The sequence below is a fragment of the Schistocerca serialis genome, chromosome 2, assembly GCF_023864345.2.
Source record: "Schistocerca serialis cubense isolate TAMUIC-IGC-003099 chromosome 2, iqSchSeri2.2, whole genome shotgun sequence".
Lineage (NCBI taxonomy): Eukaryota > Metazoa > Arthropoda > Insecta > Orthoptera > Acrididae > Schistocerca > Schistocerca serialis.
The window spans coordinates 1,061,208,919-1,061,353,097 of NC_064639.1; the positions used below are offsets into that span (position 1 = coordinate 1,061,208,919).

The following is a 144,179-nucleotide window of genomic DNA, read 5'->3' on the forward strand; positions in this document are numbered from 1 at the left end:
TGTTCTACTCCATAGCTGGTTTGCCTGAAATTATCTATCGAAATATGCAAGCAAGTTAGGGGAGCCACTCAACGTTAAGCACAACACTGCTCTACGTCTGGTATCAACAACTATATTCTGAGACGATTAAAGAAAATCGCAGGTTGCACTGTTTACATTCTAATTCAGAAGTGTTATCCCAATTAATGGATGATTAACAGTCCACAATATCATTCGGACGAGCGTACGCGTAACCGACACGACGCGGGTGATTGTTGATGATGCGGAAGCCGAATGATCGCACGAAAGTTCTTACGTTCGTCACGCATACACAGATATTTGGCACCAGTCCTTCTTGACACGAGTGATGATATTTTAGCACTGTTCACAAAGTTAAATTTACAGTTCACAGTTCTCAGTTGTACGAGCGTGCGCGTAACCGTCGCGGCGCGGTTGATTGTTGATAATGCGGAACGCGATGATCAAACGCACGTTCTCACGATCGCTACAAAACACTGACACTTTACTGCACTCTTTTATGGTAATTAATTTCTACTGATTCACATCAGTTCATTGTGGGAGACCGAACACGGCGCAGATGATTGATAAAGTACGGTACGACACGCAACGAGAGGATACGCAAATACGTTAACAGCAGCACTGTTCATTTTTAAATTACTTCTTGACGCACTTTCCTCTGAATCATTTACTTATTTTATCAGTTTACTGTAACAACACTTGCAGCAACACTTCAAGTTCCATGCTAATAAATGCCTCTTACATGCAGAGCCACACACTACACAACATAACAGTTCCGTGTCCCGTGCTCGACTCTGTACAGACGCGGCTGCCCGCAAAGATATTCCACAACTAAACCAGCGATATGACAATGCACTTACAACATGAGAGGCAAAATCCAAAGTGCAAACTGATACAGATAAACGGTAGAAATTAAATGCTGTCGCTATTTTTTTTTCAAAAATAGTGTTTAGTAGTAAATGTATAGCATCTGTGGTGAACGTGTGAGGTTGCTATTCTGTCATTCTGCACAACGGATTAATCTGAGATGTACCCTTTACCCTGTGGCACCTGCAAGATGCAATTTCCACCCCCACACTACTACAGAAGTCAGACAGACGCTCGTAACGTTCTAAAGAGAAATGCCTGAAAAACTTCCAGCAATAGATATCTTCTGGAGTCGTCCACTGTAAGGAAATGACACAAAAATTCACAACATTTCTTACGTAACTAGTGGGATACTTGGGTACTGGAGTAGTGTTAGTTAGTGTAAGAAAAACATGAAACTAACGAAAATTATTATTTATTTTGCAGAAATTCTGAGAAACCACAATGGCACTTTTAGTTATGAACTGAACTCGTTATTTCCTGGTTCTTTACGGAATGTGAAGTTACCTCTCAAGGATAGGATTCGCTAATGAAATTTCTGTACAAAGTTTAAGATTGTTATTGACTTGGCTGAATGGCTGAGAGCCGCACCTACTCAACTTGAATAATTATCCGTTAGAATGTTGCTAGGTATGGTGGAGGCTGTCGCATGTGGAATGCAGTGAAGGGTACTGTTGTGGAGGAAATATGGGGCTCGCAATAGCTGTAGCACACAATACCGTAAGCTGCGAAGATGGCTGTCTGCGCCGCTCGCTGCTGACAAATAAGATAACTTTTGTTCTATATGTAGATTGACCTTCGCCAATCAAACTCCCCCTACACCTTGATGATGTCAAGGAATCCTATTCGCCCCTAGTCTAACTATTGGCGTGGTACACCGGTCAGATAACCAGTCCACCGTGATGCCACTCAAAATTCGCTCACAGGCGTTTAACTATAACTCTGTCCGTTCACACCTCACAATAAGTGTGGTGGCCAACACAGTGAACAACACTTAATCGCAAGGACTGAATACAGAGTCGCACTTCGATTCGCTCTCGACAGAGGTGCTCTCCCAGTGAAGTACTGAGGAGAGACTTGTTCCTCGCTCTTTGAGTACACGTACAAGCGCGCACGCTCTCGTTACGTGTTCTCGCTCCAAGAGGACAACAGAACGGCCCCTCTACACGCCAGACATGAAGGGGTATATCTTTTGGTCTCTTCCATTACTCCTTCAGCTCAAGGCGTCAGAAATATCGTCTGCCAATCAGCATTGCTCTTCTAAAACGGGAGAATGACGTTTCGTTTAAGGCGACCAAACCGGAAATCTGTAGTATCGGCTTTTGGCGTTTGCTGTCTCCCTGTGAAAATCTCTGAAACTGCGTGCTATGTGTAAAGAATGTGTAGGCTGGCCGCTCCCACACAATGTAGCGGAATTTGCTTTTAAGCCCAACACGGCGTCGTCCTTTCACTCAGACGAACGCTGTCTGCTCAACGGGCGGTCACCGGCCGACGTAGATGGGTTGGGACCTGCCTCCTGGCGTGCGGTTGCCTCTCTCGCACTAAAAGCTCCTGTGACCGTCGTGTCTGGAATGTATGTGTGTACGCCAGCCTCGAGTATTTCAACCACGGTGCGCGCTTGCGATTTATTAGTTATTTGCATATCGTTTCATGAATTCATACAACATTGACTTTATCTTATCGAGTTTGGGTTCGAATGAAGCGTCTTGATGTGCGGAATATGATTGTGAGGGCGGAATATGTAAGCAATGAAGGTCAGGAGACCACGACATCTTACAACCATTGCAACATAGTATAGTTATATTCACACCAAACAGCACGCAGTAACATCTTTTGTTATCATATGAATTAGCTTGTCTTTCATTTAGAGACTAGAGCTGCAACAAGATCACTACCAGCAGCTGCTGTGGCTCCTTCCCATTACAATTCCGCACTAGGGGCTACCCAGATGTAGAACTTACTCGGTGTCTCTGCCGTCTGTTAGCACAGGCTATAATATGCTTCTCGCAGGACTTGAAACTTTTTTGCAGTTCCTCTGCACTATCTGCCTACTTCTTGTACAGTTTCTTACGCACAAAGACAGAAAATACCTAACTACTGAACTTTAGTGTATGTTCCTTCGGTTTTCCCTTTTTCCAAAGAATTGCCGAGTCCAAGAGAGGTATTCGTACCAAAGGACAACAGCCACCTCAATTTTTAGCTTAACCTTAGAGTATAGAGGTGTTGACACTCGTAATGCCTGTAGATGACACACAGACTTTCCAGCCAAATCTCTTGTCTCAGGCCGTCATTTGAATAATTATTTTTTACACCAGTGCCTTTTTAATTTTTAGATGTTCTTAATTGACAGTGTTGTAATTCAAGTGTACGCTTTTGTCCGTCGTTCATCGCAGTAGCACCTGTTCCCTTTGCACCTGGTGTTATTTTCACTCCTGTGTAAATAATGTTAGTACCACTAGGCACTAATCAAATAGCTCCCTTGTCAACCCTATCCAACGGCAACAAGAATGGATACTTGTGCAGAAGCCTTCATGTTTGTGTTTGTGTTCACGTGTCAAAAAAGCAGCATCTTAGCAGCAGTATTAACCAGTGTTTATACAGGATGTCCCAGGAGGAATGGTCAGCATTCAAAGATATGACAGGAACGATCTTTCAAAACAACACCAAAACAATAAAAAATTTCTAGTAAACATGGACTCTAAAAGGCATACCTTAAGATTTATGAGCATTTCTTCATTTTTGTTACTATGTAACAAATCTCTTCGACTCCGTGCTCTTTACTTTCCATGTTTTTAGAGGTGGTAACGTGGACCAATTCAAGAAAAAAATTGTCTGGTAAACATGGTCTCTAAAGCGAGCACCGTTAAAGCTGTAAGCACTTGTTCATCTTCGGTACTGTAAAACACGACTCTTCCAGTGAACAATTTCTCTTAGCTCTTACGATATGCGTCTTAGCTCCCACGTTAATAGTCAATGTTTTCTTGTTTTGGTCCATGTTACCGTCTCCCAAATTATGGATAGAAAAGAGCTTGCAGTAGCAGAGATTAGTATCTCAGTAACAAACATGAATAACTGTTCCTAGCTCTTCAGGTATGCTTTTTGAGGCCCATATTTACTAGACTCTTTTGCTTCTAACGATATTTCCAGTCGTATTCCACAACGCAGACCATTGTTCCTAAGATAGCCTGTATGTTTTCAAGGCATTTGACAATGTGGTACGTAGCCCTCTCTGGAAGGAAGAAATCAACGTAATTCTCCAGATAGGGATACTGACCGATAATCCTAGTCTGACGTCTTTTTGCACGGATGATTTGAGATGTTGTATCCTGTCAAACTATCTTAATCCATAAATTTTTAAAACATATTTTGAAGCTGCAATTCATACACTACACAAACTACCTTTTTGTTGTTTATGGTATACAGGATGATTCAGCTGCCCGTACTGATGTTCTACATCTACACCTACATGGATACTCTGCAAATCACATTCAAGTGCCTGGCAGCGGGTTCATCGAACCACCTTTACAATTGTCTATTATTCCAATCTCGTATAGCGCGCGGAAAGAATGAACACCTGTATCTTTCCGTACTAGCTCCGATTTCCCTTATTTTATCGTGGTGATCGTTCCGCCCTATGTAGGTCGGTGTCAACAAAATATTTTCGCATTCGGAGGAGAAAGTTGGTGATTGGAATTTCGTGAGAAGAATCCGTCGCAACGAAAAATGCCTTTCTTTTAATGGTTTCCAGCCCAAATCCTCTATCATTTCTGTGACACTCTCTCCCATATTTCGCGATAATACAAAACGTGCTGCCTTTCTCTGAACTTTTTCGATGTACTCCGCCAGTCTTACCTGGTAAGGACCCCACACCGCGCATCAGTATTCTAAAAGAAGACGGACAAACGTAGTGCAGGCAGTCTCCTTAGTAGGTCTGTTACATTTTCTAAGTGTCCTGCCAATAAAACGCAGCCTTTGGTTAACCTTCCCCCAAAACATTTTCAATGTATTCTTTTCAATGTAATACCTAGGTATTTAGTTGAATTTACGACTTTTAGATTAGACTGATTTATCGTGTAACCGAAGTTTAACGAGTACCTTTTAGCACTCATGTGGATGACTTCACACTTTTCGTTATTTAGAGTCAACTGCCACTTTTCGCACCATTCAGCATTTCTACATCTGGCCTTAAAAACCCAAGCGCAAGATTTTCATATTTTGTCGCTCTCTACGCGAAACCATTAGTCCTGCAGAAGAAAAAAAAACAGGAGCCTTTTGCAGGCAATTTAATGTAGTCCAGTAAGAGAGATGATCCGCGGATGTCCGACAAGCGCCAAGAATTCTAACTGCCACAATTTCTGTCGTTAAGGGTGAACTGACGCCTTCCTTGGTGCATCCTGTAACTACCATCACTTTAGGTAGACAACTGCAGAACGCAAGACTAACTGCATGTTGGCCATCAGTAATCTACATCTACATCTACATCTACATTGATACTCCGCAAGCCACCCAACGGTGTGTGGCGGAGGGCACTTTACGTGCCACTGTCATTACCTCCCTTTCGTGTTCCAGTCGCGTATGGTTCGCGGGAAGAACGACTGTCTGAAAGCCTCCGTGCGCGCTCTAATCTCTCTAATTTTACATTCGTGATCTCCTCGGGAGGTATAAGTAGGGGGAAGCAATATATTCGATACCTCATCCAGAAACGCACCCTCTCGAAACCTGGCGAGCAAGCTACACCGCGATGCAGAGCGCCTCTCTTGCAGAGTCTGCCACTTGAGTTTATTAAACATCTCCGTAACGCTATCACGGTTACCAAATAACCCAGTGACGAAACGCGCCGCTCTTCTTTGGATCTTCTCTATCTCCTCCGTCAACCCGACCTGGTTCTTAATATCATAACATCAGCACAGTATCATGCAGAATGCTGTCAATGGTGGTCATGGAGCTATGCACATGACATCAGTTGTGCTAAGCGGTCTCGATCGATCTTATTTCTTGGTGACGACATATGTGATTGCGTATGCAGGCAACAAATTAGTACCAACAATTTGTAACCATACATCAGATAACCCATGTGAATATGTGATTCAGTATGATGTGCGTTCAACAACGGTTTCTATAGAAGACGTTTCCGTAATCCAAAAGTACACAGAAGGGGTCCTGACACAGGTTTGCCCTCTTATCTATGAACACAAACGCCATTCCATCACTTCAGTATTAGATCGAGCATTCTCAAACTGATGTCGCCATCATGTCTCGCCTCGCAACTGTGGGTACCGAGGCGGCCGGAGTGGCCGAGCGGTTCTAGGCGCTACAGTCTGGAGCCACGCGGCCGCTACGGTCGTAGGTTCGAATCCTGCCTCAGGCATGGATGTGTGTGATGTCCTTAGGTTAGTTAGGTTTCAGTAGTTCTAAGTTCTAGGGGACTGATGACCTCAGAAGTTAAGTCCCATAGTGCTCAGAGCCATTTTTTGTTTTTGTGGGTACCGAGTAATGACAGTAGTCCCCTCACCTGATCTGCATTCATCGGTGTATTGTGGGTGTCTTACGAGATCCCCAACTCAAACATTTCCTTTCTTGTTGGCAAGCTTATGAGTGATTCGATGCAGCCCGCCACAACTGCCTCTCCTGTTCCAACTTCTTCATCTCAGCTTAGCACTTACATCTGACTTCTCAATTATTTTCTAGAAATATTTCAGTCTTGCCCTAAGTTTATGCCCCTTCTTGCTGCCTTTAGTACCATGAAGTTATTCCCTGATGTCGTAACACATGATCTATCATCCTGAATGATATTTTCACTCTACAGCGTAGTGTGCGTTGATATGAAACTTCCTGGCAGATTAAAACTGTGTGCCAGACCGAGACTCGAACTCGGGACCTTTGCCTTTCGCGGGCTAGTGCTCTACCAACTGAGCTACCCAAGCACGACTCACGCCCCCTCCTCACAGCTTTACTTCTGCAAGTACCTCGTCTCCTACCTTCCAAGCTTTACAGAAGCTCTCCTGCGAACCCTGCAGAACTAGCACTCCTGAAAGAAAGGATATTGCGGAGACACGGCTTAGCCACAGCCTGGGGGATGTTTCCAGAATGAGATTTTCAATGTGCAGTTTGGAAAGTAGGAGGCGAGGTACTGGCAGAAGTAAAGCTGTGATGACGGGGCGTGAGTCGTGCTTGGGGAGCTCCGATGGTAAAGCACTTCCCGCGAAAGGCAAAGGTCCCGAGTTCGAGTCTCGGTTCAGCACATAGTTTTAATCTGCCAGGAAGTTTGATCTATCATCCTATTCCTTTTTCTAGTCTTTTGCATATACTCCTTTTTTTGCTGATTTCTTAGATAACCCCCTCGTTTATAGTAATGTCAGTTCACTCGATTTTCAGTATGCCTCTCTAATATCAGGTCTTGAACGGTTCAATTCTCTTTATTTACAGTTTTCCTACATTCAGTGACTCACGTCGATACATCGCTGTGCCCAAAATGTAAATTCCCGGAAGCTTTATCCTAAAATTAATCCTGTATACGATACAAGTAAAGATCTTTTAGCAACGAAAGTCCTCTCTGCCTGTTACAGTCTTTTGTATACGATCCAGCATCTACTCCCAAAACACTGGATTAATCTGTACCAAATTTGGCACTCAAACAACACACTTTAGGAGCATCAGCACTGTAGGCGGTTAGAGCCTCCTAGTCGGCAAAAACGATTTTGTCAGCTTCTAACACGTAGAATGTCCTGCACTACAAGCGTACTATATGGGTATAGTACATCGACCGGTTTTGCAGGGGTTACGCATGCAGATGGGCATGGCTGGGAGAAGGTTGAGATGGTTCAAATGGCTCTGAGCACTATGGGACTCAACATCTATGGTCATCAGTCCCCTAGAACTTAGAACTACTTAAACCTAACTAACATAAGGACAGCATACAACACCCAGTCATCACGAGGCAGAGAAAATCCCTGACCCCGCCGGGAATCGAACCCGGGAACCCGGGCGCGGGAAGCGAGAACGCTACCACACGACCACGAGGTGCGGACGAAGGTTGAGATGGATAAAGCAGGGGATGGACAGAGCGAGGAGAAGGAGGGGATGGATATGGAGGGAAGAGGAAGGATGAGATGGACAGAGAAATGGTGAAGGAGGAGGAGGTGGACCGAGGGTGGGTGAGGAAGATATGGTTGGAGAAGGGAGGTAGAAGAGATGGACAGAGGAAGGGGCAAGGAGAACATGAAGGGACAGAGAGCGTGGAGAGAAAGAGATGTGTGCAGTTTATGTGTCGAACATGTACGCAGGTTCAAATGGTTCAAATGGCTCTGAGCACTATGGGACTTAACATCTATGGTCATCAGTCCCCTAGAACTTAGAACTACTTAAACCTAACTAACCTAAGGACAGCACACAACACCCAGCCATCACGAGGCAGAGAAAATCCCTGACCCCGCCGGGAATCGAACCCGGGAACCCGGGCGTGGGAAGCGAGAACGCTACCGCACGACCACGAGATGCGGGCATGTACGCAGGCGAAGCTGCGGGGAAAAGGTTACTACACTCCTCTATCCTCCTTCCTTCATCCGTCATGCGTAATTTTGTGCTTCCAAGTTGGTAGGATTCCTTCGCTACGTTTACTTCGTCTAACAACCCTACCACAACAAAGGTCAAAAATTAATTATGATTGTAGTATAATTGCGTAGGCTTCCGCGGCCAGAGTCAGTCGACATAGACCCAGAAGTAGGCCGCTGCAATCATGGCCGAAACGTTGGCTTTTCTATAGCAGCAGTAGTTTTTACATTATGACGCTGTACCAAACCCAGAAAACTTTTATGTCGCATGATTGTAGTGTTGCTCACGCTGCTAAATATTGCATTTTCGGGCAACAACAAAGTTATATTATGTGGCAGGTGTCATTAGAGCATAGTTACTAAAGTCATTTCTTGAAATAATGGATAAACTAAGCACTCATCTTTTCGTGTTTCCCACGCTGGTCTCGTTGTGAACTCATGGCTCAATCGTCGAAAATCTTGGTAGTGATGATTCCAAGTTCGGATGCAAAGAGGCCTAGGTGTTATTCTGCGATATTCAAAGTTTTATAGATGCGCTTCACAAACCATTCTTGAAGATTAAACTTTTGCAAGTTAGGGCAATGGTGATGCAAAAAAGTAATCAGCACTCCGAATTTAAGTTACACTTATTTTTTATTACTTCTGTGCAATATCACGTAACTCGTTTCAAAACATCACTTCACATTATAAAACAAACTTGAAAAATCTTCCTCACTGTTAAAGTTCACATTTCATAAACTGACTACAATTTGCGTCTTTTTAACATGACGACCAAAGCTTGACTCTCTAATAACCGCTTACGCGCCCAAAAATCAGAGTTACAAGTACGTCAAAGATCATAGTGACAAAAGAAAAAAAACACATAAAAATAAAATCATTGCAATATATACATATAGATGTATCGAAGTATCTCTACACTAATTAAATCAAATCTGAATGTTGTCACAGAAATATGTTAACTATTTTACAGAAACACAGTAGAATATTGCTGATATCGAGAGGTTGAGGTGAGGTGCCGTAAAGGTAATTCAAGTACATTTACATTCGTGACCCCCAATTTCGAAGTAAGGTTTATCGCTAATCTCATTTCAGCTACTCTTCACTATTTTCTTCTTTCTTTGGTTTACTCTCAATCCATATTCTTGCTCTGTAGTTTATTCCTTTCAATAGCCACTGATATCTTCCCCACTTTCACTGAGGAAAGTAATGTCATCAGCGAATCTTACCATTTGTGTCCACACACCCTGAAATGAAATCCTATTCCTGAACCTTTCTTTTATTTCCGTCATAGATTTCTTGGTCTAGAGATCGAACAGTGTAGGAGAAAGATTGATTCCTGCCTTAACACCATTTCTATTCCGACCACTTCGTTCTTGGGTTTCCATTCTTTTTCTTCTCTCTTGTTTCTTGTGCGTATTGCGTGTGTCGATATTTCCATATAGCTTGTACCTATTTTTCTGAGAGTTTCGAATATCTTTCACCATTTGACATTGCCGAACGCTTTTTCTAGATCGACAAATCCTATGGAGGCGTCTTAATTTAAGTCTTGCTACCATCATAAACCTCAGCATCTGAACTGTCTCTTGGTGCATTTACCTTTCCTAAAACCAAATTAATCGAAGGCCAGCGAACAAACCCTACTGGCTCTGCAGCCAGAGCCTCGTCATTTCGCACACAATCACTGTGCGTCCATCGGAATAGGCCACGCCCTCTGTAAGACTATTAGCGAAGGCTCTATTGGCCGTTCCTCCCGTCCTTCCAAGAACCGACATCATCGACGTTCTATCACACCCCTCGGCTGCGTCCGTAAGCTGGGCAAAGTGGCCACGAAACAGAAGTAACTAAAAAGCAGTGAAAGGAAGAGAGTTCCACAACCCAAAAGTAATAGGAATATCAAGTCATTATAGTACATAACGCTCAATCACTGTATCTGCATGTAAAAGATCAGCCCACACACAATAAATAAACTAAGCATAATCGATAAAACTAAAGAGGGATAGACTTGAAGGAGCTTCCATCCGCGAGATGGGTGGGTCAGAAGAGCCTGCCATATTTCATTCCGCCTGCCCGCTCTCTCATCTGCGTTCAACATTGGAACTCCCTTTGCGCTCCAAATGCCGGCGCCTTAGCTTTCAATTTCGCCTTAAACTGTTTTGATTTTTCTACCAGTTAAATTTGTCCTTCCGATGATTATTTCCTATTCAGTTTCCATGCGTTTTCTTCGAACCAATTCATCGTAGACTCCCAGCACTTCCTATTTTTTTCACTTCTAAGGAAAAGTACTGCAGTATTCCTTTGTTTCCTTGAACATTTTTGTACTTATTTCTTTCGTCGATTAATTTAAGTATTTCTCCTGTTACGCAAGGCACCTTCACAGTTACCTTCGCAGTATTACGTTTGTGTTTCCAACGTTTTTATTTCCCTTTACGTCCACTCCTCTTCAGCTGAAGTGCCTACTCTGTTACACCTTACTGCAGTAACCACGTCCTTAGCGAACTACAGACGGGCTACATCATTCTTCAGTGTTTCAGAATCTCGTTTCCTTCCACACTAATTCTTACGGGCGATTCTCTTAACCTTTAGCCTATTCTTCATCATCATTAAACTGTGATCTGAGTCTATATCTGCTCCTGGGTACGCCTTACTGATTCTTGAACAGTGTATTTGTTGTTACACTCTAAAACAGAAAGACGACACAACAAGAAGGACTTGTCGGAATGGGACGAATCGATGGATGTGGCGTACATGTACAGACAAATAAATACAGTTTCAGAAAAATAGGCTAATTTATTTAAGAGAAAGAGCGTTTCAAATAAAGCAAGTCAATAACGCGTTGCTCCACCTCTGGCCTTTAGGCAAGTAATTATTTGGCTTAGCATTGCTTGATAGCGTTGTTGGTTGTGGTCGTGACACTTTGTACAACTGCAGCGTAAGATTGTCACAATCCCGAGTTTTTTGAAGGCCCTACCCTTAATGCTCCAAACGTTCTCAACTGGGGAGAACTACGATGACCTTGCTGGTCAAGATAGGGTTTCCAAGGACAAAGACAAGTAGTAGATACTCTCGTCATGTGCGAGCGGGCATTATCTTTCTGAAATTTAAGCCTGGATGGCTTGTCTTGAAGGGCACACAATGGAGCGTAGAATATCGTCGACGTACCGCTGTACTGTAACGGTGCCGAAGCGACAGTCGGTTTGGTATTTCACCTTGTCCAGGGCATCTCCAGACCCGTCTTCGGCCTGGAATATTATTGAATGGAGCAGAACTGTCTTCACTGATGTGTCCCGCTTCGAACTGAGTCCCAATGCCCAGCGAAGAAGAGTCTGGAGACGCCCTGGACAGCGATGGGATACCGATCTTACCGTCTTCCGCCATACGGTCCGCGGACCAGGAGTGATGGTCTGATTTGTCATTTCATTTGACAGCAAGACCCCTTTGATTGTCATCCACGGCAACCGTACATCACAGAGATACGTCGACGATATTCTATTGCTCTTCATGGCAAGCCATCCTGGCTTACATTTCAGCAAGATAAAGCCCGCCCGCTCTCGATAAGAGTTTCTGCTGCTTCTCTTCGGGCTTGCTAGACACTACCTTGGCCATCTAGGTCGCCGGATCTCTCTACAACCGAGAACGTTTGGAGCAATACGAGCAGGGAGCTCCAAACACTTACGGGTTTTGACGCTCTATTGCGTCAGTTGGACAAAATTTGGCACGATATCTCTCAGGAGAACATCTAACAACTCTATTAATCAGTGCCAAGCCAAATTACTTCCTGCATAATGACCAGAGGTAGACCAAAGCGTTACTGAGTTGCTCAATTTGTGAAGCTGTTTCTCTCGAATAAATCATCCATTTTTTTCTGAAAGTTTAATCATTTGTTTGTCTGTACATGTATATCACATCTACCGATTTCCATCCCATTCGGATAATTCCTCCGTGGTGAGTTCTTTTTTTTATTGTCTTAGAACTTAATTGCAGAACTCAAGGGTGTTTCTCTACTCACATTTATAGGACCGAGCCCATATTTTCTCTTAACTCTGTCTTCTGTCCCCTCACCTACCCAAGCGTTCGAATTACCTATGATTATTATATGTCCATCTCCTTTTATACATACTGACTTAACTCATTTCATGGCTGGCTGGCTGATTCGGGGGAGGGGACCAAACAGCGAGGCCATCGGCCTCACCCGATTAGGGGAGGAAGTCGGCAGTGCCCTTTTCAAAGAAACCACCCCGGCATTTGCCTGGAGCAATTTAGGGAAATCACGGAAAACCTAAATCAGGATGGCCGGACGTGGGATTGAACCGTCGTCCTCCCGAATGCGAGTCCAGTGTGCTAGCCACTGCGCCACCACGCTCGGTAAATATTTCAGAAAATTGTGGGTGCCTGAAGATATACTATATGTCAGCTGTAATAGTTTAATTTTATTGAAAACAGACATTCTCTAAACGATCAAAGAAATATAAAACTTAGGCACTTACTTAGTTTTGTCGATTATATCCAATAGTAAGGAAGTCCAACAAAGCAACGTCTTCAGTACACCAAGTAATGCCGGCCGCGGTGGCCGTGCGGTTCTGGCGCTGCAGTCCGGAACCGCGGGACTGCTACGGTCGCAGGTTCGAATCCTGCCTCGGGCATGGGTGTGTGTGATGTCCTTAGGTTAGTTAGGTTTAAGTAGTTCTACGTTCTAGGGGATTTATGACCTAAGATGTTGAGTCCCATAGTGCTCAGAGCCATTTGAACACCAAGTAATAATAAAGAAAAATGCCTTCTTGCTCGAATTAATCTAGCTCTCTGGTTGATCTGATCCGAAAAATCGCCTTCACTCGCGACTTTCCAGGTGGAGTGTCTTGCGTATATCTTGCTGACCAGTTTTGTATTTTGAAGGTATGTATTTTCCTTATATTCTTACGGTTTCCAAAGCCGCTTGTACCATCGTTTTTTTGCACATATCGCGTTATTAAAAATTATGCAGATTTACCATCTTATGATACAGCTTGACGTTTGTGACTTTGTTTTTTGTTGCATTTGACTGTAGAGTAGTAAAGACTTCGATGAACTCTGTCGTTTACTATGTTGTGGAATGGTGCACTCGAGCTCTCCGAACTATGTAGGTCGGCTTTACTTCCCGATATCTCGCGGTTTGCATTTAACCTTTTCTGTGGAATCCGCTTGTTAAGTAGAACTGTGGACATTAGGTTAACCGTTTGTAAGTGGCTAGCTCACGTCGTGCTCTTTCTCAGCATGGATCGACGTGGCACTGTCGTGAACTTCCTGGTATCGGAATAGGCCTCTTGACTTTTACAGCTGAGGATTTAAACACATATTAATTAAATACGAACATAATTTCGAAGTAAGTAACATTTTATTGCGACAATCATATTGTTATGTGTGTGGAACATGTCACAGTACTTTTCTATTAAAGAATGAAACCTCACACGTCCCGTGCACTTGTATAAGTCCTTACCTCGTAGACATAATGTACTTTATGTGGCCTTTCTATTTGCTGCATTCGGTTACAAGACGGATAGTTGCGTATTTTTTACGAGCATATCGTCCACGACACTTGGGGCGGTATAGAAACTTGTATAATTGTACAGTAAACGATAAAAAGACTTTCTGTAATGGTTTTGAATGTGTTCAATCTTCTCGTGGCCGATCGATAAAATCTTCTCGTGGTCGATCGATAATTCTGCAACAAAGAATTGTTTCTGCATACCTTTTCTCTCTGCGCAAAAGGTACGGAAAGGTGTAGTTGGTCATTCCTATTGAATAAAGTGAAAGCTTCTTCTAAAAAATTTATTAGATGCTATTTTCTGAATTTGTACTGGCAATTGCTTTCCTTGGATTGTCTGAAAGGCTGTTTAAGAAATTAAGTCTATTGCGAACAATGACCCGAAACAGAAGTTAATCTCACTGCGTTATTTCCAAGAAAGAATACTGATTCGCCTAACCAGATTCTAATTACGTTCCCTTTAAAAATCTTAACACTGCTTCATACTTTACTTCTCTGGAATGAAATTTGGAAAAATCTTAAGTGATTTCTGGTCGTATGAAAGAAAGTCCCTTGCAATCTGAAATGTACATTTTTTTTTCTTTCTCTCTTTTCGCTTATCTGTGGCAGTGAATAACGTTCGGGCAGCTGCTTTCTGGAAACTGCAGCTGCTGCTGTTACTGAAAGCTACGAAAAAGGCACATATCACTTACTGAGCGGCAAACTAAGTACACAGATGAACTCCGTGTGCAGTGAGTCCACGTGATGCGTCTGCATTTTAAATTCCAGCTGTGAAACTTTATTTAATAAATGACAGATTGCGAAATGGATGATGACTTGGTAAATTACGTTAATGCTGATTCCTTTAAAAGGTGTATTGGCAAATTTAGAAAAGTCACTTTACAAAAGTATTCTTCATTATAACCAAGAATTTCAAAGAAATGACAAACTCTGAAAATACATTGTTCAACAACGCCATGTTCAAAGAATTATTACAAAATATGTATGTTCATCGTAGATTACAAAAGGTTACATTAACTGAGTTAATCTTTCCTGAATAGTTGCTAATGTTACCTAATTGAGAAGAGGGGGAAGTTCTGTGTTGGATACTAAATTGTTATAATGATCTGCAGGCAGCATCTCGCGCGCTCTTAAAGAAAAGAAATATAATCATTAGCTTATTATGAAGACTACATCAAATCAATCAAACCATCTTCCTCTCTCGCAACAAAGATATCAAAAACCATATTATAAAATCAATTGCAGATGCAATAACGTCTCTGCTTGTTGTACAGAGAAATCAGTCAACACTGTACGAAAGTGGAAAATCACGGCTTAATAAATGACAGTGCAATTTAGTTGAAAGTATAATTGTATTGAGGATATTGATTTTATAATATGGTTTTTGATATCTTTACTGCGAGAGAGAAAGATTTTTTGATTGGCCTGATGAAGACTTCATAAGAAAGTAATAATTAATTTTCTTTGCTTTAATTGCGAGCGATATGCTGCCTGCACACCATTGTAACAATTTAGTATGCAACACAGAATTTTCCGCTCTGCTTAATTAAGTAACATTAGCAGTGTCGCAGATGACAATGCACGCTGTCAGAAACAACGTAAGCGTGAATGCCCTGCAAAATTAGTTTCTTGGAATACTCAACATACCGTATATTGTGTTCGAATATTATGTCTTATTTTGTTTGCTGATGATCTGTAAGGTCCGAAAATTGGCAATTGATCCTAAGTAATGAAAAGTATGAGGTCATCCACATGACTGCTAAAAGGAATCCGTTATATTACGGCTACAAGTTAAATCAGTTAAATATAAAGGCCCTAAATTAAACTGCATACCTAGGAATTACAATTACGAACAACATAAATTGGAAAGAACACATAGAAGACGTTGTGGGGAAGGCGAATCAGAGACTGCGATTTATTGGCAGAACACTCAGAAGATGGAACAGACGCACTAAAGAGACTGCCTACACAAGACTTGTCCGTCCTCTTTTGGCATTCTGCTGCCCGGTGTGGGATACTTACCAGACAGGATTACCGGGGTACATTGAGAAAGTTAAAAGAAGAACAGCACGTTTTGTATTATTGAGAAAGAGGGGGAAGCGTGTCACACACATGAACCAGGATTTGGGTGGACATCATTAAAACAAAGGCGCTTCTAGTTGCAGCGAAATCTTCTCACGAAAGTTCAATCACCAACTTTTTGTTTCGAATGCGAGAATATTTTGTTAACGCCGAAATACATAGGACGAAACGATCACCGTAGTAAAATAAGGGAAATCAGAGCTCACACGGAAAGATGTAGCGTTCGTCTTTTCCGCTCGCTGCTCGAGAGTGGCATAATGGAGAATTATTGTGAAGATGGTTCGATGAACCCTTGAGTGTGATTTACCCGAGTATACCCGTAGATGTAGATGAATCACCATGGTGTAAGAGAGTAGCAGACTTGTTATTCTTGATTTCTTCCAGTATCTTAAATGCTCGCACTCAGCTGTTAGTCGTCGACTTGAGAATGAGTGTTACTTTTGCATCTAAATAGCTGTAAAAACAATTAATTATGTCCCGGCTACATCTCTGAAGACTGTCTGAACGAAAGCAAAAAATTATTTATTTTCTTTGACCATAAATTAATCCACTCAGACATGCTGACAGCAGAAAATACGATGTTCCCGTAATCATTCTGTGTTGTTACTTCTAATGATCTTTTATTTGGCTCTGTGGACCAGTTTCCAAGTACCACACTACCATTTAAAGGTTCTAAGCAATACGATTCGCCGTCTAGTGCTAACTGAAGTTTTATTTATGTGAGTGTGTTAACGCCACTTGTTGGATGAACCGGTTTACAGCTCGGAGAAAGGAGAAGATATACGACGTGCAACAGTTCCGTACTCCAAATACAATTGTTAATCACAGCAAACTTTGTCTAACGTCTAATATGTTTTCTTACAATTTTGTAATAACTTAAATTGTGGATCAGATTTCCAGTGATATTTGCACTTCATTTCAGCTTCAATGTTCAACCTGCGCCAGTAATGACATAGTTAGATGCTAAATGTCTCAGTAATCCAGTGATCAAGAAATTGATCCATATATCAGGGAAATAGGGAGCAACAGTGTGGAATTTATAATCTACTTTCGTATTCTTTGTGTTTCTGGTAAACTGTACCTACAGTGTTTGCAACAATAATTTTATTTCACAGTGGATAAAGAAAGTAATACTGAAAGGGATCTTAATCATATACATGAACAGATTTTGTGTCGTCACGTGAAGGATTTGTTTCGTGTTCTATGAGACGTTATGGACCGTAGGTATTATTTCTTTGATCACAATAAAAAAACGCTCTATTTCATCGTTTATGGGATCATAGTCTACGGCAATGATCAAATTAATAACTCACAATAACCCAAATCTACATGAAAACCAATTATGTGAATATATGGATTACAACAGCGTTGCACCAAGATTAGTGCAATTCGTCAAAAAGAAAGTCGACAGTTTCAGTTTTCACGGCTTATAATGATACAACCGATCAGTTGTAGAATTTTGGAACACGTATTATGTTCGAGTATAATGACTTTTCTGGAGACTAGAAATCTACTCTGTAGGAATCAGCATGGGTATCGAAAAAGACGATCGTGTGAAACCGAGCTCGCGCTATTCGTCCACGAGACTCAGAGGGCCATAGACACGGGTTCCCAGGTAGATGCCGTGTTTCTTCGCTTCCGCAAGGCGTTCGATACAGTTCCCCACAGTCGTTTAATGAACAAAGTAAGAGCATATGGACTATCAGACCAATTGTGTGATTGGATTGAAAAGTTCCTAGATAACATAACGCAGCATGTCATTCTCAATGGAGAGAAGTCTTCCGAAGTAAGAGTGATTTCAGGTGTGCCGCAGGGGAGTGTCGTAGGACCGTTGCTATTCACAATATACATAAATGACCTTGTGGATGACATCGGAAGTTCACTGAGGCTTTTTGCGGATGATGCTGTGGTATATCGAGAGGTTGTAACAATGGAAAATTGTACTGAAATGCACGAGGATCTGCATCGAATTGACGCATGGTGCAGGGAATGGCAATTGAATCTCAATGTAGACAAGTGTAATGTGCTGCGAATACACAGAAAGAAAGATCCCTTATCATTTAGCTACAATATAGCAGGTCAGCAACTGGAAGCAGTTAATTCCATAAATTATCTGGGAGTACGCATTAGGAGTGATTTAAAATGGAATGATCATATAAAATTGATCGTTGGTAAAGCAGATGCCAGACTGAGATTCATTGGAAGAATACTAAGGAAATGCAATCCGAAAACAAAGGAAGTAGGTTACAGTACGCTTGTTCGCCCACTGCTTGAATACTGTTCAGCAGTGTGGGATCCGTACCAGATAGGGTCGATAGAAGAGATAGAGAAGATCCAACGGAGAGCAGCGCGCTTCGTTAGAGGATCATTTAATAATCGCGAGAGCGTTACGGAGGTGATAGATAAACTACAGTGGAAGACTCTCCAGGAGAGACGCTCAGTAGCTCGGTACGGGCTTTTGTTGAAGTTTCGAGAACATACCTTCACCGAGAAGTCAAGCAGTATATTGCTCCCTGCTACGTATATCTCGCGAAGAGACCATGAGGATAAAATCAGAGAGATTACAGCCCACACAGAGGCATACCGACAATCCTTCTTCCCACGAACAATACGAGACTGGAATAGAAGGGAGAACCGATAGAGGTACTCAACGTACCCTCCGCCACACACCGTCAGGGGGCTTGCGGAGTATGGATGTAGATGTAGATGGATGTAGATGTAGATAATATCTTGCGCTATTTTTTTTATCCTGTACAATGAGCAACTTTGTCCAGTGATTTTGATGTATGCACAATACGCTATTCTACACAAGTGGGAGATGAAAACTCAACATCTCGAAAGACATGTTGGAGAAACATCCCCCATACAGCGTAAGGTGGCTTGTGGAGTGTAGTTGTAGAAGTGTCTGGAGGATCTACTGACAGAGTGCAATAAAACCGCCATAGATGGAGTGAGAAAAACGAACTCAGTATTACATCGCTAAGTCCTTAAAGAATGGTCTACTGTTTCCGGCATCGTAATAGGCTAGTATACTTCGCAGACATGCCGCCATCTGGAAGAGCACAATTCGTTCAGTAAACTGAATTTCAGCAATATACAGAGTGTAACAAAAAGGTATGGCCTCACTTTCAAGAAACATTCACAACACGTAGAGAAAGGAAATATGTAACACGGTATGGGTCCGGAAACCCTTTATTTTTATGTTAGATCTCAGTTTCTACAGCTCTTCAACACATTAAGTATGGGAAACTCGCAGGAAATGAACATATTAGCATAGTATGAAACACTCCTAAAGAAATGTTCAAAATGCCCGCCGTTCAAGGATACGTCCATGAACACGCCGTCGCATTGAATCGCTGGTGGGCTGATGTATACCTAGAGAATTGCGTATTTTTTCATAGCCTTCCACAATACGGGTACGAAGACTCTGTACACCTACCGGGGGTCCGTACATCACAGCTTTCAAATGCCCCCCACAAATAAAAGTGTTGTGAATTTAGATCTGGAGAGAGTGAAGGCCAAGGAATTGGTCCACTTCTGTTCAACTGTTATTTAAAAGCTCACGAACATTAACAGTGAAATTAGCATGTTCTATAAGAAATCATGGGAAGTTTCTCCGTTGAGCCTGAACGGGAGAGCATGGGGCCCTAACAAACAGTCACCAACACTGCCGGCCCAAACTTTGACAGAAGATCATTGTTGATGACGTGTTGCACAATTTCGTGACGATTCTCGATAGCGAATAATAAGGAGTAGGAGTGGACCCAGAACTGAACCATATGGGATTCCCTTCATGATTCCTCCCTTGTCACTGAAATTTTTTCTCCTTCCAACAATGTTTGAATTACTCAGCACAACCTTTTCATTTCTGTTTGTTGAGTATGAGTCAAACCACTTGTGTTTCCCTTGATTGTTGTGGTTAAGAAAAGAGGCAGAAAATTAGCTCTAACACGGAAATAAAGCGTTTTCGAACCCGTGTCCATATAATACTTTTTATTCCTCTATGTTTGAAAAATGTTGCCTCATAGCTTAGCCGTACCTCTTTGTTATGACCTGCGTTATAGACAGGGGGTGGCTGGGTCCTTCCGAAGCATCCAAAGTATTACCCAACACTTCGGACTAATAAGTCAGCTGTGTGTCGATATTGATGCCGGTGCTTCACGTAAGGTGTACTCGCTCATCGTTCGAGTTGCGGAACGCACCGGTAACTGGTTATCGACGAATCGGATTAGCAGTTACAGCTTAACGCTTGCCGACCGCAGCACAAGTGATGACCTGCGTTGCACATTGTGTGTCAAGAACCGTTTTTGGAAGTTGGCCTACGAGTAAGGGTGTGGTTCGTCGGTCTGTCACCTCACTGCATGAAAGATACAGCGTGTCGGGTGAATGATGCGCAGCCTGTGCTTAGTAATGAGAACAGATTATACCTAGGAGAGCGGAAACTATTGGAGTGCATTTGACAGTGGCGTACAGGACCAACTTCGGCCATAGCCTACAATGATCTCGAGTGTTTGTTGGAACACACAACAGTGTTTGAGAATCATCCAGCCCAAAGTCTTGCCATCTGAACAACGTGAGGGAGATGTGCTCTTTCAGTACGGTAACGCCAATATACAAACATCTCGAATTGCTCAATGTACCATACAAGATGTTGGTCATCTGACTTACCATCACGATCATCGACCTGTTGTCCATTGAGCACGTATGGGATATGATAGCATATAGTCCCATCTTCTCTGTCTTACCTGCAATACACCTTGAGCGCTCGTAACAACATGTGAAGCTGGCGCAGAACATTATCTCCTACGTTTCCGTGAAGTTCGTTATGTACGACAGTAGGACCACAGTATAGCTGCAGAGATAGGCAGTTGTGTCATACATTCTAATCGTATGATCCTACGACTATTATAGAGATAGACTGTTCGCCGTATGTTCTGTCTCTAGTCGTATGAACCTGTGACTTATCAGATGTGTGCAACTCGGATGTGTAAAACTGTCATGTCACACCATTCATTTTGCTACTTATTTTTAATTTACTGCTGTCGTACATCATTCCTGTAAGGTTTTTATCAACGACAGACTGTTCTTATCTAGTGTTTCTTCCGAAAGGAGGAAAAGTTGTTTGACTAGTGACATTCCACTGTTTGTTTCTCGCTTTTCTATTTTTAGAGCAAATACGAGGGTTGGAACTTTAATAGTGGGAACTATTTATTTACAGCTTGTACAAAATAGATACGTGTTTCAAAGTTTTGCTAACCTTCAAAGTAGTCACCAGCATTGTGAATAACCCATTGCCAGCAATGTGGAAATCATAGGATACACTTAGCTGTGCCAGTTGTGTTGGCAGTTCGAGCGACGCGGTCTATTGCCCAACGAATTTGTAGCTGTTCTGAAGCGAATGCCATGAAGTGTTTCTTTTAGTTCATAAATCGAGTTGAACTTACGAGGGCTTAAAGTCAGGGGAGTGCAGTAGGTGGTATAGCACTTAGCAGCCCCATCAGTCAAACAAATCAGTAACAGCTTGCACTGTACGTGCTTGAGCATTGTCCTGCAAAATGATGGTCAGGTCCTGCAGAAAGTGTCATCACCTCTGTCTCTATGCTGTTCATTTTTGGAACACAACCTACGACTATCATTTTGCAGGACAATGTCAAGCACGTACAGTGCAAGCTGTTACCGATTGGTTTGACTGATGGGGCTGCTAAGAGCTATACCACCTACTGCACTCCCTGACTTAAGCCCTCGTGAGTTCATCTCGATTTCTAAACCGAATGAAATACTTCACGGCATCCGCTTCTGAACAGCTACAAATTCGTCGGGCAATAGACCGCGCCGCTCGAACTGTCAACCGAACTGACACTGCTAAGAGTATCCTACGACTTCCACATCGCTGGCAATGGGTTATACACAATGCTGATGACCACTTTGAAGGTCAGTAAAACTTTGAAACATCTATCTATTTTGTACGAGCTGTAAATAAATAGTTGCCACTATTAAAGTTCCAACCCTCGTAATTCATCGGTCGCATTGTTACATTACCCTTCAGTAGTTGATAAACACATCTTCATAAGACTGTCATAGATTCATAAAACAGACAGTTTGTATCGAGATCCATAATGTGCATATAAAAATTGTAATCTAAAACAATAGCACGTATGGAATGTATGTCCTCGCTTTAAAAGCCAGCACGCATCATTTGTTGAGGAAAACGCTACAAACGTAATAGGAGGCTGAAAACTTGTAGTTTCTGTAGCCATTTATAGATTTTCCTTTTTGTATTTCTGTTCCGTAAACTCTTAACGAGAGAAAGATCATAAATATATCACAGTCGCATGTTTCCTATTTACTAACTCGATTCATTTATCTTATCACTAACAACCTCATTGTAAACAGGTTGTTAAACTATAATCATTTTTCTTTCCACAACATTTGTCCACTAGAAGAATGCGAGTGCATTCGTTGGCTTTGTCTCATCTGTCTACACGTGACGCTTAAGCAGTACTTCGGCCGTTAAGCTGCTACCGTGAATTGCTTTTTCTCAGTAATACACCTCACTGCAAAACTTTTCCAATACCGTAAGGCTTTAAGTAGACATTCGTCTCCTATATGTACCATAACTTCCTTCTTCCACCTTTTCGCCTCTGTTATCTCTCTTCTTTCCATTTTCAGCTCTTTGTGACCTGTAACAAGGATTGTAATACTGTCCTTACTGCGATTTTTCTTATACAATGAATACTGTGACCAGAATATACGTACTTATCTTCCACACTTCCCGTTCCAGCATCATCACTGGCGCCTGAACATGCAGTTAATATCAAGGCAAAGAGTCCTCCCAGAACAGTGAAGGCTCCAAAAACCGTTAAAGGCACTGCTTTCCCAAAAACGGCCTGAAAAAAATTTAATATCAAAACACTTGAACTATACACAAGCAAACATAGTTCAGAATGGTATGTTAATGTTTAGCTGTAGCCTTATTCTGTGATGTGAAGGATTTTTTTTTTAATTTTAATTTATACTGATTAAAACTGAATGTCATTCTCATAATACTTATGTATATGAAAACGGCAGCAGGGTGCAGATTCGTGACAAGATGTCATAAAACACATCCCTCAACCTGCACAAGGATAATTTTACATTCCTGTCTCATATAAACATTAACAGGGGTGACTATTATATCACACTTTCAGCGAACGTTATTATTGATCCATTAGAAACAGAGATGGCGGATGAGAGCGGGTGAAGAGATTACGCAGGTGTGAAGGTGTTCAGTCTGGGCCAGTAGCGTGGTCACTGAGTTATTTGTTTGTTGCTTATTTAGGCCGACCAGATTAGCACCTTAAGGATCTATCTTATATCTGACCAGGCACAACACATACAAATGATATCACTAAAACGTTCACTATAAAATAATAATAGACACTAACAATAATAATAGTAAAGGGTCTTAGGAATGATATAGATTATTTTAGAAGATTTGAAGCCATGTTTAGGATTATCAGAAGCGGAAGGTATGAAGAAAAGAGGAGAAAATTGGCAGCGATAATGGCAGTTAGGAAAGAACAGAATTAAAATAATTCTGCAAACGTGAGAGGGAAAGTTATGGGCGAGTTTGGGGGGGGGGGGGGGGGAGGGGGGGGGGGGAATTGAAGAGAGTGAGCTGCCAGTATACGCGATATATGACTGTTGTCATAGAAAATGTGCCATTAGCTATCTTTTGAAGCTCACAATTTCTTAGATACTTTAGGAAGATTGTTCCAAAGTCGGGTTCCTGATTCAGAAAATGATTTAGAGAACATGGCAGAGTTACGTGATGTTTAGAAGAAGCCAACCGACAATTTACTACCCACTGAACTGGAGTGTACTAAGTCGTTTTAGCAAACTGTTACGCTACTTTTAGTCCGAACACGCTTAGTTACTAAATCCTTCACCACTGGAATAAAATAAAGATAAATAAAGGAAAATTAATTTATGCTGCCTATCAAAAGGGCTCCAGCATCCAGTTCCTAATAAATCAATCAATAGCCTTTGGCTAAGTTAATCATTTTACTCGAACGCATTAAACGTGGTATTACTTATCCGCTAGAAACTATTAAAACACCGAATTTTACGAGGGAGACTGGTGTGAACAAACGACATAATTAGTAGTATAAGAAGTTTAACAAAGCCCTTCAATTATGAAAGCTCTACGTTCATAAAAAAGCCATAGGGGCAACGGAAAGAGACAAAACTGCAGAAATTACGTGTGCTACCAACACCTTATAACAAGTGACAACATTTCTTAAACGGTGATACATGAGGTAACTTTGACTTCCCTGGGAGCGAAAGATTTTATTCCGAGCGTCGTGCTTTCAAACGCTATATTACAGCAAATAGAATACTGCAGAAGCTTGGAAATGGGTTCTGCAAATTTGCAAATGTTGGCTCTCAATTGCTAAAATTGTCTACTCAGCATTACAAGTACACATATTTTATGGTTTCTGCTTTTTCTTGCGAAAGTACATAAAGCCCGTATCCTGAAGAGAAACAGCCCTTGAGAATTAAAAGAGTGACATACACTACTGACCATTAAAATTGCTACACCAAGACGAAATGCAGATGATAAACGGGTATTCATTGGACAAATATATTATACTAGAACTGACATGTGATTACATTTTCACGCAATTTGGGTCCATAGATCGTGAGAAATCAGTACCCAGAGCAACCACCTCTGGTCGTAATAAGGGCCTTGATACGCCTGGGCATCGAGTCAAACGGAGCTTGCATGGCGTGTATAGGTACAGCTGCCCATGCAGCTTCAACACGATACCACAGTTCATCAAGAGTAGAGACTGGCGTATTGTGACGAGCCAGTTGCTCGGCCACCATTGACCAGACGTTTTCAATCGGTGAGAGATCTGGTGAATGTGCTGGCCAGGGCAGCAGTCGAACATTTTCTGTATCCAGAAGGGGGCCCGTACAGACGTGCAACATGCGGCCGTTCATTATCCTGCTGAAATGTAGGGTTTCGCAGGGATCGAATGAAGGGTTGTAACACATGTCAAATGTAACGTCCACTCTTCAAAGTGCCGTCAATCCGAACAAGAGGTGACCGAGACGTGTAACCAATGGCACCCCATACCATCACGCGGGGTGATACGCCAGTATGGCGATGACGAATACACGCTTCCAATGTGCGTTCAAGGCGATGTCGCCAAACACGGATGCGACAATCATGATGCTGAAAACAGAACCTGGATTCATCTGAAAAAATGACGTTTTGCCATTCGTGCACCCAGGTCCATCGTTGAGTATACCATCGCCGGCGCTCCTGTCTGTAATGCAGCGTCAAGGTTAACTGCAGCAATGGTCTCCGAGCTGATAGTCCATGCTGCTGCAAACGTCGTCGAACTGTTCGTGCAGATGGTTGTTGTCTTGCAAACGTCCCCATCTGTTGACTCGGGGATCGAGACGTGGCTGCACGATCCGTTACAGCCATGCGGATAAAATGCCTGTCATCTCGACTGCTAGTGATACGAGGCCGTTGGGATCCAACACGGCGTTCCGTATTACCCTCATGAACCCACCGATTCCATACTCTGCTAACAGTCATTGGATCTCGACCAACGCGAGCAGCAATGTCGCGATACGATGAACCGCAATCGCGATAGGCTACAATCCGACCTTTATCAAAGTCGGAAACGTAATGGTACGCATTTCTCCTCCTTAGACGAGACATCACAACAACGTTTCACCAGGCAACGCCGGTCAGCTGCTGGTTGTGTATGAGAAATCGGTTGGAAACTTTCCTCATGTCAGCAAGTTGTAGGTGTCGCCACCGGCGCCAACCTTGTGTGAAAGCTCTGAAAAGCTAATCATTTGCATATCACAGCATCTTCTTCCTGTCGGTTAAATTTCGCGTCTGTAGCATGTCATCTTCGTGGTGTAGCAATTTTAATGGCCAGTAGTGTATATGCCACTCTCTGTAGAATATTTTGCTGAAGTTTTGTTTAAAACATAAATTTTTAAACTTGCTTAGTCTTATTGGAGGACCATGAATAATATTATATCGAAACAAAAGGAACTTACCAGGAAACGTTTATATGAGAACATTTTGTATTGTTCAACCCTACATTATAATTGCATTTACTTCAGTAAATCATTTTCTAAACGTGAGTGGCTTATTTGAGAGATCAATGTCACAGTCGTTTTTATATCTGTGACACCGCTAAACACAAACATTTTGCTTTTCGGTCGGCGGAAGTTAACTCACAAAACACTAGAGTTGTTATTGTTCTTAGTATGAGTAATGTTACCAGATTTCCAATGAAGGGAGCAAACAGAAGAACACACCGGCCGAGCGTTACGCAACAGAACACCCCAAGCACTTTGTGGCTTTCAGCAAAAACACTTCCAGTTGCAAAAGTCACAACTGTGAGGCAGGTTGCTATAGCCACACGTCCAAACATTGCAACCATTAATAGCACGTAGTACAGGTCTCCCGTGTCTGCAACAAAATTTCAGATGTTTTCAAAATCATTAAATTTACATAACTGCGTAGACAAAGTAGCCGAGCTTTATCTCACAAAATGGTAAATAATCTATATTAATAACCGTAAGGAGTGAAAGCTTGTAAAATGAGGTAAAGTGTGTATTACTGATAAGAGTGATATCAATGCAAATATATCTACATCTGTGTGTACACACACATGGTTTATAAAAACAAGTGTCCGAAACTTTACGGATTTATTTTTGACATCAGAATATTTCAAAAAGTTCATGTGAACATGGGTTCGAAAATCCTTCGTTAAGGAGGTATGAAAGAAATTCCCTACAGTAACTACTGGTTGTGTAATTTACCTCAAATGTGCATTTTTACTCCCTTCCTTGATTATAGTTGGTCATGGTATGTGTTTTGTTTTGTATGACTGTCGTTCTGTTTTAGAGCTAACATCAATCACAACGATGTAGTCAGTGTGTGAAACGATGGCTACGCAATACATGTAGTGCCTAGCAGGTGGAAACGCAAACGCAGCACCTCAATTTAGTGCTGAACGTTACGTACCTTATTCATTAACGAGGCTGGCTTCACACGTGATGGGATCTTCAAACCCCTCATTTAGTGCGATAAGAACCCAAGCAAAGAGATTCAGTCTCAACGTGTTGGGTGAATCACTCATGATCATCTCCATTGGCTCCTTGTTCATTCCGCAACATCTTACTGGACAAAAGTATGTGCAGTTTCTCAGACATTTACTTGATGCTGAGTGTCTAGATGTCACCCAACGAATGTGGTTTATGCACGATGGCGTTCCACCTCATTTGTAGGGTTAGTTCGCCAGTATCTCGATAGCCAGTTTCCGGACGGGTGGAATGGACTAAAAGGTCCCATTGTACGGCCTGCCCTATCGGTCGATTTGATCCCAATTGACTTTTTCCTCTGGAGATATTCAAAGTACTTGTTGTATTCAACTCCTGTATCCACTTTCGATGTTCTGAGGAAGCATATCGTAAAGAGATCTGAGCAAATGCGGAACACACCAGGAGATTTCCAAGACGCAAGGCAAAGTATGCTTGAAGGAATGCGTCGAAGCAGGAGGTGATCACTTCGAGCAGTCCCAGTATATGTAAACGTGTTTGGTAAATGCATAATTGTTGTGCCTTGAATAATTATTCCTTTCATACCTTTTCGGATCCATCTTCACATGAACTTTTTGTAAGGTTTTGATGTCAAGGATAAACCCTGAAGTTTCTGACCCACGTTTTTATGCCCCCTGTATAACCACATCTACAATGTACAAGGCGAGTCGCCTACGACGTAACAGCCCTTTTATTTCGTGAACGATTCCAGATATTGAAACGAAGTTTTCGGCAAATGATAGTACACTAAGGGGCGTGTGCTTTGGTATGTGATAACCTTAATTACAGATATTTTCAGAAAGAACTTCCTGACACTTAAATTTATACTCGATGTTAACAAATTTCTCTTCTTTAGAAACGCTTTCCTTGTCATTGCCAGTCAACATTTTATATTCTCCCTACTTCGGCCATCGTCAGTTATTTTGCTTCCCAAACAGCAAGACTCATTTACTACTTTATGTCTCATTTCCTAATCTAATTCCCTCAGCATCACCTGATTTAATTCAACTACATTCCATATCCTTGGTTTGCTTTTGTTGATGTTCATTTTATATGCTCCTTTCAAGATACTGCCTATTACGTTCAACAGCTCTTCCAAGTTCTCTGCTGTCTCTGACAGTATTACAATATCATCGGCAAACCACAAAGTTTTTTTTTCACCCTGGACTTTAATCCTTGCTCCAAATTTTTCTTTTGTTTCCTTTAATGATTTGTCAATATACGGGTTGAATAACATCATAGATAGGCTACAACCCAGTCTCACTCCCTCCTCAGCCGGTGCTTCTCTTTCATGCCCCTCAACTCTTATCAATGCCATCTGATTTAGATACAAATTGTAAATAGCTTTTCGCTCCCTGTATTTTACCCCTGCCACCTTTAGAATGTGAAAGAGAGTATTCCAGCCACCATTGTCAAAAGTTTTCTCTAAATCTACAAACGTAAGTTTGCCTTTCCTTAACCTATCTTCTACGAGAAGTCGTAGGGTAAGTATTGCCTCGCGTGTTCCTACATTTCTCCAGAATCCAAACTGATCTTCCCCGAAGGCCCGCTTCTACCAGTTTTTCCATTCTTCTGTAAACAATTCGTGCTAGTATTTTGCAACCGCGACTTATTGGACTGATAGTTCGGTAATTTTCACACCTTTCAGCACCTGCTTCCTTTGGAATTGGGATTACTACATTCTTCTTGAAGTCTGAGGTTATTTTGCCTGTCTCACACACCTTGCTCACCAGATGGAAGAGTTTTGTCAGGGCTGGCTCTTCCAAAAGCTATCAGTAGCTCTAATGGAATATTGTCTACTCCCGGGGCCTTCTTTGTACTTAAGTCTTTCAGTGCTTTGTCAAATTCTTCACGCAGTATTATATCTCCCTTCTCATTTTCCTCTACGTCCTCTTCCATTTCCATAATATTGCCTTCAAGTACATCTCCCTTGTATAGACCCTTTACATATTCCTTCCACCTTTCTGATTTCCCTTCGTTGCTTAGGGCTGGTTTTCCCATCTGAGATCTTGATATTCACACAGGTGGTTCTCTTTTCCCCAAAGGTCTCTTTAATTTTCCTGTAGGCAGTATCTATCTTCCCCCTAGTGATATATGCTTCTGTATCCTTACATTTATCCTCTAGCGATTGCTGCTTAGCCTTTTTGTACTTCCTGTCGATCTCATTTTTTAGACGTTTTTATTATTTTCGTGTGCTTCAATTTTTGCATTTTTGTATTTAATTGATTAAATTCGAATTCTCTTGTGTTTCCCAAGGATTTATACTAGTCGTCGTCTTTTTACCTACTTGATCCTCTACTGCCTTCACTATTTCATCTCACAAAGCTACCCATCCTTCTTCTAATGTATTCCTTTCCCCTGTTCTTATGAATTGTTCCTTACTTCTTCCTCTGAAACCTTTTACAACTTCTGTTTCTTTCTGTTTATCCAGGTCCCATCTCCTTAAACTCCTTCCTTTTTCAGTTTCCTCAGTTTTAATCTGCAGTTTTTAACCAGTAAATTGAGGTCAGAGTCCACATCTACCCCTGGAAATGTCTTACAATTTAAAATCAGGTTCCTAAATCTCTGTTTAACCCTTATAGAATCAATCTAAAACTTTCCGGTGTTTCCAGGTCTCTTCCACGTATACAGCCTTCTCTCATGATTCTTAAAGCAAGTGTTACCTATGATTAAATTATGCTCTGTGTAAAATTCTACCAGGTGGCAGCCTCTTTCGTTCCATATATACCTACTACTTTTCCTTCTTTCCATACTGTCGAATTCCAATCCCCCATTTCCATTCCCCACGACTATTAAATTTTTGGCTCGCTTAGCTATCTGAATAATTTCTTTTATCTCATCATACATTTCCTCAATCTCCTCCTCATCTGTGGAGCTAGTTGGCATATCAACTTGTACCACTGTGGTGGGTGTGAGCTTTGTGTCATCTTGGCTACAGTAATGCCTACAATTGCTACAATAGCTTATCTGATTTCCTATTTTTTACTCATTATTAAATGTGCTCCTGCGTTATCTCTATTTGAATTTGTATTTATAACCGTGTATTCACTCGGCCAGAAGTCCTGTTCCTCCTGCCACCGTACTTCACATAATTAAAAATTTTCTTCCGGTGTGAAATTATTATCATTGCTGTTAAAGTGCGCACAACCTATAGCAACATTAAAAATTTCAGCGTGTTAATTCTTCCAGTGCAGCCTTGTGACAGGAAGCAACATACACCAACAGAACAATTTGGTTCAACTGCACACCTCTGGGTTCCCTTGATTCATTATCATGCACTCTGACAACTGAAATCACCCTTAGGCATCCTCCAATATCTAGTTCTTCTTTTCAGGTCAAGTGGCTGTGTGGAGAATAAATCGTGTCTTCCAGGTATGGGTCTTCTTTCCAGCACAGGTGCTTGTGTGTGAGAAATGCAGGTGTGTTCCTGTTGCAGTTCTACTCAGCTCAGAATGGCATGCTTCACTTGTGACTCAGTTATAGAGCATCCAAAATTAGCCCATAAAGGCAAGACCCAGGCCACGGGACCTTCTTCCCCTAATCCTGCTGCACCACCAGCTGATGGCTGCTACAAGCAACCCAGCACGACGAAAGTAGACTGGAACTTCCTCGCCTGCGCACTTTGTGAGTGGACGCTGATGACCAGGACAGGGACAGGGGCAGGGATGGACGTGAAGCTCTTTGCACAGGCAGATGCTGCGTGACCCAACACTCACATACTGCTCCAGAGCTCACGCAAAAATTGTTTATAAATATATAACAACAAAGCACAGAATACGAAATTGTTTATGGTGGAGCAACAGAGCTCAGAAATGTCACCGATTTCCATTATTGAATTTTGAAGTACAGCATTTTTAAGTAGCACTCCAATATAGTAGTAGATATAAAAACGCCAATTCAACCAGTTTAACTTTGGACAAGTGACCTTTCCGTCTTCGATTTTAAGCTGGAAAGATGGGTTATCTCGAACATAGTAGCAGATATAAGACGCCAATTCAAATTGCTACCAATTCAGACAACTTGGATTTTCACATAAAAAATTTCCAACTATGTACCCTATTTTCGCCATCTTGAATTTTAAGTACCACAAATGAACAAGATCCATTATCTTGGTTTTTTCCCCACAAGGAATATGACAACACTAGGAAATGGAAGAGGATGTAGATGAAGATAAAATGGGAGATATGATACCGCGTGAAAAGTTTGACAGAGCACTGAAAGACCTAAGTCGAAACAAGGCCCCGGGAGTAGACAACATTCCATTAGAACTACTGACGGCCCTGGGAGAGCCAGTCCTGACAAAACTCTACCATCTGGTGAGCAAGATGTATGAAACAGGCGAAATACCCTCAGACTTCAAGAAGAATATAATAATTCCAATCCCAAGTAGGTGTTGACAGATGTGAAAATTACCGAACTGTCAGTTTAATAAGCCGCAGCTGCAAAATACTAACACGAATTCTTTACAGACGAATGCAAAAACTGGTAGAAGCCGACCTCGGGGAAGATCAATTTGGATTCCGTAGAAATGTTGGAACACGTGAGGCAGTACTGACCCAACGACTTATCTTAGAAGAAAGATTAAGGAAAGGCAAACCTACGTTTCTAGCATTTGTAGACTTAGAGAAAGCTTTTGACAATGTTGACTGGAATACTCTCTTTCAAATTCTAAAGGTGGCAGGGGTAAAATACGGGGAGCAAAAGGCTATTCACAATTTGTACAGAAACCAGATGGCAGTTACAAGAGTCGAGGGACATGAAAGGGAAGCAGTGGTTGGGAGGGGACTGAGACAGTGTTGTAGCCTCTCCCCGATACTATTCAATCTGTATATTGAGCAAGCAGTAAAGGAAACAAAAGAAAAAATCGGAATAGGAATTAAAATCCACGGAGAAGAAATAAAAACTTTGAGATTCGCCGATGACATTGTAATTCTGTCAGAGACAGCAAAGGACTTGGAAGAGCAGTTGAACGGAATGGACAGTGTCTTGAAAGGAGGATATAAGATGAACATCAACAAAAGCAAAATGTGGATAATGGAATGTAGTCGAATTAAGTCGGGTGATGCTGAGGGAATTAGATTGGGAAATGAGACACTTAAAGTAGTAAAGGAGTTTTGCTATTTGGGGAGCAAAATAACTGATGATGGTCGGAGTAGAGAGGATATAAAATGTAGACTGGCAATGGCAAGGAAAGCGTTTCTGAAGAAGAGAAATTTGTTAACATCAAGTATAGATTTAAGTGTCAGGAAGTCGTTTCTGAAAGTATGTGTATGGAGTGTAGCCATGTATGGAAGTGAAACATGGACGATAAATAGTTTGGACAAGAAGAGAATAGAAGCTTTCGAAATGTGGTGCTACAGAAGAATGCTGAAGATTAGATGGGTAGATCACTTAACTAATGATGAAGTATGGAATAGAATTGGGGAGAAGAGGAGTATGTGGCACAACTTGACAAAAAGAAGGGACCGGTTAGTAGGACATGTTCTGAGGCATCAAGGGATCACAAATTTAGCATTGGAGGGCAGCATGGAGGGTAAAAATCGTAGAGGGAGACCAAGAGATGAATACACTAAGCAGATTCAGAAGGATGTGGGTTGCAGTAAGTACTGGGAGATGAAGAATCTTGCACAGGATAGGGTAGCATGGAGAGCTGCATCAAACCAGTCTCAGGACTGAAGACCACAACAACAACAACAACAACAACAACAACAACATGAAGGAGGAGGTGGGGGGGGGGAGGGAAGGGAAGGGGGTTGTCTCGAGGGAGAGGAGTGATCTTGATGACAGTCCTTTAGTGGAGAGGGAAATCTGGCAACATTTCATGGAGGAGGAAGATGGGGACATGGAAAGGGATGGGGCGACCTTGAGTGTGTCCTTGAAGGGAAGGAGTGACCTTGATGAGAGACTTTTGAGGGGAGAGGGGAAATGTGGCAACACTGCATGTGGAAGAGGTACAGTGTCACATTGAGGGTGAGTGGGAAAATCTGGCAACAATGCAGTCAGTCCTGCACTACTAACAGAGCCCTAAGCTGAAACCTGTGGTGTGGGCTCTACAGACACTTGTTGATTTATGATAGACAGGAAAGGCAAATTTAGAAACATAAAGGCGAATACTGAGCCAAGAATTCAAGGAAAGCCTTATGTAACAAAGGGACAGCTGTTGCTCAGAAAGAACCATCAGAAAGTGATGTACGTTACGATCATTAGAATTTAACTGCATATTGTGCATCATAATGAAATGGATTTACGTCACTTTTTAGACCCGACTTTCTTGGTTAATAACATATTAAATACTATCGAACTGCAGACAACAAAAGCCTCACCATCATGTTTTAGACCAGAGAACAATGGTAAACGTCTGATTAAAACTTCGCTTGATGATGGAGACTGGGATAAGCTTGTTTTGTTGAAGGAGGTGTTCAAACTGCATGATCTTCCTGTCCTAGGAAATATTCCTCACCTTCCACTGGCCAACAAATTACGTACTGAAAAAAGAACAACGTATTATTCATGATCGATTTGCTCGAAATCAAATACATGGAATTCTATTTTTCGTGATGTCAGCGTTGTCAATATTCTTCTCTTTATGGTTCAGAAACAAGTAAGGTGATATTGTGCACATTCAGTGATTGCACATAAGTGAAGCATGACACTTACACCTTTATTTAATTTTTTAAAACATTTCTTAAAATCTAAGCTTATTACACTTTTACAACACTTTTTCTGTTAGACGTTACAAATCATGAGAATCTCTCATAATTTGCGATCCTGCGAATAAAATGATTTGTAATGTCACTCTGTCACAGTTTTTCCTGTTTTCTTAGATTCTGACGTTTCACATTTTCAGTGTTTCCCATTTCCAGTCAACAAATGGTATGTTCATCCACTGACATATATTTAACTTTTTGGCGGCTGGACAAATTACTATCTAACTAACTTAAAATGTTTACATCTTAATGTAATAATACGATCATATGATTGGAATATGAGTGAATATGTGTGAGTGTGTACACTTGGCTGTGTGTGTGTGTGTGTGTGTGTGTGTGTGTATGTGTGTGTGTGAGTGAGTGTGTGTGTGAGACAGGGAGAGAGAGAAACGTAGAGAGAGTGAGAGAGAGAGAGAGAGATTAAATATGTCTGGTCTACTAAAATAAGTGCTGCCCATTATAACCTGTAGATTACCGAGCGGATAATCCCCGAAGACAAAAATAAAAAATAAAAATAAACATTTAACATATACAACACAACACACATTGCGATAATAAGTAGCACATTCATTGCGCATAACAAAAAATCTGATTTGAAATATTGATTGGTGAAAAAACTACTGACCATCTGGCAAAATCCAGGATAATATATACACCGATCCTCCTGTAATATTAATTATTCCCATTGGGAGCCACGGATTGGATGCCCACAGAAGCAGCGAAAGTCCAAGAAGTGTGCCTGCTATTTCTGCTACTCCTGAAACAAAAGCCGGTCATTTTATAAATAAAGATACAACAGTATTTCTTGTGTTGTTCCTTGCCATTACTGGGATTCAGGTCCATTCAGTTTCGATGACTGAGTACTTCAGAAGTTCTTTCTTTAGCAAGGGTGGACGGAGAGAGAGAAAGAGAGAGAGATAGTGTGGGCCTGAGAGGAAGAGGGAGATACTGGTTTTCATCAATTAAGCAATTAAAACTGTGTTTATAATGGTCTACATTACATAATGACAAATACTACATCTGTATACAGGGTGTTTATAAATGAATATCGGGGTTTTAACGCTTTATAATATTTATTATATTAAACCTACAGTTATAAATGATATGTCAAATGAAAGAGCAACTTAAACAGTTGTGTTTGGCACCAGTGCGCATGCGCAGCGCGCTATGTTTCCGCCTTTCTTTTTTACTTTTTTTTTATAGGCCTTTCTTTTTTGGTGAACCTACTGTAACTGGCACTTCTTACCTTGATACACTAGAGCAATGGCTCTTCCCTCAGTTGGAAGAAGATGAGCCAGAGAACTTCATTTTCCAGCAAAATGGTGCGCCACCTCAATGGCCTAGCGAAGTACGCGATTGGTTGAACTTAACTGTACCCAAACGCTGCATTGGCCCCAAGGCCCAATGGCAGGGAGGGACCGATGACCATGGCAGTCTGGTCCCTTTCATCCCCCAAACCAACCCACCAACCCAATGACAGGGCTTGCTTTGCATGGCCTCCACGTTCACCCGACCTAACGCCATGCGATTTTTTCTTTTGGGGCTTCATCAAGGGTGGTGTGTACGTGCCTCCGCTATCAGCAGACCTCCCTAAATCAAGAAACCGGATTGAAGTAGCTGTTGCTACAATCTCTGAAGAAACACTTAGCAACGTTTGGGAAAAACTCGGCTATAGACTTGATGTGTGCCGTGTGACTAATGGTTCTCACACTGAACATTTATAAGGTTCTTGGTAAAACTGTTTGATTTTTCATTTGACATATCATTTGTAGCAGTAATGTAATAAATATTATTGAGCGTTAAAACGCTAAGACTTGTTTACATTCACATTATCAGCTGCATATATTATAAATGCTGATTGTTTTTGATAATACAAGTGTAGCTATCAGACATACAAATGAAAATAATGGAACAACAGGTAGCTATTAAAACTGACGAACAAGAAAGAAAACATTTAAAGAAATTTGAAGTTATTATTTTACCTGGATACTGAAAAATGAAGATGATTCAAAATATTTTAAATAACAGCCATATGTGACACATTACAAGGAAAATCCGCCATACTACCCCGAGACTCTTCATGCAGTTTCTAATGATACATAACATATTACTAAAGCCACATATGTCAGAGATGAAGGACAGAGGGATAAGAGGTAGGATGGTGGGGGGGGGGGGGGGGGGGAGGATAGTACGAGGAAGTGGACGGCGGAGAGGTCAGGGGCAAATGGACAGTAATATGTGATAAAAGCTAAATCTTTATGCAAAGTAATTGTTTAACACTAACATTAAATGTTCTGCTGGCCATTAAAACTGAAACACTATGAAGTCGGCATGCAACAGACGTCAAACTGGCGTGAGTGTACTACATGTTTGACATTTCAGAGCAACCGCACGAAGCAGTTACCAGTGATACCATTTAGATTCTTCTATGCAAGAAATCGCATATGAATGTAGGACAATCACGAGAAGATCGAGTTATGCCTCGTGTTAAAATGAGAAACGTCTACAACATGTGTCGGAATTCGACAGCGGCAGGATCGTGGGGCCTATCGAGACTGTGTCTTCGTTCCAAGGTATTACTGCTTACGTTAGTCGCGATCCAACAAATGGCGTAACAGAAACTCAGACATCAGCCGCAAATGGCCACTGAAATAAATCCGGTGTCGACAAGCGAAAAACTGTGCCGGACTAGGACTCGAATACAAATTTTCTGGCCGGCCAGAGTGGCTGAGCGGTTCTAGGCGCCACAGTCAGGAACCGCGCGACCGCTGCGGTCGCAGGTTCGAATCCTCCCCCGGGCATGGATGTGTGTGATGTTCTTAGGTTAGTTAGGTTTAAGTACAGGGTTATTACAAATGATTGAAGCGATTTCACAGCTCTACAATAACTTTATTATTTGAGATATTTTCACAATGCTTTGCACACACATACAAAAACTCAAAAAGTTTTTTTAGGCATTCACAAATGTTCGATATGTGCCCCTTTAGTGATTCGGCAGACATCAAGCCGATAATCAAGTTCCTCCCACACTCGGCGCAGCATGTCCCCATCAATGAGTTCGAAAGCATCGTTGATGCGAGTTCGCAGTTCTGGCACGTTTCTTGGTAGAGGAGGTTTAAACACAGAATCTTTCACATAACCCCACAGAAAGAAATCGCATGGGGTTAAGTCGGGAGAGCGTGGAGGCCATGACGTGAATTGCTGATCATGATCTCCACCACGACCGATCCACCGGTTTTCAAATCTCCTGTTTAAGAAATGCCGAACATCATGATGGAAGTGCGGTGGAGCACCATCCTGTTGAAAGATGAAGTCGGCGCTGTCGGTCTCCAGTTGTGGCATGAACCAATTTTCCAGCATGTCCAGATACACGTGTCCTGTGACGTTTTTTTCGCAGAAGAAAAAGGAGCCGTAAACTTTAAATCGTGAGATTGCACAAAACACGTTAACTTTTCGTGAATTGCGAATTTGCTGTACGAATGCGTGAGGATTCTCTACCGCCCATATTCGCACATTGTGTCCGTTCACTTCACCATTAAGAAAAAATGTTGCTTCATCACTGAAAACAAGTTTCGCACTGAACGCATACTCTTCCGTGAGCTGTTGCAACCGCGCCGAAAATTCAAAGCGTTTGACTTTGTCATCGGGTGTCAGGGCTTGTAGCAATTGTAAACGGTAAGGCTTCTGCTTTAGCCTTTTCCGTAAGATTTTCCAAATCTTCGGCTGTGGTACGTTTAGCTCCCTGCTTGCTTTATTCGTCGACTTCCGCGGGCTACGCGTGAAACTTGCCCGCACGCGTTCAACCGTTTCTTCGCTCACTGCAGACCGACCCGTTGATTTCCCCTTACAGAGGCACCCAGAAGCTTTAAACTGCGCATACCATCGCCGAATGGAGTTAGCAGTTGGTGGATCTTTGTTGAACTTCGTCCTGAAGTGTCGTTGCACTGTTATGACTGACTGATATATGAGTGCATTTCAAGCACGACATACGCTTTCTCGGCCCCTGTCGCCATTTTGTCTCACTGCGCTCTCGAGGCAGAAACCTGAAATGCGGCTTCAGCCGAACAAAACTTTATGAGTTTTTGTACGTATCTGTAGTGTGTCGTGACCATATGTCAATGAATGGAGCTACAGTGAATTTATGAAATCGCTTCAATCATTTGTAATAGCCCTGTAGTTCTAAGTTCTAGGGGACTGATGACCACAGCAGTTAAGTCCCATAGTGCTCAGAGCCTAGCCAGATTTTCGGCGTTACACGAGCGTTCGCGTTAACCGCTTTGGCTATCTAAACACATTTCTCATCCACCCAAATTCTCAAGTTGTCGCACAATACCCGCGTAGCGTCCACTGTCATTATCTTCACTGCTCCCATCCTTTACCTGATTCTCACAAGAGTGCGCATCTGTATGGAAGGTATCATTAACAGCCTTCAAGGTGTATATATATTACTATGCACTAACGGAAAATAATCGCAACGCCGAAGTGGATTTGTGTGGCATGGACGAATGTTGATAGGCGTGTTTCTACATCTGAAAGGTGTAGAGATGGGTCGTTCGCGAACTAGCGGGTCCAGAGGAACGGTTCATCAAGATGAACGGAACGAGCGAGGAAGGAATTCTAAGGAACGGTCTCTGATAGTTCACTTCGGCCGCGGATTTCTACTTACAGTTTCCGGGAGCGGGAAACGGTCGGTCTCGTTCCCACAACGTCACGTCGACCGGTCTCGTTCCAGCCTCGCTCCCGTTCCCCCCCTGTCTCGGCCTCGCTCGGCCGGACTCGTCCTTCTTCGCGTGGCCACTCGTCGCAGTTCCACTGCCGACTGCTCATTGTTAGTTCAGTATCGAGTTGTTTGTTTCATTCGCTTCACACGTCCATTCTAGATCTGTTTCAAACCTTTTTTCAACTCTGAACTTCTGGTTCTTTTTGTATTCTATTCAGCGTCCAATACCGGTGATTAAAATATATTTTCTAATTACGTAAATTACATAAAATTACGTTTTATGTAATACATACATCTTTTCAGGTAACAAAACGGCATATCAGCTTACTTCACTATTTCGATAAACAGCAGAAGAAATACTTGTAAAAAGGCAAGATTTTTTTTGTTATTACATACGCAAAGGAAGTCGCCACGGCACACACGAGTGGCCATTTTCCGTCTTTTTCTGATCCAAGGTAAAAGAGCATGTTCATAGTTATGGAATGCAGACCGACTTACAACCGAATGAAGACCGTGCTCCATAATCGTTTTTCTGGTGTCACATTTTTTAAAGAGAATATGAAAAGTTCTACTATATTATTTAAGTGGTACAGAGTGGCGCACGAAAAATCGGCTCCGAGTACTAGACTGCTCATTATCGCCCACCAATCTTCATATATTGTTTCGAAGTTGTTTGCATTAGCTTATTTGTTATTTCTTCACTGCCTAATTATTACATGTTTATCTCTTCTGCTCGTAGCGGTCAACAAATCGTGCGTAATTGGCAAGCAGTCTGCACTCGGGGCCGGTTATTCGTTAAGAGGTTTACTGTTCACTACCCTATTGGAGCAAATGTAATTTCGATGTATTGCTCACGCGCTGCCTGCGATATAAAACATCTCTGCTGCAATAGAATCGCAGGTCAGAGCAGTGTCGGCAGTAGTAACAATAATCGCTCGATCCTACAGAGCGGTCGCAATAGTTCGTTGTTACGAAGCAGTTGCAATAGCTCGCTGTTACGGAGAAGTCGTAGTAGCTCAGCGCTACAGTACAGTTGCTAGCCATGTAAGAGAAGTAGCAGTCGCCGCTGGTGCAGCGCAGTTCATTGCCATCTAGTGTAAGGTAAACTTTATTATTCGTCATCGCCAGGCGCGTACTTAAATTTGTTGTCTGCATGTTAATATGAATTTGTTTCAATCTTTTTGTGATTTGTCAGCACTAATTAAGTCAGACTTGTAATGTTCATTTTTTTATGTAATGGTTTGCAGAAATATTTTCAATAATTAGGTTTTCCAGAACACAATTTTTTACCAGTCATTTACTTGAATTTAAAAATTTTACAAATTTTCCCAGATCATAGTCATGTGTTGTTTAATAATCAGAGGACCAGCTATGCAGCTTTGTCAACAAGCAAAGTCAGTTTTTTTTCTAATAATCCAAATCTCAGACAAATGTTGTTCAGTAGTAGTAGATAGGCCAGCATTGCACTGAGCTGTGCCATTTAGAAGCAGACAGTGTTATCCGGCGACACCATTATGAGGTAAGAATTTTTCAGTTTATTCAGGTTGATTTCACAGGGCCATGACGTAGCGCTGCTTACTTCCAAAATTTTCAATTCTCAGTCAATTTTGTACCGGAAATTTTTATATACGGGAAGGTTACAACACTTTAGTACTATGGTAGCAAAGGGCTCTTGAGTAACCGAAGGTGGAAGTGCAAATCTAACTGGCTGGTTACTCACCTGCACCGATGGTGTTTATCAGCAGTGAGGACCCCCAGTTCTTGGCGTTGAGCAAACCACCGTAATAGCTCACTAAGGTAAAAATCCAGATGCAATGGACCGCTGCGTACGTCGGCCAACGTCGGAAGCTCTTGCGCAAAGGGGGCAGCGACATTTTATCGTCCTTCGCACTTAACGGAAAAAAGGAAAAATATACTTAGTATTAACTCTCCAACTCTGAAATTACTGATAATGTTTCTATGAACCTACAGTCACGTTAAACACTTCTGCAAACAACTACTGTAACCTCTTTGAAAACAACGCATTCTTTTCTTTAAATCAATACCTAAAATCACAGAAGCTATATCTGAGGCATAGTCTGAGTACTATTTTAACCTACCTCGTTTCTGACAGCGCTATTACTGCCACCTTCATTTGATTTTCGCTGGGCAGTGAAGCATCTTGCCCTACTTCAATAGCTCTTTGTTTTTTCTTCTTTCTAGGTTCCCATCCTGGGCAGTTTGGCACGAACCTGCGTAGCATAAGTGTGCAAGAGGATGTGCACAGTGAACAGGTGTCATGAAAATAAGAAATGGAATACCTCAAACACAAATAACAGACTCAGTATGTAAATGTGTATTTCACTATATTACAATTATGCTCGAATAAACTAAAAACTAAGTATAAGGCATGTCTAATAATCTGTTTGATGCCAGCAAGTACATTTCTTATTCAAGAGCTATTAATTTACATTTTCAGTCATTTGTTGATTTTAAATGCTAGTGGAGGCTTTTGTAATGTACTGGAAGGTTCATGCAGTGGGTCCATTTCATTATTTATTTTTTTAGCAAAATCTATGTATATTTGAATGCATCTTGGTTTGTGCAAAAAACTAGCAACAGATATGCATGCGTACAGGGGCTGCCAACATTGCGCATCTTCAAGTCGAGCACACTGCCATACTGACATTGTGTTTGCACATAAACACATAGTGTCTGCTAAGGTCGTTGTAATAACAGGGATCTCTGGTGGTATTATGCTGATTTTCTTTATGATGGCCGGACAGCCACGTTACATGTAAGATAGCTTACAACATTTAAGTGCATCCACTGTGAACCGACGCCACTTAGAGAACCAGGCGTTTCGGCTGCCTCAATAGTAGACCTGAAGGTACATTTTAAAACGACTAAGTGAGTCACATGAGTGACGTGGTTAAACAGGGCAGTTTGCTGGGGCTTTAAATTGTTTACTAAATCTTTTGTACCTCATAGTACCCTCTGAGGAGTATCATCTCTTTATCAGTTTTATATTTAAAAAATCATTCACGCAGGAGGATTGTACAGACATGCCGTAGTTTGACTGCCACACAAATTCCCATTTGTAGAACATAGAAATGGTAATATATGGCAGTAGTACAGCAATGTACTCTTTGGCACGCTTTGACCCTGCACTGTTGGCTGTAGGCCGTACAGCGGCAGAGCAGATGCATAACGTCCATGATTCGGTTGTCTAAATGATAGGAGCAAGATGTCGTGTCAATAGTAACAGTAGTAACATGATAAATTCCCCTGGTAAGCAAAAATTCTGCCTCATCAGAAAAATGTGTCTCTCCAACACACAAATACACGTTTAGATCTCATAATCACAGCTCAGTATTTTACTGGGCATTAAAGTGAAACAGCCAACCAAAACCCAGTATTTATCATCCACAGCCAATCATACTGCAGTATTCTAATGGACATTAAAATTAAACATCCAGCTATTATGTAGCTACCATGTTTAAAAACATCAAAATAATATGAATTTTGTATAAATTAGCACTTCGTTGAAAGTTATCCAAATGATTGGAATTTTGTGCCATTTCAAAAGTATCTAAGAAATCTGAATTTTATACCATTTATATCATTTACTGCCATGTTCAAAAGTATCCAAGTGACCTCAATTTCGCGTAAATTAGCGCCATTTACAAAAGCAACTGAATGATCTGAATCTTACGTAGATTAGCATCATGTTCAAAGGTATCTGAATGACATCGATTGTGCACAAATTAGCACCATGTTCAAAAGTTCCTGAATGATCTGAATTTGGCGTAAACTAGCATCACGTTCAAAGGCATCTGAACGGGCTGACTTTTGCACCCATTCAAAAGTATCTGAACAATCTCAGTTTCGTGTAAATTGATGCCATGTTCAAATGTGCACAAACGACCTGAATTTTATATCTGTGCTTGATTGTTAAAAGCTAACTGTGGGCAGGTGGAGACTAGGAGAACTGTGTGATCTTTCATCAGGAGATTCGCCAAGCCTGGACTTGCCTGACTTCGCAGAAATCTGACACTCTCATTGTGTAATATCTGTATGTGATTGTTATGCATACAAGCCAGTCTTTACTCGAAGACTGCGTCGCTTTACAGTCCCAGACGTATTGCATAATCTGATCAGTTAAGATGGTAAGTTCTTTCCCACAAATATATGTGACAAAGGAAGACAGATGGCGATGCAGAAGATAAACTAAATCCTGGCCAAGTTTCTCTGCTACAGTTTTGTCAAAAGCTCGTCTTAGTTCGGTTACAACCCATATCAGAGCAGGCCAAACGTTACAGAGGCTCTCATGCTAGCTTACTAACTTTATCTTGCAGCGAAAATCGTTTGTCGTCTTCTGGTGATAACGCTAACTTCTACAGTCACACAGTCACCTTTTTGGATCAAAACTGTAACAAATTGTTATACCCTCGTGTTACAGCAAAACTGCTACAAATTGCCCCTATACATCGCTCTGTTAGAATACAATTGTAACACATTACCCTATAAATCACCATTGTTACTTGAAATTGTAAGAAGCTGCTCCTGTTATCGAAAAACTGTAACAAATTGCGCCATACACTGTCATATTACAGTAACAAATTACTCCATGAAACGCTATGTTACAGCAAAATCTTAACAAATTACTCCATTCATCACCATTGTTACATGAAACTGTAACACATTACCCCATATGTCGCGAATGCATAGTGGACGCAATTGGGGTCAATGGTGGTCAGTTGACGTGGTGACTTTGGGCAGTTGACAGAGTGACTGACATTACCCCAGATACTATTGGTTGGGCCAATTATGCTCATTTGATGTAGTGACTGCCATTACTCCAGACACTATTGTTGGACAACGATTGTCAGTTGACATCATGACTAACATTAGCTTATATACTACTGAGTGGGGCAATGATAGTTTACATGGTGACTGATATTACCTCAAATATGTAGTTATATTCAATTAAGTGCTGACCATGGGTGTCAGTAACTGGATCCAAATCGTGCTTTAACAACAGAAGCTGACAGTGTACATGCCATAACCTGACATTGAGTGGCAACTCTACATTCTCAAACAGTATCCCAAGCACCAAATAAAATTGTACAAATTGCGCCAGGCATCAAAACTGTCACTCTAAATTGTTACCAAATTGCCCCATACATCATTTTTGTTCCACAAAATGGTGACAAACAGCCGCATACATCACCATTGTTACTTAAAATTGAACAAATTGTCCCGTACATCTGCACTGTTACACAAAATTTTAACACCAATTCAGCAAGTTGAGATTTGTTCTGACAAATTGTTACTTGTTCCAAGTAGCAAAAGTGATTATTCAGCAAGATGAGACTTGCTGATGCCAGCAAGTCAAGACTAGTTCCAACAAGCAAAATATTTAGTCAGTATATTGAGACTGCTGACTAAGCTTATATTCACATTTCAGCACAACCTCCCTGACATCACTGACTCCACCCCATCCCTGATGATCATTACTGCAACCAGCAACATTGGGATGATGTAAGTCACTCAGTTCTCTGACCATCATTGTCCCTGCAATAATATCTGAGGAAATGGTAGTCACCCTATCAACTGACCATCTGTCCCAATAGCATCTGAAGTAATGGCAGTCACCATATGTCAACTTACCATCACTGGTCACACAGTAATGGTGTAATGGTAGCCGCCATGAATGATAACATAACAGCTGCGTCCGTAATAGTACAGATTCAAGTACCAAGGAGGAAGGCTCTGATTGCTGCAGACACTGCTTTCTGATCATCAACCTCTGACAAAAGTTTAGTACAGGGCGTACACAAGTGCTATGTGTGGCACTGTACAAATTCCAGTGTTGGGTAGGGAGGCACCAATCACTGCATATCAGTGCTAGTGTTGTATTGTTTTTAGCAAAACTAAGTCTATTATTTTCGAAGACATTGTTGGAGGATGTCAGCAAACATAGCGTAAAGTTTAAAATTAATTGTAAAACAGCCAATATCACAAGGCATGTTTATTAAAAGGTGACTGTTTCGTTCATTATATGAGAATCTGCAGCCAACTACTCAAGCAGTTACCTATTGTCATTCAGTAGTTCTGCTCCATGCACAACCATTGACCATCAATGTGATTGAAGGTCTGAAGATGATCATGTAACGATCGAAACTGTTCACCTTTTAATAAATGTGCCTTGTGATCTAGATTGTTTTATAATTAATTTTAAAATCTAAGTCAAGGTTTTGACAAATAATCTCAACTCCGTTGCCCCAATAATATCCAGTATTTGTTCGCAACATAATGGGCAACATTTTACAATTTTTTCTAACATTGGTGATGCATGGAGTAATTTGTTACAATTTAGCTATAACATGAGAATGTGTGTGACAATGTGTTACAATTTTGCTGTAAAATGGTAATGTATAGGATGAAGGGTCATGCAGTTTTCATTGTGAGGTAGCATGAGCTAGAATTACCAGCAGAAAATCACAAAACATTTTTACATGGAGAAGTTTGTTACAGTTTTACTGTAACAGTGACGTATGGTACAGTTTGTTACAGTTTTGCTAGAATACTGAGCTATTTGTTACAATTTTACTCTAACATGGTGCTGTATAGAGCTGTTTGTTACAACTGTGCTGGAACATGGCGATGTACAATGTAGTTTGCTTTAACAGGAGTATTTTATTACAATTACCTACGGGGTAAATTTGTTACAATTTTGTTGTAACATGGCGCTATACTGAGCAATTTGTTAAAATTTGATTATAACATGTCGATGTATGGAGCGACTTGTTACAGCTTTGCTGTAACATGTAGATGTACAGAGGCAGTGTCATATCATCTTGACTATATAACAACATAAGTTAGCACCATCAGCAAGAGATGCCGTACTTTTGTACTACAAAAGAAAGTTAATAACCTAACATGAGAGTCTCTTCAATGTTTGACTGAGTTTCAATCGATTGTAGTAGAAGTAAGATGAGCTTCACACAAAATGATGGCACAGAAATGTGACCAGGATTTAGTTTAACTTTTTCATCGACATTTGTCATCATCTGTTTATATATGTTTGTGGTCAAGAAACGACCATCAGAACTGCTCAGACTATGACGTATGATTAGGATTGTAAAGTTAGGCACTTTTGTACAAGGTGCAAAATTCAGACCATTTAGACACTTTTGAACATGGTTCCAACTGAAGCAAATTGCAGATCTTTCAGATAGTTTTGTACAAGTAAAAAAATTAAGCTCCTTCGAATTCTTTTGTACATGCACTAATTCACGCAAAATTCCAATCATTTCGATACTTATGAACATGGCGCTAATTTGCACAAAATTGATATTATTTGGATACTTTTGAACATGATTCTAATCTACATAAAATGCAGATCGCTTTGATATTTTAAGCTGCTGCAGAATTCAGCTTTCGGAAACTTTTCACCATGATGCAAAATTCAGATTGTTTGGACACTATTGTGCATGGGCGTTATATAGTGGTTGGCTGTTACGTTTTAACTGTTGGTAAACTACTATACTGTAATTGTCTGTTTCCTTTTAATGGCCGGTAAAACACACACATCAAGAAAAGTTATGCATCACCTCGGTTCCGACAGTTCCGTAACCTGTACAGAGAACTGGAATAGAGATCAACATAGACATCATTTCCACCCTTTTTATTACTCATGAAAACCACACATTGCATGTTGTACCACCAGACAGCGAGACCTTCGGAGGTGGTGGTCCAGATTGCTGTACATACCGGTACCTCTAATACCCAGTAGCACGTCCTCTTGCGTTGAAACATGTCTGTATTCGTCGTGGCGTACTATCAACAAGTTCATCATGGAACTGTTGGTCCAGATTGTACCACTCCTCAATGGCGATTCGGCGTAGATCCCTCAGAGTAGTTGGTGGGTCACGTCGTCCATAAACAGCGCTTTTCAATCTATCCCAGGCATGTTCGGTAGGGTTCATGTCCGGAGAACATGCTGGCCACTCTAATCAAGTGATATCGTTATCGTGAAGGAAGCCATTCACAAGATGTGCACGATGGATGCGCGAATTGTCGTCCATGAAGACGAATGCCTCGCCAATATATTTCCGATATGGTTGCACTATCGGTCTGAGGATGGCAATCACGTACCGTACAGCCGTTACGGCGCCTTCAATGACCACCAGCGCCGTACGTCGGCCCCACATAACGCCACCACAAAACATCAGGGAACCTCCACATTGCTGCACTCGCTGGACAGTGTGACTAAGGCGTTCAGTCTGACCGGGTTGCCTACAAACACGTCAGGGTTCCTCCGAGCCATAATCTGTAGTCCGTGTCCGAACAACATCGCTTTGGTTCACTCCGAGGCGCCTGGACACTTCCCTTGTTGAGAGCCTTTCCTGGCAAAAAGCAACAATGTGGACGCGATCGAACTGCGGTACTGACCGTCTACGCATGGTTGAACTGCGTCCGTTCTGGTGAAATGACTGGAACTGATCGGCTGTCGGACACCCTCCGTCTAATAGGCGCTACTCTCTCTGAGCACTATGGGACTTAACATCTGAGGTCATGAGTCCCCTAGAACTCAGAACTACTTAAACCTAACTAACCTAAGGACATCACACACATCCATAGCCGAGGCAGGATTCGAACCTGCGACAGTAGAAGTCGCGCGGTTCCAGACTAAAGCGCCTAGAACCGCTCGGCCACACCGACCTGCTCTCATGCATGGTTTTTTACATCTTTGGGCGGGTTTAGTGACATCTCTGAACAGTCAAAGGGACTGTGTCTGTGGTACAATATCCAGTCAACGTCTGTCTTCAGGAGTTCTGGGAACCTGCATGATGCCAAACGTTTTTTATATGTGTGTACTAAGCTGTGATTGGAAGATCTAAATGTGTATAAGTGAGAGGGAGATGCATTTTACTGACGAGACAGAATTTTTAGTGGCATCTCTGAACAGTCAAAGGGACTGTGTCTGTGGTACAATATCCAGTCAACGTCTGTCTTCAGGAGTTCTGGGAACCTGCATGATGCCAAACGTTTTTTATATGTGTGTACTAAGCTGTGATTGGAAGATCTAAATGTGTATAAGTGAGAGGGAGATGCATTTTACTGACGAGACAGAATTTTGGTGATGAGGTAGAATTTTTGCTGACGTAACTGTTTATAAGGTTACTACTGACACAGCATCTCGTTCCTTGCATCCAGGCAACCCTCTTGTGTGACTTCATGCAGTTGCCCTGGCGATGTATGACTTTCAACCAGTAGTTCAAGACCAAAAACCTGTACCACCCCTAGCGTCGGGAAACCGCTGAATGAGTTGAAAACAAATAACTCGCCAGATCTATATGGTATCCCAATTCGGTTTTACAGAGTGTAATCCTTGACATTAGCTCCATAGCTAGCGTCCATTTATTATGATTCACTCGCCCAGCGAAAAGTCCCAATAAACTAAAAAAAATGTAGGTGACTGCTTTGTATGAGGAGCTCAAAAGAACAGACATGAAAAATAGAGACCAATATCTATAACGTTAGTTTGCTGCATAATTCTTGAGCATATTCTAAACGGAAACATATTTAATTTCCTTTAGCGATAAAAGCTTATAACTACTAATCAACATGGATATAGAAAGCGTCATTGGTGTGTAACTCCACTTGCCCTTTTCTGCTGTTAACTATGGGCGAAGAGCAGCTGGCGGATTCCATGTTCCTAGAGTTCTGGAAAGCGTTTGACAGTGTGCCACACTACAGACTGCATATGGAGTAGGTTCTCAGATATGTGAATAGCTCAAAGACTGCGCAAGTAACACGACTCAGCACGTCGTCCTGGACAGCTTGCGTTTATAAGAGACCGAGGTATCGGTAACAGTGCACCAGGAAAGCGTGTTGGGAAAATGCAAATCAAGGAAGATGAGTACGAAAAGCAGTCCTGTATTGTTCGAATACAGTATTACTGGAGTGCTGCTTGATCCAGGCACGTTAATTCATCATCTAGGAGTAATACTGTCAAAGCAATATGAAATGGAGCGAACATGTAAGGATTGCAGTAGGAAAGGTGAATCGTCGGCGTTGGTTTATTGCGAGACGTCCAGGAAAGTGTAGTTCATGAGCAATGCAGATCACATACAACACATTTGTACGACCCATTCTTGAAACTGCTTGAGTTTCTGAGATCCTCCTCAGATTGGATTAAAGGAAGACATCGAAGCAATTCAGAAGTCTGCTGCTAGACCTATTATCAGTAGGTTCGATAAACACGCGATTATTACAGTAATGCTGCGTAATCCAAGTGGGAATTCGTGGAGGTAAGACAAGGATCTTTTCCCGAAATATTATAGAGAAAATTTAGAGGACCGGTATTTGTGGATGACTGCAGATCGATTCTACACGCCGACAACGTATATTTCACAAGTAAGGAATACGAAGACAAGAAATTATGGCTCGTACAGAGACCCATAGGTTGTCGTTTTCCCCTATCTCCATTTGCGAGTGGAAAGGAATGGCAGTGACTAGTGGTGGTATAAGGTACTCTTAGCCGTGCACCGCATGATGGATTGCAAAGCGTGTATGTAGATGTGGATTTAGAAAAATGAAAATGACAAAACAGTGTTTATTAAACAAGAGAATACTGAAAACTCGTTTAGAAGGGCTTATTTAAACAGATTAAGTAAAAAATTTAATTATTAGAGTTTTGCTGTGTCCTACAAGAAGTTAAGTTAACGCTTTTATTGTCACATGTGTGCCTAGTTAGTTCACAACCGACAGTAAAAAGTGTACGCGTATAATACGAGAGTCTTTTCCTCCTGTATTCATGAGTGGCTTTTTTGATTTTTCATAGCTTTTACACAATAAACAATAACAGGTAATAATGTAAATCTGAAACTCTGTTGGTAATTAGTCTATTATTTTATGTTACGTAACGATAACTTATTTCAGCCCATAGTTTGGACAAGAAGAGAATAGAAGCTTTCGAAATGTTGTGCTACAGAAGAATGCTGAAGATTAGATGGGTAGATCACATAACTAATGAGGAGGTATTGAATAGAATTGGGGAGAAGAGGAGTTTGTGGCACAACTTGACAAGAAGAAGGGACCGGTTGGTAGGACATGTTCTGAGGCATCAAGGGATCACAAATTTAGCATTGGAGGTCAGTGTGGAGGGTAAAAATCATAGAGGGAAACCAAGAGATGAATACACTAAGCAGATCCAGAAGGACGTAGGTTGCATTAAGTGCTGGGAGATGAAGAAGCTTGCACAGGATAGAGTAGCATGGAGAGCTGCATCAAACCAGTCTCAGGACTGAAGACCACAACAACAACAACAACAACCTTGCGTTCAGTATGTCTCCTTCGAAACCAAATGATAATACTAAATGGAAAATTGCTGATGAACATCTAAATTCTGAAGAAAAATATTGAAACATTTTTGGTGTGAAATTGCAGTGTACAAAAATTCAAGGTTAATTTTTGTTTCGCGACTTACACGGTAACTGACACGCCATTTCTTTGGTCCACGCTAGCCTTTTAGTTTGACATTCTTAGTCTACGATAAATCAGCAGGTGTATCTTAGCAGCTATGGCCACATGAGATATCAGCATAAGTTTCACAAAAGGAATGGACGTATAGATATATGCTCAGCAGATACTACTTGACATCATGATGGAGCTAGTCGATGATCACATCTTGCCAGTGATAAAAGGAGAAATACGACGATGTTAATGAGGAAAATATCTGTGTGTGTTATTTAATGCAGGAGGATGTCTCGTAATGCCACACCAACTTCAATTTTGACGGGTGGAAAGTGGGCAACCCAGGTCACATTGTGTAAGAATTTGCTACACTTATTCATGTTAACTATGGCTTCTTCAGAGGAAAGGAGTGTGTCGAAAAAGTACAAGAATAATTTTAAAAATTTCTACGGGTTTATTTCGACAACACTATCAAACCTGGCACTATCGTGGCCAACAACGTCCCACAGTTTCGATCGAAAATTTGGAAAGACCTTATTGAAACTAACCAATCACGGCATATTGCGATCTCAGTTTCTCAGCCTGCAACGAACTCAGGACAAGGAGAATTGTTAGTCGTTTTTTTTGTGTGTCTGTGACAAGGAACGTAAAATGACGTCCAGGAAGTCTCTCAAGTTTGAGAATTACACTCCTGGAAATGGAAAAAAGAACACATTGACACCGGTGTGTCAGACCCACCATACTTGCTCCGGACACTGCGAAAGGGCTGTACAAGCAATGATCACACGCACGGCACAGCGGACACACCAGGAACCGCGGTGTTGGCCGTCGAATGGCGCTAGCTGCGCAGCATTTGTGCACCGCCGCCGTCAGTGTCAGCCAGTTTGCCGTGGCATACGGAGCTCCATCACAGTCTTTAACACTGGTAGCATGCCGCGACAGCGTGGACGTGAACCGTATGTGCAGTTGACGGACTTTGAGCGAGGGCGTATAGTGGGCATGCGGGAGGCCGGGTGGACGTACCGCCGAATTGCTCAACACGTGGGGCGTGAGGTCTCCACAGTACATCGATGTTGTCGCCAGTGGTCGGCGGAAGGTGCACGTGCCCGTCGACCTGGGACCGGACCGCAGCGACGCACGGATGCACGCCAAGACCGTAGGATCCTACGCAGTGCCGTAGGGGACCGCACCGCCACTTCCCAGCAAATTAGGGACACTGTTGCTCCTGGGGTATCGGCGAGGACCATTCGCAACCGTCTCCATGAAACTGGGCTACGGTCCCGCACACCGTTAGGCCGTCTTCCGCTCACGCCCCAACATCGTGCAGCCCGCCTGTGGTTCTGTCAGTGTGATCATGTGATGTATCTGACCCCAGGAATGTGTCAATAAAGTTTCCCCTTCCTGGGACAATGAATTCACGGTGTTCTTATTTCAATTTCCAGGAGTGTATTTGAACAGAATATATCACGGTAGCGCTAATGTGTCACATTTTATCATTTTATCTTCACAAAAGCCCGAAAGCATACTTGAAGAGTTATTGCCGTTGCAACCTATCATAGAAAAATTAAGAGAACAGCAGACCCAAGCGGAGATTGATTTTGTAACCAAAAGAGCAGAATCTGGGAGACGTGCCCATGACAAAATTGTTAAACTAACAATTTATGGGCCCGGCCGTTGGGTAGTACTTACATTTTATTTCAGGTCATAAAAATATCAATGACACGATAAAGAAGCTCGGACATTATTATGTTGACGATTAATTCTAGAGAGTTTCTCCGGCGATTGGAGTCATCAGGGAGGAACAGCAGACATCAAAGGACTAAGACATGTTGCTCGTATTATAACAGATCAGTACAGCTCTTGTGAAAGTGTAACGGAGGCGCTCAGCGATCTTAAATAGGAATAAATTTACGCAACAGGGATTTCAGGAAGATAGTGCAGCAATTCTACTGCCTCCGTTGCGTATAAAATGATCCTAGTACAATAATTTTTTCTCTTGCAAATAGAGTAGGGCAGAAAAGCTACCGAGTATCCTCTGTTATACACAGTACAGTGACTTGAGGCGTGATATGAAGAAGCGGATGTGCGTGGGAGGAGTAGGGTACCAGTCATAATATGGTCATCCTGATTCAGGTTTCTTGTGACTTTCCAAAACTGCAGCTGGCGAAAGCCTGCCCTGTTCTTCAGAAGGAACGACATCGATTACTTTCCTCATTCCTTTACAACTGATTTAATGCTCTTTCTCTAATGCCGTTGATGCTGACTGGACGCTAATCCACTACATTCTCAACAACGTGTCCTTTACTGAGTAACTTGCTGGATTTCATAAGACGACGTGCATTTTACAACGCTGCTTGCTAGAAGGTCAGTTGAAATTCAGCTCTTGCGTTCGATCCCAAGAGATAATCAGAGAAGTGTTTTAGGATCTGGTGTTTTTTTGTACTGCTAGAATCTAATGTCATCGTGGCTTATTATATTATTAGCATTTCCACTGCTCTCTTCCAGCTCTGCACCAGTCACTTCAATCGTGTGTACACGCTACCTGAAACACCGTCAAAGTCTTTGTTCTCTTCGTTCATTCATTGACCCCGTTCATTCATTGTCCTCGCTTGTAATGTCTCCCTGCTTTCCCCCATCATTACCAGAAAGGATAGCCCCCAAAGCCTGTTCCCTCTCCGCTGAATGTTGTGGTGTGCCATTGCACGTTCGATAATAATCGTATGTATGGTAGTCAGTCAAATGCCTTTCGTAAGTCAAGAAACGTTGCATGTACCTGACTGCAATGATCCATGGCTTTCAGAAGAGTGTGAGTCTGGTTCCGCATGATCGAGGTTTTCGGGATCCACTTTGGTTAGCGTGGAGGTCATTCTGTTCGAAATATCTTATTACACGAGAGCTCCGATGTGTTCTAAGATTCTACAACAAATGGATGTCAAGGGTACTGGACGATAGCTTTCTGGATCACAATAATTTTATCATGGAACTCTTCCATTTGGTCCGTATTTGCATGGAAAAGCAGTAATATCAGAAATTGAGTCAGCCTTGATGCAAAACACCTTGTTATTCGTTTATTTCTTTATTCTTCCAAACTAGTTTCGGCGACAAATATCACCATCGTCAGTGGGGTTTCTTTATCTTATTTATTGTATGTTACAGCATGTTTTAAGAATTATTGTCGCTGTTTGCGATAGTAAATACGATTTAAAAAACCCACTGATGATGATGATATGTGTCGCAGAAACTAGTTTCGGAGAATAAAGAAATAAACGAATAACAAGGTGTTTTGCATCAAGGCGGACTCAATTTCTGATATCACTGTGTTTCTGGATCACTTCTGCTATTCCTCTCGTGGATGTGTGCGACCTGTACTTTCTTCCAACCTCTGTTCGAGGGTTCTGCGGTACACTAAGGTCAAAGGAGGGGCTATCTCAGTCAAAAATTCTGTCTAGAATCTATTAGGGATTGGGGTCTTGTTCAATTTCAGTGATTTCTATTGCGAGAGAAGAGTTAGAGACCAAGAACGAAGCGATCGGATTAAAAACGCTGTAAGACAGGGATGTAGACTTTGCCCGTATTGTTCAGTCTATGCGTCCAAGAAACAATGACGGAAATAAACGAGAGGAGTGGGATTAAAATTCAAGGTGAAAGGACGTCGATGATAAGATTCGCTGATAACATCGCTACACTAGGTGAAAGTGAAGAATAATTGTAGGATGGGATGAACTGTCTAATGTGTACAGAATATGGATTGAGAGTAAATCGATGGAAAGTAATGAAAGTTAACTCAAAAACTGGTGATCACGGAGTAGATGAAGTTAAGCAATTCTGCTGTCTAGGCAGCAAAACGACCCATGACCGAAGGAGCAAGAAGGATATAAAAAGCAGACTAGCCCTGACAAAAATGGCATTCCTGGCCAAGAGAAATCTACTAGTAGCAAACACAGGACGTAATATAAGTAAGCAATTTATGAGAATATATATTTGGAGTACATCACTGTGCCCGCATCTCGTGGTCGTGCGGTAGCGTTCTCGCTTCCCACGCCCGGGTTCCCGGGTTCGATTCCCGGCGGGGTCAAGGATTTTCTCTGCCTCGTGATGGCTGGGTGTTGTGTGCTGTCCTTAGGTTAGTTAGGTTTAATTAGTTCTAAGTTCTAGGCGACTGATGACCTCAGCAGTTGAGTCGCATAGTGCTCAGAGCCATTTGAACCATTTGAACCAGTACATCACTGTATGGTATTGAAATATGAACTGTGGGCAAACCGGAACATAAGAGAATCGAAGCATCTGAGATATAGTGCTACAGAAGGACATTGAAAATTAGGTGAACTGATAAGATAAGGAACGAGATTCTCCGGGGAATAGGGGAGGAAAGGAATATAGGGAATATGGCAAGAAGAAAGGACAGGATGTTAGGATATCTGTTAAGACATCCCGAAATAACTTCCATGGTTCTAGAGTGAGTTGTAGAGGGTGAAAACTGTAGAGGAAGACAGGGACTGGAATATACCCATCAAATAATTGAGGACGTAGGTGCAAGTGCTACTCTGAGATGGAAAGGTTGGCACAGGAGAGGAATTAGTGGTCTGTCGCATCAAAAAAACTGTTTCTCAACACCACTGGCAATAATACCTGAACTGTGCAACACAATTAAAGGATCGCTTTTTAACCCCGGAATTGTCTCCCACTGCGATGCAGAAGTTTGAAATTTGGCTCAAGGGTGCCATGGGTGGCCGAGGAAAACATTTCAGACCCACCATCGCTATCGACACGAAAAAGCCTTAGGGGATGGCATAAAGGGCGTCACTGGAAACACCCCTTCCATTGGGGCGTTGATTCCCAAACATTTTGTGGTTGAAACGACAATTCGCAGTGCGATGAGCAACTGGACGACGTTCTTGACAATCTTTGATGCAGCTGACACTCCCCCCCCCTCCAGACGATGTATAAGGACATCGTTGGCTTGCAACCACCATAGAGTAAATATCTCTGGAGTGAGCATTCACATGCGCAGAACAGATTTTGTGTTGTCAACATACATTGCCGGCCTGGTCACGTGATCTCGGGACGTCGTGTGTTTGTCCGAATAGCGCCCTGTACATTTAGAATGTCACTACATCCCTAGTACAGACGGATTCTTTTCGTACGTGTCGTGGATTATTTATATATGTTGCGCAGACATTGTAACAGTATCCATATGATACAGGGAATAAACAGCTACGTAACTTTTAAGGGCAAGTGATATTACATCCTGCTTTTTTGCGATATGTGTCACAGTTCAGATGCACTCGATTTTTGGTAGTTTCCGGTATGATACGGCACTTTATAGTATTACAGAGTCTGACGTACATTTTTGCTGTGATAGTCTTGCAAAACGACTTGACAGTACGCTAGTACTTTTGCAACTGTCCGAAAAACAACGAATTTGCCACACATTAGCGATTATATCCCTGCTAATTCGTCCTTTTTTCTGCTATTTTTGCGTATTTATTTTCTCGTTTTTGCGGCCTAAAGCACAATGTTTCTAACTGGTGACGCTTTGAAGTATTTATTTAACGCGTTTTACGTACTTGCTCCCAGTTTATTAAATAAAGAGTAGACTAAGTAATCTATAGACATAATCGACAGGTCACTGATAAATGCATGGAGGATAGTATTTGCTGAAACAACTAACCATTCCCTTTCCTGTTCCACTAGCAAATTTACGAGAGGAAGCGACTGTTTGTAAGCTTTTGTACGAGCCGTAATATCTATTATATAGTCATAAAATCGTAGAAAAATAGGTCTACAGAATGAAGCCTTAATTATAATGCGCCTCGAAATTTTTAAACATATACAGTGTCTCTTAATAATTTGATAACTATAATTAGAGCTACATGGTATGTACCCATGAAAAGTTACTATCCCTCCATTCACATATTTTTCTTTGCATCCGTAGCAACAACAGTAATTCACCATCGCTAATACACTATCAACAAACGGTGAAACACAACAAAAACTCTTGATATTATAAACTTCAAACGCTGCAGAAATCACACACGCACAGCGAAGTCCCGAAAACACGTGACAGTCCTGGTTTAATGTTGACAACATGCGCAGAACACAATGCTCACTCCAGAGATATTTACTCTATGGCAACCACATTGAAAGTGACTGCAACCTTTGGAGTGTAGCGCAGCCGCATGTAATATCCACGACACTATGTTCTAGCCACACGATGTTAAAATGAACTAAATGTACAAACTTCAACAAATATTATCGACACTACGTATAAAACAGACTGTATCGTGTAAAAATGAGTATAATTATTTCATTATTTCTGTAATAATTGATTTCTGTGTGAATTAAAACTATTATTAGAGAACTACACACATAGACAACGACAATTATAATCTGCTTTTTTTTTGTTATCTGAGATAATTGTGGATCAGTTGTTCTTCCTATGCTAACCGGTGAGCTGTTCGAGCGTGAGACGTGTGAGGTCTGTAAAGAGAAAAACTGTAACTACTATTATTTTAAAAATAGAGTAGCTATTGTCTAGACGTGGATTTGTATTTATTTCAATTGTAATCCAATCTAATTAATGTTTTTAAGTGTTAATTTTCAGCTCCGCAATTAGGAGTGCAGCCATTAGCGCTAGTAACTTACAGCGGAGTTCACTAGTAGCTGGTATAAAAAATATTAAACATTTTTCATTGAGAATAATTTTAAATGCTAAAGAATAGAGAAATAAATGTGCACCGGCGGTTCCGAATCTACTTTAAAAGACAGAATTCAACTCTGATTGGATCTTTAAAAATAGTGCTCACAGTACGTTACGTAATATCAATTTCTTATTTGCTTATGTATGAAGCCTAATTATTTCTGAGGATTTAGATGAAATATTTTAATAGGAGACATACGTCAGTGTTGTGACTAAATGTTCCTTTTGCTAGAGAAAAGTGCTTCCATCTTAAGTAACAGTTGTGTAAAATCTGATAATGATATGCAATTTAATGCCACTCACACGAGTTTACAGACAACATTTCTACACAACGTCAAGTGGAGATTTCTTTAGCAAAGTGAGAAATATTAGACGGGATAATCATTTTTGAGAACAAACGAATTGTTACGCTGACAATAGGTAACTGGTTTTATTTTTTTATTTTTTATTTTATTTGTTTATTTTTTTTATCTACCTGAAATATCATTTATAAGTAATTAAAGTCACGAAATACTATGCACCGGTTCCGCCACACGCAATTTTTACACTGGTAGACTGAGTGAGCCGATACTGAGCGGCTGTATGTCTGAAATGTTTTCTTCGGGCACCCGCAAGAAAGCAGCGTGGTTTCAGCGCTAGATATCGCGGTTCTGACCTACGCAGAGGCGCCAAAAGGTGTGAAGTATGGGTAAGTGGGAGCATGACGATCTTCCCTTCTTGAGATATGTCCACAGTTTCGTTGGGCAGAATTGTGGTGAAATTTGGTGCCAATATGGCATCATTAGCCTACCTCACACTTCATACGAACTTCCCAACTCTGACCTTTTTTTGATATGTGACTACACTCTCCTGTCGGCGGGCCCGACAGTGACGTCGCGGGACGCCGCGCTCTTGCACACGCCTCGCTCTTGCACCACTTCAGGTGAAGATTGTAGGCAGCTTGGAGCCAAACTTCAAACTCTTGCGTCCCAATGGTAGGCAATTACAGTGTTTTGAAAAAGTGGGCCTCCGCTTGTGTTGCACAGTGTACATCTCTCATTTTTGCAATGGTGCAGGGATGGAGCTGATGTAGTACTCCTGGATTAACGTCTGTAAAGAATGCGGGCTTTCAAAAAAGAAAATGAAAGGATGGTGGTGTGGAGGCCATCAACTACGTACCCTCAGACTGAGAGTTGAAATATTCAAAGTTTTGGCTGGTTTCGTTGTCTAGCGGCTGGGATACGTAGTTGCCGCATTTCAAGCCAAGTACTGCTAAGTCTGCAGTATACAATCTGAACAGACACATAAATCGAATGGTCGAAGGTTCCTATCACTCTGCAACTGCGAATGTAACGTAGAAATTTTGTAACTAAATAAAATCTGCAGGTACTATTTTAACGACTTTAAACGATGAGTACAATAGTAGACGTACTTTTGAGAATGTGGTATATTTCTGCAAAACACTTATTGGCATCGATGGTGCAGCAATTAAATAAAATATAAGTTGAATAACAGGGAAACAATAGATTCCTACTGCACGAAATTAGTTATGAATGACATCATAGCTCGCGAGATACTAACTTCTAACCGCGTACTACGTCTTCACTGCAGAAACCGTGGAGATCGGCCGGTCGCGGTGGTCTAGCGGTTCTAGGCGCTCAGTCCGGAACCGCGCGACTACTTCGGTCGCAGGTTCGAATCCTGCCTCGGGCATGGATGTGTGTGATGTCCTTAGATTAGTTAGGTTTAAGTAGTTCTGAGTTCTAGGGGACTGATGACCTCAGATGTTAAGTCCCATAGTGCTCAGAGCCATTTTGAACCATGGAGATCTCACAAGTTCACAAGTCGGCATTATGAAATATTTCTATCTCACGCTCCTACGAGCAAACTACTCCACTGTCCAAGTCTTTCCGCGACTGTATGTAGCGCCTTCACATCCAGCACTTTCCGTGTCCTGCGTGACTGTCCCTCGCGCTGCACCGTTCCGAACTACGTCGTGTCCTCTCCGGAAACGATGCTCCTCCCCAACCTCCATACGTCTCTCTTAGTAACGAGCGCTGTGATTGGCTAGAGCGCTCCCTCTATGTCTCCAAGCCAACGTACACTCACAAACATATTGAAACACTTTCGAAATTCTGGACTTACATTTAAATAACTTGAAATTAAATAAATATCCCTACGGCTGGACCATAAACACGCTCTAACATTCATTATTAAATACAGAAACAAATTAAATAAACATATATCAAAGGAATAGCAAGCAAAAGTAGGTCAGTAGCCTACTGTCTCTGTGCTTTCTAGAACACAGTAAATATTTGACCAATTTCTTCATGACAGTATACATCGGATATAAACAAAGACATAGACAAATAAATATATTTATAAGCATCCTGCTACCGTTTTTTCGTGTAACTGTGGAGTAATGCCCTGACACGATCGATAGTAGTCGGCCACTTTGACCTACAATAACTCATGTACTATTCAAGTTAAATGGCTGTAATTTATACCAATTTAGTTTTACACTAATAGCTTTCTAAAGTCACGTCGATCGAGAAAATCGGATGAAGCATTTAGATTTTGGAAATTCGTTGCTGGGTGTTACTTGTATAATTTACAGTCAGATACTTAACTTTAAACTAATAAAGATATTGAAAATCTGATTACACCTCAGAATCGTCGTGCAAATAAAGGTACTGTACATGTTTCTTTTTGAGGTATCATCATTCATCTGGCTATTATTAATTTCTATACGAACTGTGAAATTTCTGCTATTATGGTTTCGCAAAGTCCGCCATCTTTGGCACTCCCGGTATAGACATCTCCTTCATCGACACAAAGCACCGTCCTCGTCGCAGCGTCAACATGGAATCCCCAGCCACGCAATTGGGCTCTTGCTTCTGACAACGTCCGGCACCACGTGGTCGGCCTTCCGAGCGGCCCGCGACCGCCGAGCGGCCCGCAAGACCATGCCAACTCCGAACTTAGAATATTTTCAGGGCGCCACAATTCTCCAGTTACCTCATAAGGAACATTTGAAAACATTTCTGCTTTTGTTTGCTATTCTCAGTTTCAGCTCCTGCGTTATCCGTGAGTGTACGGACACTAACTTTGGTAGCACTGATAGCCTTCGCATTTCACCAGAATGTTTTTGGTTTTTTATAAGTCTTTCCGACAAGATTCTATTGCGGTGGTCGTTCTGTGATTCAAGCACTGCCCTTTTCACAGCCAGAGGCCTTATCTCTAGCATCTATCCATTGTCCTATGATTTGTTTTACATCAATTGCGCAGTAGTCGCTGTTTCCTTTCGAGTTTCTTTAAGGAGACTCTGTACCATGGACAGTCCATCCCATGATGAACAGAGATAATTCTCCAATAGCTAATACTCCATCTCCTGTAACTGGTGGTTACAACTTCTGATACCTGCATTGTCATCCAGTTATGGAAATAGATGAGGACCTTGTTGGAAGACTGAAGCTATGCATCATCCAATTCTAATGAGAAGCTCTAATTTTAAGTAAAACATGAGAACTATTCATTAAAAATGTATGACGTAGCACCGAAAGTGAATATAAAATTATATTATTACTAAGGAAGTATAAACGTAGGCTTCCTCGGCCATTGTCACAGTCAATAATCTACTGTGTCCAACACTACGGTGGCATTTCCCTTGTCCGCCTGGATTACGACTAACCGAGAGTTGTTCCTTAGTTCCTTAGTGGCATGACGTTCCTCCTTACTGATGTTTTGCTTCGGAGGCTTTGCGTGAGCCAAGACTCGTACTGTTACTTGCCAGATCTTCTCTGCCTCTGGTTGTGGTAGATGACAAACTGAAGCCTCCACTGATTCGATAATGTCTGCTGACGCGCCCTAATCGATATTAGGCAGTTATTAAACAGCGCTGCCGGCCGAGGTGGCCAAGCGGTTCTAGGCGCTACAATCTGGAACCGCGCGACCGCTACGGTCGCGGGCATGGATGCGTGTGATGTCCTTAGGTTATTTAGGTCTAAGTAGTTCTAAGTTCTAGGGGACTGATGACCTTAGGAGTTAAGTTCAAATGGCTCTGAGCGCTATGGGACTTAACTTCTGAGGTCATCAGTCCCCTAGAACTTAGAACTACTTAAACCTAACTAACCTAAGGACATCACACACACCCATGCCCGAGGCAGCATTCGAACCTGCGACCGTAGCGGTCGCGTGGTTCCAGACTGTAGCGGCTAGAACCGCTCGGCCACGCCGCCCGGCGGAAGTTAAGTCCCATAGTGCTCGGAGCCATTTGAACCATTAAACAGCGCTAAGCCGCTATCGCCGCTTAGTTTCCTATACGGCGGTTACCACCAATGGCAGGCAATAAAGGAGCCTCCAATGGAAAACGCCTATTTCCGCCAAAGACAAGACGCAGTGCAAAGAGCAATAAAAGAACATCTAACACCCTTCCACCTCATCCTCATAACCAATGACAGCACTCCTCAATAGTAAATAAGTAATTAAACTAGCGCCCATTCAGCAGTTAGCAACACACTCTGAGGAAGGCGTCTTGCAATAGTCGCCGAAACGTCGGAATTTTATAGTTGACAATACTGTCACGAACCCAGAACAATTTTATTGACTAAGGAAGTAAATTATGACAGAATTAAAACGGTACTTCCGGGTTTGCTTACTTTCCGCAAGAGAGCAAGTTGAAATATGGTCCAGTTCTTAGTGATTTCTGTTGTCTGACAGACGGAAACAGGACCTGAATGTTTTCATTATTCTTTTCGGTTTTATGCTTTGTGCAACACTACTTGGAAAGTTTCTACTTGTAATTCGTTTACTTCTTATGAAAGTAAACTTGAAACAATAAATCACGGAATAATGTAGATAGAGAGGCACAAATTGACACACATGCTTGGAATGACATGGGGTTTTATTAGAACCAAAAAATACAAACGTTCAAAAAATGTTCGACAGATGGCGCTTCATCTAACCAGAATAACAATAATTAGCATAACAAAGTAAGACAAAGCAAAGATGATGTTCTTTACAGGAAATGCTCAATATGTCCACCATCATTCCTCAACAATAGCTGTGGTCGAGGAATAATGTTGTGAACAGCTCTGTAAAGCATGTCCGGAGTTATGGTGAGGCATTGCCGTCGGATGTTGTCTTTCAGCATCCCTAGAGATGTCGGTCGATCACGATACACTTGCGACTTCAGGTAACCCGAAAGCCAATAATCGCACGGACTGAGGTCTGGGGACCTGGGAGGCGAAGCATGACGAAAGTGGCGGCTGAGCACACGCAAGAGATCTTTCACGCGTCTAGCAGTACTTTTTTTTGGTTCTAATAAAAACCCGTGTCATTCCAAGCATGTGTGTCAATTTTTACCTCTCTATCTACATTATTCCTTGGTTTATTAGGCCTAAGTTTTCAAATTTATACTTTCTTGATCACCCGGTATATATATAAGAACTGTTACCTTACCTGGCGCACAAGAGAATGACCATACTGGGTAACGAGATAGCTAACTGGAAGTGACGCCAGTCGTTGAACAGGTGTGCTATGCACGGAAGACTAATTACTCCAACAGACCAGAGATGTTCGTAGCAACATGAAGCCACAATTTTCCCTTTACCTTTCATCATTGTTGTACCTGCAATAAACATGAATATTCTATATATCCGTCTTTGAAGACGAACTGTCACCTCATATTGTAGAAATGTTTTACTCGCATATCATGTAACCAGAGGTGAACATACAGGTGCATGCGGCTGCCGTCAAGAAGCGCAATAAACAGTGCAGAACAAAATATGGTGTAAAAGCGACAGCCACACCGGCGAGTATCTGAACAGTCGTGCCACCGATCAGAACCAGATCTGGCGGCACTATCCACAGTAAAAATGTGCACGCCACTCCTCCGAACAACACTCCCATCAAGTACAGCAACTGAGATACTGATACCAGGATTTTCCGTTGACAAACAAGTTGCCACTAGAAATAAGAACAATTATTAGCAGCGATTAAGTATTTACTCTACTGGCCATTATAATTGCTACACCACGAAGAAATGCACATGATAAACGGGTATTCATTGGACAAATATATTGGGTGCATAGATCCTGAGAATCAGTACCCAGAACAACCACCTCTGGCCGTAATAACGGCCATGATACGCCTGGGCATTGAGTCAAACAGAGCTTGGATGGCGTGTACAGGTGCAGCTGCCCATGCAGCTTCAACACGACACCACAGTCCATCAAGAGTAGTGACTGGCGTATTGTGACCAACCAGTTGCTCGGCCACCATTGGTTCAAATGGTTCAAATGGCTCTGAGCACTATGGGACTTAACATCTATGGTCATCAGTCCCCTAGAACTTAGAATTACTTAAACCTAACTAACCTAAGGACATCACACAACACCCAGTAATCACGAGGCAGAGAAAATCCCTGACCCCGCCGGGAATCGAACTCGGCCACCATTGACCAGACATTTTCAATTGGTGAGAGGTCTGGAGAATGTGCTGGCCAGGGCAGCAGTCGAACATTTGCTGTATCTAGAAAGGCCCATACAGGACTTGCAACATGCGGTTGTGCATTATACTGCTGAAATGTAGGGTTTCGCAGGGATCAAGTAAAGGGTAGAGCCACGGGTCGCAACACATCTTAAATGTAACGTCCACTGTTAAAGTGCCGTCAATGCGAACAAGAGGTGACCGAGACGTGTAACCAATGGCACCCCATACCATCACGCCGGGTGATACGCCAGTATGGCAATGACGAGTACACGCTTCCAATGTGCGTTCACCGCGATGTCGCCAAACACGGATGCGACCATAACGATGATGTAAACGGAACCTGGATTCATCCGAAAAAATGTTGTTTTGCCATTCGTGCACCCAGGTTCGTCGTTAAGTACACCATCGGAGGCGCTCCTACCTGTGATGGAACGTCAATTGTAACTGCAGCCATGGTCTCCGAGCTGATAGTCCACGCTGCTGCAAACGACGTCGAACTGTTTGTGCAGATGGTTGTTGTCTTGCAAACGTCCCATCTGTTGACTCAGGGATCGAGACGTGGTTGCACGATCCGTTACAGCCATACGGATAAGATGCCTGTCATCTCGACTGCTAGTGGTACGGGGCCGTTGGAATACAGCAATGCGTTCCGTATTACTCTCCTGAACCCACCGATTCCATATTCTGCTAACAGTCATTGGATGTCTACCAACTCGAGCAGCAATATCGCAATACGATAAACCGCAATCGCGGTAGGCTACTATCCAACCTTTATCAAAGTCGGAAACGTGATGGCACGCATTTCTCCTCCTTACACGAGGCATCACAACAACGTTTCACCAGGCAACGCCGGTCAACTGCTGTTTGTGTATGAGAAATCGGTTGGAACCTTTCCTTATGTCAGCACGTTGTAGGTGTCGCCACCGGCGCCAACCTTGTGTGAATGCTCTGAAAAGCTAATCATTTGCATATCACAGCATCTTCTTCCTGTCGGTTACATTTCGCGTCTGTAACACGTCATCTACGTGGTGTAGCAATTTTAATGGCCAGTAGTGTAATATTGCGAATGTAGTGATGTAGATATAAATTAAAAAATAAGCACGCCAGACAAAAATTAGTTACTCGTGGAAGACATCACGCAAATGTATGAAACATCGCCACTAGCTTTGATAATGGGCACAATACAGAGAGGAGGAGGATCAACAAGTTTCGGCAAGTATACTAAGCTCACTGGATAATAAATTGGTCGCCGCTAGATAAGCCATTACAAGCATCATTTAATACCGTGTAATTCCACCCTGCATAACCGCCTGAATTCGGTTAGAAAGTGAGTCTAGAAAGTTGCAGAGGCACATCGCATCCAGGTTAACCCCACACGCTGATGCTTTTTTCGCACAGTTCCATCATACTGTAGGAATGCTGATGGCGTTTTACCTCACGTTCCAATATGTCCCACAGTTTTCCTGCGGTGCTCAAGTCAGGTGATTTTGCAGGCCAATCGAGGTGAAACAGGATGGGGGATCATTCAGAAAACCAGTCACTTATTCTTCCAGTCAGATGAACTTTGCTGTTGGCGTCTTGAAAAATAAGGGCATCAATAGAATCATCATGTAGATGTTGACTGAAAGACAACTCCTGATCTTTCAGAATGTTTAAATAAACAAGCTGTTTCATGAATGAGATTTTCACTCTGCAGCGGAGTGTGCACTGATATGAAACTTCCTGGCAGATTAAAACTGTGTGCCGGACCGAGACTCGAACTCGGGACCTTTGCCTTCTTCCAGGAGTGCTAGATCTGCAAGGTTCGCAGGAGAGCTTCGCGAAGTTTGGGAAGTAGGAGATGATGTACTGGCGGAAGTAAAGCTATGAGGACGGGGCGTGAGTCGTGCTTGGGTAGCTCAGATGGTAGAATACTTGCCCGCGAAAGGCAAAGGTCCCGAGTTTGAGTCTCGGTCCGGTACACAGTTTTAATCTGCCAGGAAGCTTCAAGCTGGTTCATGTTAGCGGTCGCCTCAGTGAGTGGGCCCTGTTCATGATTTAAAAAAAACACCCTCTAAACATCACAGACCTCCTGCTCTTGCACACCTTCAGGATGAAATGCTTCATTTGGCCTTCGGTGCACTCGACGATGTGCGTCATTTGAATGTAGGCAAAAACGTGATTTGTCCGACCACGTTCCGCCATTTATTGTCAACGTTCAACGATTTCTACTCCACTGAAGACACGCAGCTTTATGTGTCTGTGTGAGCAGTAGTCTCTTGCGAGAGGACCGATTCCAAATGTTCGTAGCATGCAGTTCCCGACGCAGTGCTCTTTTGTTAGCAGATTGGGGTGGACCTTCATTCACTTCCTGCTGCAGTTCATGTCTGATTTGGAAATGATTTTGATTCACAAGCCGTGAAACGCGTCTCCATTCCCTCTCGGTCAGGATCGTTTCCCGGCGACAGTTCTGAGTGTTTCATATGTTACTCCAATGTTTGTAGACACGTTGAACAGTCCACCGTGAATCACCAACAGATCCAGCAACTTCACAAATCGTATGACTATGGGCACAGCCCAACACGATTATCACTTCCTGCCATTCTGTCACGCCCTTACTTTTTCCCATGTTTATGTACAGTGTCCACTTGAAACATTAATGTCTCACTGATCGCTACTTCCGTAGATGATGATGATGTTTGGTTTGTGAGACGCTCAACTACGCGGTTATTAGCGCCCGTACAAATTCCCAACCTTTTCGCAGCCGAATCTCGCCACTTTCATGAATGATGATGAAATGAGCAGGACAACACAAACACCCAGTCATCCCGAGGCAGGTGAAAATCCCTAACGCCTCCGGGAATCGAACCCGGGACCCCGTGCTCGGGAAGCGAGAACGCGACCGCGAGACCACGAGCTGTGGACGCTTACGTAGAGGCAGTGCGTGTGCAGTCGAGCATGTGGCTCGACCGCTGCGCTATCTGTAAAAGCTTAACAGTTCTTCCATTCAGTGAGCTTATAACACGCTGAAGCTACTCTTTGATTATTTTATACCGCAGAACGTGGACGTTGGTGATTATGTTTCACCCATTGGGCCAAATAGTCCCAGACATTTTCTATGGAATTATGATCGGATGATTTGGCAGGCCCGTCGACCCAGGATGTGGCACCTGAGATTCTGACAAACCAGGAAAGGATGTTTGCTGCCCAATCCCTATCAGTTGGAGTCTTCGCACGACCACTGTTTTTGCACCATATTTCATGGTTGCAAATGATACACTATTCCTTGTGGACTCTTTGGACAGTCTACGTTGGTACGTCAACAAACTGGCAGTTTCATTCACAGTGTGGTCATGGACAAATCCAATCACGACAGCTCTTTTCTGCCAGTCTATAAACTCTCTTACATCGATCCATGTTACTGCACTGATTCCACACAACCGACTCACACATACACACCATTTCACAACCATGTCCAACTACAGCACTCCAAATCAACCAGTGCTTTCTTTTAAGGCCGGGACAATATTTTGTCTGGTGAGCTTAACAATAGCAGTACGGTACTCATCTGTCATAGATGTCTAACAGTTTCTTAGAATTATATAACATATAACTTTTCTCCTTTAATATTTGATGTGTTGTCAACAGAAAAACTGTTAATGAAAGGGTAAATGTTAGAGTTAAGGGCATCGGAGCAATAAATTAGAAATACTTGGTTTGTTCGCCAACAAGTAATTCAGAAGAGAAGAGAAGAGAATACTAGTTGGACATATGCATACCAATAATGCTTCTGGAAGAATGATAAATATTTCAGGAAATTGTAGCTTACGAAATTTCAAATCATTGACTTATATAAACACAATATTCAGTGGATACATCATTAATTTTTTTCGTAAGTTGTTTGCGTCAATGAATTTTTTTTTTTCGTAAGTTATTTGTGTGTGCGGTCGTTTTCGTGAGGTTTAATTCGTGCATCAGCATGAATTAAACCTTACGAAAACGACCGCATAAGCAAATAACTTACGAAAAAAATTCATTGATGCGAACAACTTACGAAACAATTTATTAATACATTAAAACACAAATAATTTACAACAACTAAAATTAAAGTTTCAAAAATTTCCTCCATGCTCTTCAGCACACATTCCACCTTTGTTTACAAAATATCATGTAGTTCTTCTGAGAAAATCTGAACACACTTCATGACAATAGTAATATGCACTATTTGAAGTATTATATCCTGCCATATAGCCTACCCATTAAAACTTCTCACCCTACAGCCACGTCTTGCGCGTAGTCTAGCTGCTTGGCCGTAGGCTCTTCTCCACCACAGATGTCAGCTTCTGCATTCACTATGTGAGTAACATCGATAGCAGCGCTGTGATCGCAAACCTATTCTTCTTCCGCAGTCACATGCTGCCACATGCATATCTGTCCACCTGCCTACATAGGGTGTGACCCAACTGTCAGCAGACAGAGAGGTCCCACTCTGCATTTTGCAATGGCTCCATCCTACAGCCCATCAATCAAAGCCCCATCACCCCCTTTAAAGCCCATTGAAATCATTATGTCCTGAGCAGCTAGCTTATTGGCTTCACTGCACCACCTCATCACACCTCATCACTCACCTCGCTGACTCATCACCATCAACACATCTCAGGTTACTGCCACAGATCGAGTGCCGCATCCTACCAAACAACAAAGCCATCCAATGGGGACGCTGCTCAATGGCTTCACTGATACTCCCACTCGTGCCAGTCACCTGCCTTGCCAATATCACAGCTTCATTGCCAGGTGTACACATGCTGCAGCTTCATCACCAAGCCCTAGCAGCTCCCATGCTGCAGCTTCAGTGCTGGATACCAGCTTGCCCATGCTGCAGCTTAATCATTGGGCACCAGTTGAGCCTGCACTGCAGCTTAATCACTGGGTGCCAGCCACACCAAGCACCATAGCACTACACCAGCTTCCTGAAAGGCACATGCTGACGCCACTAGCCCTGACCAGTCAGCACCCTGTGTACTAGATGTAGCGGAGCACTCTCAGTTCTAGTACCTGATGATAATTATTGTTAACCTTGTCCTGGTCATGCAATCAACTATTATAGATGCCTACCTAGGAACAGCTGTTCATATCAGATATCCTTACAATGGCATCAGGACAAAAAATGAACCAATACTGTTCACCTGAGACCTTCTTCCAATATGCAAAGGCACTTAGAGATCTTGTATCTGTCATGCACTTAGTGCTTTCACTATCCCTGTCACTACGTACTCCTTTAGGAAGCCAGGTTTTGAACATTGACCTTGTTTAGTGAATTCAATTAACACTACATATTGTGGTACACAGGCCTCAGATATTGAGTTATGGAGAGATGTGTTAATGTAGAAAATACATGTCTTCTGAATTACAAGAAAATGACACACTGTTGTATGACACAGACACTCATTGCAATAAAATTATTGTCCTGCTCTTATACAAAATTCACTGGGAATTAGATTTGCTTGTACGAATTCATATAAGACACAAATGAAATGAAATGTGTGTATGGCATCATTGACCGGGAGGCCCCGTTCGGGGAAGTTCAGCCACCAAGAGCACGTCTTATTTCAGTCGACGCCACATTGGGTGACTTGAGTGGCGGTGATGAAGATGAAATGACAATGAGGACAACAGAACACCAAGTCCACGAGCGGATAAAATCTCCAACGCAGCCAGGAATCGAACCCGGGCCTACTGCATGGGAGGCAGGCAAGTTTCCAATATTGCGAATACATAGAAAGAAGGATCCTTTATTGTATGATTATATGATAGCGGAACAAACACTGGTAGCAGTTACTTATGTAAAATATCTGGGAGTATGCGTACGGAACGATTTGAAGTGGAATGATCATATAAAATTAATTTTTGGTAAGGCGGGTACCAGGTTGAGATTCATTGGGAGAGTGCTTAGAAAATGTAGTCCATCAACAAAGGAGGTGGCTTACAAAACACTCGTTCGACCTATACTTGAGTATTGCTCATCAGTGTGGGATCCGTACCAGGTCGGGTTGACGGAGGAGATAGAGAAGATCCAAAGAAGAGTGGCGCGTTTCGTCACTGGGTTATTTGGTAACCGTGATAGCGTTACGGAGATGTTTAATAAACTCAAGTGGTAGACTCTGCAAGAGAGTCGCTCTGCATCGCGGTGTAGCTTGCTCGCCAGGTTTCGAGAGGGTGCGTTTCTGGATGAGGTATCGAATATATTGCTTCCCCCTACTTATACTTCCCGAGGAGATCACGAATGTAAAATTAGAGAGATTAGAGCGCGCACGGAGGCTTTCAGACAGTCGTTCTTCCCGCGAACCATACGCGACTGGAACAGGAAAGGGAGGTAATGACAGTGGCACGTAAAGTGCCCTCCGCCACACACCGTTGGGTGGCTTGCGGAGTATCAATGTAGATGTAGATGTAGATGCAGCTAAGCAGGTGGACATATAAGACACAAAGGGAGTAAATATTATCGTGTTTAAATTCATATCTGTAACACAGTAAGTAATAGTCACTTATGCAAAGCATCGAGTATTTTTCAATATGGGGCCATATCAGAATCACAGCAGTAACTGAATATAATAAGCATATTTGGATGCTTTTAAAGCCAAAGTGGACTCTTTATAGGCAGATTTTTATGTTTGGAGTGCAAGACAGCTGCCATACATCACATGTGATTCATCAAACAAATGATCTCATTGCATCCAGACTGAATCTTTCACACTACAGCAGAGTGTTAGCATTTTTTAAAACTTTCTACAAGATTTAAACAGTGTGCGAACTGGAACTCAGTCCCAGAAGTTTGTCTCCTGTGGGCAATGCTCTCATTGTAGTCACCCCATCTCGACTGACCATTGTTAAAGCAATGAATGTCACTTAGAAATCAAGCCTAGGCTATGTGAAGCAGTTCAAATAAAAACTGCCAAGATCTTTGGAATTCTAGCTCCTAGAATATGTCATTATCAACAGTAATAATGAGATTGTGTCAAGAATTCCCAAATACCATTAGAGATTCCAGACTTTCACAACTATCAGAGTTAGCAAAGAAACTTTTGAATAATAACAGAAAATGTTCAATTTTTACACTCTGTACCTATCAGTTTGTACACAAGAAGGCTCAGGGGAAAATGGAACATATTTTGTGGATTACCTCAATAGAAACAAATTATCTTTCAGTTTCCCCATAAGATTGTCAGGAGAAAAGGCTGCACTGGACTAGATCTCTCTGCCATTTTAAAACACTTTTGTCTTGGAATTAGATAATTTATCTTCATTAAAAATGGTTTGATTGTTAGTATCTTGATAGCTGATTATAGCAGTGCCACCTACTGGCTCTGATGAGCCATTCAGTAGTGATAATGACAGCTGGTTCCCATGTAAAAACAACAGTGGATCATATCTGTTCAGTTATTTATCATAATGAAAGTAATACACTGGTCTGCACAGTCACACAAATTTAAAACAAAATCACTGGTTTCTGCCAACATCAGTCAACCTCAGATAAAAGAAAGCAAGCTGTTTACAATGGGATTTGTGGTTTCTGCAGTGGTGATATTGAAACATGGCATCTGTTTTATGTTCTGAGGGTAGCCAATCAAAACCAGTCATTTCATTTGAAATTAGTGTAATTGTGTTGGATAATAAATTATTTTTAAAATGATCACTAACTGTTTATTTCCAACCAACTGAAATAGTGTTCTCTCCAGTTATCGTAGTGTCATTCTCATAGTTTCCACAGAGAAGAACACTGGGGAAAAGAAGAATAAGTACAGTTCAACATCCCATCAGTCATGAGGTCATTAGAGGAAAAGAAGAATAAGTACAGTTCAACATCCCATCAGTCATGAGGTCATTAGAGGCAGGTTGCAAGCTCGGATAGACCAAGCACAGTGAAGAGTATAGGTTGTGTCATTTTCAGAGAAGCCTCAATGGCAATTGCCTTAACCTCTTAAGAAAAACCCAATTCAGGATGACTGGAGATATACTTGACCAGCTCCCCCCCCCCCCCCCCCCCACACACACCCTTGTCCTGGTGCAGGCAGATAGTGAATTATTGTCTTGTAAAGGTTCTTGATTTTTGAAATCTGTTCAGTTGCCAGTAGTGCTGTTTCATTGATCTTTGATATTATGACTGTTTACAGATGGCCTTACAAAAGTCATTACTACTTGTGCATCAACATATTTTTGATTAGTAATTGCCCATAACATTGCATTGAATTACAATATATGTACCTTATAAGGTATCTCCTCAATTTAATATAGTTGTTAACTGGCAGATGGCAGAATGATCTAGTTGTTTTCTGTTTGTCTATTGTAGGCCTAAAGTAAGCATTCTACACTCCTGGAAATTGAAATAAGAACACCGTGAATTCATTGTCCCAGGAAGGGGAAACTTTATTGACACATTCCTGGGGTCAGATACATCACATGATCACACTGACAGAACCACAGGCACATAGACACAGGCAACAGAGCATGCACGATGTCGGCACTAGTACAGTGTATATCCACCTTTCGCAGCAATGCAGGCTGCTATTCTCCCATGGAGACGATCGTAGAGATGCTGGATGTAGTCCTGTGGAACGGCTTGCCATGCCATTTCCACCTGGCGCCTCAGTTGGACCAGCGTTCGTGCTGGACGTGCAGACCGCGTGAGACGACGCTTCATCCAGTCCCAAACATGCTCAATGGGGGACAGATCCGGAGATCTTGCTGGCCAGGGTAGTTGACTTACACCTTCTAGAGCACGTTGGGTGGCACGGGGTACATGCGGACGTGCATTGTACTGTTGGAACAGCAAGTTCCCTTGCCAGTCTAGGAATGGCAGAACGATGGGTTCGATGACGGTTTGGATGTACCGTGCACTATTCAGTGTCCCCTCGACGATCACCAGTGGTGTACGGCCAGTGTAGGTGATCGCTCCCCACACCATGATGCCGGGTGTTGGCCCTGTGTGCCTCGGTCATATGCAGTCCTGATTGTGGCGCTCACCTGCACGGCGCCAAACACGCATACGACCATCATTGGCACCAAGGCAGAAGCGACTCTCATCGCTGAAGACGACAAGTCTCCATTCGTCCCTCCATTCACGCCTGTCGCGACACCACTGGAGGCGGGCTGCACGATGTTGGGGCGTGAGCGGAAGACGGCCTAACGGTGTGCGGGACCGTAGCCCAGCTTCATGGAGACGGTTGCGAATATTCCTCGCCGATACCCCAGGAGCAACAGTGTCCCTAATTTGCTGGGAAGTGGCGGTGCGGTCCCCTACGGCACTGCGTAGGATCCTACGGTCTTGGCGTGCATCCGTGCGTCGCTGCGGTCCGGTCCCAGGTCGATGGGCACGTGCACCTTCCGCCAACCACTGGCGACTACATCGATGTACTGTGGAGACCTCACGCCCCACGTGTTGAGCAATTCAGCGGTACGTCCACCCGGCCTCCCGCATGCCCACTATACGCCCTCGCTCAAAGTCCGTCAACTGCACATACGGTTCACATCCACGCTGTCGCGGCATGCTACCAGTGTTAAAGACTGCGATGGAGCTCCGTATGCCACGGCAAACTGGCTGACACTGACGGCGGCGGTGCACAAATGCTGCGCAGCAAACGCCATTCGACGGCCAACACCGCGGTTCCTGGTGTGTCCGCTGTGCCGTGCGTGTGATCATTGCTTGTACAGCCCTCTCACAGTGTCCGGAGCAAGTATGGTGGGTCTGACACACCGGTGTCAATGTGTTCTTTTTTCCATTTCCAGGAGTGTACATTACATTCAGTTGCAACTAAGGGTGTGACGGAAGTAACCACCTATTTTCTACATCAGAGTCTAAACACCAACATTGGTAAATCTCAGCTATTAACATTTAAAGCAACTGGTTCTCATGAGACTGAAATAACATCAGCAGAAACAGATAACATTAAATTTCTTGGTGTCCACCTGGACAAAAATCTCCTTTGGGTAAACTACATTACTTCTGTGTGTGAGAAAATCAGCGGTAGCCTGTATCTTCTGAGTCAGTTGGCAAAAATAGTGCCAATCGAAACACTAAAAATTATTTACTATGGAGCAGTTTATCCGTGTTTTAATTATGGTATTGAACTGCAGGGTTGTGCGGTAGACCTACATCTGAACAGAATATTAGTGTTACAGAAAAGAGCCATTAGGTTAATGCATGGACTAAAGCCCAAAGAGTTCTGTCATGAAACTTTTCTCCAACATAAATAACTAACAGTGTATTCCTTGTATTTGGATAAACTTATTATATTTTTCTCAATAATAAAAATAAGTGAAGTGATACACATAATTATGATACTAGAAATAAGGTGAACTACTTCAGGCAGAGGACAAAATTAAAAATAACTGACAGTAGTCCTTATATTAACGGGCATCATTCAACAAGCTGCCACAAGTTTTGAAAACTTGTGAACCAAAGCTGTTCCAAAGGAAGATAAAAGCCTTCTTAGTAAATAAGTGTTTATATTCACTCAGTGAATTCTAATCTACTTGCAATTTCTTGTAGCACATAATATAATTAGAATACTAAGACAGATGTATGTACCATTACTGTAAGTGCTATCTATAGTAATCTACTCAACCTATGTATGACATATTGCAAAAGACATCAGTTTGATGATCTATACACAAAAAATGTAAATAAATAAATAAAATAAATAAAAACAAATTAAATTCTAACAGTATACGCTGTCTTCTGTTGTTGTTGTTGTGGTCTTCAGTCCTGAGACTGGTTTGATGCAGCTCTCCATGCTATTCTATCCTGTGCAAGCTTCTTCATCTCCCAGTACTTACTGCAACCTACATCCTTCTGAATCTGCTTAGTGTATTCATCTCTTGGTCTCCCCCTACGATTTTTACCCTCCACGCTGCCCTCCAATACTAAATTGGTGATCCCTTGATGCCTCAGAACATGTCCTACCAACCGATCCCTTCTTCTGGTCAAGTTGTGCCACAAACTCCTCTTCTCCCCAATCCTATTCAGTACCTCCTCATTAGTTATGTGATCTACCCATCTAATCTTCAGCATTCTTCTGTAGCACCACATTTCGAAAGCTTCTATTCTCTTCTTGTCCAAACTATTTACCGTCCATGTTTCACTTCCATACATGGCTACACTCCATACAAATACTTTCAGAAATGACTTCCTCACACTTAAATCTATACTCGATGTTAACAAATTTCTCTTTTTCAGAAACGATTTCCTTGCCATTGTCAGTCTACATTTTATATCCTCTCTACTTCGACCATCATCAGTTATTTTGCTCCCCAAATAGCAAAACTCCTTTACTACTTTAAGTGTCTCATCTCCTAATCTAATACCCTCAACATCACCCAACTTAATTCGACTACATTCCATTATCCTCGTTTTGCTTTTGTTGATGTTCATCTTATATCCTCCCTTCAAGACACTATCCATTCCGTTCAACTGCTCTTCCAAGTCCTTCTTCTAAAAAGCCTGAACTACAAATGTAAGGATGGCATTTTGTATTTTATACATGCAGAGCAGTCACTAAACCATCTCTACAATGAGGAATTAATATAACTACCACACTGTAGAGAGCCATAAAATTTTTGCATATCCCTAAGTCCCATGGAAGAAGTATCTAGAGAGATGAGAGAGTTCTTTTCTGTCTCACATGCTAAGGCATTTGTATAGCCATAGCTCACTGTATCTGAGGAATGGCCCAGCTAACACATAGGTTTATTTACCTTGAAGACCTTTTATTGTCAGTGCACATCTATTAGACACACCACATGTTCATGTCCTGTACCATGGCTGCTGAAACTGCACTCTCAATCTAACATCATATCATAGGAAGCTCTGTACTGATGGTCCTGTTTAGACATAGTTATTCCACTACAGCAGTGATGGTCATTCATTACCTTTGAACAGTACCTGAAAACTGTATTTGTATAGTGACATCATTAACAGACTTAACATCAAAGGTCATGACTCAATGACACAATAATTACATTTAGGGAGATACAATATGTTTCTGAAATTGTTAAATTTAAGTTAATGATAGTATCATAACAAATCAATGCATTTACTAATTGTGTACACTGGCAGACACATTCATATATTATACACATAAAATAGAGTTATCTTACAGTTAAGTCAAGAGCCATGAAAAATTTCTACTGGGCACTAATGAGAGGGCTTGTTATACAATACCTGATCAACGATGCTGTAGTAAGTGTCAGTAAATCTGAAGTCTTCACAAAATGTTGTTTCTTCACCTTCTGAAGAATTACTGTTGCTAAGCAGAGTTACGTTCTTTCTGACATATGTGTGGCACGGATCATTCCTTCTGTACTGTAATAAATGCAATGTGCAGTAAAACATGTATACAACTACAAGTGAAGGACAAAATCACAATGACAAATAAATATGTTCAAATTTCTAAAAAAAAACCATGTGATATAATTGATCATCAGCTATTAAAGTGCATAACAGAAAGAGACATGACCAGAGAGGTACCTTCTACTCCTACAAATGCAAATGTTTATTAACAGCACAAACAACAACACGTTGATTGACAATTCTGTGTAGACTTACATATATCTTCTATGATCTATAAGATGCCGGGTGCAAAAAATAGTAAGTTCTTCCAAACTAACATTTTTTTCGGTATATCCAATAAATTATTTGTATCTCAGCCTTGTACAGCATTCCAAATTGACACTATTACAGTATCTTGCCAATCAAGTGTGTTTGGGATATTTTGTGTGAAGGACTCTAATGAGTCCCTGTGCAGTGCAATGCTATATTTCTACTGTGCTTGTTGTTGTTGTTGTTGTTATTGTTGTTGCCCACCAAGCACTATAAGGTGACCTGCAGAGTGTAGATGTAGATCTTGATGGTGGTGGTGTTGCTGTTAACGTTGGTGGTTGGTGGTGGTGGCAGCGGTGGTTATGGTGAGAGAAGGGAGATGGTGTAGCCGGGAACGGACACATAATATTCTTTTCTCAAATGGTTTCAGCCACTTTTAGTGTAAGGTAAATAATGAAAATGAGTTTCATTCATTCATCTTGTTCCATAGTTCCCATAAAAAGGAAACTCTGTCTCATCAACATCAGTTGCAGTTTGACAAGATGTGGCACTGTATTGCTCTACTTGAAAAACTTGAATGTTTCACCTTTTATATGTCTTTATACTGGAAGAGCCAGTAAACTTCTAATATGAAACTGCTGTAATTTTATGTTTATGATGATGAGCTTTGTATTAAACCCAGTGTGTACACTGCTCTTCATTGTGTAACCTTATTTGTATGATGATGACTATCCAAGTGCCAAAATAACAATAAATGAAGGAACACAGAAAGAAAGAACAACATTGCTTTACTGGAATGTTACAGTTGATATTTGTTCATAAAATTCAGTCAAATTACAAGTAGACACATTTAAAACACTGCCATTGGCAGCAATGGACAAGTAGTAGTGGAACAAGGAGATAAAGAGGTACATGACAAAAAAGAAAAACAAGGAATGTAGACAGAGGAAAGGAAAGCAGCGTTACTTAGCTTTCATTGGAGAACTAGTCATGAAGGAGATTCATTGCAGATGTGGAATAAGCAAAAATAATTATAATTAATTATTATTATAATTGACATTCATCTCTGCAGCTGATTGGTAAGTGTGACTGACTCCCATGCAGCTGATTCCCAACAACAACAGGGAGCACAGTGTACTGACCACATGCCCCTCTATACCGCATTCAATGACACCACTAGTAGTGGCTGACATGGTAGTCAGTCAAGCCTGATTGGCTCATCTGGGGTGGGAATGTGGAACTTTACCTGCCTGCCTTATAATAACTGGAGTTAGATGAAACAATCCTTCTTGTCAGTCATCTCAGAGATTCCGTAGCATCTGGTGAAGTCAAACTAGCGAACACAGTGAGCGTCCACACTCTCTTATCAATCAGCAGTGCACAAGAGAAATCATGCAACATATTGCTCTATAGTCTTCCTCCAAAATGTTTGTTGGCACACCTGGACTTCATTAATAATTAACTGTCACCAAACTTTTATAAACTAACATTTTCACTCAGACTACATTTAATGTTGTAGATCTAGTTGAAAAGATGCTCCTTTGGAAGAAAAATAAACTGTTTCTTCCTTGCTACATATTTAAAGGGACAATTTATTCAGTACTTCAGCTTAATTCTTACGTAACTATATACACTGAAGAGCCAAAATACCTGGTACAGCTGCCTAATATCATGTAGGGCCCATATGAGCAAGCAGAGGTGCTGCAACACAACATGTCATGTACCTAGATAATGTCTGAAGTAGTAGCACTCCATCTTCAGGCCATAAGTGGCCTACCGGGACCATCTGACCGCCGTGTCATCCTCGATGGAGGATGCGGATAGGAGCAGCGTGGGGTCAGCACACCACTCTCCCGGTCATAAGATGGCATTCTTGACCGAAGCCACTGCTGTTTGGTTGAGTAGCTCCTCAATTGGCATCACAAGGCTGAGTGCATCCCGAAAAATGGCAACAGCGCATGGCGGCCTGGTTGGTCACCCATCCAAGTGCTGACCATGCCCGACAGCGCTTAACTTCGGTGATCTCATGGGAACCGGTGTATCCACTGTGGCAAGGCCATTGACAATGTCTGAAGTAGTGGTGGAGGGAATTGACACCATGAATCCTGCAGAGCTGTCCATAAACCTCTAACACTATGAGGGGGTGGAGATCTCTTCTGAACATCATGTTGCAAGGCATCCCAGATTTGCTCAAAATGTTCATGTCTGGGGAGTTTGGCGGCCAGCGGAAGTGTTTAAACTCAGAAGAGTGTTCCTGGAGCCACTTTACAGTAGCTCTGGATGTGTGTGGTGGTACATTGTCCTCCTGGAATTGCCCCAGTCTGTCGGAATGCACAATGGACATGAATGGATGCAGGTGATCAGTCAGGATGCTTACATACTAGTCACCTATAAGAGTCATATCTAGATGAATCAGGAGTCCCATATCACTCCAACTGCACATAGCCCACACCATTACAGAGCTTCCACCCGCTTGAACAGTTTTGCTGACCTGCAGGGTCCACAGATTCATGAGGTTGTCTCCATACCCGTACATGCCCATGCACTTGATATATTTTGAAATGAGACTCGTTTCCAGTCATCAACAGTCCAATGTCAGTGTTGACAGGCCCAGGTGAGATGTAAAGCTTTGTGTCATGCAGTCATCAAGGGTACATGAGTGTGCTTTTGGCTCTGAAAGCCCATATTCATGATGTTTCATGAATGGTTCGCACGCTGGCACTTGTTGATATCCAGCATTTAAATCTGCAGCAATTTGTGACGGGTTGCACGTCTGTCATGCTGAACAATTCTCTTCAGCCATCACTGGTACCATCCTTGCAGGATCTTTTTCCAGCCACAGCAATGTCAGAGACTTTGTTTTACTGGATTCCTGATATTCATGGTACACTTGTGGAATGTTTGGATGGGAAAATCCCCACTTCATCACTGTCTCGGAGATGGTGTGTCCCATCACTCATGCACTGACTATAACACCACATTCACACCCACTTAAATCTGGATAACCTGCCATTGTAGCAGCAGTAGCTGATCTAACAAATGTGCCAGACACTTATCGTCTTATATAGGTGTTGCCAACCAAAGTGTCGTATTCTGCCTGTTAACATGTGTTTCCTTTTTTAATAATTCACTGTAGGACTTCATTACACTGAGTTTCCACCTACAACCAATCCCTTGAATTATGTGGTAGTTTCTCTTACTGCCATAAGATACATCAATCCTTCATGATATCCATCCCTTGTCCATGCTTAACCTTTATTCAATTTTATGTGAAGTGGGAAATCAAAGTTGCTGCAGATAAATGGTAAGTAATTGGTTAGATTTTTTATCTACAGTGTCCAATGTGTAAATCTCTTACCAGCATTCTCCCCATACTTTCTCTCTAAACATTGTCAAGGTCTTAACTTAAATTCCTATATTAAATGCACATTTTATTCTAATGTCCCATCACGATGAGATTCAGTCATTTACTCATTCACTCACTGTCTCTCAGAGGTCCCATTAACAAAAGGCACATGAAACATATAAGCTTAATCTGTATGCTACATTAGCAATAAACCAGCGTTATACTGCTATATATTATTTGTGCTTATTGCATCTAAGTTCAACCTAGTGCACTGCAAGAAAGACTGCTAATTTCTATAAGGCTGTCACTGCCTCAGTTAGATGAAATAGCTGCTGTTTATCTTCTATTGGCAGCTTCATACTTACTTGATTACATTGTGGACTTATTTTCAGAGATAATGATACCATACTTTCATCTGTAAGGTCAAAAGCCAGTTTATAACACACTATTACTGTTTGATAACGTTAAGTTGATGCCTGGCCCAGTGGATGTTGGAAATAACAGGAGATATGCATTGCCCTGCACTTGGACTGCTGAGAGGAGGGGAGCAGTGGGGGAAGGGAGCACTGACTCCTTTCGAAGAGCTGACACAATTACCTGTACTTTGTGCTAATAAAAAGCAGAGGTGGTACACACATGGAAATATTGACAGCACGTGAAGGAAAATAAATATTTTCCAATCATTGCTGGTTTTCTCAGGTACTGGTAGCACCAGTAAAAAGTGTCAATTTATTGTGGCCAAACAGTACACATAAGGTAACTCTTCCCTAAACACTTCAACTTGCTATGTAGCTAACAGAAATTTTCAGTCCTTGAACCTAGACAATCAACTAATCTGTAGAATTTTTTGTTATGGTATATAGTCAATTATTGAAAACCATTACACTGAATTACATAACTGTACTCTGAACCCTGGAAAAACAACCATAGTCAACAAACTGACATTAAATCATTTTTGTGCAAATTACAGTTCTGCTGAAACTGATTTTTATTGTATGCTACAAAAACCGTTAAGAAGCAAATGCTCTGGGAAGCAAATGTAAGAAATTAAAGATCCCTTAAGTGACCTATGCAAGACATGAAGTTATCTACTTTACCCAGAAGTCTTACTTTATGTACATTGTACAAAAGACGGTGTCATAATGCAAAGTGGGGTGAAAACATCCAAAATAAGGCCTTGTCACTATGTCAACATAATAAGAGGTATTTCTAACAGCAAAACTTACTGAACTGAGTTTCTTGATTTGTTTATTTATGTACTGACTCCATTTTAATTTATTATCCAGTTAGATCTAGAAGAATTTTACACTTAGTATTTCATTTAGTGAATGATCAATAATGTGTGCTTCTGGAGATAGCACATATTTCTTCCTTGATTGAAGCTACAAAATATTAATCTTTATGAACTACTCTGAGCCAGTTCTAGGCCTGTTCAGCTTGCGATGAAGCAAGCTGGGATCTCTTTACTTCCTTTCTTGTTTTACCATCTACATCCTTAAATTAATTTTATTTTCGTTTTTGCCGAACTACCATTAACATATATGAGTATAATCCGCATTTTCATAAAAGAGAAAGGTTGGGCCCCAGTCTTAAGAAATATAGCACCAGATCTAATTTGTGCTTACTTTTGTGCATGTAATTAATTTCCTAATTTATTTTGACTATTCTTAGTTAATATCTTTTGTTATAGGGTGAAATCAGTAATTGTTTTGTGGCTCAAATTCTGTTGTTGACTTATAAACCATTAGTGGTTGTACAATGATTGTCAATAGCTCACTAAGCCTCTGTGATGATGAATGCTAAGATCTTTGGACTTCAGTCTGTGGTATGCTGTTTTGATGTATGCATGTGCTCTTGCGTATAGAGTTTATTCAGGCAATAAAGTTCATTTGTTTCTTATAGTTGGGTTACTTCTCTTATCTCTGACGAGGATAGGGGATCAATAACCACACCAGTGGCCCCAGATTCTTTGTCATTCACAGCTAACTGCTTTCATGTTTTAGCAGTGTTCAGTGGTGGCATATGTAGAAAATAAATCAATTACTGTAGAATACATTGGACTCCACATTCCCTGCCTACACACTTGCTGTCGATAGTGAGGCTCAGATGCAACCAATAATATGAGTACCAGTTTCATGCTCTCATATCCATTCATTCAAAACTGGCCCATATGTGCATAACCTAACAGCGACTGCACCACCATGGCAGGAACATTATATAATGGCACCATTGCACACTGCAACCTACACTGGCTGTCAAGTTCTGTCTCCCAACAATGACGGAGGTCTACATCATTTGAAGCAAGAATTCACCTCAAAATCTCTCACTTCTAGGCCTACGCATCCATGAAATTCATTGGTTTGTCACTCACAACAGGCATGGACACTTATTATATACAAGTGCAAAAGTGTTCTGTCCTACTGCCCACATAGTTTCTCACAAAATATCTGTCTAGACTTTTGACAGCCATGGTTGTCCCATCCGTGACAGTCGGTTTCACTTCCATGCCTACCATGCTATGTAGCACATGTGGTCAGTGCCTTGCCTGCCCCCCCCCCCCCACTGCTATGTAGCGCATGTGGTCAGTGCCTTGCCTGCCCCCCCCCCACCCTCCTCCATGGGGGCCTAGGGTGACACACCACACCAACCTCCTTCCTCACACAAGATTCGCACACTGAACCAACCATCTTCTATGTACCATGTCCCCGTGGGCAATGTCCTGTAGTTTCCACAGCTTTAGAAGGAAAACCCAAAGACATTGTTCACCCTGGCATACAACATTCCTGACATAACAGCATCCTAAAGGATAACACTAAATTCATATGCTTGTTCAGCCACCTACATGACCATACTGGCCTCAATAGCAACCCGATTTTGAGCCCTCCTGACAACCCAAGTATGCTACGATGTAGGCAGTTATCATCGAACACTATCGCACCCCCCTTCCCCCAGAAGCATTTCATCATATCAACCACATCATATCATCATATCATCTACTTGGCAATAGACACCTTCAAAGTTGTTGTGACACCTCCACACACACAGGTCAACTCCAAAACATGCCATGTATTGGCCTTTGGGCACTATGGGTTGTTAAGCTGCCACATGATCCACAACTTCAGCTGCTCTCACACTCAATTGACCCCTGGACCTCTTAGAGGCTAAACTCTGGCTGGCGAGTCAGGCACATAGAATCATCCATCATCAGCAACTCAGCAACTACGTCCAGCCACAAGCTACTTGACGGACAAGAAGGTTGGTAGCAGTGTTTTCAATCAATCCACACCTCCCCCCCCCCCCCCCATCTATGATGAGCTCAGCTGGCAGAGGTTGCATGAGAGTTCCCATGACATAGCAGAACACCCTGCTGCCACCTGATGGCTGGTCACTAGCATTACCTGCACCTCCACCGACCTCATCCACTGAACCCCCATCCGATCGCACTGCAGATCTCTGGCAAAGCACAACAGATGGCGTGTGTGACAAATGCCTTACTCACAATCCTGTCTATCTGCTCTGTTGGTGAAGTGGCAAGAAACTGTTGGCCTCCCTGTGTGTGGCACCCAAACTCTGCACATGGACTGGTTTAAGCACAATGGCTTGCAATGATGCTGCAGGGCACCATTACATGCAACAGTTACTCAACACAAAGGACTCTCCTAGCAGAAGATTTTATGTCTTAGATCACATTGATATCCTTCATTTCCTCATAGACACTGGGGCAGGTTCCAGTGTCATTTTCCCCTCTTATGCTCCCACACATATTCTCCCAGTGAAACTCACCCTTTGCACTCTCAACCGTTCTCACATTAACGTCTACAGTACAATTGAATTTTGGCTCCAACTTATGCCTGTTTTTCAGTTTCACTGGACTTTTCATGTAGCTGATGTGGACAGCCCAGTCCTCAGGACTGCCTTTCTTAAGAATTTTTGCCTCTCTCTGGACCACATTCGGCGTCATTGCTACAACTTTCGACAGGCATACATACTCCAGACCCCTTCTATCCTTTGACCCTATGTCCTTTGGTAAGAAGCAATAAGTCGCTCTCCGTGATTGCTTCTTCTTCACCACTCACATCACCAACTCCCTGGTCGAGCTTACTACCCAGTGCTCCAAGATCTATTCCCTATAGGCACACAACTCGGGACTTCGACAGCTGATCGACAATGCATCAGACAAACTGACACATGTCCATCAAACTATCAACAGCCTCATCAGTTCATAGTCGACTTACATCGTGGACACACCCACCACAGTAGCCTTACCCTGTCGAGATCTCCACATCCTTAAGCTAAGGTCAGCTACATTGCCCTAAAAGTGTATCGTCTGATCATGACGCCTCATCATGAGGTGAACCGCATGTATCTGCTGCACCAGTACAGACAGTACACCTACGTGCAGTTATCAATGGTACCTGCCATAGGATAACAATGACGGACAGTCCTCCTTTGCACTACAATGCACATTGTCTCATCATTAAGAAACTGCACCATGTGAAAACAATTACTAATTAACTATTAAGTGTGGGTGTTGTATGTCCTTCATACAGTAACTGGTCTTCCCCCATACATCCTATCCCTAAGAGGGATGGTTCATTCTGATTGTGTAGTGACTATCAGAAACTCAATGCCTGTACGATTATGTCCCCCCACATTTTCGGGACTTTCCCCAACTACTTAATGGAGCGCTAGTGTTCAGTGTTACTGATTGTCGCATGGCATACCATCAGATCCCTATACACAAAATGACAGCCCTAAAACAGCAATAATTACAGCGTTCAGCTCAAACTTGGCAAAGGTTCATTGACTCTGTTTCGCTCAACCTACCTTTTTGCTACGCCTACTTCAGTGACTTTTGACAATGTTGATTGGAATACTCTCTTTCAAATTCTGAAGGTGGCAGGAGTAAAATACCGGGAGCGAAAGGCTATTTACAATTTGTACAGAAAGCAGATGGCAGTTATTAGAGTCGAGGAGTATGAAAGGGAAGCAGTGGTTGGGAAGGGAGTGAGACAGGGTTGTAGCCTCTCCCCGATGTTATTCAATCTGTATATTGAGCAAGCAATAAAGGAAACAAAAGAAAAGTTCAGAGTAGGTATTAAAATCCATGGAGAAGAAATAAAAACTTTGAGGTTCGCCGATGAAATTGTAATTCTGTCAGAGACAGCAAAGGACTTGGAAGAGCAGTTGAATGGAATGGACAGTGTCTTGAAAGGAGGGTATAAGATGAACATCAACAAAAGCAAAACGAGGATAATGGAATGTAGTTGAATTAAGTCGGGTGATACTGAGGGAATTAGATTAGGAAATCAGACACTTAAAAGTAGTAAAGGAGTTTTGCTATTTGGGGAGCAAAATAACTGATGATGGTCGAAGTAGGATATAAAATGTAGACTGGCAATGGCAAGGAAAGCGTTTCTGAAGAAGAGAAATTTGTTAACATCGAGTATAGATTTAAATGTCAGGAAGTCGTTTCTGAAAGTATTTATATGGAGTGTAGCCATGTATGGAAGTGAAACGTGGACGATAAATAGTTTAGACAAAAAGAGAATAGAAGCTTTCGAAATGTGGTGCTACAGAAGAATGCTGAAGATTAGATGGGTAGATCACACAACTAATGAGGAGGTATTGAATAGAATTGGGGAGAAGAGGAGCTTGTGGCACAACTTGACTAGAAGAAGGGATCGGTTGGTAGGGCATGTTCTGAGAAATCGAGGGATCACCAATTTAGTATTGGAGGGCAGTGTGGAGGGCAAAAATCGTAGAGGGAGACCAAGAGATGAATACACTAAGCAGATTCAGAAGGATGTAGGCTGCAGTAGGTACTGGGAGATGAAGAAACTTGCACAGGATAGAGTAGCATGGAGAGTTGCATCAAACCAGTCTCAGGACTGAAGACCACAACAACAACAACTTCAGTGATATTCCAATTTACTCTCCCTCTGTTGAGGAGCATGAAAAACACCTAGCTCACATTCTGTCTACTTGCACCAACAACAAGTGTTACCTTCCTTGGTCACACAGTCATCACTGAGGGTATATGACCGACATCTGATCATGTTGCACAAATCTGTGAACTCCCACCATCTGCGACCTATAGTGGTTTGCGCCATTTTCTGGGAATGGTGAAGTTTCTTTGAAGACATTTGGCACATGTTGCCTCTCCCCAGGTTTCTCTGACATGCTTTGGCTAACAAAAACTCTTCTGGGACACATATGATCCTGTTCCACTGACCTTGGTGTTCCAGCCCTATCCCAGCTCTTCCATCCGATACTATGTGACACCTTGACTGGTAACCTCCACTTCCCTATTCCGGTTTCTCTAAGATGGACAGTTTTCTCGGCTGTCCATGATCTCTCGTACACCCAGACGTTAAGGCTGCAACATGTCTCGACACAGAGCATTTTGCCTGGTAAGTTTGGCACTGTACTCAACCTCTGCTGGGAAACTTTGACATACCGAAGGGATGTTATCATCATGTGCACTTCGACATCGTGGGCCCCCTACCCCTTCTGAGGGATTCAGATATATCCTTTTGGTCGTTGATCAGGAAACCACATAGGTCAAGCTGTACCTCTTTCAGATGTCATGGCTGATTCTGTTGCAGTACTTTCGCTTCTGTGTGGATTTCAGATGCCCCACGTCAATCATTACTGAACAGGGATGACAGTTTGTGTGCCTACTCTTTGCCAAATTATGCTCTCTGTGCAGTGTCGACAGGTTCCATACAATTGCATTTCACTCACAGAGCAATGTCCTGGTCGAACTTTGGCACTGTATTCTTAAAGCAGCTCTCATATTCTGCCGTAGTTCCTGGTCAGAGGCCCTATCTTGGGTCTTACTCAGCTTTCACTCAATTATAATGGTGAGCTCTTAGTTCCACCTACCAAGTTCACTGAGGACACCAAGTTCCCATAGCACCTCAGAATGAGCTTCCATCTCTAATCAAGCGTGTGTGCTCGCTTATCTTGAATATACATACACAAGCGCTCCCCCGAGCGCTCATACATAGCAATTTGGCACACTGTGAGTTTGTGGTGTCACACAATGACATCATTTATGTATCCCTCCAACCATCATATTCTGGTACACATTGTGTCCTTAGCCAAGCAAACAACACTACGGACATTCTTCTCAATGCCAAATGTCAGTTGATTACCTTAAAGAAAGTCAAACCTGCTTGGAGACTGGATGAGAAACTTTCTATGAGCACAGATGCAGAATCAGTACCAACAAATGACACCTTCTCTGTGGGTAATGATTACTCCTCCCAGTTCTCTATTCCCTCAGTGTAATCCCTGACATTAGTGCCTTTTGTGACACTCCCCCTCCAGAAGAAGTGGTTAGGATATGAACTGTTCTGTGCTTTCATCATCTCACTCCCCTCCCAATGCTGTAGACTTCGCTGTTGACATTTATGACTTCTGCATTGAGGATCTATGTCTTCAGCTTCATGGCAATGTGTCTTTATATTCTTCACTTCTCCTTGTTCTCCTGATGACTTGTCCACCAGTCACATCACATGTCTTCACTCATTCCAGTTATTGCAGTTACTGAGTGAAGCCAATGAGGGCAATAACATGGCTGCCACAGACAGACGCAGTAGTCTCACCATTATTGTCACACTACTTACGCATCCACAAGACCAAGCATCCACACTGGAGCTCTCTATTTCCCTTGCAGGCGGACACATGCAGCCACCTGGCTGGTTACGAGACTATGTGGTCTCCAACATCTGCACTTCCAACCATCCCCAGACACTGAGAAATGGTCTTGTTTCTAGCTAAATAAAATTCTACATTATTTCCCTTATTTTCAGAGCATTTTATTTTTGAGCATAATTTATGTGCTCTTCTTTTTCTTAATAACTGGCTGCATGATTATAAGCCATTTAGTATTCCTTTTCCACCTTAATAACTGATAGATAGTTGAGTTTAAAACCAAATTGTCAGAGGCTGTTGAGTTATGACCTTCATTCCTCTCTGGAACTATAATAAAACATTCACAAGTAGCAGGTAATTTCAATAATCAATACTTAAATGTAGGATTGAAAATGGGATCAAGTTATGTGCAAAAATCAAAGCAGTATGTTAAAAAGTCTGTGCTGTCTTTGTGTGGATGGGTGATTTTTTCCTCTCTCTCTGTTTCTTTCTCTCTCTATTTCTCTCTCTCTCTCTCTCTCTCTCTCTCTCTCTCTCTCTCTCTCTGCTCAGCCATGGAAATATTTATTGGGAGGTCCTACACACAAAACATTAACACAGGCTCCAAACTACAGAAAAGGGCTATTAGAATAACAATTAAGAGTAGTAACTGAGCTCCCAGTAAAGATCTTTTTAAACAGCTGGGGATTCTAACTGCACCATGTGAATACTTCTACCTACAAGTTAAGTACATGAAGGATTATTTAGATAACATAGAGTAAGGAATGGTAAGAACTGAAATTAATAAATTAGAAGCCTCTGTCGATCCGTAGTAAACTGTCAGGATTTAACGATTCTTACTATAAAATCCTCAGCTAAGACCTATCATGAATAATTGTAACTTCTTTCCATTCTCTTGAGCTTAGCACATCATTTATTACAGTGGGATGCTGACTAAGCTTTTTCAGGCACATCATGGAGAAAACATGAAAAATTCTAGAGAACAGTAAAAGTATAATCACTATCTTGATGCCAGCCATAAGTGTGTGTGTGTGTGTGTGTGTGTGTGTGTGTGTGTGTGTGTGTGTGCATTTTGTTTGTTTGTATGTAATTTGCAATGGAATGCAGTGCAGTGCAGTGCAGTGTTATGTGTGTTTAGTGACCAGTGATGCATTACAAGTGAATAGTACACAAGTGTTTTTGATAACATTGCTGTTTGCATGAATTATTTAAGTTTTTTAAAAAACATCCTTGTTCAGTTAAGATGACAAGTCTGTTAGCATTTTGTAAACAAGCTATTGGTGTATAAATGACTAACGAAATCTTTCTATCACACATACTCACACACTCACACACACACACACACACACACACACACACACACACAGGCTCATGAATTTATAGGGATTTAAATTCAGTGTGATATGTTCTTTGCAGTTTCAAGATTTTGTTCAGAAACATGGTGAGTTTCTGATAACAGCATGAAAGCTAAAAACTAACCTAAGAGATAGCACAATGAACCACATAGAAGCATAACTAATTTTAAAAAGGTGTTGGATATTGTTTCATCTGACAAAAATACTAAGTATATTTGGAATCAGTTTTTGACCTCATATTTAATGGCAGAGAAATGAGTTAATGATTCAGCCATATGTAAAACCATCTGTAGTTTCTAGACGTATTTGATAGCTTTCTCTGAAGCATGAAGTGTGAAATCTGTGATCCCATGAAATGAGTGGTTGCTTTCTTTGCAAGTGGTTCTCTCATAAACTAATCCAGATGCTCTGAAGTTCATTTGGGCTAGAGGTAGGATGATCCAGGGGAATGGTTACATGTTGATATCACTAATCACAAAAAATGTAATGCCTCCTTTATGATGTAGCATCAAATAAATGTTAATAGCTACTTTATTTACACTGATCATGGAATAGAATAAAGAAAATCTAAATTAAAATTGCTGCTCTTAAAGTAACAGAAGGACCATTTTGCCATTTGACGTAGTACCCAAAATTATTTCTTTAGGTAACATTTGTATATCGAAGAGCAGGGAAAATTCTATCCACGAAAAAATAAATCAACAAACAAAAGAAATTAGTTACATCTCCATGTAAGAATAAAATTTGCAAGTGGTTGGTTATCTTGAATAAACACAAAATTGTTATAATTAGTTTTATTATTAGTGTTATTACATGGTAGCCAATATTTATCATTGCTAAGGAATTTTTTCTGCAAATGAAACGTAATGGAGAAATTGGGTTAAACTTTTTAATTGTGCTAAAACTCACCCCATTTGAAAGTACATGTCCTGAGCAATGGTAAGTTCCAGGAAGCTTGTCTGGTCCAATAAAAAGGATGCTGGCCATTTGCCAGGCAGATGGAATTTTCACAAGAGACACCAGCAGAAAAAGGTGCCATGGTTGCCTTTTCTTCCATTCCATTCTATTTAAAGAACAGAATATGAACAGGATTCAGAATTTTATTGTTCTTCTTGCAGTGAAAATAATGGAATCTTCATACTTTAACACATAAATCCAAATTTTATCATCAAATTTAACACAGTTACTACAATTACAAAAAAACTACAAAATCATTGAGATATGAATTCTGGGTATTGTCCCAGCCTGTTGATGGAATTATTCCTTTCATTTCTACAGTTTTGTCAGTTGATAAGAACTTGAATATAAAATTGTGTATGCACCCACACCCACTTATAGACAACCAGAGTCACAGTTTCCAGTCATTGATGAAGTAGGCTACTTTGCTAGGAAACATATAATTATCCACTTCAGCTAAGCAGCAAAAACAGGTTCTCATTCCTGTTTGTGTTGCAATTATACTGGCCAGTCTCAATCTTCAGTTTGATCCTCTCAACTACCCGCCTTTTAAATTGTAGGGAGATACTGTATAGTGACTAGCACAAAATTGCTACCCAGCACCCCTCAAAAATTATCAGCTTGAAGAATCCGTGTCTGCCTTCTGCTGTTTGTTAATGTTCATCACAACAGTCTGTTGCAAGTAATTTTTGATAATGTACACACAGAATATTGAATTACTTCTTCTTTTTTTCTATTTTTACTGTACTCGTCAGAGAAGTTCACAAGACATCTGGGTCATTTGGATCGGGAACCACACACCCCTCCCTGCACCCATCTCTCTTGAAAGAATAGTTTACTAAACATATGGTTATTTTCAGATTTTTCCAAATTTTTCAGTCGACTTTCAGCGAATAATACACAGTTACAAAAAAAATTAAGGATCTCGACTGTCGCACGAAATTCTAGAAAATTACAAGCTATACTTGCCATAGGACACTTCTTAGCTACGTGTCTGTGGGTTGCCCTGTGTTGATGGGCTGGCAGCCTGATTGTCTGTAGAACATTTTACAGCAAGATAAAGATCACCAATCACAGCCTGAGTGTACCTGCTGTCAGCAATCTGACCCTGTCCACTGGTCTTCTGCTCTTTCACAAATGCTGCTGGAAACGACCAAAAGTAACAGAATTCAGTGCTTTTACACGCTCCAGTATGGGTAACCTTTATACAGTTCTGCATCCACAGTCACAGTGCTACATTGTGAGAGTTTGTTGCTATTATAATTCTTCAGTCAATTGTGTGACACAAGTACTGGTTCAAATTTATGAACAAATATTTTTCACGTGATGTATTTCTCTGAATTGCAATATCTTGGATGTTACATCAGAGAGATTTATGAAGCACTGGGTACATAACTTATTTTTATATGGAAACTACTTTATATATGGTATAGTGCTGTACCGATACTGTTAGTATCATTAAAATTCTAATCTTCTGAGGCATGTTAAAACTCAGGGCAACAGCAGCTTGTATTTGTGTGGGCAGGCAACCTAAACGGAGATGCCAATAAAATTACTTGGAAAATCACCCCAAACAGTGAGATCCCCCCTCCATCCAATACATAATTGAACCCTGAATCGTAATCTGGTCAATCTTCGGTTCACTCAGCTGTAGATCATCCAATAAAATATTTTATCGATACCTAGGGCGATATCTATACCATTATTGTAATTCTGTTGAATATGATAGATTTGGGATAAAGTACTTTTATAGAACACATGAGTTACCTGAATACATCGAAGCACTCGCCTAAATTAATTTGTCCAAAACAGTCTTCACCATGTGCTGACCTGCCCTCTATACAGCATCCGAGGATGAACGCCTGAGGATGACACGGCGGTCGGTCGACTATCGCGTGATCTCCTTTTTTTCCCTCTAGTCTGCAGGTCACAGGTTTTCTCACCAAGGGCTTCCTCAGCAAGGGCAGAGGGAGAGAAGCTGTTCCCCTCTCCCCGAAGAAAACGAAAAATTTGAATTTCTCTACTTAAAAACTGACACATTCCACATCATTATGAAACGTCGTATACAATATAAGATCTATGGAAAAAGTATTAATATAGTGTAACGTGAAACGAAATCGCATCCGCCTCCTACAAACTGACAGATATATCTGTTCGGCACCAGTTTGAAGAAAGCAGAGCAGTAATAATCGACATTCACTAGCAGCAAGTGTATCAAGATTCATTGCTGTGAAACGTTAAAACTACGGTATTTCGCTCACCGTGGGTCTAACATGAGCCCACACCCCCCATCATTCGCCCACTAGCTCAAATCCAGGATACGCTTTTCGCACTTGTTCTGCGCTATGAATACGTTTTTTTAAAAAAAAAAAAAACTGTGCCGCTCGTTCCGTGCTCGAAGGTAGCTGGAGAAAAGATTTTTCGTGTATCGTATCTGATTTCTCTAGTAATTATGGTTTTCCTATTCAGTGTTACAAGACTCGCATCAATATTTCGAAATTTGTTACTCCAAGGGCATTTGTCGGTGGCATTTCAGCCAAATATTATCGATGTCTCCAGCTTAAAACGAACAGAGGCTTACAACAATTTCTCGCACCGGTACGTAAATCGTAAAAAACTTCCTTGACTGCTTTCAGTTCTTGGATTTGAAAAGCTAAATGACACAGGTTGGTTAGATCTAATCTCCTGTTTATGTCGGGGTCATTGAGGATGGAGCACAAATTCGTTGGACAATGTATATTATCATTCACCTGATGTTGTTCATCGAAAACGTGAAGTGACCGACCGAGCATATGAACATCGCGCTCCCTCGAATACGAGTCCGGTGTTTAAAAAACTGAAGACATTGCTCGAAAACCTGACATAAACACAAGCAGCTGTTGTTACTGTTGACTGGCGTTCTGCAATCATTCTTGTTCGACGATAAGATGTGCCTTATCACCGTTCTATCAATAAACAATGGCGTATCACTTTCCTTTGTTAAAATTTTTTCAGTAACTCCGTCGTCGTAACATTATTCGGCATTCTTTCTTTCTCTTTTGTCATGAATTTATGAGTAAAGTGAGGCACTCTCTTCATCTTCGATCCTGTGAAACAACTGCCTTCTACTGCAAGCTCTTTGCTTTCCATGTTTTGGGAGGAGGTAGTATGGACCAAAGTAAGAAATAAATTGTTTGGTATGCATGAGCTCTGAAACATGTAGCCTTAAGAGCTATGAGCACTCGTTCGATAGAAGAGATGTGTTTCACAGTAGCGGAGATGAACAAGTACACATAGCTCTTAAGCTATGCGTTTACTTGAAATTTTTTCTTGTTTCGATCCATACTACCACCTCTCAAAATATGGAAAGCAAAGAGCTTTCACCATAAGAGATTTGTTTCGCAATATCAAAGATAAGGAAGTGTTCGTAGCTCCCAAGCCCGTGTTTTCTAAACATTTTAGCTTCGAATAATCGTTCCTGTCACATCCCCGAACATTGATTATTCTTCCTCGGACACCCTTTATGTCTAGTGTAACCTAGGACTCCATCTACAAACTTTCAGAGGCAAACAAGGGCTGTAAAGTGCGTCCCTTAAGAGATATGAACACTTGTCCATTACCACAACAAGAAAAAGAATGCTTAAGACTCTTTTTTGAAGCAAATTCTTTATCAGTGACGTACGACTTCAGCATACACCATGCTTCAAGTTTGAAGTACAGCTGTAAGTATTATACCGTGTGTTCGGAAATTCCCGTACAGACTTCTAGGGTTTGTAGAGGGGAGTGAGTGGATAATACTTTGAATAGGAACCCATATCCAGAAACGTCATGCAACGACGCTACAGAGCCTCATAGTTAGAGACGCCGGCGCCTATAAATATATCTATATGCCGGGTGATTCCGTGATGATGCTACAAAATTTCTAGGGTGATGGAAGATAGATGTATCAATTTGGGGTGAGGGTCCCTGTACCACTAACAGAAACGAAAACTCGAAAATTATAAGTGAAACAGTTCTGACAGTGGAACACATGTATCGGTACTGTTGTTGCGAAGGTTGTAAGGGTAGGTAACTTTCCGAGGTAGTAACAGGGGCGGTGGCGAGGGGGACGGGGGCTATGGGGGCTAACACCCCCTCCCCATGGAGTATCATATTACTTTTGATAAAATGACTTCAGAAACCAGCGAATATATTACTCCAACATACTCAATCATTTTTTAATAATTATGTAGCAATATAGGTTGCAATGTATTCCAAACACATTTTAACAAAAGAATAAGAGTGGCAAATAGCGTACTTCCTAAACCAATAAATACCATTTAACTTAAAATAGGCGTCTTATTATTTATTAATACACATTTTTTACCCTGAACTCCAAAACAGTTACCAAAAACTACTTTAAGCAATACCAAATTTTACCAATTTGTCGGTAGAGGACCCCCAACTTTCCTATTGTTAAGCCATATTCCATTCCCGCAACCCCCCCTCCCCCCATTAGCCCCCCCCCCCTTTGACCAACTTCTAGAATCGCCCCTGTGTGGTAAAATGGACCAAAATAAGAACAAATGTCTCGTCAACATATGCTCTAAAATGAGTACTTAAGAGCTATGAGCACTTGTTCAGTAGAGGAGATGCGTTTCACAATAGCGAAGATGAACAAGTGCTTCTAGTTTCTCAGGCATGTATTTCAGAGCCCACGTTTAGTGGAAATTTCCTTCTTTTAGTCCTACTACCCTACACTCTCAGCAACAACAGTATTAGTACGTGTATTCCACAGTCAGAGGTATGAGAATGGTTTTCGCTTGGACTCGTTCGTTTCCCATACAGGGACCCTTACCTCAAACTGATACATCTATCCTTCTCCATCATCCTAGAAAGTTTGTAACATTATAACGAAACCATCCTATATGTACATACATTTACTGGCACCAGCGCCTATAACTTTGATTCTCTGTAGCGTCTACTCAAAACATTAGGTACTCATTGCCCTCTATAAGTTCTAGAGGTTTGTAACGGGAACTTACGGACACCCTGTAGGTTTTAATAAACCTTAATCCATGTAACTGTGTAATGCCTTTTCAGGGTTAATAACTGCCCGATGAATACAACAAGATATAGTTTTCATGTCATCCCGTGTTCCTGGATACCCTACTGAAGTATTATAAGAGTACCTGCTTAGTTACATGAAACACATCAATCTATTTTACACCAGGAGATTGAGAATGTATTTTTGGCATACCTCAGGATTTCACACTATTATCATTCATACATGTATTCGATGAGACCTTCTGATGTACTGTTTGTATCAAACTTATATTACTTCTTATCTCTGTAGAGTCGATTACGCAAGTTAGAAATAACGCTTTAATTCATACCTAACGTAAGACTAGGTTATCTTTTATTTGCGGGGGAGGAGGGAGGGAAATTATGAAATGTACGTGGAAGCCACGGAATGCAACATTAGACGCGTCTTGAGTGAATAACGTATTTCTTCAGTATCTCAGATCATGTGTGCTTTACCGAGAAAGATTTCCTACAAACGATTTCGTAATAAGGCTAGGGGCAAACTGAGACGCTTATAGCACGTGTGACGAGACACGACACTGTATCGCGCGGGTCTAACGCATATTGAGACGCGTACACTAATTTTGCACACGCTGGTTAGCGACGCTCTGGGCTGACAGCAACGAGGCGCGCGTACACTGTGATCTTTCTCAAGCGATTTTACAGAAACTATTCAGTAAAAATATTTCATTTTTATCTTGCTTGTAGCGTTACATGTCAGCTTCATGGCGAAGTGCCCATAATCTCGCTAATGGTTATACTTATTGCGGTTAGTAAGACGCTACGCAAAATTCGAAAAGTTTGCAATGAAAACCATATGTTGCTGTGTATGAAATTTAGCCAAAATGTTGAATTTTTCTCTAGACTTGGGAGGAAGGCTCTGCCTCCGATTTCGAGAAAATGGATTCTATGTAGCGCGCTCACCCCCGACCTCACGCCCGCGAGAATGAAATATTCACATCTTTCATATCTACTAAACCGCTCGAGACATCGAAACGAGAATTTGGCGTATGATAATACACAAGGAGGAGAGTATTTTGCTAATTCGTAAACACACGGAACTTTCTTATCCATGGCGGTATACCAGTAATTATACTTCCCTTTTTATTTTTTTCACTCCCATCACTGTAATTTTTTAAGAGTTATAGACAACCAGTGAAACAGGAGTTTCCTAATATGAAAATAAACATGAAATTTCTTCCCTTATGTTACTGCAAATCGACAGCATGAGGTTTTTCGTAAGCTATTGAGCTCTGTGATTCAAAAATGGTTCAAATGGCTCTCAGCACTATGGGACTCAACTGCTGAGGTCATTAGTCCCCTAGAACTTAGAACTAGTTAAACCTAACTAACCTAAGGACATCACAAACATCCATGCCCGAGGCAGGATTCGAACCTGCGACCGTCTTGCGGTTCCAGACTGCAGCGCCTTTAACCGCACGGCCACTTCGGCCGGCGCTCTGTGATTGGCAATTACTTGTTTAATGAGGCACTCTGTTTCAGAATTCTGTGGCAATAGCTGCTGTGAGATGAGTTTGTGCAAATTACACTGCGTTTTGGCAAAGGAAGTACAATTAAAGCTGTCAACAAGAGAAATGTGGCCGTTACTCGTAAATGGTAATGCTTCTTCGAGTGAGAAAGGGTTAGCAATTCACACAAAAATAAATTGCCAATTCTGCAGGAATTTTGGTTGAATCCCCGTAATCCATCGTATTTTTAACACTGAACGACTGGAATGGAAACTTACCAAAGGATTTTATTCCTTCTCCTGATCTGAGCAGTATTAAAATAATGACGAGCGTTCCTTCAGGCGGAATGATAGGCACACGCCACATGCTGGTTACTCACCTACAGCTTGCCAAACTGACAATGTGTGATCGCGAATAAAATAGTTGTTATTGAGAAAAATAAACACTTGATCTGTCGCGCAACACAGTGGCCAGTGTATTGTCAACAGCTGAAAATAATGCGCGCGACAGGAATGCGGAAGCTAGCCATGTGTGCCTTGTGAACGGGAGTTCGAAAAACATTGTCATGAAAGTAGATCTGCCTTTGTCAGCAATACATTTCAACAAATTAAATATATGTAATCACGACGCTCTTTCAGGATACTCCTACTTTCGTAATAATACCGACCTTTTTTTCATTTGTGTAGCCTGTTGTATAATTAGTTTATTAATGCCGATAATGTGTATCTTTACGACTGTTTCTAGCTTGCAGTGGAAATGTGACGTCCACATGTACATAGTATAATGTCTCTTCCGAAGTTACGATGGTGAAACTTAATTTACTTCATTCCTTGGACGATTTTTCCCAGATGCACAAAGGGGTCATATCTGTGGTAATTACGCCTTTTCGACTTTTTGCAACAGGTCGTAGAGATACGTCAGTGTGGTGTCACAGCCAGACACCACACTTGCTAGGTGGTAGCTTAAATCGGCCGCGGTCCATTTAGTACATGTCGGACCCGCGTGTCGCCACTGTGTGATCGCAGACCGAGCGCCACCACAAGGCAGGTCTCGAGATACGATAGAGCACTCGCCCCAGTTGTACGGACGACATTGCTAGCGACAATACGGACGAAGCCTTTCCTCTCATTTGCCGAGAGACAGTTAGAATAGCCTTCTGCTAAGTCCATGGCTACGACCTAGCAAGGCGCCAATTGTAACAGTGCATGTATCTTACGAGTCTCATTTGTATAGTCAAGAGAGATGTATCACAAAAAGTGATTAAAAGTTAAGTATATTCCAAAGCTACGTATTTTCTTTATAGCAGTCATAACGTATCCTGTTCCAGACTTGACGCCAGTCGGCGTGTGTGTACGCGTGCCTTTCGGCTCCCTTCTCAGTGTGGCGTAGCAAGCTTGTTACGCCACAACAGTCAGCATAACAGGCAACAACTTGATAACCTTGTTTTACGTTCCTGCCTTACTTCTAAATCACGTGATTTTATAATATTCCTTACTTCCTTATTCACTACCTTCACGATGAATCGTCTGTCCCTTCTTACGATCTGAAAACATTATGGAAGCGGAAGATATAATCCCAGTGGTTGATGGCTCACCAGTTATTGAACTGTGCATTGTTCTTGACAAAAGAATAAACAAAACAAAAGAACTGTACAGATATCTGTAACTGAAAACTATTATGTACTTACGGAAAGAGATGGAGCGGTTAAACGGCGAGAAACGAAATATTACTCAGTGATAATAAAATTCAGTATACAATAAGGCCGTATTTGTGGGATGGGCAATACTTTCACTGCCAATATGCGCCATGCCGAAGTGAACATACGGCAGGCCTGCCATCACACTCCCCGCCTCACCCCTCCCGCAGCACTCGCTTGCCCGAAGAAACTGTACCGCAACCACAACGCCGAGCGACCTGGCGCAGGCGCGCGTCGTGTCCCAATTTTCGCGGTCCCATTTGGACCTGTGAAGTTACAAAAATGCGCGCTGCGCTGCGTCGCGCTACACGCGTCTCAATTTGCGCCTAGCCTAGGGGCAACGAAAAACTCACGGCTGTGAAGCCTGAGGAATAATCAGGCATAAATTAATGTGTAAGGCGCTATTTGCATACAAATTTATAAGTTAGGAAGTCTATGTGACGGCTGATAGAATTCGAATAATCTACATCTACATTTACACTCTGCAAACCACCGTGAAGTGGATGGTGGAGGGTACGTCCGATCGTGTCAGTTATTAGCACTTTTTCTCGTCCCATTCACGTTTGGAGCGTTGGAAGAACGGTCGCTTAAATGTTTCTGTGCATGCTGTAATTAGTCTTAATCTTGTCTTCGCGATCCCTGGGGGAGCTTATGCAAGGTGTTGTAAAAAGTTGCTAGGTTCAACACTTGTTGGTTCTAACAATATTCTAAGTAGGTTATCACAGCATACTTTGCGTCTGTCTTCAAGAGTCTGCAGTTCAGTTCATTAAGAATTTTCGTGACTCTCTCCCACGGGACAAACAAAAATATGACCGTGCGTGCTTCCGTTCTTGTATCATTTCAATACCCCCTATTAGTCGTATTTTGTACGGGTCTCACACACTTGAGCAATATTCTAGGATGAGTTGCACGAGTGTTTTGTTTGCAACTTCCTTTGTAAACTGATTGCGTTTTCCTAGCATTCTACCAACGAACCGCAGTCTAGTTGCTTTACCTGTGAGTGAGCCTATGTGATCGTTCCACATCTTATCCCTACAAGTTGTTACACCCATGTTTTTGTAGCAACCGATCGATTCCAGTTGTGACTCACTGGTATTACGTTTTCAGTTTCCTGACGTGCACAGTTTTATATTTCTGGACATTTAAAGCAAATTGCCAATCTTTGCACCATTTTGAAATCGTATCAAAATCTGACTAAATACTGGTGTAGCCCCTTTCAGGTAGTACTTCATTGTAGATAAAACAAATAACTGCATCATCTGCGAAAAGTCTGAGGCTACTATTAATATTATCTGCAAGGTCATTGATACACAGCATCAGCAGCAAGGGTTCCAATACACTTCCTTGAGGCACACCCAAAGTTACTTCTAGATCTGTCGAAAACTTTTCGCCCAAGATAACTTTTTGCATCTTCCCTACTAAAAACTTCTCATCTCAGTCTAAAATTTTGCTTGATACCATTTACGATCGTCCTTTTGATAATAAGCATATGTGTGGTTCCGAGACAAACGCTTTTCGGAAGCAGAGAAATACTGCATCTACCTGACTGCCATGACCCACTGTTTTCAATATGACTTGTGAGAAAAGTGAGAGTTGGGTTTCACGCAATCGGTGTTTTCGAAATCTATGTTGTCTGGCATGAAGAAAATCAATCTGTTCGAGACACCTCATTTCATTTGAGCTCAGAATAAGTTATAAGGTTCTAAAACAGTAGATGTCAAGAATATTGGGTGATAGTTTTGTGGATCATTTCTGCGATCCTTCTAGTATAAGGGTGTTACAAAAAGGTACGGCCAAACTTTCAGGAATCATTCCTCATACACAAATAAAGAAAAGATGTTATGCGGACATGTGTCCGGAAACGCTAAATTTCCACGTTAGATCTCATTTTAGTTTCGTCAGTATGTACTGTACTTCCTCGATTCACCGCCAGTTGGCCCAATTGAAGGAAGGTAATGTTGACTTCGGCGCTTGTGTTGACATGCGACTCATTGCTCTACAGTACCAGCATCAAGCACATCAGTACGTAGCATCAACAGATTAGTGTTCATCACGAACGTGGTTTTGCAGTCAGTGCAATGTTTACAAATGCGGAGTTGGCAGATGCCCATTTGATGTATGGATTAGCACGGGGCAATAGCCGTGGCGCGGTACGTTTGTATCGAGACAGATTTCCAGAACGAAGGTGTCCTGACAGAAAGACGTTCGAAGCAATTGATCGGCGTCTTAGGGAGCACGGAACATTCCAACCTATGACTCGCGACTGGGGAAGACCTAGAACGACGAGGACACCTGCAATGGACGAGGCAATTCTTCGTGCAGTTGACGATAACCCTAATGTCAGCGTCAGAGAAGTTCTGCTGTACAAGGTAACGTTGACCACGTCACTGTATGGAGAGTGCTACGGGAGAACCAATTGTTTCCGTACCATGTACAGCGTGTGCAGGCACTATCAGCAGCTGATTGTCCTCCACGGGTACACTTCTGCGAATGGTTCATCCAACAATGTGTCAATCCTCAATTCAGTGCAAATGTTCTCTTTACGGATGAGGCTTCATTCCAACGTGATCAAATTGTAAATTTTCACAATCAACATGTGTGGGCTGACGAGAATCCGCACGCAATTGTGCAATCACGTCATCAACACAGATTTTCTGTGAACGTTTGGGCAGGCATTGTTGGTGATGTCTTGATTGGGCCCCATGTTCTTCCACCTACGCTCAATGGAGCACGTCATCATGATTTCATACGGGATACGCTACCTGTGCTGCTAGAACATGTGCCTTTACAAGTACGACACAACATGTGGTTCATGCACGATGGAGCTCCTGCACATTTCAGTCGAAGTGTTCGTACACTTCTCGAGAACAGATTCGGTGACCGACGGATTGGTAGAGGCGAACGAATTCCATGGCCTCCACGCTCTCCTGACCTCAACCCTCTTGACTTTCATTTATGGGGGCATTTGAAAGCTCTTGTTTACGCAACCCCGGTACCAAATGTAGAGACTCTTCGTGCTCGTATTGTGGACGGCTGTGATACAATACGCCATTCTCCAGGGCTGCATCAGCGCATCAGGGATTCCATGCGACGGAGGGAGGAGGCATGTATCCTCGCTAATGGAGGACATTTTGAACATTTCCTGTAACAATGTGTTTGAAGTCACGCTGGTACGTTCTGTTGCTGTGTGTTTCCATTCCATGATTAATGTGATTTGAAGAGAAGTAATAAAATGAGCTCTAACATGGAAAGTAAGCGTTTCCGGACACATGTCCACATAATATATTTTCTTTCTTTGTGTGTGAGGAATGTTTCCTGAAAGTTTGGCCGTACCTTTTTGTAACACCCTGTATGAGTGTGACCTTTGGATCCTTCCAACTACTGGACAAGCTTTTTTGTTCGCGGGATATACCGCAGATTATAGTTAACAGAGGAACTAACTCAGCCGCAAATTCAGTATAGAATATGACAGGACTCCGTCGGACCCTGGAACTTCCTTCAATTTTTAACGATTTTCAGCTGTTTCTCAACGTCACTGACTCTAATATCCATTTCGCTAATTTTTTCAGTGATACGAGAACTATACTGGGGCAACACTCCTGGGTTTTCCTTTGTAGAGGAACATTTGAAAATGAATTTAAGCATTTTTGCTTCTGCTTTGCTACCTACAGTTTTACTTCCTGTCTCGCCTATGAGTGTCTGGATGCTAACTTTTGTTCCGCTAACAGCCTATACATATGACCAGAATTCCTTTGGGTTTTATGAAAGGTCTTTCGACGTATTCTGCTATGGTAATCGCTGAAGGCTTGACGCGTTGTTCTCTTGGCAGATAAACGCGTTTCATTTAGCACTTCACTGTCTATAGGCCTATTCTTTGTTTTACAACTACTACGTAGTAGTCTCTGTTTCTTTAGAAATTTCGTTACTGGGGCTGTATAACACAAAGGGTCCTTAACGTCATGTACTGGTCTACTGGGTACACATCTGTTCAGTACATGGTCAAGTATTCTTTTAAACTTGAACCATAGTTTCTCTACATGCTCCTGTCCTGAGCAAAAAGTTTCAAGTTCCTCTTTGAGATATGAAACTACCACTTCTTTACTTAGTTTACACACATATAAATATTTCTACTTGTTTTAGCTTCCCTTTGTGCCTTGGTAATCATTGTTGCTACAAATGCCTCACGGTCTCTGATACCAGTTTCGATGTGAACATTCTCAAAGAGGTGTATTTGTTGCCATTATATGTAATATATTTCGGTCATGACGTTAGTTCCGAACTATCGGTTCTAGGTAGTTTTCAGAACAGGAGTTTAATAATGTTTCGCAGGATGCCTTGACATGTCCGCCGCTAGCAAAATTGTAGTCATCAGAGTTGATTATTGAGTGATTGAAGTCTCCTCCTATGGTTACAGTATGGTTGGGAACTTATGTACTAGCAAACTGTGGTTCTCTCTAACGTTCCCCGTTACATCAGCAGGTAAATCCGGTGGTCGATAGAAGGACCCAGTTATAATTTTATGCCTACAGCTGATACTGAATCTAGCCCAAACACTCTAGCAATCAGCTTCAGTTTCTATCTCAGTGGATCTGAATTTCTTGTCTTCTGCCTCAAATACACTATCCTTTTGATATATGCTTAAATTTTCCTGAAAAATCCTACTCCTGTCAACTTTTGGTTTTAACTAGCTTTCTACACCTAGTATTTTGTGAACTTCACTGCTTTTTAGGAGTGCTTCAAACTCTAGTACTTTGTTACGAATGTTTCGACAGATGAGCACGGGGATTTTAGTACTGTCACCTGCGGTGGCGTTTCTTTGGATCTTACGCTGATATTTCCGACTTTCTTATAGCCATCATTATCCTGACAGGTTGGGGAGTTACCTAATCTAAAAAACGCTCGTGTGCACCCCACACACAATCAGCTACTGGGTAGCGGTCCATGATGTGTAGTTCACACTTGATCCTTTTAGGGGCACCCTAAAGTTCCCAACTATATCGCAAAACATTAAGGAAGTCACAGCCTAGCTTGTCACAGAGACTTCGAAGACTCTGAAGTCCGTGTTATAGGTCTTCCCCTCGACCCAGAAACTGGAAGCCACGATCTGTTGTAGGAACAATGCTGCAGATTGAGAGCTTCGTTGAAACTTCTTGAGCAGTGCTTCTAATCTGAACCTTCCCTTCCACTCGCTGAAATAGTCAAAGTAAGTCTTAGGAGCCCAGACGACAAGTATCGTTTGTCCCAACTTGCGCCATATTCTGCAGTTGTTTGCACCTAGTTCCCTCGATGACTGCCGGAATAACCTTTTGCTGAATGAGGCTCACAGGCATACACACTGACTGCACATAATGGCCCTTCCCGCCTGTTGCTGCCTTTTCCCTAAGGGATACCATCATTCACCATACGTTTGAATTGCCAACGAGTAACAGATCTCTACCAATATGTATTTGTCTCCTCGTGACACGCGACACAGCACGTTGCTCAAGAGGTGAAGTGAGTTCACTGGCTCACTTTCGGTTTCAGTGGAATACAGCACGTCGAATCTGTTAGTTTATGGGATGGATGAAGCATCGTGAGTTCTCCATGGTTCCTGTCTTCCCTGCACAGGACGTCTACCGGGTGATCAAGAAGTCAGTATAAATTTGAAAACTTAATAAACCACGGAATAATGTAGATAGAGAGGTAAAAATTGACACACATGCTTGGAATGACATGGGATTTTATTAGAACCACCCCATATTGCTAGACGCGTGAAAGATCTCTTGCGCGCGTCGTTTGGTGATGATCGTGTGCTCAGCCGCCACTTTCGTCATGCTTGGCCTCCCAGGTTCCCAGACCTCAGACCGTGCGATTATTGGCTTTCGGGTTACCTGAAGTCGCAAGTGTATCATGATCGACCGATATCTCTAGGGATGCTGAAAGACAACATCCAACGCCAATGCCTCACCATAACTCCGGAATACTTTACAGTGCTGTTCACAACATTATGCCTCGACTACAGCTATTGTTGAGGAATGATGGTGGACATATTAAGCATTTCCTGTAAAGAACATCATCTTTGCTTTGTCTTACTTTGTTATGCTAATTATTGCTATTCTAATCAGGTGAAGCGCCATCTGTCGGACATTTTTCGAACTTTTGTATTTTTTTTTTTTTTTTTTTTTTTTTTTTTTTTTTTTTTTTTTTTTTTGTTCTAATAAAACCCCATGTCATTCCAAGCATGTGTGTCGATTTGTACCTCTCTATCTACATTATTCCGTGAATTATTCAGATTTCAAATTTATACTTACTTTTTGATCACCCTGTATATCTACCACTGGCGCACCACTCACAGTCAAGTGGAGGATTAGTGACAGATTCTGCATTTCCTGCAGAGGAGACGGTATCCGCATGAGATGATAGTACTTGAGATGCTTTTGTTATCTCTGTTACATGACTCTCAGTAGCCCTCTCAACAAATTCATTCGCTGCAGCTTCCAATCGTTTGACATCCTTTGCCCCGGAACAGCGTACACATTGGTGCTGCATTGTGCCAGAGTATTTTGCAGAACAGTAAACAAGAAACAACAACGATTTTCCGATAATTTATGAGGCTGATAAGCGGTAAATATTACCATTAGCCTCTTAGAACTGAAGCGATTAACAGCGAAAACGATATATCAATTACGAAAACTGAAAAACTTGGTACGAAATTTATTGTCTCTCTGAAATGTCACTAGGTTATGGTCACTAACAAACAATCAGCGTTATTTATGGTAACTACAGACAATATACACTCCTCTCAAAAGGAAAAACTAAAGTGACACGATATGTAAGTTATTTACAGTAACCGTAAATCACAAACGTCAATTCATTATGAAACAGATTATGCACAACAGTCTTACCTTACGAAAATTCGTGAAAATATACGTTTGAAAGGATCCGAAAATTCACAAAAATATACCTTTCTCACCTAAATATACAATGAAAGTAGAGAACGATTGGTTTTGAACGAGGTCACTGTGGCCAAAAGTTTCTAAAACGTACAAGTGTAGTTTACAATTTACTCTATAGTATGAGTTTTTCGCGGCACTCGCAAATGTTCGACAACACACAATGTATCACAATACACACGAGTACTGACGCAATAAATGAAAGATTATGTAAAACTGACAGGAAAAGTTTTATGGAATGTAGAATCTACAATTTTGAATCTGACCTATGTGGCACATGCTGTCTCACACAAAGGTAAATTCGTAAGTCTGCTTACATATGTAAATACACGTGGGCATTGCACGGATTTTTTGCTTTCCTGATAGTGTTAGTATTTCTTAATTTCTTGTCGACATTTTTAAAGAGTGGGGCACTTCATGGGATAGGATGACAGAACATGGATGTCAAAAGGTATGATAAGTATTAATCATCTGCAACTTAAAAACGCCTGGCAGAAATGTAGTGGAATACTGGCAACAGCTTTCCTCAGTGTTAAGAGAAACTTTGCTGCTCGTGATTCCACCGAAATTGACGCAGAAGAACAGAAAGTGTTCGGGGACAAACTTCCAGAAATTAATGTATCCATTATTGATGAAGGAAATGTGGAAGACTGTTGTTGCTGTTGTGGTCTTCAGTCCTGAGACTGGTTTGATACACCTCTCCATGCTACTCTATACTGTGCAAGCTTCTTCATCTCCCAGTACCTACTGCAACCTACATCCTTCTGAATCTGCTTAGTGCATTCATCTCTTGGTCTCCCTCTACGATTTTTACCCTCAACGCTGCCCTCCAATACTAAATTGGTGATCCCTTGATGCCTCAGAACATGTCCTACCAACCGATCCCTTCTTCTGGTCAAGTTGTGCCACAAACTTCTCTTCTCCCCAATCCTATTCAATACTTCCTCATTAGTTATGTGATCTACCCATCTAATCTTCAGCATTCTTCTGTAGCACCACATTTCGAAAGCTTCTATTCTCTTCTTGTCCAAACTATTTATCGTCCATGTTTCACTTCCATACATGGCTACACTCCATACAAATACTTTCAGAAATGACTTCCTGACACTTAAATCTATACTCGATGTTAACAAATTTCTCTTCTTCAGAAAAGCTTTCCTTGCCATTGCCAGTCTACATTTTATATCCTCTCTACTTCGACCATCATCAGTTATTTTGCTCCCCAAATAGCAAAACTCATTTACTACTTTAAGTGTCTCATTTCCTAATCTAATTCCCTCAGCATCACCCGACTTAATTCGACTACATTCCATTATCCTCATTTTGCTTTTGTTGATGTTCATCTTATATCCTCCTTTCAAGACACTGTCCATTCCATTCAACTGCTCTTCCAAGTCCTTTGCTGTCTCTGACAGAATTACAATGTCATCGGCGAACCTCAAAGTTTTTATTTCTTCTCCATGGATTTTAATACCTACTCCGAATTTTTCTTTTGTTTCCTTTACTGCTTGCTCAATATACAGATTGAACAACAACGGGGAGAGGCTACAACCCTGTCTTACTCCCTTCTCAACCACTGCTTCCCTTTCATGTCCCTCGACTCTTATAACTGCCATCTGGTTTCTGTACAAATTGTAAATAGCCTTTCGCTCCCTGTATTTTACCCCTGCCATCTTTAGAATTTGAAAGAGAGTATTCCAGTCAACATTGTCAAAAGCTTTCTCTAAGTCTACAAATGCTAGAACGTAGGTTTGCCTTTCCTTAATCTTTCTTCTAAGATAAGTCGTAAGGTCAGTATTGCCTCACGTGTTCCAGTGTTTCTACGGAATCCAAACTGATCTTCCCCGAGGTTGGCTTCTACTAGTTTTTCCATTCGTCTGTAAAGAATTCGTGTTAGTATTTTGCAGCGTAGTGGAAGACTATTCGCCTCATAAAAAGCAGATATCTCCAGTGCCAGATGTAATATATCGATATATGTACAGAGGAAAAAGTTCTTGTGTTACCTACGCAAGGAGTTTCTGCTAAAAGGGAGACTACTTGTCGACTGTGGTGTCAAATTAAAGAGAAAGGACAAAGACACGTTGTAGCCTTAATCTTAAAGACTAATATGTATATATTAGTCCTAAGTAAAGTATTCGAAAAAAATACTGAGTAGTAGTCGGCAGAGCACTTGCCGGCGAAAGGCAAATGTCCCTAGTTCGAGTCTCGGTCTGGCACACAGTTTTAACCTGCCAGGAAGTTTCATATCAGCAGACACTCTGCTGCAGAGCGAAAATATTAATCTGGATGTCACAAGATCATTTGAGGCTCGAAGATTAGATTTTCCAACAGTCTTTGACTTGTGACGAAGACTGTGAACTCCACGATCTATTTAAATGTACAGAAGCTGTCGCAACTTCTGCCATCTTCCTAGTCTCCAACACAACTTACAAATAGTGCAGTTGAAGACATAAGTTCATGTCTTATAGAAAATAAATTTAAGACTCAGTTTTTACATTTTTTGGCACACAATTCAACTAAAACTGGAATTTTGATCACAGAACTGGCATATAATTAGTGCGTCTGAACAACCGAAATTCCTAGGTGTTCAGATAGATGGTAAGCTGCCATGGAAAGGTCAAGCTCAAAACCTGAGTGCTGCTATTTTTACCATTAGAACAGGATCTGCAATAAGTGACAGTCCAACGCGAAAATTAGTCGTCTTTGGTCATTTTCATTCGCTTAGGATATACAGCGTCATATTCTGGGGTAACCCTTCCCAATCACAAAGAGTGTTTTTGGATCATAGTCAGAAAAAGCCAGTCTGAGCAATATTTGTTGTAAGTTCGCGAACCTCTTGTTGGCCCCTGTTCAGGAGTCAGGGAAATCTGACAATGGCCTCTCAAAATATATTTCCTTTAATGTCGTTTGTTGTTTACAATAAAAGCTTATTCCCAAGAATTAGCAGCGTTCACTCTGTCAACACTAAGCAGAAATCCAAGTTGCATTTCGATAGCACCTCTTTGACTAGTGCAGAAAGATATGCAGTTTCCTGCTGCATCCATTTTCCGTAAGCTACCACAAGAATTTAAAAAACAATCTTAGCGGTAATCTTCGCACTCCTAAAGTCCAAACTGAAAATTTTCCTCGTGGCTCACTTCCACTGTTCTACTCTGGAGCTCCTGGGAAAAAAAAAATCAGCAAATTCGTGAGTTATACTGTAGATTTTTCTGCTATGTACTGAGCAGCTTGTCGTCTGCGTAGGATTCGTATAGGTTTTATTTTATTTACTACTAACTTTTCTTATGTTAATTTCATGCACTGATTCGACGCATGAACACGAATGATCTGCTCAGTTTTGCCTTCGAATCTAGACGGGTAAAACAAAAAGAAAGGGGAAATCTACTGTCACTTATTGTTAGCGCATTTGCTTACTTACGAACCAATCTGCTGGGACGTAGCCTTCGAGTCTGCAGTGCAGACAATGCGCGGTGTGAGAGAACCAAAACGAGAGCTTGCGTGTGCAGAAGGTATTTTTTGCATCTACATCTACATCTACATCTACATCGATACTCTGCAAATCACATTTAAGTGCCTGGCAGAGGGTTCATCGAACCACCAACACAATTCTCTATTATTCCAGTCTCGTATAGCGCGCGGAAAGAGTGAACACCTGTATCTTTCCGTACGAGCTCCGATTTCCCTTATTTTATCTTGGTGATCGTTCCTCCCTACTTAAGTCGGTGCCAACAAAATATTTTCGCATTCGGAGGAGAAAGTTGGTGATGGGGATTTAGTGAGAAGATTCTGTCGGAACGAAAACCGCCGTTCTTTTAATGATACCCATCGCAAATCCTGCGCCGGCCGCGGTGGCCGAGCGGTTCTAGGCGCTTCAGTCCGGAACCGCGTGACTGCTAAGGTCGCAGGTTCGAACCCTGCCTCGGGCATGGATGTGTGTGATGACTTTAGGTTAGTTAGGTTTAAGTAGTTCTAAGTTCTACGGGACTGATGACCTCAGATGTTAAGTCCCATAATGCTCAGAGCCATTTAAACCATTTTTGAACCAAATCCTGGATCATTTCTGTGACACTCTCTTTCATATTTGGCGATAATACAAAACGTGCTGCCTTTCTTTGAACTTTTTGATGTACTCCGTCAGTCCTATCTGGTAAGGATCCCACACCGCGCAGCAGTATTCTAGGAGAGGAAGGACAAGCGTAGTGTAGGCAGTCTCCTTAGTAGGTCTGTTACATTTTCTAAGTGGCCTGCCAATAAAACGCAATCTTTGTTTAGTCTTCCCCACAACATTTTCTATGTGTTCCTTCCATTTTAAGTTGTTCGTAATTGTAATACCTAGGTGTTTAGTTGAATTTACAGCTTTTAGATTAGACTGATTTATCATGTAACCGAAGTTTAACGAGTCCCTTTTAGCACTTATGTGGATGACCTCGCACTTTTCGTTATTTAGGGTCAACTGCCAATTTTCGCACCATTCCGATATTTCTTCTAAATCGTTTTGCAGTTTGTTTTGATCTTCTGATGACTTTATTAGTCGATAAACGACAGCTTCATCTGCAAACTGAAGACGGCTGCTCAGATTGTCGCCCAAATCGTTTGTATAGATAAGGAACAGCAAAGGGCCTATAACACTACCTTGGGGAACGCCTGAAATCACTTCTGCTTTACTCGATGACTTTCCGTCAGTTACAAAGAACTGTGACCTCTCTGACAGGAAATCACAGACCCAGTCACATAACTGAGACGATATTCCATAAGCATGCAATTTCACTACGAGCCGCTTGTGTGGTACAGTGTCAAAAGCCTTCCGGAAATCCAGAAATACGGAATCGATCAGAAATCCCTTGTCAATAGCACTCAACACTTCATGTGAATAAAGAGCTAGTTGTGTTTCACAGGAACGATGTTTTCTAAACCCATGTTGACTGTGTGTCAATAGACCGTTTTCTTCGAGGTAATTAATTGTGTTCGAACACAATATACGTTCTAAAATCCTGCTGCATATCGACGTTAACGATTTAATCATTATGCCTAAAAGTTATCTGGCAGAAATATATCCATAGAAAAATTTTGCTCTTAATGTCCCAAATGGATGGCGCAGCACTGTTAAGAGGAACGCGGAGTCACAGTAAAGCCCACTTCGACGTTGCTCACAAGCAATAAGGGCTCCTTTCTAAAAATAATCACCACAATTAAAAGAAGTGAAGAGAGGTCTCGTTTTTTGGCTAGACACGAGAACTTCGCTTCTGGCGTGGGGTAGCTACTGCTCTTAGGGACTAAGTTAATAGCCAAAGCCAGTACCTGTCAAGAAGCAGACGAGCGCCAGCGGCACCGTCGGCCAACTGCGGAGGACGCATCCGCCGCTGCGGCAAACGGACGCCCCTGCCACAGCGTGCAGTGTTCCGCGCATGCGCAACTCTCTTTTTTACTGTTCCTACGGTGTTCTCTCGAAGCTACAATTTAAGTCGTTTATCTGTAAAAAGTCGGAGCTCTTTTGAAATTTGCTAGCCAACTCTTTGGAAGGACTGGTCCTGTTATAAAGCAAGTATACACGTTGACTGTATCCTATTGCAGTGCTGTGCAGCAGTTCGTAAGCTGCTGACTCTATAATTGGGAATCATAAAATTTTTTTCTAAATCTGTCATCACGTTTCCGCATTGCAGTTCATCTTCAGGTACATTCATCTACTGTATACGGAAAGAGGTCACCCCAAATATATACAGGGTGGTCCACTGATCGTGACCGGGACAAATATCTCACGAAATAAGCGTCAAACGAAAAAACTACAAAGAACGAAACTTGTCTAGCTTGAAGGGGAAACCAGATGACGCTACGGTTGGCCCGCTAGATGGCGCTGCCATAGGTCAAACGGATATCAACTGCGTTTTTTTAAATAGGAACCCCCATTTTTAATTACATATTCGTGTAGTACGTAAATAAATATGAATGTTTTAGTTGGACCACTTTTTTCGCTTTGTGACAGATGGCGCTGTAATAGTCACAAACATATGGCTCACAATTTTAGACGAACACAGACGGCAGAAGTGGCCGTGCGGTTAAAGGCGCTGCAGTCTGGAACCGCAAGACCGCTACGGTCGCAGGTTCAAATCCTGCCTCGGGCATGGATGTTTGTGATGTCCTTAGGTTAGTTAGGTTTAACTAGTTCTAAGTACTAGGGGAATAATGACCTCAGCAGTTGAGTCCCATTGTGCTCAGAGCCATTTGAACCATTCTTTTTTTTAGACGAACAGTTGGTAACAGGTAGGCTTTTTTAAAATTAGAATACAGAACGTAGGTTCGTTTGAACATTTCATATCGGGTGTTCCAATGTGATACATGTACCTTTCCGAACTTATCATTTCTGAGAACGGATGCTGTTACAGCGTGATTGCCTGTAAATACCACATTATTGCAATAAATGCTCAAAATGAAGTCCGTCAACCTCAATGCATTTGGCAATACGTGTAACGACATTCCTCTCAACAGCGAGTACTTCGCCTTCCGTAATGTTCGCATATGCATTGACAATGCGCTGACGCATGTTGTCAGGCGTTGTCGGTGGATCACGATGGCAAATATCCTTAAACTTTCCCCACAGAAAGCAATCGGGGGACGTCAGGTCCGGTAACGAGCGGGCCATGGTATGGTGCTTCGACGACTAATCCCCCGTCGTGAAATATGCTATTCAATACCGCTTCAACCGCACGCGAGCTATGTGCCGGACATCCATCATGTTGGAAGTACATCGCCATTCTGTCATGTAGTGAAACATCTTGTAGTAACATCGGTAGAACATTACGTAGGAAATCAGCAGACATTGCACCATTTAGATTGCCATCGATAAAATGGGGGCCAATTATTCTTCCTCTCATAATGCCGCACCATACATTAACCCGCCAAGGTCGCTGATGTTCCACTTCTCGCAGCCATTGTGGATTTTCCGTTGCCCAATAGTGAATATTATGCCGGTTTACGTTACCGCTGTTGGTGAATGACGCTTCGTCGCTAAATAGAAAGTGTGCAAAAAATCTGTCATCGTCCCGTAATATCTCTTGTGCCCAGTGGCAGAACTGTACACGACGTTCAAAGTCGTCGTCATGCAATTCCGGGTGCAATCGATGTTGATGTAGCATTCTCGACACCGACGTTTTTGAGATTCCCGATTCTCGCGCAATTTGTCTGCTCCTGATGTGCGGATTAGCCGCGACAGCAGCTAAAACACCTACTTGGGCATCATCATTTGTTGCAGGTCCTGCTTCACGTTTCACATGTGGCTGAACGCTTCCTGTTTCCTTAAATAACGTAACTATCCGGCGAATGGTCCGGACACTTGGATGATGTCGTCCAGGATACCGAGCAGCACACATAGCACACATCCGTTGGGCATTTTGATCACAATAGCCATACATCAACACGATATCGACCTTTCCCGCAATTGGTAAACGGTCCATTTTAACACGGGTAATGTATCACGAAGCAAATACTGTCCGCACTGGCGGAATGTTATGTGATAACACGTACTTATAGATTTATAACTATTGCAGCGCCATCTGTCACAAAGCGAAAAAAGTGGTCCAACTAAAACATTCATATTTCTTTACGTACTACAAGAATATGTAATAAAAATGGGGGTTCCTATTTAAGAAAACGCAGTTGATATCCGTTTGACCTATGGCAGCGCCATCTAACGGGCCAACCACAGCGCCATCTGGTTTCCCCCTTCAAGTTAGACGAGTTTCATTCTTTGTAGATTTTTCGTTTGATGCTTACTTCGTGAGATATTTGGCCCGGTCACTATCAATGGACCACCCTGTACATAGAACGAGAAAATGTACAGAGGTGCGGTTTTCGCTAATTTATAGTGCACAATGTGGCAATTTCTCTGAAGAACTTAAGTAATTTTTACTTTTTATAGCTGCCGAATCATGAAACCGACTTTGCTATTTTTCCATGGCAACTAAAAGAGCCCTCAAAAAGAGCTTCAACGACTTAACATATGTGGAACTTGATCAAATAATGACAAGGTAAAACCGCTGCGTACCACTGGTTCGCCGTCGGCAGAAGAGGACCCAAGTCCCACAGACCTCTGCCCTACGGTATGTGCCAAACATAAGCAACAGCTCGGGTACGATTCGTTGGTTTATTATTATTATGAGCATATTAAGTGTTCAAAATCGCGACCTTGAGCATCGATACGTGATGTAAAGCGATATTGGACAAAAATACTGCAATACTGTACGTTGAATTTCATCTGGACTTATTCCTACAGCCAGGAAGCAACGACTATCAGTAACCCAGGCAATATTAATTCCTTTTGCGAAATATTTTAATCCGGCTCCGCTAATGGCATCATTTGTACGTGCACCGTTCGGATTTTACGTGCGAAAACAGTCACCCTTAAAATGAAATGAAATGATCGTATGGCATTGTTGGCCGGGAGGCCCCATTCAGGGGACTTCGGCCGCCGTATTGCAAGTCCTTTTTAGTTGACGCCACTTCGGCGACTTGCGAGTCAATGATAATGAAAATGATGATGAAGAACACACAACACCGAGTCCCCTGCCGGGGAATCGAAACCGGGCCCCATGCGTGATAGGCAGTCACCCTTAAATAACTCCGGACTGGAGCCAGACTGATAGTTCAAATTTTGTACACCGGTGTCTCGGAAGTTGATTTAAGTTCAGTTTTAACCGTTTGAAAAAAATCTTGCTTCTATTGGATTTTAGGTGCAAGAAACACGTCTTTCTGGGGGGCTTTAGAAGCGCGACACGTCTATAATTTAAACTTGTACGAATCGCTTCAAACTTTGCTGAAGGTAGACAAATGGATAAAGGCAAAACGAATTTTTTTATCCAATAATCTTTGTCCGTCATCGAGATACGACAGTTTAAAGTCGAGCTAAATGTAGGATGTAAAATTCGTTCTCACATGAACTGAATGCGCAAACACGGATTAAAGTGAACTAAATACATAAAAACTGCGTTTTTACGATAACATTGAAAACTTCCTTTCGGAAATCTAGCTTCATTCGGATTTTATGTGCAAAACACAAATTTTTGTGAGTTTTTTTACGCGCGCCACTCCCATGTTTCAGACTTGAGCGAATCGGTTCAGATTTTACAAGGTACACAAATACTTGCAATTAATGGTCGTCCTATTGTTTTGCGAAAGCTTTATCCGTTGCCACGATATGTGCAAAATTACTCGAGAGGTAATAAAAACACCTATACCAGGTCAGTCGTCGGCAGAGTCAACAACAATCTACATATGTTATCAGGCTATGGCGGTCTAATGTCAAAATTATGGTAGAGCAAAAGTTGGGAACCAGATTGAAAAATACTCCTATCGTAGCACAAGAAAGGCGAATGTGTCCTGGTCAGAGTTAAGAATGTAAAAGAAGGGAACTAACTTCTCGACTTATCTGGCAGCTTCGAGACATTTAAATCTAAACATCTTGACCTATTCGTGCTTTTTGCAAGTTAACCCAATTTCCCCTGCACACTGAGCTCTCTTAGACCCACCCCCTGTTACATGTATTCTGAGGTGTAAGAACAAATAGACCCAAATTAATGTGCTTATAGGGAGCAGGAGGCATCTACAATACGAGACGTTACGTTTTATTGCACGGCATGACAAATGCCATGTTCGAGAACATGATGGCCGTGTCATATTATACATGTGTCATTATGTGTCATATTACTTTACTCGACATGGTGCATTATATTACATCACATGGATACAAATACTAACAAGTATAATTTTCTGTTTGTCCATTCTTGTGACTGGAGGTTTGTGGGACTACGGCCATTCACTATTGTAGGAAAATGAAACACCAACAGCCGTTCTTACGATGTCACTTATTGTACGACTACCAGTTTCGGCGATTCAATGCACCATCCTCAGGCCTTAGCTGACGCTGAATGGGTTGACAGTTGATGGTTGGAGAGATATCACAGCTACAGGTAGTCTGCGTAAACCTCTGATGCATCGTGTATACGGATGGTATTAACTCCTCAGCACCACCTAACGCCTGAAGATGGTGCAATGGAGCGCCGAAACTGGTAGCTGTACAATAAATGACATCACAAGGACGGCTATAGATGTTTCATTTTCTTGTAACAAGTAATGTGGCGTCACCGCCAGACACCACACTTGCTAGGTGGTAGCCTTTAAATCGGCCGCGGTCCGTTAGTATATGTCGGACCCGCGTGTCGCCACTATCAGTGATTGCAGACCGAGCGCCGCCACACGGCAGGTCTAGAGAGCCTTCCTAGCACTCGCCCCAGTTGTACAACCGACTTTGCTAGCGATGGTTCACTGACAAAATACGCTCTCATTTGCCGAGACGATAGTTAGCATAGCCTTCAGCTACGTCATTTGCTACGATCTAGCAAGGCGCCAATATTCAGTTACTATTGATATTGTAAATAATGTACAGACAAGAGCTACGTTCAACATTAATGGATTAAAGTTCAGTATTCCACCAAGTACCACCTTTTTTCTGAAGTCTAAAATCCTTGTCCTGTTCCAGAGCTCACGCCAGCCTGCGTGAGCTTAAACGCGTGCCTTTCGGCTTCCTCCAAACTCCGTGGGTTGGGTCCTGCCAATCCACAACAAGTAAAATGGTGCGAATACGTCAAGGTGTTTTGATTTAATTGTTTTTGAAGGTGTCAGGTAAGTCCAAAAGCTAATTCCCTTCTTTTACATCCTTCATTCTACCCTGGACATATTCGCCTTATTTGTGTTTTCATTTTGGTCGCGGAAGTCGTAGTTGTTCCTTGAAGACATCGTTATTTAATTTCCACTTAGATAAAAGTCCAGTGGTGTTAACTCTGGCGAACATGCAAGCCATTTTGTATTTCCGGAAGGAAACATCCAACAGTTACTGGGGCTACAACTTCGCTTCCACCGTTTTTTCTCAAAGTTGGAGGCTTTATTGTGAGCATCTTACAAAAAAACTACGTTTCAAAGTATTGGCCATCGCTGGCCACTACTTTCTCCCACTTTTGGGGAGCATACGAATTCCGCGGCAGATGAACTGGGCGTCTTTCGAGAAGATCCATGCATCGATCCAATTTCGCAATTGTTCATATGACAGGAAGCGCTGGGCAGCCAGGTCGCGTGCCATTGAACTAAAAAGTTGGTAGTCAAAGGGAATAATGTCTGTAGAATACGGTGGGTGGGGTAGGAGTTCCCATTTCAATGTTTCCAGGTATGTTTTGGCGGGTTTTGCGACATGGGGTCGAGCACTGTCATGCTGCAAAATCACCTTTTCGTGTCTATCGCTATATTGCGGCCGTTTGTCTCTCATTGATCGGCTCAAACACATCAACTGCTTTCGATAACGATCTCCTGTGATAGTTCCCGTCGGTTGCAGTAGCATCGAAACCTTTCTCTCTTTCACAACCATGCCGGTCTTCAACGTCAAAATCACCGTTCTTGAAGCATGGAAAACATTTTCTGCAAAGTTATGTCATTAACAGGCGTATCATCATAGGCCTTACCAGCTTTTTATGAACCTCAGCCGCAGATTTCTTCATATCAAAGCAGAAAATTAAAACCTCCCGCAGATGACGAGAATTGGGCTCGCAAGTTAATATATTCAGCCGAGAGTAACTTTAAGATACAATCAAAAATTGACTAATATCTTGATGGCGTTATGCTCTCAAATGCCTAAGCTTACTGTATGACACTTACAACCTACGATTTCCGCCACTACTTTCCACTAATGTTCTGTTAAGGTTTTACGTACGACAGTAAACAGACCAAACCCATCTTGTAAGGGCACCGTTGTCGATACCCTTCTAAATAACCGATTATAACCACCTACTTCCGGTGGATACCGTATCACTGGCCTTCTGGAATGTTCCAGAGAGGAACAGTTCGCCAGTTCGCGCCAACAGGCAGGGAGTCGCGCAAACTTGTACAGAGGCAGTAGTAGGAGTTCAGTCTGGGACGAGCACCCTATTATGACGGTCGGGGTGCGGCCCCATCGTCGGAACGGTGTGTGTTAATTGAAGATATATTTGCGTAATCGGATTTTCACGAGTTCAGTGAATGGATGAAGTAACTCTACAGGGTGTTACAATAAGGTACGGCCAAACTTTCAGGAAACATTCCTCACACACAAAGAAGGAAAATATGTTATGTGGACATGTGTCCGGAAACGCTTACTTTCCATGTTGGAGCTCATTTTATTACTTCTCTTCAAATCACATTAATCATGGAATGGAAACACACAGCAACAGAACGTACCAGCGTGACTTCAAACACTTTGTTACAGGAAATGTTCAAAATGTCCTCCGTTAGCGAGGATACATGCATCCACTCTCCGTCGCATGGAATCCCTGATGCGTTGATGCAGCCCTGGAGAATGGCGTATTGTATCACAGCCGTCCACAATACGAGCACGAAGAGTCTCTACATTTGGTACCGGGGTTGCGTAAACAAGAGCTTTCAAATGTCCCCATAAATGAAAGTGAAGAGGGTTGAGATCAGGAGAGCGTGGAGGCCATGGAATTGGTCCGCCTCTACCAATCCATCGGTCACCGAATCTGTTGTTGAGAAGCGTACGAACACTTCGACTGAAATGTGCAGGAGCTCCATCGTGCATGAACCACATGTTGTGTCGTACTTGTAAAGGCACATGTTCTAGCAGCACAGGTAGAGTATCCCGTATGAAATCATGATAACGTGCTCCATTGAGCGTAGATGGAAGAACATACTGACGAAACTAAAATGAGCTCTGACATGGAAATTAAGCGTTTCCGGACACATGTCCACATAACATCTTTTCTTTATTTGTGTGTGAGGATTGTTTCCTGAAAGTTTGGCTGTACCTTTTTGTAACACCCTGTATAACTGTGGAAGAAGTTTTGTCAATATACACTGTCCAGTGTCACCCGTCAGATAGATGAGTAAACCACACTTTGCAGCGCGAACCGTTGCGAGACTTGGAGGAGGAGAGACAGTGAGGTTCAAGAGGGTACCGACAGGGTTGTGGAGCCATGTCGACTCCAGTGCTGCGCTAGGTTTCTCGGTTGATGATCCATGGCGCGGACAGCCCTATCAAAGTGGTCCCACAGATTCTCGATTGGATTTAAATCCGAGGAGTTTGGCGGCCAGGGGAATACGGTAAACTCATCATGGTGCTCTTTGAACCACACATGTACATTGAGAGCTGTGTGACACCTTGCATTGTCCTGCTGGTGTATGCCATCGTGCCGAGAAAAAAGAAACTACATGTAGGGGTGGTCATGGTCCGCAGAATGACGAGATCACCCTAGGAATGCCAAGAAAACATTCCCCACGCTATAATTGTTGCAAGGTGTTTTCTGCCAGAAGTTTCACGCCCTACACGCCAACGGCCATCTGGCCGATGGAACATCGTCATGATTCATCTGAAAAGGCCACCTGTCACCACTCAGTGAACGTCCAGTTGCGGTATTGGAGTGCAAATTCCAGCCTTCGTCGCGATTGCAGTGGGTACAGACGCCAAATGTAGTGGCGACTTCCACCACCGAATGTATCAAATGGTTCAAATGGCTCTGAGCACTATGGGACTTAACATCTGTGGTCATCAGTCCCGTAGAACGTAGAACTACTTAAACCTAACTAACCTAAGGACATCACACACATCCATGCCCGAGGCAGGATTCGAACCTGCGACCGTAGCAGTCACGCGGTTTCGGACTAAGCGCCTAGAGCCGCTAGACCACCACGGCTGGCGAATGTATCAGGATGACCAAATGTAGCAGGAAGACACCAAATGTAGTGGATGGGTGCCAGGAGGTGCCATATTAAAACTCGTTGAAAACTTTCCTAGTGATATATTTGTTTCCACTACCGCACCCCGTTCACCTCGATCCGCATCACAGGGTCCCACAATGCTGAGGCCACCACCCCAGCGACCCAGTGCAACGTGCTGTGAGGCCGTGTACGCCAGCAGAGTGCGGTGTCGTCAGGATGGCTGGAGTTGGCTCAGCAGTCTGTGTCCCTGCTGACTCAGCACTGCTCGGTGTGAGCCATGGGCAGCCAGCTGCTGCTTCTTCTTGCTGGCATGGCTGAGATCGTGGCGATGAACAAGCGCCCATGATCTGGCGTCTGAAACTGCGGCCCTCGCCTCAGGAAATCTCCTGTGTGTGTCTGGAGCCTAGGCGACTGCCTGTGGTAGCGAGCCAAAGAGTGGCCCACCACTGGCTAGCTGCAGACCCCGTGTCAGCCTCAGAGGGTCGAACCAATGACCTGCCATGGATTGGGACGCTGGCATCCCATCTGTTGCAGCATGTAGCCCGGCGGTCCGCCATCCAGAAGAACTGCTACACTTGAATGAATCTCGTTAGAAAACGACACCTATTTATACTTAGATGTGCGCCTCCGTTTCGCTAACGCGCCACTTTGAGTCACGTACTCACAACACCTGGGTTGTGCCAGTGGGCCCCTTCTGCCAGTAGCTTGCGGCATGCAAATCGCTGCATTTACTTTTTTCAGCAGTGTGACGGCCCTGTGGCCTCCATTCTATTTCGCAATTGCTGGTATGCGTAATCCACTGCAATCTGGCCCACACCTAGCTGTAACTTGTGCTCAGACTATCGCACAAAATTAACTTTCCCTATCCTAAACGGTGGTGCCGCTACACCATGAACAGCAGTCAGCACGGGTGCCTGACCCAGGCGCCTGCTGCGGAGGTCCACTTGCAGCAACGTTCGCTGAACGGTCATCGAAGAGAAGCAGGTGGTAGCCCGTTGATTCATCTAGATGGTCAGCTGCTCGGCAGTACCACGTCTACTCGCCAGTGCACATCTCCGCAGCCGTTGTTTACCCTTGCCGTCTATGGCCTGTGGCGCACCACAGTTGCCTCAGCACCGGTTTTGGACAGCGCCATTTTGCTATGCACGGTGTACCTTAATGACACCGGCATGCTTCCACCCCTGCCCCGAAATCCAATGATTATGCCCTTTTGGAAGTCAGAGAAATCGCACCGTTTGCGCACTACGACAACGACTGCATCGTTTTCCGTGTTCTCCAGACATGCTTTATATACCCTCCACTGCTACTGATGCCATCTGCTGAGGTTATTGCACGTTGACGTCCAACATAGGTTGGTTGGTTGGTTGGTTGGTTGGTTTTGGGGAAGGAGACCAAACAGCGAGGTCATCGGTCTCATCGGATTGGGGAAGGACGGGGAAGGAAGTCGGCCGTGCCCTTTGAAAGGAACCATCCCGGCATTTGCCTGGAGCGATTTTAGGGAAATCACGGAAAACCTAAATCAGGATGGCCGGACGCGGGATTGAACCGTCGTCCTCCCGAATGCGAGTCCAGTGTCTAACCACTGCGCCACCTCGCTCGGTCCCAACATAGGCGGTAGTCACATTAATGTGGGTGAACCATATATTTGCAAGGAATCGGAAGTTATAATGGCAAGTGGGATCACCGAATATTACGTGTGTTGCAGCCATTAATGCCATGTGCGTGTTTCAGTGTTATTAAGGCGTCTGTTGATTTTATCGGACATTGAAATAAGTTATACTGTTTGCTAGTGAGTCAGTTTTACCCCTCAGAATATAATTTTCAAGTTAATTTTTTGCGTTGTCGCTGGACGGAGTGAGTGCAGTGAGTCTGCATATGAGTCGGATGAGGGAACATTTACTTGTCTCAAGAATTAATAAACTGTGTTGCCATAGAGTGACTTCATCAGTCCAAAAATTGTCGCTAAATATAGATTCCCATGAGCTCAGGAAGCATTGCATAAGTTGGTCTAAGGCACACGGTAGAATTCAATAACTGCCTACGTATCTGGATACAATTCTCTCAGTTGTCCGATAGCCCTGAGAACTAGTAAATAACAAAGGGGACGGTTGCAACATGTCCAGTGGCCGCAGTAGTAGCAAAACGGAGGATAACAGAGAGAAGGCCGAAATATTAATTCTGTTTTTTTTTTCAAAATAGTTTCATTAAGGAAGATCGCACTGCGATTTCTTCTTTAAATTGCCGCTCGAACAAGAAAACGACAAGTATCGAAATTAGTGATTGCGGGATAGAAAATGAACTAAAATCACTTAACTGATGGGCCTAAATAGAGTACGCGAATCGATTGGCACCTCTTCTAGAGTCCGTCTATCGTAGGTCCCTGGATGAACGAAGCAATCATAGTGAATTGAAAAAGCGCATATCATTCCCATTTTCAGAAACTGTCTCCGAACAGACTCAGACAACTATAGGCAATATCATGACGTCAGTCTGCTGTACGATTATGGTTCAAAAATGGTTCAAATGGCTCTGAGCACTATGGGACTTAATTTCTGAGGTTATCAGTCGCCTAGAACTTAGAACTAATTAAACCTAACTAACCTAAGGGCATCACGCACATACATGCCCGAGGCAGGATTCGAACCTGCGACCGTAGCTGTCGCGCGGTTCCAGACTGAAGCGCCTAGAACCGCTCGGCCACACCGGCCGGCTCAGTAACTGGCTGGGTGGTTTGGCTACAGTCAGCATTGAAAGAAACAGCGTTGTGAAAAATGAAATGTCCCGTGAAGGTTTCGTTGGACGATTTTTTCGATTTTCGTAAAGGTCAAATTCAGAAGCAATGCCTGAATGGCTCCGTTCAACTTTCGGTAATCAGTCATCTTCAGAAAATATTGTTTAAACCTGGTCGGCAGGTTTTGGTCGTGTAGCGCTTCTACCAGCTATGAATTTCGTGAAGATCGAGCAAATTCGGTTGTTGTTCCAAAAAAAAAGATAGACGTTGCGGACAACTTGATTGGAGAGGAACGGCATGTAATATAACTTGAGGTACTTGCGTCTTTAGGCACATCGACGACATAATTACATTAGATTTTTCACGAACTTCTAGCTGTGAAAAAGATATATCCTCGATGGATAACGTAGAATTTGATCGAATATCAAAAGCACACTTGCGTCAATTGGAGTAAGAAGTTACTGAAAACATTCTACTGAGGAAACGTAACCCCATATACGACAGCATAACAGGAGACGAAACTCTGATGTATTCGTAAGACTCGGAAACTAAGTAGCAGCCAACTGTGTGGGTGCTCCAAGATGAATAATAATCAACAAAAGTGGTCAGTTCGCGAAGCATTTCGAAAAATATGATGAGTTTTTTCTTTGGTTGCACTGGACAATGACTTGGAGTAACAAAGATTATTCAATGGAGAACAGAATACAACAATTTGGTCTGCACATGCCATCGATGAAATTGGGAAATAGCAACATCGCATCATTGTTCGTCATGGCGAAACCATATGTCATACAGCACATGAAACTGTTGACTATTTGACGGAGAAAAGATGGAATTAATGTCTCATTGCCTTTATGACCTGATTTATTGCCCGACTACTTCTTTTTGTCCCCTTACTTCAAATTTAAAAAAAACGCTTGGAGCATGAGTTTCATCACGTGAAAAAAACTGTTGCATCCGTCCAAAACCATGTTCGTGGGTATCAAAATCAGAGTGGAAAAAAATGATTCCAGAACTGGTTCTAATCAATGCAAAAGTACGAGGGCTATTCGTTTATTAATTTCCGATGGGTCGCGAAATGAAAATCACAATAAAATCTGATGAAGCTTTGCACAGATGGGTTGGGCAGTGTCTCTAGTATGCTCGTCGATCGCGTCACGTCGCTCTTTTCAGTTCTGAGCGCACAGTGAGCACTTAAGGATGCCACACAAACAATCTCTCTCGCCAAGTAAGAGTTCCTGCTGAGAGATTTCGCTTGATTTCGTGCAGCCCCAATAACGTAACTGTCAAGCTTTTCCTCCTAATGGCAGTTGTCGACTGCACACTGCAGAGGGAATGAAGACGCTCCTGCAGCGTTTTCGATGGGAAGTGTTCGATCATCCACCATAGAGCCCGGACTAGGCTCCCTGTGAGTTTCACATCTGCTCACATGAATCGCTGGCTATGACGACAACATTTTAACATACACAACGAGCTGCAGACCAACGTAGAGAATTGGAGGGAAGCACATGCAGCTGCCTTCTATGACAAGGGCATTGGAAAGTACTAACTCGGAGCGGCGATGTAGAGAAGTAGATAACTGTCACAAATAAAACATTTTTGATTTTCACTGTGGTTTCCACTTCCCGACCTATCGGACCTAAATAAACCAACAGGCCTCGTATGTCAAGTTATAAACGCTATTTCGAGAAAAAATAAAACGATTTGCGTCAAAGAACGTATTTCTTTCACTGATTTGCTAAAAACTTGAAAGGTGACCATCGGAATAATAAGAATGAGCACTGGACACTCCCATACGTCCCACGCGCCCAGGGTCAGCAACGGGCTGATGGGAATGCCTGCATTGTCCTCCTGATTCTGATTATCTGAAAGGCGTATGTGTCAAATAATTTCCTGCAGCCGTTTTGGAGGTCGTGAAACCGGGTAGTCGGTCTACAGCCCTCAATTGTGATGTAAAAGTCGTGTAGCGTGTTCCCTAGGAGTAGAGCTGGGATTTTGTAGTGTGTTTCAGAAGCAGGAAGTTGGTGATCCTGAGTCATCAACCAAGTTATCTAGCGCAGTACGGAAGAGACAGGTAATTTTAAGTGTGTTCCTGGGTGTGAGCGAGGATTACTGCTTGGGCAATTTCGTAGTTTTCTCGGCGAGTGTAACGGGTTGGCGAGCGAGGACCTCTTCAGTTAAAAGAGAGCCATTAGCTAGCTGGAGATGATATTGGATGAAAGCAATGGATTTGCTTAGGGATGAGTCACGTCAATAAATTTCATTTGTTTCCGAGAAAGTTTGAGAGTGATGTTTTTGTGTGACACCTTCCCTATTGACTTTTAACTGTATTCCTGTTTGTTGTAGTGATGCTTATCGACAAGAGTTGCCTGTGGCCAGATGGAGGCGGCGTACTGAGATTGTTATGACTTGACAAAACTACAGTTGTCCATTCATAACTATGGGTTCTTTGATCGTTCTGGGAGACGGCTGATCGAAACTACAATTTACGAAACATTAGCTCACTTTATTATAAGAATGATAAAAAAATTTACTTAACTTTGTAACAGTGCATTCCAGGAATGCGTCGAACATTTACAACTGTCTTTGAACAGTGAAGCATCACTTGATGCGCACAATTATAACTCTCCTTTTGAAGTAGAAGTTCAACATTTACAAAAGCGCATTTCCATCTGAGACTTGAATAGCACTGCTGTCCTAACTGGATGATGCTGGCTGTTTCATCGGAGGTCACGATCTGGACAGAGCGATCCCATGCTCGGCTCTGTATCGAGCTCTGTGCAACGGCGCTGCGGTGCTGTGAGAGGGGTCGTGTCTTCAGTGGCGCTTTCCACATATGCCATTGCTGACTGCAGCGGAACATTGGTAATGTCTGTGGTATCGATACACGCTGCCGACTTTGGTGTGGCTCCGCGATCTTTGGACGATATAACAGAACTGTCAGGGATGAACAAATTCCAGTCCAGTGATCAGATCTCGAAAATTGTTCTCGCTTCATGGCATTAGTTACTGACTTTGGTGACCCTAATTTTTACAGATTTTACGTTTGTAGGAGAGAGGAGAACTAATTCGCATCCGCTAATAAACTTTTCTAGTTCAATTTGTCTCGTGCACTCCATATGGCTTAGAGTGCGTCGATTGTGGCTGCCGCCGCCAGTAGGTTTTCGTGTTAGGCCATGGAAGCTCCGACGTACGTACGATAGGAACGTTTCACACACGAAAATTTCTTCAGGTACGGAGTAATGTAACGGATGATGATAAACAGAAGGCCGAAATTCTAAACCTAGCTTTCAAAAACTCGTTTACGGCAGAGGGCTGCAGTACCATTCCCCCTTTCAATTATAGAACAAATGCAAGGATGGCTGACATAGTGTTTAGTGTATCTGGGATTGTAAAACAGTTAAGATCCTTAGACGCCAGGAAGGCATCTGGCCCAGACGGTACCCACGCAACATTATAAGTTGACTATGCTACAATATAGCACCATTCTTATCCATCATATATCAGAGATCACTGGAACAGCGTAAAGTTCCACGGGACTGGAACAAGTCCAAGGTCATAGCAATCTATAAAAAGGGTAGAAAATCGGATGCACAAAATTACCGGCCAATTTCACTGACATCGATTTCTTGTAGAATCATGGAACATATTGTGTGTTCAGACATAAAGACCTTTATAGACTCTGAGAAGCTCATCTGCAGGAACCAGGACGGTTTTAGGAAACAGCGGTCATGCGAGACACAGCTAACCTCTTTGTGCATCATATACAACAGGCTCTAGATACCGGCTCCCAGGTTGATGCCATTATTTCTCGACTTTCGAAAGTCGTTCGACTCAGTTCCGCACTGTCGCTTGGTCCAAAAAGTGCGCGCTTACGGTCTATACGATGACATATGCGGTTGGATAGAAAATTTTTTAACAGACAGAGAGCAGTATGTCGTCCTGAATCGGGTGACTTCAAACAGAAACAAACGTAACTTCAGGTGTGCCCCAGACAGCGTAATAGGTCCACTGCTTTTTACGATTTATATAAACGATCTGGTTGATGGTATTTACAGCGGCATTAGACTGTTTGCCGATTATACTATAGTCCTCATGAAAGTATCATCACACGAAAGTTGTGAACAAATCATTGAGGATTTGCAGAAAATAAATGCGTGGTGTAATGACTGGCAGTTATCTCTCAATATTAGTAAGTGTAACCTAATGCGTATAACAAGGCGAAAATCCTCAATGATGTGTGAGTACAAAATAAATGCTCAGTCTTTGGAAGTGGTAACATCCGTGAAGTATCTAGGTGTGACTGTTCGAAATGATCTCAAATGGAATGATCAGATTACACAAGTAACGAGTAAGGCGAACTCTAGATTGCGGTTTATTGGTAGAATCCTGAAGCGATGCAGTCCTTCAACAAAGGAAATTGCTTACAATACGTTAGTTCGTCGAGTCTTAGAATATTGATCGTCTTTATGGGACCCTTACCAGTTTGGTCTGATTAATGAGATTGAGAAGCTCCATAGAAGAGCGGCAAGATTCGTGACTAGTGCATTTAGCCATCGCGAGAGCGTTACAAATCTCATAGAAAGTTTGAAGTGGGACACACTTGCAGATGCACGGTGCGCTAAACGGAAGGCGCTGCTCACTAAATTCCAAAATCCGATATCTTCGCCGAGGATGTAGAGCATGCATTATTACCTCCAACTTTCAAATCGTGCAATGATCACCATTCAACGATAAGGGAAGTCAGAGCTCGTACTGAGGCGTTCAAACAGTCGTTTTTCCCTCACGCGATACGCGAGTGGAACAGGTTGGGAGGTTGGAAATATGACTTTGGTGCGAACTGTGCCCTCCGCCACACACCGTTGGTGGCTAGCGGAGGATATATGTAGATATATAGATGTAGATTACAAACCTAACAACCCTGGATCGAGTGGCACCTCGTCTGTACTATTTAACGAAAACATGTATACATACACTCTGTATGTATGTATGTATGTATGGTATTCTGCCTTACAGCAGGTCTTGTCATGGGTTAAGCCTCTTCCACTTTTGCCTGTCCATAGCCAGTCTTTTCATTTCTGAATATTTGCCTCCTTTGATATTGTCCAGCATTTGATATCTTCTTTTTCCTCTCCCCCTTTTTCCCTCCACCATTCCTTCTATTCCTTCCTTCAATAAATAGTCCCTCCTCAAACAATGTCCAATCCAGTTCCGTTTTCTCTTTCTGATGACTTTCAGCATGTTTCTTTCTTCTCCAACTCTTCTTAATACTTCTTTATTCCTACTCGGTCTTCCCACTTCACTTTTTCCATTCTTCTCCATATCCACATCTCTAGTGCCTCCAATCTTCTTTCATCTTCCTTCCTCAATGTCCAGGTCTCCGCACCATATGAGTGCAACGCTCTTGATGTAGCATTTGGCAAGTCTTTTCCTCAGATCTTTGTTTAGCGGTCCACAAAGTAATTTCTGTTTCCTCTTGAATCCTTCTTTTGCCATTGCAATTCTTTTCCTAATTTCTGTTGAGCAATACATATCATCCATTATTACACTTCCAAAGTAATTTAAGTTATTCACGTGCTCTATTTCCTCTCCCCCTATTTTCATACGGCATTTTCTCCCCTTTCCTCCAATTACCATGCTTTTCGTTTTCTTCTTGTTAATCTTCATTCCATATTCTCCTAATTTTATGTTTCGATCATCTAACATTTGTTCCCTCTCTCTCGCACACTCTGCCATCACAACCATGTCGTCTGCAAATCTTATACAATCCCTCTCCGACCCCCTACATACAATCTGAAATAAAATGTAATAAAATAAAATACAAATACCGTCGCACCAGGGACGAGTTATCCGAATGGACCGAAAATGTACAAACAAATGATTATAGCTTCAGAAAAATTGGGTGATTCACTCGAGAGAAAGTGCTTCACAAATTGAGCGAGTCGACAACGCGTCGGTCCACCTCTAGCCCTTATGCAAGTAGTTATTCGGCTTGGCATTGGTGGACAAAGCTGTCGGATGTCCTCCTGAGGGATATCGTGCCAAATTTTGTCCAACTGGCGCGTTAGCTCGCCGAAATCGCGAAATGGTTGGAGGGGGTAGAATATGGTCAACGTAGCGCTGTGCTGTAACGGTGCTGCAGATGACAACCAAATGAGTCCTGCTAAGAAATGAAACCACACCCCAGACCACCAGCCCTGGCTGGCGTCAGTCAGGTTGATATTCCATTGCTGTCCGGGGTGTCTCTAGACACGTCTTTGCTGGTCATCCAGGCTCAGTTTGAAGCAAGGTTCAGCAGTGAACGCAGTTCTATTCCAGTCGGTGAGATTTCTCTCCAAAGATGGATCTGGAGCCGCTCCGGACAGCGGTGAGATACCAACCCGATTGGCGCCAGCCGTACGACACGACAACTAGGAGTGGTTCGTTTTTAACAAGGAAATTGCCAAACAGCCGTGCGATTTGAGAAATTATTTTATTTTATTTTCACAACCACTTACGGTAATTCAGTATGTCATTTTCTCGCCCCATATGCATCTCTTGTACAGACTTAGTATTGGTTAAAAACAGTCTTGGTTGCAATTTTTTAGTTTTTTATTTTTCAACTACGCGTTTCACTTTATTTAGGCATCTTCAGGTTGATCTTAATTTGGTATTCTTAGAACGATCGTTTAGACAGTGTAGCCAAAGGCATCGTCGAATACAACAGGCCAACATCGCCTTCGTTAAACTCAGTAAAAACTTCCTAGATTTAAAGGATCGTTCTAAGAAATACCACATTAAGATCAACCTGAAGATGCCTAAATAAGGTGAAACGCGCAGTTAAAAAATAAAAAACTAAAAAATTGCAACCAAGACTGTTTTTAAGCAATAGTGTTAAGCACTGGTTTGCTGCATGCCACATATGGACTGGAAGATTTCTTGTACAGACATTCAAACGTGTCGCTATTGCCATACTGGATCCAACCATAAATGGATAAAAATTTAAATGTCGTGTGACTAGGGCCTTCCGTCGGGTAGACCGTTCGCAGGCTGCAAGTCTTTCGATTTTACACCACTTCGGCGACTTGCGCGTCGATAGGGATGAAGTGATGATGATTAGGACAAGACAACAGCCAGTCCCTGAGCGGAGAAAATCTCCGACCCAGCCGGGAATCGAACCCGGGCCCATACGATTCTGTCGCGCTGACCACCCAGCTACCGGGGGCGGACCATAACTGGATGCTGAAATCGTATTTCAAGGGCTTCCTTCGAAGGCCTGACGACAACAGTTGTCAAAGAAGTGAAGATACTGACGTGCTTACACTCTTAATACCCACAGACGGATTTTTGTAAAAGGCTGTCTTGTTGACGTTGTGAACTTCAGGCGTTAAATCAGTGTGTTACAACGTAGTGTGTGTGTGTGTGTGAGTGTGTGTGTGTGAGAGAGAGAGGGAGGGAGAGAGAGAGAGAGAGAGAGAGAGAGAGTGACAAGCGTGTCTCTCGCTGTGTAATTAACGAGACGAAGTGTTGAGCCGCAAAGCGCCAAACAAAGAGGTGATTAGTTACTGGCTGCTTCACTCCGCTGTTAAAGCAGCCATAGCACGGCAGAGAGGTCGCTAGCGGCAAGTTCGTACTAACCTACGAAAAGCACGCTGAGCACACGTATTTCGCGAAGAAACAAGCAATGGTATCAGAGGATACAAGTACACTGAGTCGTCTACTAAAACAGAATTTTTAAGCATACGGAATTCAGCTTGATTCAGTCAAAACTTAAACTGTCTTACACAACATGAGTAGTCCACAGCTCGTGGTCTAGTGGCGAGCGTTGCTGCCTCTGGATCACGGGATCCCGGGTTCGATTCCTGGCCGGGATGGGTATTTTCTACTCTCAGGGACTGGGTGTTTGTGTTGTCCTCACCATTTCATCATCATCATCATTCGTGACAATGGTTAGATAGGAATCTGTAAAAAAATTGGACTGTGCAAAAATTGGGCGTTTGTAGGGCGCTGATGCCCGCGCAGTTGAGCGCCCCACAAGCCAAACATCATCAGAACACAAGTACTGCCTGTAACAGTTAGGCTACTTTTAACGTAAAGACCTGTAAATAAAGTTCGACAGGTTTTGAAATACACTATGTGGCCGAAAGAATCCAGACACCTAGCTGAAAATGACTTACAAGTTCGTGGTGCCCTCCATCGGTTGATGGAATTTAATATGGAGTTGGCCCACCCTTAGTCTTGATGACAGCTTCCATTCTCGCAGGCATACGTTCAATCAGGTGCTGGAAGATTTCTTGGGGAATGGCAGCCCGTTCTTCACGGAGTGCTGCGCTGAGGAGAGGTATCGATGTCAGTCGGTAAGGATGTTACTGTGTGTAACCACTCCCCCACAGGCCGTGCTTTATCAACAGGTGCTCGATCGTGTTGAAAGATTCAATCGCCATCCCCGAATTGCTCTTCAACAGTGGGAAGCAAGAAGATGCTTAAAACATCAGTGTAGGCCTGTACTGCGATAGTGCCAAGCAAAACAACAAGGGGTGCAAGCCCCCTCCTTAAAAAACACGACCACACCATAACTCCACCGCCTCAGAATTTTGCTGTTGGCACTACACACGCTGGCAGACGACGTTCACCGCGCGTTCACCACACCCACACCCTGCCATCGGATCGCCACATTGTGTACCATGATCCGTCACTCCACACAACGTTTTTCCAATGTTCAATCATCCAATGTTTACGCTCATTACGCTAAGTGAGGCGTCGTTTGGCATTTATTGGCGTGATGTGTGGCTTATGAACAGCCGCTCGACCATGAATTCCAAGTTTTCTCACCTCTCGCCTAACTGTCATAGTACTTGCAGTGGATCCTGATGCAGTTTGGAATTCCTGTGTGATGGTCTGGATAGATGTCTGCCTATTACACATTACGACCCTCTTCATCTGGCGGCGATCTCTGTCGGACAACAGAGGAGGTCGACCTGTACGCTTTTGTGCTGTACGTGTCCCTTCACGTTTCCACTTCACTATCACATCGGAAACAGTGGACCTAGGGATATTTAGGAGTGTGGAAATATCACGTACAGACGTGTGATACAAGTGACGCCAAATCACCTGACCACGTTCGAAATCCGTGAGTTCCATGGAGCGCCCCATTCTTCTCTTTCACGATGTCCAATAACTACTGAAGTCGCTGGTATGGAGTACCTGGAAGTAGGTGGCAGCACATTGAACCTAATATGGAAAACGCATGTTTTGGGGGTGTCTGGATACTTTTGATCACATAGTGTACATGTAATACAGGTAACGATGAAGAATGAGATCAGACGCGATAAAAAAATACAGTTCTACAAAAAATATGATTCCATCAACACTACATTATAGTAGTTTAATTTGGATTCTAATCAGAGGAGTTCAGCTGAGAAATTAAAATTCTAAGAAGAACAAAAACTTTGTGCTTAAGCGACTGACTATTCTAAGATGCGGTGCAATACAAAAAAAAATTGAAAGTTGGTTCAATTTACAGCAAAAAGACAAAATAATGAGTTTTAGTTTTACAGCACACACTAGGTGGAAGAAGAAACATGGAAGGAGCTAAAAAGAAAGATATATGATTCCTGTAGACAGAACAGGCGTGAATCTTGATCCGTAAAGTGAGCAAGAACAAGGAGGTTACTTTCTTACTTAATTAATTTTTTGTTTAAGTTTGTCTATCGTATCTCACATCCATTAATTATGTGTCGGAAGAAACAAATAGCAAAATCCTCTTTTCTCTCATTCATTGATCTTTCTTTACATTTCTGTTCAAATTTCTCCATTTATACATTGGTTTCTCTGTTCATTTAATCCTACACGGAATGTGACACTCAGTAGCTGTCTCCTCAACTGATGTAGGATGTGTTAGCTGCATTGAGCATCATTCACCTGAATTACGACATAAGTATGCTATAAAGTGAGTTCTCCAAGGTTACATTACGACTGCTGTGGGGCAAGTATTATGTACTCGTATAAGCTACTAACTTGCTTGATCAGTAAGGTCAGTTAAGTGGTGTGGAATTGCAGGACGAGTAGAAAGTGCTGGCAGCTAATGACCTAGCTCATCGCTCCTTAGGATGTAGCCTCCAAGGTCATGGCCTAAGTCCGAAAAAGCTTTTCCGAGCTGTCAGATATTCACGGTCAGATAAGACACAGGCAGGTAGCAAATAATGGCGCACAGCAAAAAATCGTGACGTAAGAGTCTGGCAGCGAAATGATCTCTCCTTGCAGACTATCTTACCTAAAGGATTAAGAGTACTCCGCAAACTTCGCCGAGACGACGGAAATGCGGTATAAATCTGCTTGTATAGGTACCGCATTCGGAGGGACAAGTTGCACAAAGAATCTAACCTCAGTACCTACAATACATAACCAATCCTGGACATGGACCTGACGTATTGTACACGACAATGAATTTGGGGTGGCCTATTTCTTGAAATGAATTCAGTAAACATGTATGTAATTCCTTTTGACTATTCAGGTTGATAAAATCAATCAAGAGAGGTCTCATTCAAAGATCCCTTACACAATCCTACACGTGGAACTGCCTCACCTTGTCAAGATTACTAATTTACTGAAAAACAAAACTCAGAAATCCGTAGCAGGAAAAGAGGCCAAGAAATTCGTAGCAGGAAAAGAGGCCAAGTTGTGATATCTTGATCGAAATAATATCCCAGTAAGCTTCAGCAGAGGCATTCATTTAATAACAGAATTAAATGATGACTGTCTAGTAAATATAGCGTAGATAGTAAATATAAGTGTCATTTGACTCGTCAAATCTTAATAATATAAGAGATAGAATTAACACTTCAAGCATATATTTCATTTACTAATTTGTTCATTTTCCTATTTTCTAAATTTGGTCCGAAAACTTCCGCCTTCGGTTATTTGCAAAAGATGTCAGTGTTAGCAGAATTCCGCTGAACCTAGAGTGTAGAAATGTTCGGACTTACTCGTCTTAGCTATGAACCCAGTTTGTAAATTTATCTCACTGGCGTCTAACGCATAGAAATACTGTAACTAATTTTCACACATTGTGACGTATTTTTGTTATACCAACTGCAAAAAATAAAACGCATAGAACAAAAAATAAAAAAATAGAAGAAACACAATTATAGATAACCATATGTCGAAGACAAAAAGCTCGGAAGTTTACATAAATCATTGGGACACTTTTTTAAATAATGGTAAGTGACAGAGCCTTAATGAGAGCAAGCAGAAGAGTAGGTTTATTACAGTTTTTTGACACCACATTAATTTGACTTTCTAGATTGTGAGGACACAAGTTATTGTTCCGACATAAAGGTACAAGTAAGGTTGGAAATCTAGTAAGGTCGTTTAGTCTTTTCTCAGAATATATTAAGAGAATTTGCTAACCCCATCAAACAACATTTGTTTCATATGTACTACATAGTCTAGCACGTTCTATGGCCTTATGCCAGCGTGATGTAAGAGGATGTATACCCTCTTGGTAAAAGCTCTTGTCCTGTCCTCCTTTCGTCACCTGTAACGATCTGTGTAAGAGAGGTCTCTCCACTGACCTCAGCCTGCACCATCACTTCATATCAAGTAGCTTTCTTTAAATCTTGTGGTCTGTTGTGAACATTAGTGGAACACATTTTGAGTACACCTTCGAATATGAATCGTGTGGTCTGGTGTGGGCATTGAGAATACCTTTGAGTGCCCATGAGTCTCAGTCATAGCACACGCACTTCTAGCGGTCACGAGTAGATGTGTACCCTACTGTCGAGTTGTGATGCACCTGTCTGCAAATATGATGGCATCCGCCTCATTCACCATGTCGGTAGTTGTGGCCGTGAGAGGTCGTCCCGAACGTGGCGATCACTGAAATCATTGTTTGCACTTCCTGACGCTTTAACCCTCTTCACACATCGCCCAGCAGTAATCCTATCAACTGCATTATTACCACACACTGCACATTTAATTATGGATTTCATCAAGGTTACTTTTTCCGCAACAGAGAATTCAATTATAGTAAGTTGCTTGTAACGAGTCTCTTGCTCAGACACCATTTTAGTGGTGCTCTGCTTTCTGTCGGAATCGTTTAAACCTTTGCAGACGATTGTTTATATCTGAAAGTGTAAGTAGGTTGTTTAAGTTTTTATGTTGGTAACGTCACGTAGCGCTCTGTATGAAAATCACTGGTTGTGCTGTGTGCAGTCTGTGACTGATTTGCATTGTTGGAACATTTGCTATTGTATGTTGGGCAGTTGGATGTGAACAGTGCATAGCGTTGGGCAGTTGGAGGTGAGCCGCCAGCAGTGGTGGATGTGGGGAGAGAGGTGCCAGAGTTTTGAGCGGACGACCTGGACGTGTGTCCATCAGAAAGAGTAAATTTGTAGTATTGGGTATCATGAGCTGATGTGTATATATATATATATATATATATATATATATATATATATATATATATATATATATATATATATGATGACTTTTGAACATTATTAAGGTAAATACATGTTTGTTCTCTATCAAAATCTTTCATTTGCTAACTATGCCTATAAGTAGTTAGTGCCTTCAGTAGTTAGAATCTTTTATTCAGCTGGCAGTATTGACGCACGCTGTATTGCAGTAGTTTGAGTAACGAAGATTTCTGCGAGGTAAGTGATTCACATAAGGTATAGGTTATTGTTAGTCAGGGCCATTCTTTTGTAGGGATTATTGGAAGTCAGACTGCATTGCGCTGGAAAAATATTGTGTGTTAGTTTAGTGATGATCAGAATAAGTAAAGAGAGAAATGTCTGAGTACGTTCACTTTTGCTCAGCTGTTTGAAAATCAAATAACGTAGAGGTTTTCCAGCACTGTCATTTAAAAAAAATTTCTAAGGGGATGTTTCAAAAGGACAATTTCGTATATACATTAATGGCTGTAAAAAGTGGGTCATTATTTACTGGACGAGCCTCGTGGCTGCATAAAGTTCGTTTAACCATCACGTACTCCGTTGTTGACAAACAGCTGTACAGAGCGACTTTGGGCAGCTGTCTTACTTTTTTTTTTCAATGTGATATATTTATTACAAAGTGAAACAGCGAGCGGACACCTAATGCCCGCCGTTTTCCTAAGTGTTGTGTTGCCATTTCCTATTGTTAGATCATTTTGGTAATACCATTAGTTTTCAAACTGTGATCAGTGATGTCACTGCCGTCTCTAGTCGTCAGTGTTCCTCTCTACTCACATTCCACTTTATTTTTATTATGTAGCTGCACAGACGTACAACATGTATAAAATGTAAATCATCACTAACTGAAACAGAAACATCCCCCGCCCCCACTCCCGTCCACCACCTCCAATCTCTCCCTTCCCCAGTCTCTCTCTCTCTCTCTCTCTCTCTCTCTCCACAACGAACAACATTGTCTCAGAAACAAATGAAAAAAATTTGTAATCCACTACTTCTGCACCAGGTTTTCTGGATGGATTCCTTGGCTGTCGGGTGAATACTGGAATTAATAATCCTCTCCTAAATATGCCTGTAAACCCCTTTGTCCTATTACCAACTCGATGGGATTTTGGGAAAAGGCCAGCGAGTTTACAAAGGTAACCCTGCACGTTTGGGATTCCTATTAGAGGTTGTGCATCCTTGCCTTCCTCTGACCTTTGAATTGGTATCCCCAGCCAGCTAAAGAAGGAGCTAGATCTTAATGTGGACACCAAAGTACTGTTTAAGAAGGGAGATAAGGAAATAGCATCAAATTTCCGTCCAATTTCACTTTTGCCAGCATTCTAAAAAAATTTAGAAAAAGTAATGTACAATCGGCTTTATAATCATCGTATCTCAAATAATATACTGTCACAGTCGCAGTTCGGATTTCTAAAGGGTTCTGATATTGATAAGGCTATCTACACTTACAGTGAAAATGTGCTTAATTCATTAGACAAAAAATTGCAGGCAACTGGTATATTTTTTGATCTGTCAAAGGCATTTGACTGTGTAAATCACAATATCCTTGTAAGTAAATTAGAATGTTATGGTGTAACAGGAAATGCTGCAAAATGCTTCAAACCTTATATCTCTGGCAGGAAACAAAGGGTGTTATTAGGAAAGAGACATGTATTAAGCTATCAGGCATCATCCAACTGGGAACTAATCACATGTGGGGTCCCACAAGGTTCCATTTTAGGGCCCTTAATTTCTCTTGTGTACGTCAATGACCTTTTATCAGTAACATTACTAGATGCCAAGTTCGTTTTGTTTGCCGATGTTACAAACATTGCAATAAATAGCAAATCAAATGCAGTCTTAGAAAGATCGGCTAAAAAAATATTTGTGGACATTAATCACTGGTTCTTAGCCAATTCTTTGTCACTAAAATTTGAAAAAACACACTACATGCAGTTCAGAACTTGTAAGGGTGTTCCACGAGTATATGCCTAACATACGATGACAAGCAGATAGAAGAAGTGGAATGTGTTAAATTCTTGGGATTACAGCTTGATAATAAAGTCAACTGGGAGGAGCACACCACAGAACTTCTGAAGCATTTTAACAAATCTCTATTTGCAATGCGAATTGTGTCAGACATAGGGGATATAAAAATGAAAAAGCTGGCATACTATGCTTACTTTCATTCCATAATGTCATATGGGATTATTTTTTGGGGTAATTCATCAAGCCAAGCTAATGTTTTCCGGGCACAAAAACGTGCAGTAAGAGTTATATGTGGTGTGAACTCAAGAACATCCTGCAGAAGCCTGTTTAGGGAACTAGGGATACTACCGGTAATTACTGAGTCCCAATATATTTATTCCTTAATGAAGTATGTCATTAAAAATATATCACTTTTTCAAACCAACAGGTCAATTCATGGAATTAACACTAGAAATGAGAATAATCTTCACAAGGGTTTAAAGTCACTTACTCTTGTACAAAAAGGTGTACATTATTCAGGAACAAACATTTTCAATAACTTTCCAGCAGCCATAAAAAGCTTAACAACCAATGAAATTCAGTTTAAGAGAAGCCTAGAGGATTTATTGGTGGCGAACTCCTTCTCATCCATTGATGAATTTCTCAGTAGAACCAACTGATTTGTGTGTGTATATATATATAAGTACAATATAACTTCTGCACAATTTCAGTGCAGTAATGTGTCCATTGTAAATAAGTTTTATAGTAGTTCTATTACATGTTTATTACCTTATAAATAAAAAACTTTACTTTAAATTCAATGCATTAGTGTTTGTAAAATGATTCTTTCCTATAGTGTTCATTAAAAAAATTTGACGATCATTCCACTTGGGACCTGTGGAAGGTACATTAGCTTATTTGTTTCAGTTGTAAATATGCGTCATGTATCATTGTCTTTCTGACATGTTGTACATCCTGGAGGACCTCATCACTACGGATCAATTGGAATGAAAGTAAATCTAATCTAATCTAATGGAGCTCGGCGTTTTTCAAATCAACGCAGCACAAAAACAACACGAACTGGGCTCCATAAAGAGGGAATTTCACGGCGGGCTGAAATTGCAAACCCACTCATCAGTGACGTGTTGCAGAAGTCATAAAACCTGGACAGTGACGCGGTGGAAGGAAGTCATTTGGTCGGATGAGTCTTGTTTCACTCTGTTTACAACTACTGACAGAGTTTTCGTCGCAAAAGTGGAACGTGGCGGGGCAGCCGCATAGTGGTATTGCACGGGTCCAATGATTATTCTGGAAAGTAGCATTACTGACAAGGATTGTGCGACCATTTTGGCTGATCAGGTCCATTCCGTGTTGCAATGTCTGTTCCCCAGTGGTGTGTCTGTGGTTATGTGAGCTCGAGGATGAATTGCCGCATCTACCCTGACCCTCACAGTCACCGGATCTGGATATTATTGAGCGTTTGTGGTCTACTTTGGAGAGAAGTATGCGTCACCGCTTTCCATCTCCATCATTTTCACCTGATCCTGCCACTATTTTTCAGGAAGAATGGTATAAAATTCCCTTGAAAACCTTACAGCACCTGCATTTACCAATTCAGAGATACTGAGACGACTGGAAGCTGTTTTAAATAATGAGGTTTTTAACATGGCTGTCAATCAGCGACTGTCGTACAATACAAAATTTTGAGAAACACATCCCTCAGTGGCGAACACAATTAATTTGTGACCTAGGTTTCGAAGTCACAAGGGACACATTCATCGGACAAAATTAAAAGTAAATGTTACAGCATAACGTACCAAAAAATACGAAAGCTGCAGTCATACCTGACAGCGTCAGATAGTCAGAATTAAAATAAAATGCAACAGAGGTGCAAGGTACTAGGGGCTGCCATGTGTCCTCTGCTACAGTCAACACGAAACTGAAACATCACGTGACTTGTGCGCCACGGCAACTTCAAGACAATACCGCCATCTGGTGGTTAATTGGTAAAACAAGCTATTTTGTAAGCATCTCTCGTAACTGCAGAGAGGGAAATAAACAAACACCTGAACGGTGTACATGAAGTAATTGCATTAGCGGGATACTACATGATATAAAATACAACTAATGAATGATTGGCTGTAGTACAAAAATTCCAGAATAAATGCATAAAGAAGACATATACGAAATAAGCCCATTAAATGACATTAGTGCTTGCTGTAATAGATACGATGTAAAAACCAAAAAAGTTTATTTAATTTACGTATATGAGCCGTAAAAATAGAAAGAAAAGGTATCTCTGAATCTGCAAGAAGAAGTTGGTACATCAAAGTGTTAGATCTCGTCAAGCAGCGGCTTTATACCATTGAAACAACTTCTTCCGCGTAACTGCACCTGCTCGTTGAGAAAAAGTCCGCCATTCGAAAGTAAATGCTTGAAAATTTCCAGCTCCTCCAAAATATCAGGTTTACGCCCTTTTTTTTCAATATGCAAAATTTCCAACTTCTGAACTTCTTTAGAGGAGTGCCCTGTGATTAACAGGTGCTCTGCAAAAGAAGAATTAGGGGCACACGAACCGTTTTTCCTCAGAAAATGTTCTTTACAGCGAATTGAAAAGGCACGTCCTGTTTGACCAATATAATAGGCATTGCAAGTGTCACATGAAATCTTGTAGATACCAGATTTCTGCAGAGGGCTAGTAGTTGACTTTAAATTATGGATGACATTTTTTCTCAAGTTGCTATTTGTAGAAAAGGCAGTATTACATTTGTTTTAAATGGCAATGGTAATGCGTTGTGTTTTTGGTGTTTTTGCATATTTTTTTCTCCACTTGCTGCACACTTTGCGTTTCCACTGAAATACTAACGATTTGCGCGCCTCACCATGTAGCACACTTCACGCCAGACTGAAATTTGTTACAGTCCGTTCTCAGTAATGGTAAAGTAACTGGCGCAAAACACTTGCTTTTTTGCGCAAGAAGTACAGTTGCCGAGCCAGTTAATTTCCACTGTTTTGGAAATGGCAACGATGACAGCATCCAGTATGTAGGCTGTCGGCCCGCTACGTTATCTGATGCACTACAGTCATTTTCTCCGTAGCTTTCTGTCGGCCGTAGCACAAAGGGAGCCGCACTATGGAAGTGAGGACGCAGACATGCGTCATTGACCCGGCATCAGTCTGGGTCGCAGACTAGTTGATCCCACCGTCGGGCAGTGTTGGCACTGTGACGGGACATTCCGCCAGAGTTTATCCCCCAGCATCTGTTGCTGTTACTCAAATGTTAACACGGCTTGTGCAGATGCGAACGTGATGGTGGCCCAGAAAACTCGTGATTCGGTGAGGCGAAAGTGGAGTGTTTGATGTTTAATTCCATACGCTTTGCTGCGTTGACAAGCTTACAGACGGAGAACTGAAGCAAAATTGCGTCCCGTACGACGCTCTAACGCGAGCGACATATCTTCGCACACCTACAACGACTTAGTGGCTATGTAGACGGTGGTGGACATATAATTACTCTGAAAACGAATGTCGAGATATTTGACAATTGTTGAATCTTCCATGTTAATTTATTAATGCGAAGATTAAATAAGTAGAACTAGATCGTACGTAAGATAAAGTTTTCGTCAGCTTGAAGGTTGGTTTGGAGACATCAAAGTGAAGTGCACAACGTACCCGTTGGTAAGATTGTAGAACTAGAGCAGGAATTGCACAGTCTTGTCAAGAATTATGAGGGAATTCGGGGTGTTCGAAAAATTTCGTCACTCATTTCAGAGACGAGTTAAGTACTGCACACAAATGCGGGGACAGCAGGAGCGAAAGCACGATACAATACATTTTCACAAGTAACTTGCAGAAATAGTAACAGCTAAAGTAGGCCACTGTTGAAATTTGACCCGAATTAAAAGAGGACTTAATCGTTAAGTCTACATTTCAAATATATTTGTACTAAGTAGGACACCGATTAATCACACGTTCACAGTTATCTCGCAAACGGCGGATTCTTCTTTACTGCAACTTTTTTGCTTTTATTACACTGTACTTTTGTCCGTGTCGGTTATAATATTAATTATAAAACAGCCTTTACATGACATATTATACATAAGGACAACGTATTTAGAGTCATAAACAATCGCATTCCTCTAACGAGCAAGGGATAAGTACACACTCTAGCTTTCCGACACTGATGGCTTTTTTTGGACTTAGCGAATGATAGGTAATCGCCTGTTCAGAATTTATCAGTTACCTCATTCCTATTGCCGTCTGTTGTTCATGTCGCCAAATAGTCACTTAGCCTGAGATGGGAGACAAGGTCGTTTGCATCATCTTTCTGTTATCCGACTAAATTTTGTTCCGTATGCGTCTCAACTGTTTGCGAGGCAGATGTGGGAAACCAGACGGGATTTGCTTAAACGAGTGCCGGAAACCACCTAAAATCGAACTCAACATGGACGAAGTATGAAATGAAAGCCGTTAATCAGCCGCGCGGAATCAATCCAGTACTGCTTTTCTATATCAAGCAGGCTGGAGCGCTACGCGATTCATTACTTGTGTTTGTAAAATCGCAAACAAATTTTGATTCTTAGTTACTACTTATCAATGGCGGTTGTGAAGATATACTCTACGAGTTCCAAAAACATGTCAGCAGTCCTAAATTTCTCCTGGTGTGCAGATTTCTGGCTTTTACACAACGTATCAACAGTTTACGACTGTAATAAATAATTCGAAAATTAAAGTCGCGATTACAGAATTAGTAACTGCTGCATTAATTTGCCGGAAGAAATTTTCGCAATCCATTATACGAGGCAAGTCCGGAAGGTAAGTATTGTTTTCAAGAAAAACTCTTAAAAACATATTTTCAAATCAAAATTTATTTTTACAAGAAAGAGCATCTATGAAACTACTTCTCTACATAGTTTCCACCATTGTGACATTTGTCATAAAAACATCTTTTCTATGCCCTCTTCACTGAAATATGCCGCCGATAAGGACAGCTATTGCTGAATATCGTTTCTTGCGTCGCCATTGTTGTCAAACCGCCTTCCTTCAGCATCACGCTTAAATTTCAGAAAGAAGGAGCGAGAAGGGGGCTCTAAGGCGTGGAATGCTCAGTCAGGACTTTTGCTGCATTATGACAAAACTCACGGCCCCATTCAGCTGGTGTCACCCATAGCATTGTTCAACATTTAGAAAGGGAAGAGTTCGATCACCCGCCGTACAGTCCCGATCTTGCATCTTCTACCACTTAGTTCTTGAACTTAAGCGTCATCGTCATTTTGGAGGAAGACGTTAAGACGTTTTGACAGCGATAACGATGCTAAAAACGTCGTTCAGCAGTGGCTGCCTTCACTGGCGGCGTCTTTCTATGAAGAGGGCACAGAAAAGTTGCTTTCCCGCCATGACTGATATCTGAACAATATTGTCAACTATGTAGAAAAATAGTTTGCGATCCTCTCTTTCTCGTAAAAATAAATTTTGGTTTGAAAAAAAAAATGTTTTATGTGGGTTTCTTTTTTCCAAAACGATACTTACTTTCCGGATATGCCTCGTATTTTTATACTGCAGTGACACTGTCGGTGGGTGCCTTTTATGCTCACATTCCATTTCATGTTTTATGCGGTTTATATTTATATGAATCACAGCGTGAGAGACCAGCTGCCGTTAGAATAGTTAAAATTGTTAACGAGGCAACCTTTGATGAGTCTATAGAAAATACATATTATGTTATTAATGTTGCTAGTCGTTTTCCATCCTGGTGACACATTTTAAAGTGTTCAACACCCTACATTGTAGGTCACCGACAAGCAGCTCTTCAACCAAGGGAGTACGTTACAGATATTTCTATGAACTGGGCAACTTACATTCCTCTCAACCGCTGTCTGTTCACTTACTTTAAGAAAACAGAACAACAAATTGCGAAATTTGAATTTTACACTTAAACTCAAGAATTTCGCTAGGCTTCGTTATGCGTTCTGTTATACAGGGTGAGGAAATTGAGACAGGGCAATCAAAATGTATCCAGAATGAACACATGTAAGGTGCTGTAGTTTTCGCTAATATACAGCGGACGACGTCGCATATTTTCTGACGTATGTGAGTAATTTTTAACGTTTGTAGCTGCAAAATTATGGCACTGGTATTTTTTTATGGAGCTATGCGCTTTATCTGTGGCACTGGAAACAGCCTTCAAAGAGGACTTCGACGACATAACACTTGTGGAACTTGTCCAATAGTAAAAAGATAACAACGCTATAAACCACTGCCTCGCTGTCAGAAGAACAGGTTCCACAAATTTCTGTCCTACTGTCCGAAATGTGAGCAAACGTAGCTCTGGTATTAACTGGTTCGTGTGATCTACCTCTACGTTTGAAGCCCATCAGTCTGTGCTCTGAGGTTGTGGTGGTCAGATATCTTGCCCTTGAAGCTATTCAGCCATTCTCAGAGTGTACCACTTCTGAAAAAGTGAATACGGCTTCCGTTTAGGTTGAGTGTCGCTAAGCCGCTAGATCAACGGTACGATGGTGCGCTGAAACGTATCCAAACGAAATCGATGCGTCAAACATTATGAAACAAATTGAAGAAATTGGAAGTGTGGAGAATAAAACACGCCAACGAAAAAGGACAACTGTGAGAGAATGCGACAACATTTTAGGAGAGGTAGCACACAAACCAGACGTCATTACATAGTATGCTGAATGTGCGAGTGGAATCAGACAATGGAGCGTCGTCACCCAGTACTACATTCCAACACATTTAATCCTTTCCAAATTTCGCTCCATCAACAGCTTCGTAGCAGAAAGTATCAAAAGTGGTTGCAGTTCTACGAATGGTGTGAAAACTGCAAATTGATGCGGCGTTTCTATGCAATATTTTGTTTAGTGGAGAAGTATCGCTTACAAACCGTGGCAATATGCATTTCTCGTCAGTTGAAAAAGAACGCTGGCCGACAGAAGACGATGAATCAACACCTTTTTCTGTCAACCTGTAGTGCGGGCTTTTTGGAAATCGCGTGACCAGTCTCTGTTTTATTAGTGAGCGTCTAAATAGTCACAAGTATCTACAGCTTCTAACAGATATAATGCGGCAGATGTTGGAAGATATCCCTCTGGAGATAAGGCAGTCCATGTGGTAACAACATAATGGATGTCTCGCCCATTTCCCGCAGACATTATAGACATTCCTAGCAGAACATTAGGAGATACTAAGATCGATCGTTTGTTGTTGTTGTTGTGGTCTTCAGTCCTGAGACTGGTTTGATGCAGCTCTCCGTGCTACTCTATCCTGTGCAAGCTTCTTCATCTCCCAGTACCTACTGCAACCTACATCAATACTTCCTCATTAGTTACGTGATCTACCCACCTTATCTTCAGTATTCTTCTGTAGCACCACATTTCGAAAGCTTCTATTCTCTTCTTGTCCAAACTAGTTATCGTCCATGTTTCACTTCCATACATGGCTACACTCCATACAATTATTTTCAGAAACGACTTCCTGACACTTAAATCTATACTCGATGTTAACAAATTTCTCTTCTTCAGAAACGCTTTCCTTCCCATTGCCAGTCTACATTTCATATCCTCTCTACTTCGACCATCATCAGTTATTTTACTCCCTAAATAGCAAAACTCCTTTACTACTTTAAGTGTCTCATTTCCTAATCTGATTCCCTCAGCATCACCCGATTTAATTTGACTACATTCCATTATCCTCGTTTTGCTTTTGTTGATGTTCATCTTATATCCTCCTTTCAAGACACTGTCCATTCCGTTCAACTGTTCTTCCAAGTCCTTTGCTGTCTCTGACAGAATTACAATGTCATCGGCGAACCTCAAAGTTTTTATTTCTTCTCCCTGGATTTTAATATCTACTCCGAATTTTTCTTTTGTTTCCTTTACTGCTTGCTCAATATACAGATTGAATAACATCGGGGAGAGGCTACAACCCTGTCTCACTCCTTTCCCAACCACTGCTTCCCTTTCATGCCCCTCGACTCTTATAACTGCCATCTGGTTTCTGTGCAAATTGTAAATAGCCTTTCGCTCCCTGTATTTTACCCCTGCCGCCTTCAGAATTTGAAAGAGAGTATTCCAGTTAACATTGTCAAAAGTTGTCTCTAAGTCTACAAATGCTAGAAACATAGGTTTGTCTTTTCTTAATCTTTCTTCTAAGATAAGTCGTAAGGTTAGTATTGCCTCACGTGTTCCAACATTTCTACGGAATCCAAACTGATCTTCCCCGAGGTCCGCTTCTACCAGATTTTCCATTCGTCTGTAAAGAATTCACGTTAGTATTTTGCAGCTGTGACTTATTAAACTGATAGTTCGGTAATTTTCACATCTGTCAACACCTGCTTTCTTTGGGATTGGAATTACTATATTCTTCTGGAAGTCTGAGGGTATTTCGCCTGTCTCATACATCTTGCTCACCAGATGGTGGAGTTTTGTCATGACTGGCTCTCCCAAGGCCACCAGTAGTTCTGATGGAATGTTGTCTACTCCCGGGGCCTTGTTTCGACTCAGGTCTTTCAGTGCTCTGTCAAACTCTTCACGCAGTATCATATCTCCCATTTCATCTTCATCTACATCCTCTTCCATTTCCATAATATTGTCCTCAAGTACATCGCCCTTGTATAAACCCTCTATATACTCCTTCCACCTTTCTGCCTTCCCTTCTTTGCTTAGAACTGGGTTGCCATCTGAGCTCTTGATATTCATACAAGTGGTTCTCTTCTCTCCAAAGGTCTCTTTAATTTTCCTGTAGGCAGTATCTATCTTACCCTTAGTGAGACAAGCCTCTACATCCTTACATTTGTCCTCTAGCCATCCCTGCTTAGCCATTTTGCACTTCCTGTCGATCTCATTTTTGAGACGTTTGTATTCCTTTTTGCCTGCTTCATTCACTGCATTTTTATATTTTCTCCTTTCATCAATTAAATTCAATATTTCTTCTGTTACCCAACGATATCTATTAGCCCTCGTCTTTTTACCTACTTGATCGTCTGCTGCCTTCACTACTTCATCCCTCAGAGCTACCCATTCTTCTTCTACTGTATTTCTTTCCCCCATTCCTGTCA

At 42.0% G+C, this 144,179-nt stretch overlaps 1 protein-coding gene and 1 pseudogene across 1 annotated transcript; both read right to left on the minus strand.

Moving 5' to 3' along the window:
• Positions 1 to 22,315: 22,315 nt before the first annotated feature.
• Positions 22,316 to 109,576, minus strand: LOC126456698 (organic cation transporter protein-like). The gene is made up of 11 exons (XM_050092436.1): positions 109,550 to 109,576; positions 89,064 to 89,217; positions 75,414 to 75,554; positions 62,434 to 62,692; positions 62,186 to 62,354; positions 40,680 to 40,811; positions 40,301 to 40,470; positions 34,486 to 34,617; positions 26,331 to 26,521; positions 22,792 to 22,922; positions 22,316 to 22,715 (listed from the first exon to the last, which is right to left on the minus strand). Exons 2-11 carry the CDS (start codon positions 89,214 to 89,216, stop codon positions 22,619 to 22,621), a joined length of 1,575 nt encoding a protein of 524 aa, XP_049948393.1. The 5' UTR covers position 89,217; positions 109,550 to 109,576; the 3' UTR covers positions 22,316 to 22,618.
• Positions 77,738 to 77,855, minus strand: LOC126459507 (5S ribosomal RNA; annotated as a pseudogene).
• Positions 109,577 to 144,179: the final 34,603 nt, after the last annotated feature.

Bases quoted from the DNA above. Each gene is read 5' to 3' on its own strand.
- LOC126456698 (XM_050092436.1), bottom strand. From the start codon at position 89,216: ATGGAATGGAAGAAAAGGCAACCATGGCACCTTTTTCTGCTGGTGTCT. The intron at 26,522-34,485 runs GTCAGTAGTTTT...ATTTTGTTGCAG, and splicing joins ATCCTGGATTTTGCCAGATG to ACACGGGAGACCTGTACTAC. The intron at 22,716-22,791 runs GTACGTATATTC...TCCTTGTTACAG, and splicing joins ACGGGAAGTGTGGAAGATAA to GTCACAAAGAGCTGAAAATG.